Below are 144,179 nucleotides of genomic sequence, written 5' to 3' on the forward strand. Positions count from 1 at the left end.
ATCACCTTTTCTGTCGGCGCGTGTATCACTGGAAAGCGTTTTCACCCTTCCCCCTTCCCCCCCCCCCCCCGGGCCTGCGTTTACTCCGCTTCGTGGCGACAGTCTGCGGCTGCTCATTACAAAACTATTCAACTTTGGCTAGCAGACGGCGTTCAGAAAATCGGCGTTCGTTGCCATGGTGACGGCGATGAAAGCAGACGGCCTTTATGCTGCGGAAGAACACTGCGGCCCAACGATACGAGGTCCGTACTGAGGCCCTTCCCGCATGCTTTTCGATGGGCGGAGCGCGAACAAAAAGAGTTAAAAATAGGGACTTCACGCAGAAGGCTGGTTTTCTCCAGCGCCTCATAATCTGACAAGCTTTACACGAAAAGCATGTTTTTAGACCGGAGTTTGGAGATTGTTTGTTTTACTACAACATATGGGTCTACTCTAAGGTATCAATGTGCCGAAGTATATATCTTCAGTAATTGAAGAAAAACCCTCTATGTCGATCGTTTTCCTGTGCCTCTCACAAAGACACTGTTGCTGACGCGGGGAATTCGAACCTATTTCAGGGTACGTTCCTGGTGACGCGGGCCGCAGCGCAGTCCATGACCGCCCAAGGTGTCAGCGACGGTGTTATTGTGAACGTGTCCAGCATCCTCGGACTCGGAGGGTCGCGCGGATGGGCAGCCTACGCAGCCTCCAAGGCGGGAGTGATCGGTCTCACCAAGAGCGTCGCCCTGGAGCTCGCGCCCAAAGGCATTCGATGCAACGCGGTACTTCCGGGCCCCATCGACACACCGATGACGGCGCCTTTCCCCGACGCCGTGAAGGCCGAAGTCACTGCCGCAATTCCTACGGGCAGAATGGGAAGGCCCGAGGAGATTGCTGAGGTCATCAAGTCCATGTGCGGCCCAGGGTTCTCCTTCATGACGGGCGCCGCGGTCGAAGTCACCGGAGGCTACGCGCTCTGATACGACAAGTAGCGGTGAAAAATAAATCTGTCTGTAGTTGAAGGCTGCGGGACGGAACAATTCGCAGTTTGCCTTTCTGGGTCTATGAGTTAGAACGCCGGAGCGGGAACGCCGGAGTGAGTGGCGCTGCCTCGCTGGTGCGGCTGCAGGTTCACCTCCCCGGAATGCTGCGCAAGCTCAAACATCCTCCAGTATTAAAGGGACACTGACAGGGCAGTTATGCTCACCAAAGGTTTTACTTGTACATAAAATATGAGAGTTCAACTACCCAGGACAGAATTTGCGGCTCGAAATTTGTTTTCATTACGCCCGAAAACAGCCGATCGAGAACTGGCCGGTTTGAGTCGCGCTCACTCTATTCTCCGTGGTCACGTGCCATTTTCTATGGTTTAGACACAACCACCAAAGATAATCAAAGTCGCGGGACATCGAAGGCGTGCACACTCAACACTAGAAATGAACAAAAAATATTATACCAATTTTTTGCGGCTTCTAAAAAAGACGGAAATACAATGATTAAAAAAAAGTCGAGAAGTCACGTGACTCCGGTATCTTTCTCCTCTATATTTCATCTTCCTCCCCAGTCCAGTTTCAATTTCGAGCAGTTGCGTTTCTTGACTTTATTAAAATATGCGTTCACTGTAGCAAAATATTGATTGGGTAGTCTTCTGATACCATAATTAAATCGCCTGACAAAAAATAACAAACGTTTTTGGGAGATGTCATGTGTCCCTTTTCAGGGGTAGGGAAGTGAAATCGTAGCGTCCGTAAACGCTAGAAAAGCAATTTTAAAACGAATGATTTCCCAACACTACCTGGTAGTTGTGGGAGCCGAGCTTCGTTGGAATGTCTCACGACACGGGTCCATCATGAGCAGCCCCACGGCGCGGAGTGTCCGATGGAGGCGCCCGGATACGAGCGGCGCTTGGCACACCTCTCAGTTCTAGTCTGTTTTGTCGGCGTACCGAAAAAAAGTAACGAAATATAATACTCGTTACTTGCCAATAAAAGAAACGCGTTACCGACCTACATTACCTCAAAATAAAAGGAACGCATTACCGTTACCGTTAAAAAGTAACGCACGTTACGTTTGCATTACTTTTTTTAATTGTAAATTAACACGTGTTACGGCTTTAACGGTACAGGTATGCATAAGCGCCATTGTTCAAGCAACATTATGTTCATCCAGAAACTGAACATAATTACTTTATCCTTTCTACAGTTTCACCTAAATCATGGCCTCCTTGATCCCGAAGCGCGCGTATGGCGCGCGAAGGCTTCTCCGGCCGCCTCATTCGTCTCGCTCCCCAGCAGAAGAATGTAAAGGCCGGTTCACACATGCAGCGAAGCGCTAACGTAGCGCTGCTCACGTGTCGTCTGCTACTTATTGTCTGCCATGAACAACAGAATTGACGGTGCGACACAAAGCTGGTGAACGCTCCCGTCAGCACGCGCTTAGCGCGAGGTTAGCGCTACGCTTGTAGCGCTCCGCTACATGTGTGAACAGGCCTTAATTGCGCTAACTCCGTCGCTCGCAGCGAGGCGGCGCTGTCTGCCCAGTCATAACAGATGGGCGAGCCGTCAGCGTCGCAGGTGTGCTGGTATGGGCCAGACCACGGGCCACGGGCCGGGCTCGGACTTCACGTCAACATTTATGAAGGGCACGGGCCGGGTACGGGCCTTGCATTCAAGTCTACAAGGGGAGCCAAAGCGAGCCAAACCGGCCATTACTTTTTTTTTAATTTTTTTTAGCGGCTTGTTTTTTGGATTTGTCTTCTGGGGTTGGGAGAGAAACCACAGTGGGGGATAAACAGATGCTGAAGCATGTGTGTGTGGGTAAATGTTTTGTATGGTTCGGTGTATGCAGCGAACGCTCTTCCAGAGGACTAGCGGCGCGGCGTTCCTTTTCGTCCCCGTCGGCGCCGCCGCCATCATACAATCGCTTCTCACCACAAACACGCACATACACACGCCTATACAATGCGTACCCTCCCCGGCGCAAACTATCTGTACGCACGAGTGCTTGCATTCCCAATAGGGGTGAAGAGGTTCCCCGGAGGGGTACTTTAATTTCCTAAACAATTTCTCGCAGACCACCGCAAAAAACGACAAGGCTGTTTTTTTTTTCTTCTTTTTTTTACGGTTGTGCGCAGCGAAAGTGGCTAATTAAGAACTTTGCCCGTCTTTTGTACAAACCCGTCGCGATGTTTCCCTTCCTTTCCAACTGTGACACGTAGTTTTGTTTACTTCTGCTTGTCATTTTTGTTGTTCCGTCCTTTCTGCGCGTGTTTGATCGCAGAAAAGGAAGATCGGGTGATTTTTCCTAACAAGCTGCCTATGCCTGCAGATTGGTCGAACTAATAATAGCAGCAAAAAAATGCTTTATTTACTATTGGGTATCGTAATCAACTTATCTGTAGCAGTTGCAAGCGAGCTGCCATGCCGCGCAATTTGTGAGCTATTCATACTGGGCTAAAATAAAGCGCAGCTGGCCCGTGAAAATTGACTTCGGGTCGGGCCGGGCCGGTTGTCGGAAATGGATAGCGGATAAACCAGATTTTTTTTTCTTGAGATATTGTTTGTTTGCATATCAATTAAGTTACATCACAAAGTGCATTACGGGATACGGTGATCTGTGCTACATGTGCCGAAAACTAGACGTTAACAAGGTAATGCCCAACCTGTTCAATCAGTACCTACAATTATCACGAAGTTTATAAAAAAAAAATGGCGAAATTATTGCGAGGTGGTTGTACCTCACCGCCATAAGTTTTTTTCCCCAAAGCCAGGGTCATGCTGCTTGTACATCATACAAAAGACAGTCTGCAAGCAGATTCAAACTCGAGTCACCACGAGATCTGAGCTTCGAACGCCGCAAGGCAACGAGTTCATGGAGACACTTGGTACGCGGCATTCGAACCACGGAGATCGTGGTGACTGATATCTGCAGACTGTCTTGTGTATAATGTACAAGCAGTGTGACACCGGCTTAAAGGCATTTCTAGTAGAAGCAAACACCGCAAAACGACCCGCAAACATTGCGTAATGAATATTAAAAATATTAAAACAAGGACAACACGGACTTCATTATATAGTACCAAACCCCGTGAGGCTCAAAAAGCTACGCCAAACAAAGTGCGAAGGTAAAAAAAAAACAAGAGAAAAATATTGCAGCATGATTTTGTTTTATTTAGGGAAATACTATTTTTTTTATATACGGAGCTTTTTTGTTTTTGTTTTATACGTGTTACAGATTGCAATCAAATATATCAAAAGGCGCGCTTGCTGCGCTAGCCGCAACATGTCCAGATGATTATCTCAAATTAAATAATTAAATAAGCATCACAAATTTTCTATCTAAGTCCCCGGAGCAGCTGTTCATCGTTTTACCACAATACAAAAAAAAGTTTGTAAGTAGAAGTTGCAGTAACCCGACGTTACAAGACTTTTTTCTTGATCTCTTCTGCTTTGCGCCATGCTGTCGATGACTGGGTTGGGAGCGCCTCCCCGCGGAGAGACGGCGCCTCCTTCTCTTTTTCCGATTACGCCCTCTCCGCACGAATGGGACGGCCGGAGAATGTGCCCTCGGCCGTGTATGGGCGCATGACGTTACGAGCTTGACTTCACGGGCAAACATCCCGAGACGCATCGCGTCGCCTCGATGACCGATTTTGAAGCGCTCACACACAGGGGGGCTTTCTTTTATAAATTACACACGAATACCTTGCCAGTTAAGGGATCTATGTGCCATGGTCGGTAAATTGCCTTCTATGTAAAAAAAAACCTGAGACTATTGAACATGTGTTTATTTTTTGTTGGGATGCGGTATTTTTCTGGGATGTCCTCCAACGCACTCTAAAGAAAGAATTACCTGTAACCCCCACAGGGATACGTTTCTTTAGTGTGGATAATGATAATAAAGTTCCTTATGACATGATTATGTTGTTAGCTTTGTGCAGCATTTGGAGATCACGTATGGCTGTTCGACATGCTGACCTCGACGCAGAAGAAGTGCGGATATATTTCTTCAACCTTGTAAAACAAGTACAGAGTGTGTATTTGAACTGTGAACCTGAACCGGAGTGGACTAGTATTTTAAAATCACTCCTCGGAATGCGTGATTTTTAATACGCTGTGCAAAAGAGCTGTGCAGCTAGTGCTGTAACTACCATGCAATAACGAAAAAAAAAAAAAAGATCGGTGGCCGAGTGGTCTAGCGCACACCAGCTCGGAGCACGTGGAGCGAAAGCTCGCGCTGCAGAACCCAGGGATCCTGGGTTCGAGCCCCACCCCTGCCCGTTTCGATCTGGATGAGCATCGTACCGGCGTGCGGTCGTGTATCACTACTGCGTGATGCACGTTAAAGACCCCAGGCTAGCGGTTGTACTGCACTGGCTAAATTTCTCATCTACAGCTGGGAGACTCGTCGCCCCTGTGAGGCAGACCAAGTTCTAGGCTGTATAAACATACACACAACCCAATTTTTTTTTTTTTTTTTGAAGCGCTCACAAGAATCCGTCGGTTGGTAGCCATCCGCTGAAATTAGAAGCGTGTGATTATTATTTGCGGATATTATGGATCATATTTCATGCCTTTAGAAGTGTTTCGGGCATATTTTAAACTTTCAAGCCGGGACACATAGACTACCGCAGCTGCCTCTGACATCACCGCTCCGTGTTCCGGTCTCTGCATTCAAAGTTCAATATTCGCAACTTTTTGGCGCCGGTATTGTGAGGTGACGCACATTGACGCCAAGGCCCCGAATATTTTTTTTCTCTTTACTTTAGACCCTAACAACAGTCAGAAAATCCAAATGAGTATTTTTAGAAAAGATAATGGGGGGGGGGGGGGGGGGGGGGGGGCGCAATCTAAATCCGCTTTTTTTAGTCACTTTGTTTTTTTCGTTGGGATAGAAGACGGGTAAGGAAGGACACCAGGTGATTGTGTATCTCTCCGAGAAGCTCGAGGCAGTAAGTGCGCAGACAAGAATTAACAATTTCCCTCTCGGTTCAGCGACTACGAGCATTTTCATATTATCACAAGAGAAGAGAGGACGCTTCGTCTACCCTAAAATTCACTAAAAGCGATGTGATAATAAGTAAGGTGTTATACCCACGAAAATCCTCCTTCGTTGCTGCACAAAAAAAAAAAAAAAAAATCACTTTTTTTTGTGTTTAGAAAAGCAATTGACAAATATTGAATGAATACCGAATTGTTTCAGCCAATTGGGAGGTTGGAGCAATACCACCTAGAAGACAAGACCTGAGATGGGATAGTAGATCCCCGACACGCACAAAGCGGCAAATAGCCTGAAGATTGGCGAGAGCGGGCCACGTCACAACTGCGTCGCATTCACTGGCGAAACCCGGAAGGGTTCCGGGCTGAAACCCGAAAGGAGCTGCGAGACAGCACTGTCGTGGTCCACACTGCGAGTGCGTCCCTTGACAACCGCACGCCCTGTGAAGTGCTGCAACTGGATTTCGAGAAGGCATTCGACCGCATTGATCACCACCTCCTGCTTCAAAAACTCATTGAGGCAGGTATCAAGGGTTCTCTGCTCCAATGGCTGCATAGCCTGGTCAACGGGAGGACACAGCGCGTGCTGTTCCGCGGCTCTGCTGGAACGTGTCTTGCTGTTCTTGCAGGGGTCCCTCAGGGCAGTGTAGTTGGCCCCACCCTGTTCTCGATCTACATCAACGGGGTCACGAAAGTCCTGCGCTCCACAGCAATTTTGTACGCTGACGACCTGACACTGATTAAGCCCCTAAACTCATCTCAGTCCTACCTCAAACTTCAAGCCGACCTAGATGCTTGCCACAAGGTGTGTATAAGCCACCTTCTCCCACTCGACGCAAAGAAAAGTGTGACAATGACGCTCACCATAGGTGCGAAGAGCCCGACAACCCTCCCCCCCCCCCCCCCCCCCCCCCCCCGCCCCTTGTTTTGGCTCTGTTCCCCTCCAGCGAGTGCAGAGCACTACTCTTCTGGGGGTGAGTTTCGACAACCATTTGAGCTTGGGAGGCCACATAAGGCCATTGTGGCAAAGACGCGTCGGTTACTATAGGCTTTGTAACACATGTCACACGTGGCATGCCACCGAGCGCGTTCCGGCACCTATACACGGGATGGTGCTTCCCCACCTGGAGTTTTGCTCACCTGTGTCGAGCCCCTCCCAGAATTCCCTCAAACAAGCCCTGGAGAGTGTGCAGCACAGGGCTGCTTACACGCTCTACAGGCGCAGTTTGTCTCGTTCCGTGCTCTCACCCTACAGCTACATATCTACGACGGCCCTCCTACAGGGAGCTAACTGGCGCAGCCTTGCACACACAAGAGACGTGGCTTCCATCCGTCTCTTCTGCAACCTGATGGGAACCTCAACGAAGCCCTCAGACGCTCCTCGCTTCAACTCCCACACCGGAAAGATGCAGCCTCTCCTGGCACGTACGCTACGCCACCTCGAGTCATGTTTGATGCGCGCAGCCAGGAATTGGTGCTCGCTGCCCCCTGAGCTGTCTAAAAACATTCCCGATGACCCCAAGGACATTAGAGCTCTCTGCCGGCAGGCCTCAAGTGTGTTTCCATAGACCACTGCCCTATCCCCCCCCCCCCCCCCTTTTTTTCCGTCTGTTTGTATTCAACCGATTTTGACACCAATACGTCCATCTGTGCATATTCATGACTGTTCAACCCTGCATTGTTCGGCGTCGCAGACCTCTACGGTATGGGCCATCGGCCTTTTCTGCGGCGTCGCGGCTGTCCTGAGCCGGAATAAATTATTATTATATTCTGTACATATATATGTCTGTTTTGCTTTTTTCTCATGCGGCGGCGGGCTGGCAGGCGCTCTGCGAAAGGGTTTTTTCACCTATCTGCCCTGCCCCGCACACCACCACATGTACCCAATTCCAGTATGTGCAAATAAAATAATTATTTGTGTTTTTCTGAAAGATGCGCGCTGCGGATGATGCAGCTGGACCGAGAGGACACGCGACGTGAAAGCTTGACCTCGCCATTTTCTTTGTCCTTCCTCCGGTTTATATATATTTCCCCCTAAAGGTACGTGACGTGGGCGACGTAGCTGAGGGAAGCCAAAGACGTTAGGATATTAGTGGAAATACTGAGGCTAGATGGTGCTGAGTACCGCCAAATAATAATAATAAAAAAAAAGATGGTATAGTGAGTTCTTTTCACACACTGGCACCAGAATGCATCGCGCTCGCGGGGTGCCGCACGGAGAACCGACCCCGAATCAAGGCGGGCCCGTGCAATATTTGTGAAGCCTAGTCACCGTAGATCTCTCTGGCAATTAATGCGCGAGACATGTCGTTAGCGAGATGGATGGTTGATTGTAGAAGCATTCGTTGCAGGCTTGCGTGCGCTCCGTCCGGTAGGTTTTATCAGCTCGAAGGCTAGACGTGAAGCAAGCAAGCAAGCAAGTGGTTGAGGTGGATCACGAGCAGACTACACACCGCTGGTACACGGGACGATCCGGGCAATCGCCGCAATCGCAACGGAGAAAACGAAAGCCTGGCGTCGCCGGAACGCTAATTTCCTCCGGCTACGGGATGGGCGCAGCATGGTCGGCTGCCGCAATCGGACTGGCTTTTCTTCAGCGTGGGCTTACCTTTCACCGGTAAGCCCTTGGCGTATACACACACATAGTTTTACGATAACAGAAATCGATCAAGAATTTTCTCAGATTTCCGACGGTCGCTGAACTGGGGAAACGATGGGTTTCGGCCGTTGGTCGCGGCGGTGGCTGGACCCCATCGAAGTTGAGCGTGGTGTGCTCCGCGCACTTCCAAGTGGGCAGGTCGGCAGCAGCCCGACGTGCAACATGCTTACAAGGCTGTCTTTCGTCTTTGTGCAGCTTCTGCTGCTGCCACATGGAACCACTATCAACGCTTCCGGGGACGGCTTCGAGCACGCACCCACACACGGGGGCAGCGGTCTGGCGATGACCCAGCCGATCTTGACGCCTTTCTGCAACCTCACCATGGTCGCTTCCTCGAACGAGCACCAGATGTCATGGCTAATCGGAAGACCACGTGGGACATCGACGTCATCAACTGAGACTACAAAAAACCAGAAACATCGACAGCTTCTTCAGGTTGGCTGCAGATATACACGGACGGCTCTGTAAACAAGGCTAGAACATCCAGCACGGCAGCTTTCTACATCCCGGAGTTAGCCCTGGAATGGTGCGGCAGGCTACAGGCGCCTACATCCTCCACGACGGCCGAGCTAGTGGCTATTGACAAGGCCCTCCAAGCGGCTGCCCAGCTGTCACCTCACCGGATGGTGCTCCTCACCGACTCAAGGTGTGCCCTCCAGAAACTGGCCAATGCAGAGTGCGCGGATCCCGCGACCACTGCAGCGAGACAAACTCTATCATTCCTGTTAACCCACGGATCTACGGTATGTTTCCAGTGGATCCCAGGACACACTGGCATTAAGGGCAACGAACGGGCTGACAGTCTGGCCGGTGAAGCTCACCTAGCGCCTCGCACTGTCCCCCACACCACCACACCCACAGCAGGCGGCACTCAACGTCCACTGGCACCTTCAAGACAGCAAGCCAAAACCGGCGCTACCAAGAGGTGCGCTGTCCGGCCTATCTCGGGCGGCGCAGACTCTTGTGCGACGCCTGCGCACAAACACGGCCTACACGAATGCTTTCCTTACGAAGATAGGTAAGGGGCAGCACCCACTTTGCTCCCAGTGTAACTCCACAGAGACGGTGGAACACATTCTGTGTGTCTGCCCATCATACGAAACTCAACGAGCAGCACTGCGCAAAAGACTTGGCAAGAGCGACCTCACAACTAATGACATCCTTGCACCCGACGGTTCCGGACGAAAGTGTCAGAACATCCTGAAAGCCATGTTGGCATTTCTACGAGACACAAAAACCATAACCCAACTTTAAAGTTTTTTTTTTTTTTTTTTTTTTTGTTTTTTTACGTTACTTGTTCATGCCAGCTACCCCGTGCTAGGCTAACCTAGGTGACGTTTAAAACCAAACGACGAACACACGAACACACACAGCTTCTTCAGTGGGCAGGTCGGCAGCAGCACGACGTGCAACATGCTTACAAGGCTGTCTTTCGTCTTTGTGCAGGTACGTCCCTTATTTGACAACAGTCACTGTTACCGGTCCGACGACCGCTTTCTGCTGCTGCTGCCCTGCCCACGACGTCTGTCTTCGCTATCAGATTGTATTGAAACGTGTGTTGTCACCTTTGGATCACTGCTTTGCTGCGGGGATGTTGAATCGAACCCGGGTCCCATGACCGCGGAGCAAGCTCACCAGTTCGCACAGATGTTTCAATTACTAACTGAACTCAATTCTCGGTCACAAGGGTTTGAGGCTGGTCAAACAGCACTAATCAGTTCCGTTGATGAAATTAAAGTCAAAGGGCTATCGAAGAGAAGGTTACAAACATCGGTGGAAGACTCTCATCCGTCGAGAAAAAGACAGGCGTCTTTGAACAGGAGATAGAAGGCTTGCGACAGGAAATTGGAGAGCAGAAGAAAACAAATAGTGCCCTGCTTGATCGGTTAGATGACTTAGAAGATAGATCAAGGCGAAACAACACTCTTTTTTATGGAATTGCTGATAGCGGCACGGAAACGTGGGCAGAAGCCGAACAAAAGATAAGCAAGGCTCTATCTGACTGCTTTGATGGTGAAACTAACTTGTCATTGGACATTGTGCGTGCTCACAGGCTCGGTCAGTATACTGTCAATAAATGCAGGCCAATAATTGCCAAATTCGCTTCTTTTAAATTGAAAGAGCAAGCCCTGGTTTTAAAGGCAAAACTGAAATTGATGAAAATCGGTATCGGCGAGGATTTTTCCTTTTCGACTCGTTTGGCACGAAGGAAGCTAATTGATTTCGGGAAATCGCATGGAACTACGTTTAAGCTAAACTACAACAAATTATACTTGAATGAAAAGTGTTGCGTCTATGACCGCGAATCGGGAACCGTCACCGAGCTGTTTCGTCCACATGCCTCCAACAGTGGTCCACGCCGTGGCACAACTGTTAGTGCAACAGAAGGCGCCTCCGTTTCAATTGCAGAGGGGTAGTGACCACTTGCATTCCTTGTCAAACTTGTCTATTCTTTCTACAAACATACGAAGCTTATTAAATAAACGTGATGATTTATGCTCTGCGATTGACTCTTGCGATGCTAACATTATTGTGCTAACCGAGACGTGGCTCTCGGCAAGAATTAGAGATACCGAATTATTCTTAGGACAAAAAAAAATTCGCTACCTTTCGGCAGGACAGAGAGTTGCGAACAGGCGGAGGCGTGCTAATTGGAGTCATTAAGAGTATACCATCATTTGTTGTTAATATTAACAGCTCCTTAGAAATAATTTGGGTGTGTATTAACGTTCGACATAAGAAATATATATTGGGATGCTGTTATCGTCCACTCTCATATGTCTCTGATTTTGCTGATAAACTACACGATGCATTGAATGTAATTGCAACGCGTTTTCCTAACACGCCCTTGCTTTTAATAGGTGATTTTAATTACCCTAACATTGTTTGGAGCCCGGGGGATCCCAACCCTGACCCATTTTCAGCAGACTGTGCGAAGTTTTTAAGTGTGCTTTCTGATTTTCATCTTACTCAGCTAGTTCATAGCCCAACTAGAATAACTGCCACTACTTCAAGCATTTTGGATCTTGTTTTGACTACGATGCCCAACCTGATTGGTCCAATCGCATACCTACCTGGCCTCAGTGACCATCTGTTATTGCATTTTACCTTGAGTGTTCCTAATGTTTGTGTAAAAAAACAAAAGTCATTCGGGACTACAGCAAAGCTAATTATGATGCCATTAACGTTGAATTATGCAGTTTTTTAGATACTTTTTTGGGTAACTTCTCGGAATGCTCTGTTGAATCCAACTGGACGCGCTTTAAGGAAAAGGTGATTTCGCTCACTGAAAAATACATACCTTTGAAAACCATAATCGTAAACTCTAATTATCCGTGGTTCAACAGGGTGCTCCTGAGATTGTCAAACAAAAAGAAGCGTTTATTTAGAGCTGCGAGACTCACATCCTGTCCAGTTCGCTGGCAAAATTATTTCAGTGCTGCTCAGTGCTACAAGAATGCTGTTCAGTCTGCTAAGTTCAACTTCTTCACCTTACTACCTTCCATGTTAAAAAATAACCCGCGTCAGTTCTGGAATGTATTGTCCCATCGAGATAAACCTTCGTCTATTTTATTGAAAACACCTAACAAAACTTTGATCGATGAATCCTTATGTGCCACAATGTTCCAGGAAGTGTTTATTAAATCCTTTTCTAGCTCCCTAAGCAATGTGAACCCGAGCTATAATGTTGATCCTTTCCCACTGATGGACCCTATCATAATCAGCCCCGATGGTGTTCTGAGCATTCTAAACGGCCTAAAGCTGTCATCAGCAACTGGTGTTGACGAAATTAACTCGAAATTTCTTAAAGCTACAAATCAGTACTCCTCTGTTATTCTCGCCCATATTTTTCAGCAATCACTTGACACATCATTGGTACCCTGCGACTGGAAAATTGGTAAAGTTATTCCTCTGCATAAATCTGGTGATAAGCACTTTCCTATCAACTATAGGCCCATCTCGCTAACCAGTGTTCCTTGTAAAGTTCTAGAACATATCATTTATACACAACTTGTTAACTTCCTAGAGTCCAATTCATTTTTTTTCCCAAATCAACATGGCTTTAGGAAATCCTTGTCCTGTGAGACACAGCTACTGTTTATCACTAACGATTTTCATCCAGCATTTGATCAGGGATCTCAGGTGGACTGCATATTCTTAGATTTTGCCAAAGCGTTCGACAAGGTATCGCATAGACTTTTATTGCATAAATTAAGTAAACTCAACATTGATTCTAACGTGTTTAACTGGTTGGTATTATTTTTAATAAATCGCTCGCAATTTGTAACATGTAACGGCATGAACTCCTCCTCCGCACCCGTCACTTCTGGCGTACCCCAAGGATCAGTTTTGGGGCCTTTACTTTTCTTGATCTATATTATTGACTTGCATGAGATGGTTTCTCTTCAATTAAACTCTTTGCTGATGATTGTGCTATATCATGTAATAACTAATGACTCGGACTCGCAAAAACTACAACATGACCTCGACTCCATATTTAAATGGTGCAAACTCTGGTTAATGGAACTTAACATTAACAAATGCAAAATCATGCGCATAGCCCGCAAAGTCAAATTTACTACCGGTTGTAACATTCACAACACACCCCTGGAACTTGTGACCTCCTATTAACTTCATATTAACTGTGTGATTAACAACGCTAACCGAATGCTTGGCTTTCTCAAACTTAACTTTCCTTTAGGTCCATCGTCATTAAAACTGACTCTTTATAAAACACTAGTTAGGCCTAAGCTCGAATATGCAGCTTCCATCTGGGATCCCTCAACCATCTACCTCATCAACTTACTTGAAGGTGTTCAGAACAGAGCTACACGGTTTATACTGGCCAACTATAACCGCACCGCAAGCGTAACGTCAATGAAAAGCACATTATTTCTTCCAACCCTCGCACATCGTCGCATGGTTTTTCGAATCTCCCTTTTTCATAAAATCTATCGCCGTGTTCCTTACCTCAAAGCCCAAATGATAATCCCCCCATACTTTGTTTCAGCACGCCTTGATCATCGTCAAAAAGTTGGTGTACCATTTTGTCACTCTGACGTTTATTACGCTTCTTTTATTCCAAGAACTTGTAATGATTGGAACCGCTTACCTGCACCTCTCACATCAATGACTGACAACGCTCTTTTTTGTATAGTTCTATTGCCAACCTCATGTTCCCTATTGTTTGAGTTTTTTGTTCATTGTTCCTTGTGTATTCTTATTACTATTATTCCCCACTCCCCTCTGTAATGCCTTTGTGCCCTGAGGGTAAAATAAATAAATAAATAAATAAATAGTCAATAAAACATCTCCCAACCTCGAGTCAAGTTGATGCAAAAATGTTCCAAAAGCCGGGATTCATGATTAAAAACAAACACCTCCGACTTGCATAACAATACCAACAATTTATAAGACGTTTCGTCTCCTCTGCGGGAGACATCATCAGTGTTCCATTAGGGTCATAGCAGAAAGGGTAAAAAGAGAAAAAATGACCTCCCCCTCTCGCCCGGATGTCGTCTGCTCCGCCGAGTGGGCAGTACCTAGCATCCGGCTGGCGTACAAAAATCACGTCATTTTGGGGATCTCAAGCGCAGATTTTGGTATGCCAGTTATCGTGTATTACCATGCTAGATAAAAAATACTAACAGAGTCCAATTGCGCTGTTATCTGCGTGCAAAAAAAAAAAAAAAAAAAGGGAAAACTGTGTCAGACTGGCCGGTCTCTCCGGCGGAAAGTGAATCCGGTGGCTGTACCTTTTTTACCATACAAAGTTCGTACTGGTGTAGGCCTTTAGCGACCATGAGTGGATGTATGAAATAATAAATAAAAACGTGCTCTCCTGCCGCAATACACGCAGTAATTGAGGGTACTACTGCCGGCTGACTCAACTGCTATTTAAGTAACGGAAAAAAGGTATGTCAGTTGATCATTTACCGAAGTAGAACAACAGAGAGCTCTAGGCTGATTTTGGAGTAACCATAACTATTCTATGAACGCGAACCACTTCACAACGGCAGCCATGAGCGAGAGTTCGATGTTCCGTACAGCCCGCCGACACAGCCCAAAGATGGAGAATGGCAACCTCCCGTTTTGTCGTCTGCTAGCGGAGTCGGGCGCGTGCCCCCCGGCCGTACCCGCTGAATTTCCCGGATGTATGGAGAGGGCGCTGCTGTCGAACAAAATAGTGCCGCCCAGAGAGCGCTATATAAATGGAATGGTAAACGCTGATAGCTAGTCAGGTGTTCCTAGGCCGCACTGATGATGTCTCCCGCATAGGAGACGGAACGTTTTATAAATTGTTGGTATTGCTATGCAAGTCGGAGGTATTTGTTTTTAATTGAGTCAAGCTGAGCTGGTTCAATTTGTCACGACAGCAATAATACGTCCCAGCGGACGTCCTGCATAGCGGCCGCAACGAAAAGAAAAAAAACCAAACGTTGTAGAGCGATAAGAGCGCAGCTATCAAATTTGCAGGCGGGCGCGAAAATCATCGCTCTAAAAGTACCTACCCAAGTAGCACACATGGCCCTCCGGATATCCTCAGGATGTCCCGACGTTCCAGGGATGTCCTGTGGATGTGCATAGGACACCTGTAATGCTAGGGTAAGTATTGGTCCAACCTGTCGGGTCGACATAGTTACGCAATCATATGTTCCTATAATTTGTTCTTGCTTTGGCTGCTAGTAATTTAGTGGCCAGGAGATAAAAAGAAAACTCCCCGCTGATGCAAGGTACATTACCCAAAACATGCCAACAGGCAATCGTTACAGCGCTGACGTTCCACGTTGAATACTATCGTTGTCAGGATAGTAACGGTCTGTAGAAAACAGACTGCATTTGCTTTATAGTTAGGGTACATAACGAAGCGCAGCAGGCGTAGAATCGATAGGCTGGGCGCGGGCCACAGTTTCTAGCTACGACACAGCTCGACTGTCGTGGAGATATTTATAAACATGCGTATGTTTCCGCCGTATCTTCGGCATCTGGGGGAGGTATAGTGCCCATCGCCGATGCCTTGCTGTTCACGAAATAGGTGAACGCGTTTAAGGACTTGTAAGTTCTAAGACTTAACGATGTAATATCTTCGCTACAGTGCACATCCCTCCTTTATGCAGACGATCTGACCATAATTCATCCAGTCCAGTGCCCCGTACACTATCAGCAACTCCAACATGACCTTAACGCAGTTCATGACTGGTCAATAAAAACAGGCTCTCATTAAACATCAACAAGTGCACATCTACGTTCCTCAGTACATCTAGAGGCCTCATTACTGAACAACGCAGCTTCCCGCTGAACGGAGCGATGCTCCCTGTTATCGATCGCACAAGACTCCTCGGTGTCACATTAGACCCTAAATTAATTTTTGCTGTTCACATCGGTGAGGTGATCTCAAAGGCCCGTAGGCTGCTGGGGTTTGTGCTCCGGGTCACTCGGGGAACTGGTCCCAGCACACTGCGGCACCTGTACACCGCACTCATGCTACCACACTTGGAGTACTGTGCTTCGGTCTGGAACCCCTAGCAGACTGCATTAATAGCGTCCCTCGAAAGCGTACAGCGGCGTGCAGCCTACTCAGTTCTATGTCGGCAGGCTTCCCCAGGTCTGCCGCGTTACCGCGACCTACCCACGCAGGAACTCCTAAAATTGGTTGGATGGAGCCCATTGTTTCTCCGCCGACAGGTTGCGTCACTCCGGCTTCTTGCAAGCTCCCTCCTCCCAAGCAATTAAACACTCCCGCTGGTGGAAAGCCTACGCTATCGCGATCCGGTGGATTGCAGCCACCCTTCGGCCGCACTACGCGACACCGGAATTCATTCCTCATCAGGAGTGTAGCACTGTGGCGCTCACTACCAAAACAGCTCACCAAGTGCCCCCCCCCCCCCCCCCCCCCCCCCCCCCCCCCAAGAGAAAGAGGACATGAAAGCCTGGTGCAAGGAGGCATTAGACTTCCTCTGGCAGTGACTGACACCTCCTTTTCGGACTGACATATACCATCCCATATGACCTTTGCGTTAAATACTAATCACTCTTAATGTTCTTGTTGCTGTTGTGTTAAGTTCCTGTAATACTGCGGCACCACATGCCTCAGGTATGGGCCAATGGCCTTTCTGTGATGCTGCGACCCTCCAGGGTCGAATAAAGACTATCCATCTACCTAAAGGTGTATGAACCAGGTGACTCGAAAGTAGTCGTGAAAATGCGCTCACGATACCTTCTGCAGATTTGTCGTTTCTTTTGGGGAACAAGTTCTTTTTTCTTTCTTTTTTTTTTTTTCACCCAAAGTACCGGGAAGGTATGTCGATCTCGTATAAGTAAATTTCTGGGAGTACCGCAGTTGCTCGTCGGCTGCGAACCTTTTAAAGCTTTTAAAAGTACGCGCCACTCGCGAGTCACTCCAGAAGGTTGCTCGTGTTGGTCTTTGTTTTGCCTCCGCACACCCTGCATAAACACCCATAAATGACAAGGTTATTTATATATAGATATATATAAAGACACAAATTTTATGACTGAGCTTCGGTACCTCTAGTTTTGTTTTGTTCCCTGATTTGTCGTGTTGTCAGGTAGTAGTTCCTCGCTCGAGTCTAACCAACTCAATTACATCAACATCAATAGTTTTCAAAATGGCGACTGCCGTGTATCTGGAGCATTATCTCGACAGTAAGTATTTTCGATCGAAATGAATTTATCCTCACTGAAGGAACATTGCGTGAAGTGTAGCTCGAATGCATTGCTCACGTTCTTTCGCATATCCCAGATTAATACCTTCGTAGACTTTATAATGTCCGTGCTGCGATTTTGGCGGGTACTGCCTTTGACTACTAACAGTTGCCGCAAATCGGTACTTTGAAGGCCAAGTTTGAGAAACAATAAACGATCGACGGCCGAGCACTTTCGAACTAAGTATACCTAAGCCTTTGGCAAATATGTATAACCCAAGCCACACTTCCGTGCGCACATTTCTCTCCACTTGTTCGTACCTCGATCCTCTTTCAGGTTTGGAGACATTGCCGGCAGAGCTGCAACGGAATTTCAATTTGATGCGGGACCTCGACTCCCGGGTGCAGGGGATATCAAAGAACATTGAGAAGCTTTCGCACACGTACCTGACCAATGCCAAGACCTACACAGCATCCGAGCGTTCGGAGCATCTGGAGAACATCCGCAAGATGTTCGAGAAGGCGAAGGAGTACGGCGACGACAAAGTTCAACTTGCCATGCAGACGTACGAAATGGTGCGCCGTCGGTCGTATTTTATTCGACTTTATTTGATTCGTTTTGCATGTGTGTGTGTGTGTGCGCGGTTTTATCTAGTGTAGGGGTACCCACGTTTCGCTCTGGAGGGTGCCGGAGATTGAATGTACATTGCAACATATTTTTGTATAACAGCGGGGTAAAGTGCTGGATGTAAAATGGGTAAAAAGGGAGGATGGGTGAGAGACGTAGAAAGAGGAGGCAGCAAGCGATACCTAGCGAATGCATATTGCAACGAAGGAATGTGAGTCTTGGTGGATGGGTGAATATGTCTGAGCCCCTAGGATTGGGTAGCAGCTTACACCACCGAGTGGGAGATTTTTTTTTTAAAATCTGAACAGTTATTATTTATTTACATATAAAAAATTAAGTTTAAAGGCCCGTTGACACTCTTGCGACCCCTTAAGGCCCGTTCTCACTCTTGCGACCTCTTAGAACTGGGTGCCTTGAAACCTTTTACGAGAGGACACACTGGCGCCATCTATTGGGTAGCAGTGTAAACTTGGGAGTCCGGCATACTTTCTATTTCTCTCGTGCATTATTCTTTCTCGGCTCGAAAAACTTTTGTCAAAGTTATAACCAAGCCTTTTTTTATAGGTATTAAGCACATTTTACCTCGGAAATCCTGCAAAACCTTTGCTCTTATGAAATGCAGTTCCAGGGTCACCACATAGAAGGCCCCAGAATGCCAGTGTGTTCCCTCGTCCTAAGAAATTTTAAGAGATTTCAACAGGCCTCGTCTCTCTCGGTCGTACTTGGTTGCAAGAGTGTGAACGGGCCTTTAAAACTGGGTTTCTTAAAACCTCTTACGAGAGGACACACTGGCGCCATCTATTGGGTAGCAGTGTTAACTTAGCAGTCCGGCATATTTTCTTTTTCTCTCGTGCATTATTCTTTCTTTCTTGGCTCGAAAAACGTTTGTCAACATTATAAATGAGCCTTTCTTATAGGTATTATGCTCATTTGACCTCAGAAATCCTGCAAAACCTTCGCTCTTGTGAAATGCAGTTCCAGGGTCACCGCATATATGGTGCCAGCGTGCCAGTGTGTTCTCTCGTCTTAAGAAATATTAAAAGGCTTTAACGAGTCTCGTCTTTCTCGGTTGTACTCGGTTACAAGAGTGTGAATGGGCCTTAAGCCTTTTAGTAGTATAATTTCTAAGAATTTCAATTCGTGTGCAGCAAGGTGCATGCACTTTCCATGCTCTGCATCTTCAGGAAGAGAATAAGAAAATGATTAATCCTTTCCTCGACTTATGTTACCTGTTAGATGACTTCTGCTTAGTTGTCTCCACCTTCCTAGCACGTCTTTTCCCCTTATTTTTCTTAATCTCTATCGCCTTTAATAAATCAGTCCTGCCTCAGGCAACTGCAGGGTGAAGCCCTTTGCTGTAGGGTATCAAGTACTCGTCCTCCTCTCTACGTGCTCCACACACTGCATCTATTTCCTGATCTCCAGATCAGAATGGACTAATACCCCATTCACATTGCAGCATAAAGGTACCTTTAGTAAAGGTCGTTTGGTGTCACAAGGTGAGTGAACGGAGGATGAATGCTTGGATAAATGGTACTGGCCATATTCTTTGTAGCGGCCTAATTATAACGATTTGCGGCACTTGAACTAGCACGAACAAGGAAGAAAGGCCTTTCTACATGCTAGATAGAGCAGGATGAGATTGAACAATGTGTGCAACACTCACCTTAAAGGGGCCCTGCAAAAACGTTTTGACTGGTTTTTAGTTTGCACCAAACCTGAGTGCACTAAACGTAGTAAATAAGTGAAACTTTTCTTTCTCGAAATTATCTCTATATTAAAAGTTACAGGCAAACTAATATTACGAAAACAAGCAAAAAATAACCTCCTTCGTGACGTCCCTGGTCCTGGCTTGGGTGGCCAATGGTAGAAGCAAAGCGACCGGCCAGTTACCTGCGGCTTGCGCTGATGGTCACTTTCCTGCAGCCGCTTGCGCGTCAACGGCTCGTTGCTTGCTTCAGCCCTCCACCGTGCTTGCCGGCATGAATTTGCTGGGTCTGTCGGAGTTGGAACTCCGAATCCTCGATTGCAGTGCGGAGCTGGGAGTAATATCGTATGAGGACATTTCTCGTAAGCGTCTGGAGCATGCTAGCGAAGCCTCTTGGCCCTAACTCGACGACGCTAAAGTTCCGGGCAAGTTCTGGGTGGGTCTCCTGTGGCCCGAGACCACAGGAGACGAAGTTATACTTTCGCTTCTTAAAAAATGTGCTGCGGGCATCGTGCGCCGTCTGCTAGGATCCGCGGGGGCGCCTGCGCCGGCCTGCACCGCTTTTTTTACCGATTGGTGGCGGGTATGTCGTTGGGTCATCATAGCTCTAGGTCATTGCTCATTGTTTTTTGTTTCGGTACTTTCTAAATTGTATTTCTTTCTTTTCTTATCTGGAATAAGGAACAAAAACTACTTTCATAAATAATTGAAACGGTTTGCGCCACTTATATTTTGTATTTCAACTAAAAAAGCTTTTAGCGGCTCTGACCAGTTGTAAGGCAGGAGCTGACCGAGACCGCCGACGTCACAAATTCGTCACATGCCGCGCGCGTTCGGCACTACGGGGCGTCTCCGGAGGAGTAGGAGGATTCCACGTCGTCCGGTTAAAATAAGACGCACTGATATTTAGTGACTCTCTCCTTGCCCGCTGGGCTGCCGGAACCACATGAGATGTGGAAACAGCAAAAGAGGTAGATGCTTAAATAGGATTTCAGGACCCCTTTAAGGTGGTCCAATGATGAAGCTGAGGTATCGTTTCGAATTGAGAGGTTTGTCTATGAACGATTCGCCGACGCATCCGCGTATGCTATCCTGTAAAAGGTTCGCCATATTTCCACATGTTTGGCTGCCTTGAACTGACGGGGCATTGTGGCCGCCATTACAGGGCCGAGATTTCAGGCAGTGCGTTTCAATAAATGCAAAGGACTGGTAAAAGTATTCCTTCGAAAGCCATTACCTAGTTGTAGTTCCTGTTGTTTTGCTTCGTTATACAAGAAACCTGGTGGCAGACATCATACGAGGTAATTCTGAAATGAGGTGCTTCTCTTTGGGACCCTCCAAGATAAACGTCCAACACCGCCAAACATAGACTTCGAGAAGCATGCGCCATTGCTTGGGAGCGAGTATGATAATATAGACTTCCGAGCTCGACGCCATTCTTTGCGTACACCGTCGCATTGTACAAGGGGCGCCCATCAAGTTTGCGTTATTGGCACCAAAAACTGAAGAAAGGGGAACAAAACAAGCATTAACACGAGCGCACGTTTCTCTTTTTTTGGCGCAGTATGAACGTTGCGTGCTATGCGGTGAAGCTTACCCTTCCGCATGCTTGCTTCCACGGCTGCCGACCCCCACGCAAAACGACCTCCGGAAGGAAGCAACCGTTAAAGCGTTGCAGCTGCTAGAGAGCGACCTGGACTACTTTTTTCACCGCCACGTCACTATGGACAAGTATTGGGTTCACCGCCACAATCCAGAGACAAAATTATGAAGCAAACAGTGGCAGCACGTGAACTCACCGGCGCCAAAAAAGGCCAGGACTGTGTCGTTGCGGGGAAAGGTCGTGCTGCATGCGCTTTGTAACTGTCGTGGCGTTCTCTTAACAGATTATGCTTGTGAAGGTCAAACAGTCGCAGAAAACTATGATTGTCATCTTCTGAGAAAGTTGCGAGAAACTACCGAGGCAAAGCGCAGAAGGAAGCTCACGAAAGGCGTCTGTCTGCTTCGCGACTATGCCCCGGCTCACTTGGCACTGGCATCGTAGCCACACACGGCCTCTTTAGGTTGCGAGATTTTGCGTGTCCCCCGTATTCACCCGACCTCACACCCAGTGACTTCATTCTCTTCCCTTGCAAGAAGACTCCAGTGCGTGGAAGCATTTCAAAGACAACAACTGAGTGATTTCTGAAGTGCAGCGATTCCTGAACGCTCATAACGATGAGTTTTATAACAATGGCCTCCAGCAGGTTGCCTATCCGCGGCAAAAGTGCGTGACTTTGAGCGGTGCACATGTAGAGATAGACTAGACCCCTACCCGAGTTTCATTGCCGAATCTCTATTCCTTCGTGACTATAATACAAACTTTATGAACGCCCCTGATGTTTTAAATGACCGTAATTTTGAAATAGGCACGTTCCATGGAACACGTGATAATTGGACCTGCTAGCGTGAGTATACGTTTCTTGCTAGCGTATGCCATCACAATTGTTTTCAGAGTTAATCTAATTAATAATTGCTATTTAAAGATATAGAATTTGCTATAGCTCATGAAAGGGCATAAATTTATATACCATTTTTATTTCGAGCTCATGGGACCGAGGCTACTCCTGGTACCTGTAAAAGGAGGTTGGCGTGCTCTCTTTAACGTAGGCCCTCCCTTAGGTAAAGGTATCTTTATGCACCTTGTGATAACGATCTCCAGCTCCCTTTACTAAAGGTTCCGTAGCTAAAGGTACCTTTATGCTGTCATGTGAATGTGATATAAGATGTACCTCACCCCTGGGTCACACAAACCAACAGGTATCTGATACTTTTTTTTTCCTGCAGTTTTTATAATTCTTTAATGGGAGCTTGCACTACCTCTGTGATAGGCCTCGAGAAGTTAGTGTGTCGTTCTGGCAGGTATGAGCATGTGGCAGGTATGAGCAGTAGCAGGGTTGCACTTGCAAGCATCTTGCCCCTGATAGTTTTGGACGGGACTTGTAACTTAAACATGTCTGTGTTCAGGCACATTTTACAAAGTTTCATGGATTTTACACATAACTTTGGTTTTGTGTACAGCTTAGAGCAGTGCTCTTGTCCAATCCATAGGTCACATTTGGCTGCAGTATTTTACGGTGACAAGTAAATGCAAACTTGGGAAATGTTGACCACCGTCATGTTGCACTACATAACATGCAGCTTGTAAAGTTTGAACTTATGACTATTCTACAGATGTTAGAGTAGCATGTTAGATTTGCAGCCTGTGTGCACATTCCTACTCTCCAAGAGGTTAAAGTGTGGCAAGTATGATCCATTCTTGGCTTTTCTGGATTTTGGTTGACTCTGAGAGATGGGGGATTCCCAATATACTAGGTGTAGTTTGTATCATTAAAAAGGAAATTGAAGGTTTATGGTTTGTTTGTACATCCAGTCTCAATTAGGCTTGAAACCATATCTGGGATGGTAGCAATGCTAACAGTGAGACATTAGGATCATTCTCACACTTGCTTGTGCATGTGGCCAGTCCCCATACAGACTTTCACCTGTTGTTCTATCGACACTGTTGCAGTGCATTGCAGACACTTGATTAGCACAGCCGGGCTTGACAGTAGACCTTTCCAGAAATATCTGACTCCCCCACCGTCTGCTTGACGGATTGTAACGTTCCGATGTACGGTATGCGAGGTTTCCCAGGAACCAAAGACGAAATGGACGTCAGCTTGACATTTTGTGATATCAGAATGCAGAGAAGGCAGAAGGAAATCAAAGCAGAGTGTGTGACGACCTCCTTTTGTGGTCATTTTAGTTTTGTGCATTCTAAGCTCGTTATGGTGAGGGAAAATGTATCGTGCTACTCCTGGGATATTCAAAGCATTCGAGTCGCCATGAACCTGCATCGGAACAGCCCCACAATTCCCCTCGCTGCTAAGTGTGTTGGAATTTTCTGAAAAGGTCTACTCAGTCTTGGCTGGGCTACGCTGCTTCCGCTCAAGCTTTGCTGCCACATTAGAGTGAGCATTTTCATTATCACTCCGGCATCATTTCATTGCCATATTTCAGGAGCAGTCATATGTTGTGTTTAACTTGGGGGCCCTCAAAGCAGAAAGTGGATGTGGCGATGAAAGTTTGTGCAAATCGCTTGCAGTTTCCAATTACCCTCCATTGCTAGACATTGTTTACTATATCAATGGGGCCATCTCTATATTTCGCAGGTGGACAAACATATTCGCCGTCTCGATGCGGACCTAGCCCGTTTCGAGGCTGAACTCAAGGACAAGGTTCTTAACTCACAAGGGAGCGACTCCGAGAGCACCACCAAGAGTGAGTGTGCTCACGAGCAGAATTCTTTTCCCCGCACACTTTTCACCTCCCGGGATGAACGTCCTGCTGCATTCAATGGGTTTTTGTGATGTTTAGCTGTTAGGTTGAGATCATGTTTACAATGTATAGCAGTGTGTGCGGGCTTCCGATTGCATGCTATACTTTAATTTGCAGAACGAGGCAGAAAAATTCAAGAGAAAGCTGACAAGAAAAAGAAGAGCAGAGGGCGCTCCATGTCTTCAGATGACGAGGTGCCGAAGCCTGCTCGCAAGAAGCTGAAGGGTCAAGTGTCGCAGTAAGTCTGCCAATATTAATTATTGGGAAAGTATCCAATTTGTTAGGAAGGTATCCAGCTGGGAACTAGCTGGTTGTCAATTGGCTTTGAGATCGACCTCGAGGTGGCGCTACTGTTGTGCTATCATCATCATCAAAGCGGGGATAGAAGCATGGCCGCCCCATAGGCTCTCCACGTTCGCGTGCGAGACTTTGTAGATTCTTGCGTTTATTTTGTCACACAGTATCGGTGGGAAAACAATTTTAGCAGAGAATGGTGCAGTACTGTTGGGTGCTTCAGTGAAGATTGAATCGTGTTATCAATGTATGTCCTGAATTTAAATAATCGCTTGTGTAGATGTATCGTCTGCTCTAGGCAGACGTTGGGAAGCATGGATTATCATGACGGATGCCTGTTTCCGGCTGAAGTGCACTGTTTATGTTAAATATTTGTTCCTTTTAAAAGAGAAGTTTCGGTTTATGAGTGTGGAAATTAAACAAAACAAGGAATCCCAACTCAAATAGTTACATAATACTTGTACTGTGGGCTGTAAAGTTGCAAGTTCAATGCATTTTTTTTTTTGTATAACTTGTAGCCTTTGCAGTAATATAAATATTTCGCATTGAGAGAAGTTAGTGCTGTATTGGAAACTACCGTGCTATCGCTAGCTTTGAGTAAGAAAATTCCGCTGCCATCAATGTTTCCCTTTACTGTGCCATGGTGTGGGTAAGTTTTTCGGAGTCGGAACAATTCTACTACGTTGCGATGAAAAGAGAGTGCCTCTTCTAGTTGCGATCCACAAACTCTTCTTTGGCAAGACAACTAAAACAAGTGAAACAAACTGTTCTAATATACTGGGTGTTCCAGCAAAGACTGGGTGTTTCAGGAAAGACTGACAAAAATCCTAAAATTAGTGTATTCGAGATAAAAGGATAATTTTCTCAGGACCGCATTATTCTTGGTGGCAGACGTCAGAAAATGTGTGATACTTACTAATTCATTCACTAATAAATAAAAATGACTAGTTAACTTTTTAATTAGTGAAAATCGACACATGGTTCTAATTAAAAACTTTCTGAGCATCATTGAAAGCCACTGAATCAGTAATTTTCAGAAGGAATTTGAGCACGTCAGAAGCGTAGTGGTGCGGGTGTTGCTTCTCTGCAGTGTGTTGGTGCTCGGTAAAAAGCGCACTCAACGGAGTAGCCCGCTGCGATCAACACTTGGAACAGTATGATTATCGCAATTGCGTGCTTGGGAGAAAAGCACACTTTCAAAGCAATATTGTGCACGCGTGTGCCTGGTGTATGTAAAAAGCCACAGAAACTTTGCGAATGTTGATATCTGCATTGCCAACAAATTTTCAAAATTAAACTGTGGATGTTATGCGAGAGTATACGTTAAGCAGTGATGGCCCGACAACCTGCATTCATCACTTCTGATTCATTCTTTTTTTTATTCGAGATTTAAGAAAGAATATTTGCATATAGCAAGGTGTGTAAATCCACTCAATTAGCTGTAGCTAGACATCTCTATAGGTTTTATGTTCCCAAGGCATTGGAATTTCTGAGATCACAGTCAATAAATATAGTTAAGTTAAAATTAGCTTGCTAATGGACAGGTGCAAGCTTGCGAACAACCTTCACGAGTTAAGCTGGGTTTTCGTTTAAGCTTGGTGCAACAGTAATAAGAAGCTTGGAAAAACTGTTTGATATTTCATTTGAAAATATTCTGCCAAAACCACTATTCGCTTCGACTTCGCTTCAAACTCAGAATAAGCTATTCGCACATGACTACTGTCGTACAAACTTAGTTTGCTCTAATTGTAACCCGTAATAGAACTGGCTATACTTTCTTAAAATGATGTCACAGTTACTGCTAAGGTGCTCTAAAATACAATTTTTTTTAACCCTTAGTGCTCCAAAATGCAGACCTTTCTGCTCCTAAGTTGCTCCAAAAGGCAGGTTTTTCTGCTTTTAAGCTGCTCCAGATTGCAGATTTTTCTGCCCCAAAATATGCTCCAAAACCAGTATGGTCTGTCTCACCCCTGCATGTTCACGGACTACATCTTGTCACAGGAGAGGCATTTGAAGAATACTGTAATTTGTTTGCGATCCTCTTTGGACAGCACACCGTACATCAGGAGAGCTAGGTACAGGTGTGCATTAACATCTCTAAAGTTGAAGACTCGTGGACAAGGCCGCTTTTTGTTTGTGCGGAGTCTAGACATTTCATCTTTGTAAGTTTAGGTAACCTCTACGGAGAAGGACTTTCCCTGCTCCTGTTTAGGGACCAGTTTACTTCTATTTGGAATCATACCGGTAAGAATTTAATGGTCAATGTCTTCAGTTTGCATACTGTACATGCATACTTTCTGTGTGCAGCAATATGCTGTAAATAGTGTCTGTAACAGGAAAGTTTTGTTTTGTGAAAGCAACCTGGTCTTTGGGCTGCCAAGGTGCCCACAATCCGTATTCAGGGTGCTTTCCCAATGAGTGATGTTGTACATGCAAACACAATACGCATTTCATGCCCCGATGGCGCAAACGTCATCGTGCGTAGCGTCTCTGAAAGCAAACAGCACCAAGCTAGCGCTACGACGAGAGTGGAATGCAACGTTCCCGTCTCTCGAGGTCGCACGGCCCGGCTTTGACCCTGCCATGCCGTATCTCCCGGTTTCCTCTGAACCAAGTGCTTATTCCCTTCCCCCTCGCCTCCTGCACATTCTCCCAGCATATGTGCGAGCGTGTTCCTCTCGACACCTCTTAGATTATGGCTTCTCAAACAGGGTTCCTCAGAACTCGGGGCTTTTCCACAGGACCTTTGGAGTTCCCTTAGTCTCCCAAATTTCCTGGGCCATCCCTGCCCCTTGACATTGATGCACAACCCTGTGCCAGACATTTCCTAGTATGTACATTACTGCTACAAAGTCTGTAGGCTTCTGCACCTGCAAAAATAGTTAATTTTGAGAAATGTCATGTTTATCCACCAACATCATAGAGTATTCCCAGAAAGTTTCATTTGTTCACACTGCACAGTTACTTTCTTTATAAATTATTTTCCGTCCACCGATGCTAAAGAAAAGGTAGAGGTTTGAGTACTTTGAACCCGTTTTTCTCCGTTCCACATTTTGGCATAAAGTTCACTGTAAGAAACCTATCGTTCGGTAATGGGACAAAAGAAAAGGCTCACTCATTGTTTCTCCCAACTGGAATTTAATGGGCAGTGGCACTGTGGCATTTTTGTTTTACTTTGTGGGTGCCTTTTATAAAAGATGTTAAGATATTGTCGATAACATAAATGGCAAAAAATTTATTTGATTTTTCAGTGCGATGTTACCATAAAATAAATTAATTTTTGGAAATTTTGTTTTCACAGTTCCATTCCCCAGGCATTCTGCTGCATATCTAGTGAAGAAAAATGCTGGGTATTACATTGGTTTTCTAATCATAGTTTTCCTCAATGATGTCAGTGTGTTCCTGATAAAAATGGTTATAATTTACTTCACAGTTTATATATGCAGATGAAACTTTGCACTGCATTCTGCCTCGCAGCTACCTGCATATACTATAAATTTCATTCATATTAAGCCAAAGGTTCAAATGTCGACCCATTCAGGTGGTGTCCTCCTTTAAGGCCGAGACGGAGAGAAATTCTTGGGCTATCCACGAGGAGAGACGGGCGCTTCTCGAGATTGTCGATTTTGAGACCCTCTGGGTTTCCGTTGTCGTTCACCGGCGGCCAACGTGGGGCGCGGATCGGACTCAAGTTTGGTCAGCGAAGACAAGTTTCAGCCAAACGCCAACGCGTTATGCTCTTTGGTTACGGGAGTGCGTTACAGGAAATGGCTAGGAGCTAGCCGTATAACACACTCCGTGTTAAAATTGATCGCAGTTAGCCCCTGGGCATCCACTCAAATTTGTTTCTGTGTCCGTGCGTGCAGGCCCGTGGAGGTCCCTCTGCTCCAGTCAATCAGCATCTCCCATCCGTCGGACGTGCTGGACATGCCCGTGGACCCCAACGAGCCCACCTACTGCCTCTGCCACCAGGTCTCCTACGGAGAAATGATTGGCTGCGACAATCCTGACGTGAGCCTCTTGGTTCCTCTTCAAACGAAGGCATAGAAAGGCATTTTTTCACACTTTTTTTTTACCCATTGGCCCACGTTTTAAAGTTTGCAGCGACCCTTGCAAGCAAAATCACACCTTTCTAGGTCTCGTTTCAATTGTGCATTCTTATGGTCCCTCACATTGCTGAAAGGCGCTACGAAGAAAGCAGCTGAGTGGAATGCATTCTTGGCGTTTCGATAGGACGATAAGGCCACGGGTGGTACATTTTTCGATGACAGACGCTGGTATTCAAACGTGACTTGTGCATGGTCGAACGCTACGACGCCACCTTTACGGTTATGCCTCGCCGACACCAAAGTCACCGTTACACGGTGGAGTCTTGCGGATGCGCCGTCGCCCCCTAGCTGAGTGCTACTGGCCTGTTGGTCGTGTTCGGGAGCCCAGCTCTTGGCCCACGTTTGGTGGTGTTAGAGAAGCACTCATTAAGGCTCCGACTTCCGCATTAATATTGTGTATAGAATGTCGTTTGGCAATTTAATGGGTTTATCGCGGAGCATAGGATGTTGCATTGACCTGGGGAAATTGCTTCATTGCTACCGGGTACAGTAGAATCTCGTTGATTCAAACTCTCTTAAATCAAACTTGCGGATAATTCATACTAACATGCAGGTCCCATCCTATGCGTCTCTATAGGAGGAAACTCCTATAGAGACGTTCGGTCCCCCTCGAGTTCGAATTAACGAGAGTCGACTGTATCTGGTGGGCGAAAAATATGGTTAATTGCATTCCACGCGGGACATCCCGCAGACTGTAAGCCCACTGGGAACTTTGTCTGTCACAAGCTTGCTGTTGTGTTTCAGTGTCCCATAGAGTGGTTCCACTTCACCTGCGTGGGCCTGACGAGTAAACCGAAAGGGAAGTGGTTCTGCCCCAAGTGCTCCACCGACAGGAAGAAGAAGTAGGAGGGCCAGGTAAGTGTCTCCTTTCACGTCTGGAATTATGCGGTCATTCCCACACACCACTGCGCCACCCGATGAGCGCTCGGCTTTGTCTGAAACGCTTGTTGAAAGCCCACAAGGTCACAGGTCTCTTCTGAGGTTTCCATGCGTGGGAAGATTAGCAGTTCAAAGGCACAAGGCACGCAAAACAGTGCGAGGCTCCTTGCAAGTGGTTCAGTTGACTGGAAGAATGCCTGTGTAATCTTATACTAATACTGTTTTAGTATTAGTACTGCGTAAAAATATATTAATACAGTCAGATCTCGTTATTTCGAACTCGAGGGGGACCGAAAATTTGTTTGAATTAAATGGAGTTTGAATTAAAGGAAGCTCATTAAATGGAGTACTTACGTGTGGCACTACGTTAGGCGGCGCATGTGCACTGAGCTAACACAGCTAACACACGAGTGATGAGTTCTGGGACATTTATTTACACCGATCCCGAATGGAAGTAATCTGTGATGCGTGCCTGTGCACGGTTCCTCGGTTGTTAATCAACAAACATCGCATAGGGCTTGGAGACTAACTCTAACGTGGCATCCGGATTCTCCTGGCAAGAGGAGTAGTGTGTGGTTCTGTCCAGCGCCGACGCTACATCAGTTGTACTAGGGGGTGGGGGCATTTCTTCGTTGGCATCAGAATGTTCGTCACTGAGGGCTGAAGGATCCTCAGATGTGGCCTGTTTAGGGCACGTAGCCTGAATGATCTCGGCGTCAGTTATTATGCCATAGCTCTCTACACCGGTGTCCACCTCCACATAGCTTTCGGAAGTTATGCCGTCCAGGAATACACCGCTGACGCTGTCAGGCAAGCAGTTATCGCCAGATGAAATCTGCTCCGCTTCTTCCACCTCGCCTCCAGCCGCATGTTCGCCGAAACCGCATTCCCGAAAATAACTGGCATTGGTCTCCGGCTTGATGGAGTTCCACATAGTGACGAGAATCTAAATTGCGCCGAGGCGATTTATGGCATATTTCTTCTTGCTGTTTTGACACGAAAGCATTCTCTCCACGATGTGCCTTCGATACAAGTTTTTTAGGTTTTGGATGACACCCATATCCATTGGCTGCAGCACTGATATGTCGTGTTCTTTGGCAGGAACACCAAGAGAATCGCACATAGTTCTTGGACATTGCAGTGCGTTGTGCAGTTGTCAATAAAAAGCGAAATATTCCGCCCTTTTAAAGCTACTTTTTTATCAAATGCATGGAGCCAGTCTGAAAAAGAAAAAATTCATGGTCGTCCTTGCCTTTTTGTTTGCAAAGTTATCAACGGGAAGGGTCCTCACACCTTTGAAACAGCGAGGTTTAGTAGCTTTGCCGATCATGAGCAACCGGCATCACTCCGTGCCCTTCACGTTTGCACACACCATCACCGTAAGCCTTTCTTTGCTCCTTTTACCCGCCGGCACAGTCGTCGCCTTGAAAAGGGATTGTTTTGTTGTGGAGCAATTTGTAATAGATTGCCGTCTCGTCCGCCTTCAACATGTTGTCGAGTGAGTACGACGCAAGGCGATCTTTCAGCTCCCTGGATAGCCACTCTTTGCATGCGGCTCTGTCCATGTCAGCCTTCTCACCGCAAACGGTCTTGAAAGTAAAGTTGCGGCATTCCTTGAATTGTGACAGTCACCCGTCCGATGCCGAAAGTTCTTCAATAGCCGTCTGGTTTGCGAATACCATCGCCTTGGCTGCAATTATTCGCCCACTCACTGGAAGCTTTCTGCTACGAATGTTTTTTATCCACAGGACGAGAGTGTGCTCGAGCTGGGGATGTGCCAACGTCCGCAGCCTCTTCCTAGAATGTTTATATTCCTTTTCAAATGCAGCTTTTCTGATAGAGACAACTGCTTCCATTTCGTCGTACTCGTTACGAAAGTGGGCGCGCAAACTGCCGTCCTGCCGTAGTTACCCAAAACTAAGATGGCCGAACGAAACCGATGACAAAGAAAAAACAGACACACTACGTGGTTGGTTTTCGTCTGCCGCAACGCCTTGCCTCGGCAGCGCTGAAAACGCCAGCGATGACACGCCGCTGCTGCAGAGGCGGCAGTGGCAGGGCGGCTGGCATCGGCTACGCCATCACTGCAGAGCACGAAACCTCATTGAACTGATTGCAAAAATAATCCTGGGTCCACCGATCAAGTTCATTGAACTGAAATATTCACTGTTCCGAAATTCGTTAATTCGTTTAACTGAAAGATTTTTGCATAGAATGCATAGGAAAACTGCCAAGGATTTTTTTAAAGTTCGTTATTCTGAAATATTTGTTAAACCGACGTTCTCTCAAGTGAGAGTTTACTGTATACTGTATGTTTCTTTTCAGAAACGCTTAAACATATCTAAGCACTTTCTTGAAAACATACTTTAAGCTCAATCTCACAAAAGCCTTTCTTTAGAGACAACACCCTTTATACTTAGCAACTGGTGCCATGAAACCAACTTGATCATTTCATGATTATTTGCTGTTGCCATTGCACTATTTTCTTGGTTGTTTCTACATTCACTTCCTTTGAAACTTCAATGCCTGCTAAGTTGTTTTGCCTTTTTTTCATGAAAGTGTTGGAAGTAGTTATGCTTTTGCAGCTAAAAACTAGGAAAAGAAAACAACAGCAACAAAATGGCTGAAAAATGAGAAGGCTACATTCTGTTTATCTGACCCAATGAAGTTCTTGATGTGGAACAAATAAACAAAAATCTAAATTATATTGATGCTGCATATACCTTTGGGTGAAGCTTGAAGTTCGGGACCTTTTTTTCTATGTTTACCAGGTGAGGCAACGGTAAAATATTTTCGGTCCAAGATGGCTTAGCAGGGTTTGTTGGCCACGGCCTATCGGTTGGTGAAACCGAAAAAAGAACCTTTAAAGTGGTTAGAGGAGGCAAATTAAACAGGCAGATTATTCTTGGAATTGAATGCTGAAAAATTACTTAGTATATACAGCAAGCTTTGCGATTTTTAGAGCTCTAGTAATTGCAGTGATAAATTTATGAATGTCGATCATCTTCATCCGGCAGCCAAGCAACACTGCTCGAGTTAGTCGCACAATGGTGGCCAAAAAATGACGTGATCATCATATTTAGTTGAACGCTCTCTCCTTCTAGGCACCCTTATCCTGGCTCAGCTCGCCTCGCCACAGTACGATCGCATGCTCTCACGCTGCTTGGCTACTCCAACGACACTCTCGCTCTTGTCCCCTTGTCCTCTGGTCTTCCACCCCGCATACACATGTGCGACGGCGATTTCGCCCATGACGATCTCATCGTCGTCGCTGGAGCTGATCGTGTCCCGGTCGATGTCAAAATGACTAGCTTCTAACATCTTTTGATAACATCACTCCCATCGCTGCTGCGATCAGTGTCAAAGACTTTGACGAAGCGAGTGATGCCGTAGATGTCACCATCTGGAAACTGCGTGCTCGAAGCGCGGAAGGTAAACATGAAAGCTGAAGCGCGAGATGCTGTGAGAGTGAAGTCTGCGAGTGCGTGCTGGGGGCACCATGCGTTGGGCGGGTGACGTCACTGACCCAACAAACGCGACAGCATTTTCGAATGGGATGGATCCGAGGGTCCCGCATATAAATAGATTTATCCACAAAACTATCGTGCCATTTTCAAAACAAATTTAGCAAAAATATAAGAACATACAATGGGTCCCAACAGCATACCGTAAAATACCGAGGAAGCGCCCACTTTGTTCAGTCATTCATTATTAACATTTCCCAAACTTGGGAATCCCGCAAATTCTATGTGAAGCACCCGATTTGACTGGACGAGCACCCATGTCAAGATTAACCTGGTTTGTGGTAAAAGTGGAGTGGGCGCTCCCCCGGTGTTTTACGGTAGTTTTCTCTTATGTAATGGTCCCTAGATTGATATTACAAACTCATTGGTTAATCTAAAAAGTCGATTTATTTTACATTATTGCGTATATTGTTCTCATCTTTTTCTCCTTCGATTCCCCCTGCTCGTCGTCGTCGTCGCCGATCTGATCCGAATCCACTTCACTCTACCACGCTTTGGACTCATCCATCCTTGGATGATATTGAACGACATTTCCAATTGACGTTGTTTCTATGGTGTTCCTAGACCCGATGTACCAGGTGGTTTTTAGGACTCCTTCTTGCGTTGCTGTTTTTAGAACGCGGAATGGTCCGTCGAAGCATTTTCTTTTACTGAGTGGCTCCCGTCTAACTAGGACGAGGCCATCAACCTTGAGCTTCGGAATGTTGGCGTTGCGACGCTTGTCGAAGTTGTATTTTGTGGAGTCTCTGCAAGTTCTGCTTTCGGCGTCAGTCTTCAGTTTTTCTTCGAGTCTCAACTTTTCTGTCAGTCCCAGTTTGTAGTCTGCTAAAAGGAAAGGTGCTTCTCCAGTCGCTGCAAATTGTGGGCTGCAGCCTAGGCCCGTCGTGAAAGATCGGTTGTTGTGAGCAATTGCTGCTTCAAGGCAGCATTTCCATCCACCTGGAAAACCTTGGTACAAGCTGATAAACTGCTTTATGTCCCTAATTGAGTGTTCAGCTAAGCCATTTGCAGCAGGGTGGTACGAAGCCAAGAGCTTAAGAAGAATGCCATGCTCTTGTGCCCACTGTTTTAGCTTGTTGCTTCGGAAGGCAGGTCTTGCAACCACTCTTCTGGTGTATTCATCTATGCAAAGCAAGAAGGCTTGCATCTTCTTGACTCCTTCATCTTTCTTTTTCAACTCTGCAAAATCTAGATGGACAACTTTAAATGTTTTTTTCGAGTATTTGGGAAGTTTCATCTCATCCTAGGTTTGTTTGAACCTGACTTCGTGCATTTGGCAGCAATGACACGATTTTGTGTACTGTTTCGGTTCGTGCTTCATGTTCGGCCATAAGAACCTTTTTATTAGTTTCCTGTACGTCCTTCACAATCCATCATGGCCGCCCGACGCTGGGCTGTCGTGGTAAAGCACCAGAACTTTGTGTGACAAGAGTGCTGGGAGCGTGGTACCTTCCATCTTTGAATGTCAAAGTTTCGGTCCCTTCCCAGAGTTTCGCTTTATTTATGGTTTCTGGATTGTCTACGTTTGGTGAAATTAACAATCTCGATAAGGCATCCGCATCTGTCAGGTAGACCCCGAGCCGGTGACATACCTTAGTGTCAAACTGTTGGTGCTCGTTGATCGACCTTGCTAATCTTCCTTTAGGCTGAGTCATGTTGAGCAGATGTGTGAGGGCTTGATGATCTGTGGACAACTTAAATCTTGCTCCCTCCAGGTATAAGCGGAAGTACCTCACAGCTTTGAGAACCGCTAGTGCTTCCTTCTTAGTAGTAGTGTAGTTCAGTTCAAGCTTTGAAAATGTGCAGCTTTAATAGCCAATGGCTTGCATTTGGCGGTGACCTTGCTGTGTGATGTCCCATTGGTATAGGACAGCTCCTCCTCCATAATGAGAGACGTCGGTGTTAAGTTCAAAAGGGAGTCGGAAATTGGGTATACAAAGAACCGGGTCGGAAGAAATGATCTGGACTAAGCTACGACATGCGGTCTCGCATTCACCAATCCACAAAAACTTGACATCTTTCTGCATCAACCTGGTGAGGCATTTTGTTTTCAAGGCGTAGTCGTTAATAAATGCTCAAAAGTTTCCAGCGAGCCCCAGAAAAACTTTCAAAGAATGCACATTGTATGGTGTGACTATTTTCGAAACTCTGATGATGGATTTGTCCTTAGTACTCTTCATGGAACCATTAAATACCCGGCCCAGAAGTATCACCTTGCTCTGTAAAAACTCACTCTTTTTAAAGTTAATTTTTAGGCGGGCCTCACTTAGTGCTGACAACACCTTGGACAGGTGTTCAACATGGTCCTCCTTTAATTTGGAATAAATTAGGACATCATCGATGTACACATTGCAGAAGGTTGCGATGCATTTGCTCAGAACTGTTGTCATCATTTTCTGGAATCATGAGGGTAAATTTTTCCAGCCAAACGGTAGTCGGTTGTATTCATACAAACTGAAAGGTGTAGGGAAGACCGTGTACATTTTTGTATCTTCGGCTTATGGTACCTGCCAGAAACCTTTACAGGGGTCGATTCGCGAGAAGACCTGGCATCCACCCGTGTCATCAATAATGCTGTCAACTCAAGGCGTCCGGAAAGGAATTGGGGCTGTCTGTTGGTTGAGGGCACGATAGTCCGTACACAACCTGAAGGACCTGTCTTCTTTAGGGGCGGTGGTCACTGGTGAGGCAAATGCTGAAACCAAAGGTCGGATGATGTCTGCATCCAATATATTCTGTAGTTCCTCTTTCAGCCATGACTTCTTTTTTCTTGTCATGTTGTACAGCTTTTTACAAATAACGTTCTTGTCGGTGAGTATGAAAGATACTTGAAATTCGGTGGTGGCAGGTGGATAGGTGGTGACATGAAACAGTTTTGGATACTTCTGGCTAACCTCTTGTTTTTTCCGAACAAGTCTCAGTTTTCGTCCTTTAATTCCTGGGAGAAGTGAACAGTTAGTATCATGTTGTCTTTCCATCGAGACTTCATCATTCCAGTAGATGTTGATCCTGAGTTGCCTCATATCAGGCCTGGACAACAGGAAGTCATATTCTACCCCATCTGTAACTAGTGCTGAAGTCTCAGCACATTGCCCTTGAAGCAGAAGTACAAAGTTCATCCAATGATGGTGAAGCTGTCATTTTTCGTCGTAACTTTGCCTTGCAGACAGTCTTTCCACTGTAAACATTGTCAAGATTGGCTTTGGTTTTGTAGATGATAGAAATTGATGCTCCACTGTCCACCAATGCCTGCATTTTTGACCCGTCCGCTGTGATTTTAATGTGTAATAAACTAGAAGAAGCCAAATAAACAGTCTCCAAGTTTGTCCTCGGGTGGGACTGTTCACCCTCGTTTATTCATTTTTTGTTTCTTCTTTCCCTGTGCGAGGGCAGTTTTTCATGGGACCAGCCTGTGTTGCAATTAGGATCGAAGACCGGTTCTAGTCGAAATTATGCCGCTGCGGATGATAGTGTGGACGATCGTGTTCTCTACCCATTGAGCCTTGAGTCATCCGACTGTTCTGATAATGATTCTTGTCAGCCAGGGGTTTGGGCAGGTCCTGAAGACACTGGAGTAGTGCTGGATACAGAGGAGGCAGAATCGTTAAGGGGGAAAACTGACATAAATGTCAAATAAAAAATCGTTCAGCCTTTCCACTCTTCTGAAGAGGGAAGACCAGCGGAGCGGTACTCGATACACTGTGTGCTTCTTCTCTGTCGTCGTCTGTTTTTCGCGCTATTTTCTACGATGAATTCCCACTAACGCGCCCAACTATCTATTCTATTATAGCTGGAAAGGCTGCCGCCATCTACGAGCGACGGCGAAAACCATACTGGTTGTGTGCTTGCCGCCGTCGCTTATAGATGGCACTAGCTGTCCAGGTAGGTGTCCACATACACGGACACGATCCTGGGGAACCTAACCCTTAACAGCTGTGCTGTAAAAAATAAAAAAAAGTGTGGTTTTCACTTCTTTTTGTTTTAGGTTTCATAAACTAATAATACATCCTTTCAGAAAATTTTGAAGGCATATACTGAACATTTACGTCAATACAAAATATTATTGAGGGGACAGCAACGCACGTTGCATTCAGGAGCCATTCCAACGAGCTATCGGACAACAATTATTGACTGTTTTCAAAAACCAACCTCTCTGTGCTCGATGTATGGATGAACTTTTAATCAGAAACCCTCAAGAAAAAAAAAAAAAAAAATGGGCTTGGTGGACGGTGCAGGTTGACCAATGTAGTCATGAAAAAGTTGACAAACTCTTTCCTATGCATATGCGCTGAAGGTGCGTGCGTCCCAAAAGTTCAGGCGATGCAGAAAAGCGTGTTTGGCAGCCTCCTACACTCTTACTTTACTAATGAAGAGACCCAGCATTGGGCCTGCCTTCAAAGAAAGGATTCATGGTGCCATCACAACCACCATGCATCGCTGGAGGCCTTGGGAAAGCCACAGCTGCACAGCCCTGCCTGCTCCAGGGAAATTGCAAAGGAGTTGATTCCTTTGTACAACCATTTAAGCCGGCATGACCTTTTTGAACGATGTGCCAAAGTGAAGATTCAGAATGCGAATGAGTCATTCAATGCCCTGGACTGGAGGTGGTGTCTGAAGATAGACTTTTAGGGGCGAAGCTCCTTAGGGTCCGTCCGGCGTCCGTGCTCACATCGATTGCCATCCCATCTGTCTTCTTAAAAAAAGAAAAAATGTTTGCGCAGTCGACAGGATTCGAACCTGTGCGGGGAGACCCCAATGGATTTCTAGTCCATCACCTTAACCACTCGCCCATGACTGCGGGACGAGTAGGGGGCTCTGAGATGTGGTAGTAACTCAAGAGCTGGGGATGTCATGGATGAAACATTGCATGTAGCCGCTCAACGTCTATACAGGAGAGGGCGCTGCGGTCATATGCGTATATAATCGCGTTAAACTTTGCATGCATTGGCTCAACATTTATGGACGAGAGGGCGCTGCGGTCAATTGCTCAACTGCGTATATAACCACGATCCATACCACACATTCTCTTTCTGACATGGACCGTTGCCTTAAGCGGTGGAGATGCATTCCCACGGCTTCTAGCGGATCCAAGCTGATCCGCTAGAAGTACCAATGGCTCTGCAGTTCCCATGGCTTCTAGCGGATCCAAGCTGATCCGCTAGAAGTACCAATGGCTCTGCAGTTCACCGACCATAAAGCAGTAATAATGAAGTCGAAACGCAACCCGGAACTCAGCACTACCTATGAGCAATAAAAAAAATCAGCACCATTAGCACTACCTATGAACAATAAAATCGGTATCATCAGCACCACCAGAGCTTTGCCCCAATCAACATCATTCACCACATGGAGATGTTTGTCTCGAAAAACAGTCGAAATGGCTGTTCTACTTGCAGTGCCCAAGTTCTACTTGGGCCCTAAGGGCTTTGAAGAGGATCTTTTGGAGACGGGCATAAATCCTGGGAGTAACCAGATGCAGCACTTTGACAAGGACGTGCAGTCTAAGGTCTTAAATTCAAAGCTGAAGGCACACAGCAACTATAGCAACATAGCAAAAGGCACATGGCATAGTCTTCCAAGTGGGCCACAAAGAGACCATGTTGCAAGCAATTCTCAAGAGCCAAATGAGTGAGGCATGTGAAGGACAGACCTACTCTGCTGTGGCCTTTTAGAGGATGCAGATTGTGAGAAATTAATAAAGTAAACAGTCTTAATGTTTGAGTCCATTTTCCTCAGTTTCACTTTTTTGCTACAAACTTTGTACAAAGGAATCTTTTGCTCACCGGTAAAAGTATTTCTGTGCCTTGTTCCAAACATTTATGAACTGAAATTTACTGGGGAATTGGGCTATCCACTTTATTTGGCATTAGTAAGTTCAAGTAATAATGAAGAGAATGGGATGCATTGACAATTTGGTATATAAAAAAATGCTACTCATCTATGGGAGTAGTTCTTTTTCATTAAATATTTACATTTTAACAATATAAACTAGATTGCCTGAAGTCCTACAGTACCTACTTTATATTCAAGCAATACAATTTTGGTTCATTGGCTTAATTTGTATATCATAGGGAAGAGTGCCACAGCTTCATACACAAATGTCTAGCTTCTAAGGAAATCGCCCTATAGAGGTCAAAGTCTGCAGCGGACATTGATCGTCAATGTCCCATGCAAATTTCACTCCAATCATACAACTGGTTCAAAAAATATTTTTAAGCTAGTGTCTCCCCTTAACCCAAGACTGTTTGAAATACTTTCGATTGTGCTGGTTTAGTCGTGGTCCAAAGGTTTGATAACTCGTTTCTCTTGGCAATTTGTTTATGCTGTAACTGAATAAGCCTGCCGTTCCCAGAACTAACTGAAAGAAAATGCAGCTTTGAAATTATAGCCGTGCTTCTGGAAGTATATAACATTTTCAACCTGTCTTTGATAGCGATACTAGCCCATGTTCCTCAGGCAACTGATACCTGATGCAAGACGATCAGCTGTATCTAAAGACACCATTAAAGATGCATGTGTCTTCGACACTGGCCAGCAATGTCTAAGGATGCGGAGTGAAAGCTGTGACTCATGATTCAGACGTCACAAGTTCAAATGCTGCTCTTGCCGGTTCAAGTAGGGTTAGACGTTGCGCTGTCACACATTTGTATAATCATTACTGTGCGATGCATGCTACTGCCTTCTCTGGTTGCCCCTCTGTATTAGAGACATGGATGATTTTGTCCCCACCAACGTTGTCCAGTTGGGCTTCTGCAAAGCCTTCGACACCCTGGATCATGCCTTTCTCATCAGGAAGCTGTTCGACTATGGGGTGGGTGGCGGCTTATTGCACCGGGTTACTGCCTTTTTTACCGGTCAATGTCTTACACTTTCACTGCTTCTTTGGGGGTTCCTCAAGGATCGGTGTTAGTTCCAACCCTTTTCAATCTGTATGTCTGGGATATTCGCCATCTTCAGATAGGGTCCTCACAGTCCGACATGCAGATGACACTACGCTGGCTATGGGAGTTCGCTCTGCTGTTGATGTTTCCATCCTGCAGGCTCACCTGAACAAGGTGGCTCTGTGGTCCACAAGTAATAATCTCAATCTCAGCCACGGCAAGTGCGCCATGATGCAGTTTAGCTCGGCTAGGAACGCTGATCCTCCACACTATTTCCTTGGAGCTTTCCTTGTTCCACCCGTACAGGTACTCAAAATCCTAGGCGTTTCTTTCAAGCCAACTCTCGATATTGGTCATCATCTGGCTAGAATCGTTGGTAAGGCTCACAGTTTACTGGGCTTCGTGTCCAGATTCTCTCGGCATTTTGGATGGGATACCCTGAAGACTGTACAGTGCCCTAGTACTTCCTCAGCTCGAATGCTGCTTCTCTATCTGGAGCCCCCACCAGGCGCAACACATGGAGATGCTTGAGGGGGTTCAGCGCCGTGCGACTCGTATGCTGGTCAGTCGGGATCGGTCACCGGACCATGAGGCGTGGCTGCGGTCGATTGGCTGGCACCGTCTGAGTCACCGCCGCACAGCTGCTCGAGATCGCCTCCTCGCTGTTGCCCCTGGTCCGTCTCTGGTCGGCTTACCTCGGTGTCGCGCGTCTCCAGCCGAACAGGCCTCCCTCTCCCTGTCCGTGTTCGCACCCAGCGACATAAGGCCTCCCCTTTCCCTTGAGTAGTGGGTGCATACTTGTCCTTGTCAAGAGACGTGTACCCACCCTGACCTGGGTCTGGTGACAAGCTACGTAGCTTCAGTCAGAGTGTGTCGCGCGCCTTCCGTACACTCTAGAGTCGCTCGATTGGGAACCTTGATGGCTGGTTCGTACATTCGCGCGAGGTGTGCTGCATTGCGTTGCACTGTGCGGCACAGCACACTCGGTGAAAATGTGTGGGCCAGCCTTGACTCGCCAGTCCCAGGGCCATATTTTGTCCTTCATGTCTTGTTTGTTCGTCTGCATCTGAAATGTCAAATTGTTGTGTTTGTTTGTTTTGTCTTTACTTACTTATAATTCGCTCATGGGGAGTTGGCTTGCAGGCACTTTGGCGTATGAGTTTCATGACCTTTCTGCCTGCTGTGCATGCTTCTTGTGTTCCATTTTCTTGTGCAAATAAAGATTCATTGATTGATGAAGACAAAACTAACTTCCCTCTAGATTTATGCAACCCATTTGACATTTTTTCTTCATTGAAGGTCATTCAGAGCTACTAAAAGACGTCTGTGCAGTAGTATTTTTACTTTGCGGAAGTTTGGGATTTTGGTATCTGCACCTTACTCTTTTTTCTTAAACAGAAGTCAGGACATTGAGTCTGTTCCAGAACTATTGAATGTCCAAATAAAAATGTGACTATTGCTGCATTTTTTTACCTTATCTTTCAGAGATAATCTTACTGCTTTATGCTTGGAATGCATAATTGAAAGATTATAATCCATGTTCCTTTTTAAGTGGTAGAGAAATACCAGCTAAGTTTTTATTTTGCTCAAGTCACTACAATACTGGCACATGAATTGCATGCTGTGATCTTATTCTTATCTGATTTTCATTTAACAGCAAAGGCAGAAATAAAAGTATGCACATGCTCATACATTTGAATTATCTATAAGTCTGCCATCCTCCTGCATGTCCCTGAGAACAAAACTTTAAATATCAGGACTTTTATTCGTCTCTCGTTTTCCACAAATGCATTGTATAAATTCCGGAGCAACCTTCGGAGTGGAAACATATCGTCTTTCAAACGGTATAATGCGCCCTTAGGCTGCATCTAGCTTGCAGACCTTGTCCGAGAAAGTCTGTCCTGGCACTTACGACGACGCAAGGCCAGTCGGAGGGGGGCATGAAAATGCTCGCAAACAAAACATAGTGGCTTCCTTTATTGTGAAACATGGGCGCAATGGATAACAACAGGTGAAGGATGATGACGATGGTGGTGGCAGTGGTGATGGCAGTGTGATGGTGCGGAGGAACGGTCACTTGAGCGAGTACTTTTTGGTGACTCTGTTACATCGTACAAGGGAGATGATGACCCACATGAAGGCAACAACGAAGCTGTAGGCTCCCAGGAGATAGTAGAGGCCGTCGTAGGAGCCTATTCTGTCCCTGAAGTAGCCTGCGGAAGAGAGCAAAACATGGCATGGTGTAAGGCTCTGTTTCTATGCCCACATGTGGAAGGGGAAATGCATGTAGCATAATGCATGCTGAAGTCATTGAGCAGCATAATGAGCCTGATGCAGCTTTGTACATATGGTGCTTGCTGTACGTGGGCGTAAGCCTTTTTCTTTTCTTGTATCTCTCCTTGCAAGGAAGCACGAGGCACGGGTTACGGAGCCAGACAAAGGTCACCTTTTGGTACCATTTCGTCTGGTGTTCCCAGCACAAATATACCCGAAAAACCCACCTTAAAGTTCGAGGCAGTTGGGTATGCACTTGGGCTAGTTGGTAATCCATGTTTTTGAGGGTAAAAGCGCTAAAGACAGCGGACAAGTAAAAGAAACGAACAACACGGAGCGCTCTGTGTTGTTCGTTTCTTTTACTTATCCGTTGTTTTTAGTGCTTTTACCCTCAAAACAATTCGAAGCAGTTACTTGCCGGGCACATATTTGTGGCTATACCTTTTGTGTGACTTTTACAGGGGCACTGAAGAGGATTTTGCAATTGTCTTATTATGGTGCAAGCTCAATTTATTTGCCCCAAGCAGTATCCTAGAAAGCCCAAAACTACAATCTTGGTGGCATTTTTTTCCTACGACAAATGTAACTAAACGTAGCAAAGCACCCATTTTTTTTAGATATACAGTGATGTCTCGTTAATATGGACACCTCCATTCCCCCCCTAAAATCGTCCATAATGTGGGTTGTCCATAATAACGAGACAAAAATGCACATTGTTTCCCAGTTTGTCCTCGGAAATGGTGTTCATGTAGCAGGCTATCTATAATAACAGGGTTCATTTTAACGAGACATGACTGTATCTCGGGAAAGAAGCATAACATGACGTTTCGCCACATTTTTAGTAGGGAGAAGGGTCATGCATGATTGTAATTTTGGGTCTTTGTAGGATTGTCGTTTCTATGGTTTTTTTCCTTTAAGACTCTGGAATGGTTTAAAAAAGACAGGCTGCAAAAAACTATAGTGCTGATGAGTTTACAGTGAAGTGGCATTAATAAGAACCCCATTTATTGCAGGTTCTTTTGGAACTGTTCACTTGCTAAGCACACTTTTTTCTTTTTTTCTTTAAAGGTTGCTATAGTTTTAGTTAGCCTTACAAAAACTTTGGTGTTTCCATTGAGGAGGTTGAGTTCCCTTCTATTCGACTTTTTTTAGTTAGAAATACGGACAAAAGTTGATCGGCAGTAAATAGGCTATGCTTCAAAGTAACAACCCTCGAGCCATCTCATTGCTTAAAATCACTACTTTTAGAAGGTGAGCATGTTGGTGGAATTGTACATCACTGAAGGAATAAATGTAGGGATGGACACAACAACACATTTTTCAACACGTTGAGTTTGTTTCAATTTGAAAGATGTGTCATTGTGTCTGTCCCCATGTCTGTTCTTTCAACAGCATATAAAATTGCCATTGCCAGTTATCTGTAGCTTTGTCCGAAATCACAGAAAACACTTTTCCATCTCCCAGCAGCTTTAGAACAGTTAGCGACAGAGCAAAACAAGGTTTTCAATACCGTATCTCAGGTTCGGGAAGTCACGTTTTTGGATTGTAACCGTCACCAATTGCGCTTGCTCTGCACTGGGCAGCCGCACGATAGCGCCCCCAATACTGTCGGGGTTGTCGACACTCTAGGCATAGCTTGTTCAATGCAGACATGGAGCGGAGGAGGCCCCTCACCGATACAGAAGGGCCGCACGAGGGAGATGAGCCCCAGCACGAGGCGGAACATGGCGAAGGTGGTGGGCATGATGTGGATGCCCAGGTAGTCGGCCAGCAGCACCGTGTTGAAGATGCCGCCGGCCCCGACGGCCACCCCAAGCACCACGGTGACAGCGAAGGTCACCTTGTAGCTGGTGCACAGGGGCAGCGCCAGGAAGGCGGCGCTCCACACAACGTAGATGAGCACCATCATGTGGTCCTTGCGCAGGATGCCCCGGTCGGTGAGCACACCGCTGAACAGGCGCCCCGCCAGGTCGCCCGCCGAGAAGCTGGTGAGCAGCAGCGCCGCCGAGTGGCGCGACACGCCCCGGGTAATGGCAAAGTCCACGATGGTCACCGGGAACACGACAAAGGAGAAGGAGAAGGTGATGCCCGTCAGGACGATGGCGTAGAAGATGGGGCGGCGCAAGAAGGCGAAGACGGCCAGCTGCTCCCGGAACCAGTGCTCGAGCTTCTCCTCGACGTTGCTCTCGACGCCGGGGCCCGGCGGCGGGTTGAGCTTGGCCTTCTCGACGCAGTCTTCGGTGACGATGGTGCGCAGCTTTCTCTTGCGGTCAATCTTGCGGACGCGGTTGAAGGGGGACTCGAGCAGCATGGAGCCCGGGATGGCGTGCAGGGAGAGGGCGCCCAGCAGCAGCAGGGTCGTCCGCAGGCCGAACATGTGGATGACAGTGAACAGCATGGGCGGGAAGAAGAAGGAGCTCAGGGTGCCGCCCGCAAAGTAGATGCCGTTGCCTGATGCCCGGTGCCGCTTGAAGTACTGGTTGATCACAATCGTGTTGGAGAAGTACATCATCCCTTGCCCGATGCCTGCAGGGAGGGGCGCCACGTTTACAGCTGCTCGTCGTGCCGTGTGTGCGTGTGTGTTGTGTGGGGGTGACCGTGCAGTTTTGGGACGGAACTGTGGATGTTGCCACCGCCTGTGACTCGAACATGTACAGTGAATCTGCTGTGGGACGTCTTGAGAATAAAGTGTCTCAACGTGCACTTTCTTGTGCTGAGCAGGATAGGTTAATTGGCAGTTGCTGAGATCTTTAACTTAGTGGTGCTGCTAGGATCACACGTGGTTTCAAGAAACATAGTTTTTCAAGCGTTGTCCAAATTAGACTCAAACACATATTCATCACCTATGAAGGATTGCCATAATGTATCAGACATAACGGGCTGCTGCTTTAGTCTCCACATATTTTAGCTTATTTGTACCTATTTGCCCTGAAGATCATAGCAGTTATGTGTAACAAAAATTAAAATAAAATTGCTGCAGTGTTTTTTTAATGAAGAGAACACTGGTTCACAACACAAACTCAATCACTGAGTTTTCGTGCAAATCACAGAAAATTTGATCTTCCAGGCATTATCATATGCTGAAGTTTCTTGCAAAGGTGTAAAGACAAAATATTTGTTTCTTGAAGGTATAAAATTAAGAACTTAGGTGCTGTTCTATCAACAGACTTCTTCAGCTTAAAAATTCTGTGTACAGTTTTTGACAACATAAAAAAAGTTCATATAATTTTAATTATATCACTAAAATTTCATATGGAAATGGTGGACAGTTAACCTCGAAATCAACCCCCAAAACTGGGAGTATTGGTAATTACATTTGCATTTTTGCCTTTCCTCCACTGCTTCAGGGTGGGGAGGATGTTGCAAGCATGCATACAAAAGTGCACGAAAATGGTCACTTGAACCTCTGACAACAGACACGCATTTTAGAGGCGAATTTTAATGTTTATTTGAGGTATTGAGTTGGGATTTTGTAAATGGTCCCTGTGTTTTCTAAAACATAACTACCGATTCTGAAGGTGAATGAAAGCTGAGAAACAACCATTCACTGAAAATGAACCACACCGCTTTTTTTGGGATCATGTGCAACATGCTGGATCGCACATTAACCACCTGCCAATAACTTTTTTTTTTTAAATTAGTTTTGTTTTTAAGAAACTGCATGATACAGTCGGTTTAAAAGCTTTATGAACCGCTCCGTGCCTTGCGCAACTACTGGGCCCCATTTCTATGAAAATAGACTTCGGCCAGCAAGTCACGAGAGCTGCTTCGTGTAGTGCACCTTCCCTAAAATTCCAAGAGTTTTATTGTGTCAGTATCAGAATCTGAAAGGAGTAACGCAAAATACCGGGCATGCACCCATGTCACGCATGTGCCCACCCAGCACTTATGAAACGTAAGAAAGATTAGCGAAGGACATATCAGGAAACCGCCCAAGACTTCTGAGCCCACCTAGCTGACAGATGGTCCTCCGTACAAGCCGCCCGTGCAAGCCGCTTCTCCGAGCACGTCGTTGCCAAGCGGTGAAGCCCACCCTATTCTGCCTTTTCGCACTCTGACCGCACCCATCCAAAATTTTTTCAAGAATATCTCAGAATATTGAGTGGGTGCTTGCTCGGTAATTCACAGTAACTAAAAGGACGGAATACACGCAGGCACCTGCCGCCAGTATTTCAAGCAAAATAAACGAAACTCGCATAAATATCTTTTATTGCATTTTTGTTTCATCGCGCTACGGGTATGATGATGACGGTGGAAGCCAGCTCATTAGTTGGAACATCTCGCTTTGTATTATTCCGCCTTTCTATTGCCTAGCAGAGCGGCTGCGTGGCCAGACATACGCGGTACGGAGGGAAACTGCATACTCTATAAAAGGATAAAAAAAAGAAAGAGTGGTCAGTTACGGTTGTAAAGCTGGAGCTAAAGTAATTGCTTCCCAGTATTCACTGGTGGCCATATCCGTGTGCGCTGCTGCTCAGCGCGTGCTGACGGCGAGCTTCCGCAGTCCTTTTGGAGCATGCATTTAGCACCATCAAGGTTGCCGGTCTCAGCAGGCTATTAATGTGGGCTCGTTTTGAGCATGCGCTCTAAAAATCACCCTCAAATATGGCGTCCATAATGTCTTGAGCAGGATTATTTTTGCTCACATCGACGGAAATAAGAGCAAAGCCAAACTTGAAAATAATCCCTGGAGAAGGGGAATAAAGGGACAAAGGACAGACACAAATCTCCAAACACAGCTAGGTGACTGGTGAGCGACCTTTGTCCTTTGTCCCTTTGTTCCCCTTCTCCAGGGATTATTTTCGTCATTCTTGTCCAGTTCGCTTGCCCCTTTGCATTTAATTGCATTATAATTAAAGCCAAACTCTCGACTCTGACGGTGTTGATTTAAGAACGTGATAACGATAACTTCCACCGAGCTTTATCTGCACCATCGAGCTTCTCACATTAGAGGGCGCCACCGAAACATCTCCACGCCACTACAACTTTCCGGTGTTCAGAAATCCACAGCCCAGCACGTGCATGTGCGTCGCTTCGGAAAGCAAGGAAAGCACGTGTCACTCGCATAAACGCTGGAGATGGCACCAGTCAAAAGCCGATTTCTGGAATGGTCGAAGAACATGCCCGCGCTGGGCCGTGTTATGTTTTAAGACACTCAGGGACACGCTATGGTCCAGTAGCAGCATTGTAGTTTGTCATGTTCATAGGTGGTGACATTATCCCACAGGCTTAGCAATGCAGTCAAAAGGTATGGGCACGTATGTCCTCTTCCCTTTTTTAAACGTGAATAAAGTATAGTTAAACACTGGAAGGGTGTGGTGATACCCTCTTATGGTTTCCGTTCGTTGCGTTACGACCAGAATTTCTTTCGCCGTGACGTCTTTAACAGCTTATCATCAGTTGCGAACTACAAGTTCAATGGTATGTGTAAAAACAATACTAAAAGCTTGGAGTCTTCGCATTCTTGAACCATTGTGCTTTGAGCTAAGTCGCAACGGTTGACACTGACATTGTGCTGATTTCCGTCACAGTGAGCGTTTGGCCAATCATGAATTGCGACCACAGCGATGCTTTTGGTCGCACACGTCGCCAATACCCATGTACAATTAGATGAGAGGAGGAGCTCGCGTGCACAGCTTTCATCAGCATTCGTGCGCTAATCTATACCTTTACCGTGTTGCCTTTGCCCGCATAGCGACAATATGTTTTGCCGTCAACCATGAAGCACATATACTATCGCAGCAAGAAGTTTGGGTATCGCCGCCTGGTGGAGTTTTTTCACAACCCAGAGTGAAAATACTTCAACTTCCCCTGCTGGTGCAAGCAGCAGGGGAAGAAGCTTCTATGCACTATGGAACATAACCGCCTGTGTAGCATGTGCACTACCCGCAGTGAGGAAAACAAGCACCCCTAGCGAACCTCTCACCAGGAATACTAAAGCAACACTCGGGGTCATGCTATGGTTGCATAAAAATCTGCTGATTGAAATTAAAGTGCAGCTCGGGATCATGCTATGGTTGCATAAAAATCTGCTGATGGAAGTTAAGGTGCAGGTGGACAGCGAGTCAGCAGTGCATGCACTGATTAAATTTGTAGCAAGGGTAATAATACAATTAAGATCAATTGGTTTATTGTTTGAAGACTAAAGCCAAATTAACACAAAAGAAAAGAAGGTGCTAAGAATACACTGCCAGCAAAGCTTTTATGCCTCAATCATCGCTAGTGATTCCGGCCAATGACAATTAGATGTGTTATCCCCTCTGCCGAATGATTTCCCCAACTATGTATACGAATACAAACGGGCGCCCCCGATATAGAAGGTGCACATTCAGGGGACATGGCTTGCTGTATCTCGGGGCAACACATGTATGAAACCCGTAGTGCTGACTTCTTGGCGCCACCCAAAGAAGGCAAACGCGAACTCAAGTGCTGCGTCACCGCTCGGCTCACTCTTGTCCCCACCGACTGTACTCGAGTTTCAGCCGAACACTGACTCAGCACTCGTCTCCAATCTTTGCCTCGCGTTGGCCTTCTTTGGATGGTGCCGAAAAGTTGGCAGTGGGGCTTTGTTTTTCATCTTAAAGCGCAGCCGACACTACGAGCCGGTGGGGCCCAGTCAAAGAGGACCGAAAGTGCAACGTCACGACATTTGTCATCTTGTGCGTCTGGTAAAAGATGCTAAACCAATCAAGCTCCTTTTATATCTATGTCCGTGCTATACAGGGTGAAACAAGGAGACGTCAGGCTCTTTAAATCGACCGGAAAATTCGGTTTCTTAACCTATGCGCTACGACTTTGTGCAGCGTTGCCCACGGATGGTGCATTTTTTTTGTAAAATTTGCGAAGAGCGAACTTACCTGATGAAAAAGTAAAGAAAGAAAAAGGCTTAGCTCCTATGGAAACGCAGCGACGCCACCGGTCTGCAAACAGCACGGCGTCGTTTCGCACGGGAGACAAGAGATGGCGCAACAAACGCCGCCAACGAACGAGCATACGGCGCCGAGAGCAGGCCTCTTTAGCAGACGATCTTTTCGACTCAAAAGCGGCGCGCGTTCCGCAGGCGGCGGCAGTCGCAGAAACAAAAAAGACAGGCGCGGTGACAGCAAGGAACTGCAGCTCCTTGTTTGCAAAAGGGCCGGCTCTCGGCGTTGTCTGCTCGTTCGTTGGCGGCAGTTGGCTTGTCTACCGTGCGAAACGGCGCCGTGTTGTTTGCAGACCGGTGGCGTCGCTGCGTTTCCGTAGGAGCTAAGCCTTTTTCTTTCTTTACTTTTTCCTCAGGTAAGTTCGCTCTTTGCAAATTTTACAAAAAAAAAAGTGCACCATCTGTGGGCAACGCTGCACAAAGTCGTAGCGTGATAGGTTAAGAAATCGAATTTTCCGGTCGATTTAAAGAGCCTGGCGTCTCCTTGTTTCACCCTGTACATTGTTTTAGGCAATGTTACTAGAACAGTCAGTTGGTAAATTCCCCCTTGAAACCCGGACCACCCGCGTCTGCCCAGACCGAACTAGATACGATTATAGCGCCGCCCTTTTACAACGAGTCAAAACATCAAAGTCACTTTGTATAGCTACTGTCAGATGGCGCCATCGGCCCTTGCGTGACTCGACCGGTCCGTTACGTGCGGCCATGCAGTTCCCGGAGTGGCCGCTGCGGGAGAAACGGCGGCGTTGTGATCGCGTCTAGTTCGGTTCTCGAGTTCGGATCAAAGTCAGTTTTTCGAAACAGGCTCATATGGCAGTCTCCCACCTGAGTTGTCCTAATGCGTCTTCTATGCGGAGCGCAAGTTCCTCTGCTTGTTGCGCAGGGGTTGCGGCGACGTGGGAACGCCGAGCACTGATTGGCTCTGATTAGAAAGATAGTGGGTAGACCTCATGGCAGCTAGCCAAGCAGCTAGCATTGAGGTCTACCCCCCCCCCCCCCCCCCCAATCATTCCAATCAACCAATCAGAGCTCGGTATTCTGGTGTCACTGCAACCCCTGCGCTAGGAAGCAGGCTAACAGCGCAAGTTCGTCTGCTAGGGGTTGCGATGATGTCAGAACGTCAAACTCTTATTGGCTGTTTGATAAAAACAGTGGGTAGACCTCGAGGCATCTAGCATTGTGGTCTACCCACTATCCTTTCAATAATGCCAATCAGAGCTCGACGTCGTTCTAACGTCACCGCAACTCCTGCGCAAGAAACAGATGAGTTGCTTTCCGCTCTGACGTAGGATGAAACAAAGCATATGTGTTGCTCAAAGGCCCTTCTAGCGTGAAGAGTGAGAAAGCAAGCGAGAGAGAGAGAGAGAGAGCAACCAAATGTGACAAACCTATAATCGTTCCCAGAACGACTGTTATTACCTGGACCCGAAAGACCAGGAAGCAGAGCATGCAGGCCGCCGACACCGTGATGGAGCCGACGAGGGACAGCTCCCGCGTGTCCACCACTTTGTACACCACGCTGCACAGGATTACTGCAGGGAGAACCGATACACCTCTGTTAGCGAGGGAACTCGCACGTCTAAACTGTTTCCGCAAGGACGACCCTTTTTTTTTTTTGTTGTGGGGCTCCTCAAAAACAGTTGACTCGGGTAAGTTTTCTGGGAAACACAATTGTGCAAAGCTTGCCATACCGGCTATAGAAGCTTCCCCCAGTACGCTGGAGGTACTGGGAGTAAACAAGATAAAAAGCAATTGGGTATGTTTGCGGCACATACCCAGGAGTCAGAACTATTAGCCCCGAGAAGTTCGCGTGGCGCCCCCTTACGGCGAACCAGGGTGACGTCACGGCGAGGAGAGAATTTTTCCCCGACTCGCCCCGCTCGCCCTGTGGAGGCTGTGACGACACTAGCTGTCGGCGCGCTCGTTTCTATTTAATTTTTTTTTAGGCGTGTTTTCCGTAGGAAGTGTAAATTTTTATATGAGCCTTTATTTAGGTATGGCCTGTAGCTACAGGCGAAACTTCAACCAATATTTTAAGCATGCTTGACAGGGCAGGCAACGTATGAATCGCAGCTGGTATATGAAAATAAAGAAATATGGACACAATTGCAGGAGCATCATTATAGATTTACATCTCGCACAATAAATGCTGTTGATAGTCTGAATAAATTAGCAGGTTATGTATACTATTTTTCTTTTGTATCTCTGTTTTTAAACAAGATCTCCGAAGCAGAAAAGCTGCATGCTCCTCGAGCAACATGCTAAATACAGTCTGGGTCATGGGGAGAGAATCACAAGTAAGACAGCCCAAGTGCAGGAGCAAAGTAAAAAAAAAACAAGGATAGTATTTCAAAGGACTACACGGGTGATATTTGTGGACTTGTTTATATCAACCCTCAAGCAATGTATAACAAACGTAAGCGAAAGTGTCTAGCTCGTTATTAGTCCCTTAAGCCCTAAAATTGAGATTTTACTTAAATCGAAGTGTCCTGAAGCTAAAATACCAGAAGCTTTTCTCACGCAGACTGTCGCCCTTCACAGGTTTCACATTTTCTGCTACTAGTGCTGCATCTACCACTGGACAGACGTTCGGATGCTTGCCCTTTACTCCTGTTTTCCTCTGCTGTCAGTGAGTCCAGCTGTAGGGAGTTCGAAGGATGAGGAAGCTTTTAGGGACCTGCAGCAATGTCTCTTTTTTTTTTTGGAAATGACAATGCAGACTAAACGGTGTATTTTCCGAATACCCAAGGCTGGAATAAAGAATGTGAGGAAAAAGTATAAACATTCCAAATTACGGCACTATTGCTGTGCATATTTTGGGCAGTTCAATACATATCATACAGGCACCTGCGGGCGATTCGGCCGTTTTTGCTGCTACCATACAAACTAATTGTCAGTAATTGTGCATCTTCTAAGAAATATGCCTGCATACGTGTATAAACTATATAATTAATTCACAAAGAAGCTACATTTATGTAAAACAACCCTGTTTCACGAGCACTTCAAAGATATTCAGACGCAGGGCCTTTAAAACATCTGCGAACCAGCGCATGCAGAGTGGAAGCGCAGAGTCGGGGTCGCCAACTAATTTGCCGACCACCCAAAGGCCCATGATATAAATGCCACTTCAAATGCCTTGAAAGCGGGATGTAATATCGTCCTAAATCATGAACAGGCAAGGATCAGACTTCCAGCGTCTGAAACACTTGCGCCACCGCTTCACCGACCCCTCGCAAGATTGCCTTCTGTCGTGTGGACGGGCGGGAAGGTTCATCGGCGGAATTGCCTCCTCCGATAGCTTTCGGGATTTGTAACCTAATTTTAAAGGTAAAAGGGACGAGCAGGCTTATAAAATGTACGGAAGCACGTCAATATCGGCCTAACTCAACGTCTTGTATACCGGGTAAACGAAGTCTAGCTCCTCGAAGAGCTTGCGGCACACAACGCCAAACCAGGAAACCGGTGCTGGGAAGCGAGCCGATGCGAGATCGCGGAGCGGAGTACTCCCCCTGACGTCACGGTACGCCTCACCCAATCAGGGCGCGGCGACCGCAGCGACGCTTGTGTTCGCTCTCGGGGCTAATGGCTCACATTAATCATCTGCCAAAAACAAATATGTCGATTCAGAGGAATGCACGATTATGCACCTTCATCGTGCATTCAACCAGACCAAACTCGTCCTAAAAAAGAAAAAAAAAAAACTTAATGGAAAGAAAAAGAAGTAGTGTCTATTGTTTTGTCTTTTTTCCTGTTTTTTCTTTTTTTAGTGAAATAGGTTTCACTTCCCTCTTCCCCAGGGTAGAGCTTGAATTAACGTAACTTGTAAAAAAAAAAAAAAAAAAAAAAAAAAATTAATGTTAGGCTCTGTTATTTTAGATCACATTTCCTTGTCATTCAAGAACAGGCCCAAAAACTAGAGACCGTGTCATGAAGGGCGCTGATTTGAAAACTGCAACTGCAATTTTTTTTTTTAAATGTTCCTTAGCGATGTTCGTACTTTTTTTTATGTATTGACGTAGTTGTTGGGCCTTGTTCACTGATATTAATGTATTTTTGCCTTGTTAGCGTTGTGTTCTTGTATTTTTAAATAATTAACCCACTGTTCTGTAATGTCTTCGGGTCCTGAGAGTAAATAAATGAAATGAAATGAAATTATCTTTTAAATTAAGGCAAGTAATCTTCTAAATAAATCCCCGATGTTCATAAAAAAAAAATTAAACAAGCATTTGTTTGTTTTCTTTCTTTTACAGGTTTCCAGATCTCCAGCACGCTGCGACAGACAAGCGCACGAGGACAAATAGAAATGGCGTGAATTTGATATACATTTTGGCGATGGTAGTGGGGTTTCAACAATTCCTGGCAAAACCACCGGTGGATTTGATGCGAATGGAGCAACAAGAGAATCCAAATTACCTCCAAATCCACCAGCGAAATTCCTTGTCAGTTTAGTGAGTGCACGGGAGCTTTCGCAGCAAACGTTTTCGTACTATCAGCTTCGCACTTTTTAAAAGGCAATACGCAGCATTAAAAAAAGGAATTGCGAGAGATATGAGGCTTTCACGACTCACGCTGCGACGAAAGCGGAGTTTAGGATAAAACACCAAACCACGTGTGAAAAAAAGAAAAAAACAATGTTTAAAAATTCGAATTTATATAAAATTTCGCATCATTTTTAGAAACAAAAACAACGAAGCACACGTGGGTGTTGCACCGAAATCGCAAATATGCTACCGACGAAACTATTACTTCGATTTACGCGCGCTGAATATAACCCTTTAAAAAAAAAAAAAAAAAAAAAAGTAATTTACGTGAAACAATTTTTGCGTGTTCTGAATTTTCTGTGATTTTCGGTTGGTAAAAGGTAAACCGAAAACCTCACGAAATTCGATTCTCAAGAAAATAGTTTCGAGCAATATTTTAAAAACGGACCATTCGCGACAATTTATATCGCAGAAATCGCAAATATGCTTCTAAATCAAACCACAAATTTATGTTTGTTTTTCTGTGGGCTTTTCAATTTTTGTTGGTTCCTTCTGTATTTATTATGTCTTCCTGCCTCGGCGTTCGACTGCATGCAAATAAATAAATAAATAAATAAAATATTTGCCGTTCACGCGCACTATAAAAGCCCATTGTTTAGAAAATAACGTGGAAAGAATTCTGCACGTTTCGAATTTTTGTGCAAGTAATGCTTCGTGGACGCCTTCACGTATTGCGTGACCGCGAAAACATCGCCCCATAAAAAAATGAAGCAAGCAAAATAATTTTTTTTAAAACTTTTTTTGCGAGAATCTATTAAAAAAAAAAACTCAAAATCTAAAAAAAAAAAATGCGAAAAATTTATTTTACAAATTTATTATCTCATGTGGTATCGAATGCATAGCATACCGCTCCTAATCGCCAATACATGTGCCCACGAAATTTTGCCGAAACTCCCACTTCGCAGAAATCGCGAAACATATCGAACCCGCCTAAAATAAAATCGTTTACATTACGCGTCAGAGTGCAAGTGCATGGCTTTGACGGGCCCTAAAGATGCGCGAGGGCAAGGACGCCATGGCTTCGACTGCATTGCCGCGCAAAGATGGCCCCGATCACCGACAGAACGAACGCCCGGCCTCCAGCACGCGTCCCCCCTGCCTTCCGTCGTGCTCTGGATGCGCGCTCGCTCGAGGTGCACGAGTCTCCCAAGCGTTACGGAAGGCAGGGAGCTTGCGCTGGGCTGGACAACTCGGGATTCTTCCCCCGCCGTTTTCACCTTTTCAGTGACGTTAGTTGCATACAAAGGCTACCAAAGGCATAAGCGAGAGGACATATATACTTTTGCTGAATGCTTTGTTTGCAGGAGCGCCCACTTCAAGGGGCCATGAGACGATTTTTTTACCTTCGCTAAATGCTACTTAGAATCACTCCCTGAAGTTAATAACTGAATAAACTTGCCTTAGATTTCCTTTCAAAGCAAAAACAGTCGAAAAAAAAAAAAAAAAAAGATCGAGAAATATGAGCATTGTTCATCCCCTCAACTCGGAGCTACTCGGAGCCAGGTCAAGCGGTCACGTGGCCTGGCCACGCGCTGAGGTTGGCAAAGTAGAAAACGCGCGCTGAGCTCTAGGCATTAGCGAGTTTTGGAGTAGGGGGTCCCACAGGGCTTTGGGTGCCTCAAACAGCTTGGGGCATCGCAACGGGCATGCGCAGAAGTTCTGCGCATGCTCACTGTGCCACCCCAAGCTGTTTGGGGCACCCAAAGCTGTGGGGCCCTCTATTCTAAAACTCGCTATTGTTAGAGTTCGGGTATTCTCATCACCGCAGTGGTCGGACACGAGTGTCCGCCGAGGCATTGATTGTTACGAGACGAAGTCGAGTGCGCTGATTTCCCTAGCACCCCCTTAATTCGCAACGACTCCTCTATTCTCAATAGGGATGTCGCGAACCACCCCAAGTTCGATTTCGAAAGGTTTCGATATTTGCAAAACGAACTGAGGTTCGATTTCGAAAAATTTCGATATTTTCGTACCGACCGAGGTTCGAATTCGAAAAATTCGCAACTTTCAATCACAGTGGAGTTTCGAATTCGAAAAGTTCGAAGCTTTCACGGTTTCTAGAATTTCGGAATCGAATATTTTTTTACTTCAGGTTCGATAAATTCGAAGATTTCGAAATTCTTTGGAAATAAAATTCGAAAACTTCGAACGCTTCGAATTTTTATAGACATGAAGTTCGAACAAATCGAAGATTTCGATTTTCTTTCTGCATAAAGTTCGAAAAGTTCGAAGGTTTCGATTCTCTTTTAACGCTGAATTCGAAAAAAAAAATAAAAAAAACTTCGAAGATTTTGAATTCTTTTCGAGTCCAATTTTTCAAAGTTCGAAGTCCGGTTTTCAAGTTCCTCCACAGTTTGTTTCAAATAACGTTTTCACGACTCACTGGTTTTCACAAAATCAAGTTTAGAAAAGTTAGGGTGTGATATCTAGATTCTTCGAAGTTGGTCAGGCAATTAAATGAGACGACGAGTGTTCCGGATGTGCTGGAATATTTGCCAGTGCAGAGTGACGTGTGACCTTGGATCAGTAATTGTGACCGCCAGCTCGGGGTGGGGGTCTTTAACCTGCATCACGCAGTAGATGATCACACGAACACACTGTTTTACGAGACTCATCCAGTTCGAAATGGCCAGGGGCGAGCAGGAGGTTGAGGCTCAGAAAAACCTTGAAGCGACCTGGCAAACTACCTCGCCACCCCTTGCGCGCTGGTAGTAATCTGATCGAACGCCGCCCGAGTGACGCTGGCATATAGTAAGTTAAGTTTGTAATTGTCCTGGAGGTTTATTTTCTGGGACGGAGGAATCGCCTCGCAAAAAGCCGACATAACTCGAGATTGGGGAGCGTCCTACCATACAAGTGGCGTCGGAAGAGGAAAAACGGGGTGTAAGCGTCACATGCTTAGTGGTTCGGAAGTTCAAAGCTATGTCTTTTCGGGGAGGCACTCACTTGATCGAATGACGTTTTAGCGAACGCCCACGTTTCATCGAACGACACTTTAGCGAATAGTCGGACGCCGCGAAGCGGCGTTTTCGGGTGGGCCAAATGAGTTCATATTTTTGTAATGAGTTGCCGCAGACAGTCGCCGCGAAGCGGCGTAAAGAGCAGCGCGACGGATGGGTTAACGCGCGCCCCCGTTATTCGCTAAAACGACCATTCGCTCAAATGTCGCCGTTCGCTAAAATGTCATTCGCTCTTGTGATATGGACCCGTCTTTTCGACCTAAATAACTGTGCCAATAATTAAAAAAAAAAAAAAAAAAATGCGGGGATAAAAAGTTGGAAAAAAAAAAAAAAAACTATCAAGAATTCGCCGGAAGTGTTGTATTCTTGCGTATTCAGAGGTTCAGAACTTCGAAACAAGTTTCTTTTACCAAATTGTGTACAGGCTAAGAGAAACACGTCCCAGGATCGTGAAGCGAAAAAAAAGAGAAAAGTTTTCTTTCAATGACGTGCTGAACTTGAACACTATTAGAAATCTTCTGCCATGAGTTAATTTATTCCTTAACGTGAAAAAACAATAAATACATTATTTTGTATTCTGCAGATGGCAATGATATGTACCGTCTGTGGTGTTAATTTAAATGCAATACCTCAAACAAATTAGACGAAAATAAATATCAAGTTTAGGGCATAATTGCATGTAGATACATGTTTGGACATTTCTTCGAAACTCACGTTGAATAGCAATAATCACATCTTAAGATGGCACTTACCTAGGCTATACATAGATCATTCTTAAAAAAGTATAACATCTCTACCACAAATAGCTTCGGCTACAGCGCGCTTCAAATCTGGCACAAACGATAATCATCAAAAACCCGTCGTCCTTCCTCGCCCCTTCGGAAATTAATTTCTTTAAAACTAAGCATGCCAGAACATTGAAACAAACGCCATTGTCTTTCGTAAGGAACGCAGCACCGCGTGTAAAACTTCGAGAAAAAAAAAAAAAAAAACTGCGAATCTACTTGAATTCAAATGAAGCCGTCCGCTGGTCTTTCGAAGTTCGACGAACGTCGAACTTTTACCCTAAAAGTTCAAAGTTCGTCGAAATTCTGACTTTTCAGGATTCGAAAGTTCGAAACTTTTCGAATTCTCTTGATAATCTTATCTTGTTAATCTTATCTTGTTTAGCGTCAGTTCTTTCTTTGCAAAGTTGTTCAAACATGTAGTACACATGTCATGTTTCAATTTTGTATAAATCTTAAGTGCCTGCATCGCGACTGCTGGTGTAGGTGGTTTGGGGCTCGTCAAGCTGTTTTTACAGCTTTTTTCCCAAGTCACCTTTTCAACATTGTTTTTGTTGGAAAAAATAAAGGTACTATTATTATTATTATTATTATTATTATTATTATTATTATTATTATTATTATTATTATTATAAATAAGTTCGAAAGTTTGAAATTCATCGAATTTTTTGGTCAGTCAAGTTCGGAAGTTCGACAAGCATCGAACTTTGGAGCGCAATAAGTTCGAAGGTTCGATAAAGATCGAATTTTTTAGCCTAATAAGTTCGACGGTTCGAAAAGCGTCGAACTTCTTAGCTCAACAAGTTCGAAAATTCGACTTCCGTCGAATTTTACGATGTAGACAATTCGAAAAATCGAAATCTTTCGAACCTTTCGAACCGCTTGATTCGATCATCGAAACTTCGATTCGAAAAAAGTTCGCGGCATCCCTAATTCTCAATGCCCCCTCCCCCAATCCCCCCCTCCCCCCTAAAAATCTAGGCACTCCCCCTAATTTCAATTCCTGGGGAAACCCCTGGTCGAGGGGTCACGCAGTTCTCGTGTCCAATGCACGAGCCGCTCTCGACTGTCGTCAACCGGGTTGTTTCGATCCCACAGTTACGTCGTCAAGCTTTGCGAAGGCAAGACTGAAAGAAATAGACCCTTTTTATCCTCGCAATTTCACCGTGACCTAGAAGCTTCTGAATCAGTGGCGGTCTGTCCGAGTATTCTTGGGCCAGACTAGGACCAGTAGGCCTCTGCAAAGTCACGGACATTCCAACCCGATATCGTTTCATGACCCCGTTAAGAGAGCCAACGGTTGAAGCCTACGGAGGGTCGCGGTCATGGGCTCTCCGAGGTGTTTTGCGGGAACTCTCTAGATATTTTAGCGTCGAATGATGGTTACACAGTCAAGTGCTAAGGGCCTCATATTACCAGCTAGAGTTTAAGAGGTCTTACAAAGCTATTTTCATTATATTTTCAGTAAATAAGAACTAATTCTTGATGTTCATAACCTACAAAACGAGTATCGCTTACGCCCTCAACTCTCAGTCGGAACAAGAGTCTACCATAGCCCCCTCTATACTCACAAAGCCTGGCAGTTTGACGACGGAGCCATAGAGTGCCCGGTCGCAGATTTGAAGCGCGAGCTCTGGTAGCACAGAGCATCGAAGAGTCATTTCTCGGGGAATCTGGACGTCAGCGAACAGCTTTTGAAGCGGCGAAGGCCCGAAACACACTTGCTCACTCGGGAGAAGTGTGTTTCAGTGTCTCGCCGCACCGGGGCGCCAGTCACGTGGCTTCTCTCATCCGTTGTCTGCCGCTCCACCTTTTCCATTTCGGCGGCTGCTTCTCGTGGCGATCTGCCACGCTTTGTCAGTATATAGCAGGCTATGACTCCACATAATCGCATGATCTGACCGGAGTCGAGTTTATGTCACCAATGCTCTTCGTGTTTCCCGCTTACGAACGGCCTGGCTGTTCACCCTTGTTCATGTTAGACCGGTGGCAGCTGATAAAACCCGTTTGTGCCACGGACCTCCTGGTTAGCTCAGTTGGTAGAGCGCTCCTTTGGAAATGAAGAGGTCTTTGGTTCGATACCAGGACCGGGCGGATTTTTTCAGACACTCACCACTCACCTATATAGCTTTGCTTTGAGATTGTTGTTGTCCTTTGTCCCCCTTGTTCCCCTTCTCCAGGGATTATTATCGTTATTCTTTTTCCAGATCGCTTGCACCTTTACATTAATTTCATTATCACCAGAACCCTAACATGCAGGCCGTTCACCTTTGTGTTAAACTGGTGGCAGCTGTTAAAACCCCTGTGCTCTACTGACGTCTAACTCCTAGTTCGCTCGGTTGGTAGAGAGCTCCACAGGAAATGGAAAGGTCCCCTGTTCGATACCAGAAACAGGCGGATTTCTTTCGGTCGCGCACCAGCTGTGTTTGGAGATTTGTGTTTGTCCTTTGTCTCCCTTGTTTCCTATCTCCAGGGTTTATTATTCTTATACATATAAATTTTGTAGGGTAACTTTTTTATTATTTTTTTTATTAGGGAGCTTTAAGATTATTTCTGGTTCTGATAACGATACCGCATACTACACCGACGCCTTTGCACATGCATCATATTGTTATTAAAGGTATTGAAACAATTCACTAAAATGCCTAATATTTACTTTGCGTGAGTTTTGTGAGATCGAAGGACCGAAAACCCGCACTCGCAAGTGGTTAGCGTGTTGCGAGCGTAGACAATCTTCCCCTCCTTTGAACCGTAAAAGCAACATGACACAGCATAAAATCAATCGCAAACTTTCCCGCAGCGAGTTCGGCGTCGCTGCAAGTTTTTATCACGCGATAACCAATGAACCACTCCGCAGCTCGAACGAATATTACAAATGTTTGCCCCGTCACGTACGCACACAATGGCGTGCGCGTGTACGATTAATTTCGGAGACCATGGGCACTTATAGTACCGCGGGCCACGCGGTGTGGATATTGATCGTGTTTGCAGATTCAAGAAAGCAAAATGTTTTTAATTTTTGATTTGTCATAAAAAATTTTAGTATTCAAAATTTCGGTTACGGAACAAAAGAAGAAAGGAAAATGCTCGAAACGCGCGCCAGGTCAGCTGTGTTTCCTGGACAATTCACTTCAGTCTCTTTCCTAATCTCGGCGAATTGACAAAAGGGCGCTTATCGCCGCCGTCCATTCGGGACAACTTGTCAATGTTGCTGTGTTTATGGGTCACGACAGAAGTCGGTCTGAGCACGTGATTTGCGCAAGCCTCTGTTCCGGTTTCGAGTTGGCACCGCGTATTTCGAGTAAATATTCTTCGTAGCTATCGTGATCTTTCTGTGTCTTTGGATGCGTTTTTGTTTATGTCTGCAGCCCTTGCGAATCGGGAGTATAACAAAACTAAGCTCCGCTATACGCGGTATCTCGGATCAAGATAAACCGCAAAAAACACCCTCCGAATTTCACCATGAACAAATATTGAAAATTTCGAAATCGAGTTGCTAAGAAGGCGTGCACTCGACCCAGAGAGAAGCAAGGCCAGAGAAGTGTGTTCTTGGTGACACAGAACGCTCCCACTTGCGTCTCCAGCGAAGAACAGTTCCATAAATAGCTAAGCTACGCCCTATATTAAAACAAAAAGCACAACTTGAAAAAATATTCTTTCTAAAATTGACTAAAGTCACTTCTTTTTGTGAATATCTTTGGAATAAACAGCGGCAAAGAAACTTGCACAAGAGTAAGGGAACAAACACGACAGGACGGCGCTGAACTAACAACTGTTGTTTATTACACAAAATTGGAAGGAAGTAAACAAGAAGCATCTTAATCAGATAAAAATATATAGACACACACAAACGTGCCAACCAAGCAGCATAATATGTCGCGATAGGCCCAATCAGTGGCTACGTAATGCCTGTCATAGTTGATCGCAGTTACCCGAACTCTTTGTCAGATAACGCCACTGACGGTTCGCTGACGCATCTCCCGCCAAGTTCTGAGATAACAAAGGCCTCGATAATTTCTCTTGTCACCCTGTTTCTATGCCTGTCCAAAACAGTGGCTTCACTAAAATTAGGCTGGCACATGCAGTCCCTGGGGTGTATCTCAAAACGTCCCATTCGCGTTTGAACCTTGCGCATTTCGTCCCATTCTCATTTGGTCCTTCTCGTTTGAACCTTCTCATAAGATCCGAATCGTGTTTTTCGCAAGTGGGCCCATTCTCATTTTGCCCGTTATTTGAAAACGTCCCATTCGCATTTTGGCCGTGCGCACTTCGTCCCATTCTCATTTGGTCCATCTCGTTTGAACCTTCTCATAAAATCCGAATCAGGTTTTTCTCAACTGGGCCCATTCTCATTTTGCCCGTTATCTGAAAACGGACCATTCGCATTTGGACGTCGCGCATTTCGTCATATTCTCACTTGGTCCGCCTCGGTGGAAGATTCTCATAAAATCCGAATCGTTTTTCTTTTTTTTCGCAACTGCGCTTATTCTCATATTGCCCGTTCACGCAACGACCGAATGGGACTAGCTTGGCAGGCTTCTGCCGTCATTATGCCTTCCCGGCTTTGTACGTGAGTCTTACCTTGCTTGAGCACCCAACATACCGTCAGATATAGAGTCGAAGTATACACTCCGTGCGGGAACTATAGACCAACACGCGGCCCTGACGTCACGCCGCTGCGGTGGCGCTGTCGACGGCCCTGCGCATGCGCAGACGCTTCACTTCACGCGAGTTCGGTTTCTGCGCACGCGCAGTGCCCACACTTGGTGTGGGCAAACGCGGGTTTGTTTGTAAACAACCTGTTGGTCTATAGGGGGCGCTTTGAAAAACGCGCGCAGCGCCGCTAGCGGAGGAGCTGGCGTTCGACTGTGAGGCGCGTTCAGCAGCCTGCGGCGCCTTTTCGCATGCCAAACTGTGGCGGCGGAAGCGCGCGCGGACGAAACTTTTGCTTTTTGAGCCGATAAGTTGAGGGTGACGTTGCATGAGTGCTGGGGCAGAAGGGCATTTAGCTGTTTTCCACTTATATATTGAGTGAGTCGTTATTAGGGGTAATTTCTCTAGTTGCGGCCGAAAAAGGAATTGGAGCAATTTTCCGAAAAACAAGACGGCCGCCACCATAATTGCTCTGAGTGGGAAATTTATTTCGCTCGTCGCTGTAAACCTATGACTGCTGGAACGATGATATTTGGAGGCGAGTGGGATGTTCACTAAGTTTGCGCACGAAGAGTGCCAAGTTGCTTTAAGGCAGCAGGTGTGAAAGTTATGTTTCTAACAAATAAAGAAATAAAGCTGTACGGGATATCCAATATTGGACCCAAAAATGTTGTGTTATAGCGGGCTGTGCAAAGTGCAGATTTGGGTAGACAGGTGCTTTGACTTGACAGTAACATGACACATCACTTATTATACAAAAAGAAAAAGGTGGCATAGGGAAACCAGGTGAAAATTTGGTTTGGGCGGCGTAACTCAATGGGAACCGGTTTTGACCATGAAAAGGCTGTCAAGAGAATACCACTGATTGTGGGAGGTGGAGACGTTACAGGTAGGAAGGGACTGGTGGACTGTACTTCCAATTGAAACAACTTTACGGAAGGTGTTTCCAAAGCCGAGAAAACAAAGCTGTCGGCCAACACACGGTTTGGCCGCCAAGGGCTTTTGCGGTCAGCTGTTGTGTAATAACCTGTTGTGCGAGGTGCTGATTTTCGGCGCACAGGTACTTTGACATGACCGTCACTTGGCACAACACTTATTATAACAAATAGAGTTGGCATAGCGAAACCAGGTGGAAATTTAGTTTGGGCGGCGTAACTAAATGGGAACCAGTTTTGACCGTCAAAGGCTGTCAAGATAATATCACTGATCGTGGGAGGTGCACACTTTACAGGTAAAAAGGGACCAGTGGACGATACTTCCAGTTCGAACAACTTTGCGATAGGTGGCTCTAAAGCCGAGAAATAAAATTGTCTACAGAACTCAGGGTGTCAGCATTTTCACATCCAAAAGGAGGCTGATCCAGAAAGAAAGCACGCCACATAAACTTCCATACTCAAAACGTCGATTCTCCAGTGATTCCGAGTTTCATTGTTGTTTTCTTTAGGTTTATATTTGTCACTTTTTTTACCGTTCGAATCTTTCTTCATGAAGTACAGATTGCGCGCCATACTTGTCCGGAAATATCATCGACACGTACGATGGGGACGAAACTTCTTTGGAGGGCATTCCTCCAACGAAATTGGCACTTCATACCCGCGAGTGTGGGATGGCATTTCAGTTCGTCCCATCGGCGCTTACACATGTAGGCGTTACTGGTACGAAAACAAACGCAGAGCGCAAAGCGGCAGTGTAGAATATGTCAGCCGTGATGACACAGTGGCAGACATGATCGGGAGACCAAATTTTTCGCGTCGTATACGGCACGGCTCCATCGTTGTCGCTGTCCCAGAAAACATCAGCGAGGTGAAAAACTGTGAAACTTTGTACCCACGAGATACGACGCATAACTATTGATGGCACAGGCAGCACAACTATTGATGGCACAGGCAGCACTTCATGCTGTGAACCCAGCGCAACCGTACCACTCCGACTTCAATGCGTACCAACGTACGCGGCGTGGTTTCGGTTTCGTTTTCTCCGGGGTTCTCATTGCCTACCTTCGCTACCGGCCGCGCGGCGGCGCGCCAGTCGCGTTGCACGGAGTGTATAGCTACCCCCACCCCTTAGCTTGGTCGAATTCATTTTTCTGCATTCGAAGAGAGGGATACTATCTTTTATCAACGAACATCTCTCGAAACCCCCTCCCACGCACACACACACACACACACACTTCTCACCCCCAAAAATACAAATACTAGAAGATAACGTAATACGTTTGTACAATGATGCCTAGCTGCTTCCCTTTCTCGAAACGAACGCAAAAAAAGAAAGAACGATGAACACTTAACTTGGAAACTCTGTTTGAACAGAAATAGCATATGCATGTTCAATATAGAAGTGGTTGCATTGTCACAAGTTGAGCCACCTCAAACAAGATGACATTTCGGAATGTGATCTGTCTGCAATAAGTAGTGGGTCAGTTGTTTTGTCAGACACTATATATCTTTTCTCGGGGTGTAGGACCGTTCGTGGAATGACAATTCGTCGCACGACAGCTGGTAGCAGGGCTATTCGTCACATAGGGCAATTCGTCCTTGGCCGGTTCGTCACTATGACAATTCGTGAAACATTTCTTTTTGATAATTTTGTTATGGGTTTTGTTGCTTATTGAGCATTTTTTAGCTGAGTGCAATTACTAGTTACCGTTTTCCTTTCTTTACTTATTTTTTCCCGCACCCATGAAATTAGTTTTTCTGCTTCCAAGGTTAACTAAGCTGTTTATCAACTTAGAACCAAACAGGCGACTAATCTTTCTAAACAGGATACTACACACATGCTGAATAACAAAGCTACCGAACACCTAAAAATAGGTCAATGCTTATAATACCTTCGGCGACGCTTTTCGTTCGACAAAGCGCTATTTCAAAACTCGCGTTTTTCGACTATAGTCCGTTGCAACCTAAGAACGAAGGGCAAGGGTAAGACGGGCCGGGGAGGAGGAAGCAGACGGAACGCTGGAGAAGAGAGGGGGAAACCTCTTTCTATCGTTAGCGTTCCGTCTGCTTCCTCCTCCCCCGCCCGTTTTACCCTTGCCCTTCGTTCTTAGGTGCAACGGACTATAGTTGTCCTAGTGACGAATCGCCCTATGACGAATTGCCCTGTGCGACGAACGGCCCTGCGACGAGTTGCCCTATTACGAATTGTCTTTCGAGGAACGGCCCGTGCCCCCTTTTCTCGACGATCACGACGCACGGCTAAAATCATTGGCAGAGAGAGTAGGCCGGTAGCGTGGCACACACACAAAAGGAAATATTAGTGAGTTTATGAATATATATGACTCGAAAAAACCCAAATTTGGAGTAGAAAGGGTCAAATGTGCTGGGTTGAAGCGAGATATTTATGAGAATACCTGTTTTGAGAAAAGCCAAGTGAGAAGGGCGAAAAGAGAACGGGCTCAAATGAGGTGGGTTGAAATACGAAGGACCAAATAGGAGAGGGCCAAATGCGACAGGTCAAAGTGAGAAGGTTTTTTTGAGAATGGTTGTTTTGAGAAGGACCAAGTGAGAAGGGCGAAACGAGAACGGGCTCAAAGGATAACCACCCCAGTCCCTGCAGTGTAAAGGTAGCAACCCCCCGACTGTAGCCCTGAGTGAATACGAGTGCTCCCTAAGTCTATCATTTAGGCAGCGGCCCGTCTGTCCAACGTACACCTTGCCACAAGACAAGGGGATCTTATAGACCACGCCAGACACACAGGTCACAAACGGCACTGCGTGTTTTTTGGGGGTGGTTATCATTTGAGCCCGTTCTCGTTTCGCCCTTCTCACTTGGTCCTTCTCAAAACAACCATTCTCAAAAAGACCTTCTCACTTTGACCTGTCGCATTTGGCCCTTTCGCGTTTCGTCCTTCGTATTTCAACCGCCCTCATTTGGGCCCGTTCTCTTTTCGACCTTCTCACTTGGCCCTTCTCAAAACAACCATTCTCAAAAAGATCTTCTCGCTTTGACCTGTCGCATTTGGCCCTTTCCTATTTCGTCCTACGTATTTCAACAACCCTCATTTGAGCCCGTTCTCTTTTCGCCCTTCTCACTTGGCCCTTCTCAAGACAGATATTCTCATAAATATCTCGCTTTAACCCAGCACATTTGACTCTTTCTACTCCAAATCTGTTTTTTTTTTTCGAGTAATATATATTCATAAATTCACTAATATTTTCTTTTGCGTGTGTGCCACGCTACCGGCCTACTCTCTCTGCCAATGATTTTAGCCGTGCGTCGTAGTCGTCGAGAAAAGATAGTGCCTGACAAAACAACAGACCAACTACTTATCGCAAACAGATCACATTCCGAAATGTCATCTTGTTTGAGGTGGCTCGACTTGTGACAATGCAACCACTTCTATATTGAACATACATGTGCTATTTCTGTTCAAACAGAGTTTGCGTTCGTTTCGAGAAAGGAAAGCAGCTAGGCGTCATTGTGCAAACGCATTACGCTATCTTGTAGTATTTGTATTTTTGGGAGGTGAGGAGTGTGTGTGCGTGCGCGTGGGGGTGGGGGGGGGGGGGGGGTTTACGAGAGATGTTCGTCGGTAAAAGATAGTATCCCTTTCTTCGAAGGCAGAAAAATGGATTCGACCAAGCTAAGGGGTGGGGTTAGCTATACTTCGACTCTATATCTGATGGTATGTTGGGTGCCCAAGCAAGGTAAGACTCACGTACCAAGCCGGGAAGGCATAATGACGGCAGAAGCCTGCCAAGCTAGTCCGCTTCGGTCGTAGCGCGAACGGGCAATATGAAAATGGGCCCAGTTGCCAAAAAAAAAAAAAAAAAGATTAAGATTTTATGAGAATGTTCCACCGGGGCGCACAAAGTGAGAATAGGACTAAATGCTCAAGGGTTCAAATGCGAATGGTGCGTTTTCAGAGAACGGGCAAAATGAGAATAGGCCGAGTTGAGAAAAACCAGATTCGAATCATATGAGAAGGTTCAAACGAGGCGGACCAAATGAGAATAGAACGAAATACGCAACGTCCAAATGCGAATGGGACGTTTTCAGATAACGGGAAAAATGAGAATGGGCCCAGTTGAAAAAAAACTGATTCGTATTTTATGAGAAGGTTCAAACGAGAAGGACCAAATGAGAATGGGACGAAATGCGCAAGGTTCAAACGCGAATGGGGCGTTTTGAGATACACCCGTTTTTTGGTGCTTTTGTTTTTTGACGTGCCACTCCGGCATGTTTTCTGACAAAGCAAATTCTTACATCAGCAAGAGTGCAAAGAGGTGAAAGATTCGGAGATGGCAAAGATCCGGGCCATGGATATGTGCGAGAACCTGGCCTTAAAAAAGTTGGGGGAGAATATTAAAAAATCGGAAGGTCTGCACCTAGAAGTCTTTTTTAGTGTTAAAACACATAAAGACTCGTGCCCGTTTAGGGCAATTATAACTGAGAGACGTACTTGACAGCGCCAATTGTCGTCATACCTGCAGAAACAATTGTCGCCATTGGACATTGGAGACCCTTTCAGAGTTACTAATTCTGAGGCTGTGGCGGATTTCTTTGAAAGCAATAAGTTTCCGCATTTGTCGGCATTTAGTATAGACGTTGAGGACCTCTTTTATTCTCTGCCTCATGATCAGTTGTCCTCTTCAGTCAAGTCCTGTATCGAGCGCAACGGATAACTAGCGTTCAGAAATTCTAGTGGTATTACCCTGGAAAGCTTTCTAGAACTTCTAAGTTTTTACATTAACTCGATGGTGGTTGGATGGAACGAGAAAAGTTTTCTACAAAAAACGGGATTTTGCATTGGGTCCTGTGTGGCCCCAATACTGAGCGACATCTATCTTGGCGAAGTGGACAGGAGTGTAAAAAGTGCTCTTGCAGTGTTTGAAGAACCCAACGAAGGGGTTCTACAATTCCTTGACCTTTCGTTGCACTTTGAGGAAAAACGTGCTCGTTGGTCATTTAGTCCACGCACAAAAAAGGCCATTCTGGATTATAGGTCATGCCACTCTAAATTGGTAAAGAGGGGTATAGCGGTCTCTTGTCTCGGGTCCGCCCTAAAAAAATCCTGCGTCGACTTGATGAATGAAAGCTTCAACAGACAGGTTAACAGATTAAAACTGTCAGGATTTCCATCAGCCCTTTTGACCGAGGTGGCTAGCTCCCTGTTGAAAAGTGCTAAAGGGAGAGAAAAAAAGACTGATTTTGACAAAAAAAAAAAAAAAAAGAATGGTGGTCGTCCCCTATTTTCATCAGGTTTCCCATAACCTGAAACAAGTCGGAGGGCGCTATGGTGTACCGGTTGTGTTCTCTGCCCCACAAAAAATGTGTCAGATATGTGCAAAGGTGGGTGCTATTGCCGAAAGCGGTCAAAAAACAAATGCACCAAAAAACACGCAGTGCCGTTTGTGGCCTGTGTTTCTGGCGTGGTCTATAAGATCCCCTTGTCTTGTGGCAAGGTGTACGTTGGACAGACGGGCCGCTGCCTAAATGATAGACTTAGGGAGCACTCGTATTCACTCAGGGCTACAGTCGGGGGGTTGCTACCTTTACACTGCAGGGACTGCATGTGCCAGCCTAATTTTAGTGAAGCCATTGTTTTGAACAGACATAGAGACAGGGTGACAAGAGAAATTATCGAGGCCTTTTTTATCTCAGAACTTGGCGGGAGATGCGTCAGTGAAGGGGTGTCCAAACAGGACACTACAAAACGCACGACTCCGACAAATCGTGAAAATTGAAGCGGACGCGCCCGCTTCGCGCCCGCTTCAATTTTCACGATTTGTCGGAGTCGTGCGTTTTGTAGTGTCCTGTTTGGACACCCCTTGAACCGTCAGTGGCGTTATCTGACAAAGAGTTTCTGCGATCAACTATGACAGGCATTATGTAGTCACTGATTGGGCCTATCGCGACATAGTATGCTGCTTGGTTGGCACGTTTGTGTGTGTCTATATATTTTTATCTGATTAAGATGCTTCTTGTTTTCTTCCTTCCATTTTTGTGTAATAAACAACAGTTGTTAGTTCAGCGCCGTCCTGTCGTGTTTGTTCCTTTACTCTTGTCCAAGTTTCTTTGCCGCTGTTTATTCCCAAGATGTTCACCTCAAACCAACTAGCCCAACAGGTCACATTGTTGCAGTTGACTTCTTTCTGTCCTGACCCTTCAGCAGTATTGCCTGTTTCTCTTTTAAGTAAGTTACGCTTTGATGTCCCTACTACTACACGCAGAGTTAGAAATGGATGTGTACTCATTTTCACCTCAAGAACCATAGTGAAAAAAGTCAGACTACTCGCGTAGCATTACTAATTTCCCCCTTTATCTAGAGAACTGGCGTATATAGGTGCTCTTTAGATTAGACACGTGTTATCTTGCCAAGACGTACACGCTTCAAACGCGAACAGCATATCGCTCCTTCCTCCGGCGACCAAATCTTGTAAGAACTCTTTCGCGCTGCGTATGAACAATACGCAAAACTTTATATTTTCCCTTTAGGTGAAAACGAGTATAGTATAGTCACCGACAGCTTAAAGAAAAAAAAAAAAGAAGGGCGTGGTTTAATATTATAATCACGCATCTTGCTCCGTGATTGGTTCTTGACAGTTCTTATCGGCCCGTGCCGCAATCTGATCGGCCGCGGGGCGATAACGAGATGTCCGGCGGTAGCCACGCCCTGCGTTTCTTAAGCCGTCACTGACTATGCGGAGCGCAAGTCCGTCTGCTTCTTGCGCAGGGGTTGCAGTGACGTCAGAGCGCCGAGCTCTGATTGGTTCTGAGTGGGTAGATCTCAATGCTAGCTGCCTTGAGGTCTACCCACTATTCTTCCATTTGGAGCCAACCAGAGCTGGGCGTTCTAAAGTCACCGCAACCCCTTCTCAAGAAGCAGACGGACTTGCGCGCTCCTTATAGGAACGAGAGCAGATGCAGTAAAACTACGTCTGCGGCATTGTGGTTCCCCTCTTGTTCTTACAGCCTCGCGCGCAGAATGTGTAAACCGTTTAACTGTTTAAACTGTATTGTTTAACAGTATAATGTGTGTGACTATATGCGGAGTGCAAGTCGTCTGCTTCTTGCAGAGGAGTTGCAGTGACGTCAGAACGACGCCGAGCTTTGATTGGCTTTGATTGAGAGGATAGTAGGTAGATCTCAATGCTAGATGCTTTGAGGTCTATCCACTATTCCTTTCAATCAGCCAATAAGAGCTCGGCGTTCTGACATTTTCACACTCCCTGTGTAAGAAGCAGACGAACTTGCGCTCTGCATAGGTCTGGCTTCCCCGCTTTGAGAGTATGGGATGTTTGGGGGGATAGTTCAGGGTGTGCTGATACTTGAACTCAAACTTCAAAAATTGTTTCTTCTTTGTTATAATTGTACGCGAAAACTGGAAATGAACGTTTAGGAGCAGATTCTTTGTTTGTTTGAAGCTGGTACCGGTAACTGCACATAAGAACGCGTCGATGTTAACGCCTGACGTACGTATGTCTTGAATGTCCGCTGAATGATCCTAAACATCAGGTTAGGCTACACATAATAGGCTCGTTCGATTTACCCGCACCTCTTGCACCGGTGCAGAAAAGTGTAGAGCAGCGTACTTACGGTGTGTGTATTGAGATACGATCGGAAGTACGCCGCCCTACACTTTTCTGCACTGGTGCGGGAGGTGCACGTAAATCGAACGACCTAGTGACGTAAAAAAGATATGAACAGAACATTTTAGTCTCCTGAAGCTTGGAACTTCACTCTAAAATCAAGAGCAAACTGAACGACAAACTAAATTCCCTCGACAAACCTATATTTGGAGTTCTAGAGCCTGCGACATCACGGACTTCCCTTTATGTACAGGGTGTCACAAAAGAAAATTTACACGGTCTTTTTTACCGCAAAAATAAACTAGGCATCGCCGAACGCTCATTCTCCGCCCAACGGTAGCGCTACAGGTCACAACCAGATGTCAAAGTTTCAGCCCGATCCGATAACTTAATCAAAAGTTATAAGTGATTTTCTGTAAATTTCAATGGGAAAATGGAGGCCGACGAAGTTTTCAAACACATGGGGCTCTATGGCACCAGAAACCGAAAACGGGCGAAAATGGGCTCCATTTTCCCATTGAATTTTTCGGAAAATCACTTATAGCTTTTGATTAAGTTATCGGATCGGGCTGAAACTTTGGAATCTGGTTGCGACCTCTAGCTCTACCTTTGGGCGGAGAATGAGCGTTCGGCGATGCCTAGTTTATTTTTGCGGTAAAAAAGACCGTGTAAATTTTCTTTTGTGACACCCTGTATATTAATGCGAAAGCATAAGCTGTCCCACGGAGCGAGCCGACGTCCTATATTTATATATACATATATTTGAACTGAGGCCACCCAGTTCAAATATACCTATATTCTGTGATGAATTGGAACAATTCCTTTAAAAATTTAATAACAACAAATACCTAGTTCTGGCAGGAGACTTCAATATTGATGTTCTGAATGAGAATAAACAGGGAGTACCGGCGTTATCTTGATACTCTCGCTTCATTTGGTCTGGAAAATGTAATTCAAAATTATACGAGGGAGGAATATTATGGTAATAAAATTACAGAATCATGTATTGACCACATAGTTATAAGAATTAGTAATTTGAAAACACTGTCTGGAGTCATTAAGCAAAAGGTAGCTGACCATTACATTACTGTACTCTCAATATTAGGCGAAATTACTGCTGAAAATGTAGATTTAGAAAATGGGTACAAAGTTATACCATTGGTTATACTAGACACTAAAAAAACGATAATTTAATACAATCGTTCGATTGGAATTCTTTATGCGAGTTCGATCATATTGTAGCCTATGACAAACTAGTGGACACGTTTCAGGATATTTATTCCAAAGGTACCAGAAAAATAAAGTTGAAGAAGCGAAAACCTGAGAATGTTTGGATAAACGAGGAAATATTATAATGGTGTGATCAAAGGGAAAGGCTTTGGAGCAGATGTAGGCAAAATCCCGAAAACACAGAACTAAGAAATGAATTTCGTGCAGTGCGCAATAAAGTGACAGCAAAAATACGTTTAGAAAAAGGGAAACATTATTTAAATCAATTCACCTCCTCGAGAAGAAATATAAAAAAGACATGGAACCTAGTAAACCAATTAACTGGTAGAAAGTCTAAAAATAGCGTGGATGATACAATTAAAAAAAAAAACTTTCCTGGATTAGATTCTTCTCTAACGTTATCGGAATCATTTAATAAGTGTTTTGTTGAGTCCGTAAGAAGCACAAAAAATAATTAACGTTTCACTGAACGGTCCCAATCCCGTCACTTCACAGGTCAGATGCTCTAGTTCGGCGTACTTACCTCAGATGACGGAGAGCGAACTTTTGAGGATTATAAATGCTATGCCAATAACTAAAACACCAGGATTTGATAATATTAGAGTACGAGATATTCGGTATAGTTTTGATAAATTAAAACACGTTTTAATAAAAATAATTAATGACACCTTTCATACCGGAAAAATTCCTAAGGGCTTGAAGATATCTATTATACGTCCACTGTATAAAAATGAAAAAAACAAAACAAAAAACAAAACAGGTATCGGAGAGTTACAGGCCCATTTCCATTCTACCTGCATTAGCTCATATAATCGAAAAGTGGGTACAACTAACAATAACCAGTTTTTGTGATAAATTTAATTTATTTTCTTGTACGCAATATGGTTTTCGACAGCAAAAAAGTACTATTACACTTTTAGAAGATTTTTCTGACTGTGTTAACCAAGCACTAGACAATAACAAGATTGCCCTGGCACTTTTTATAGATCTATCGAAGGCTTTTGATACCATTGATCATTCTCTGTTACTTGAAAAGCTTTACAGATTGGGTTTCAGGGGACAGTTTTATAACTTTTTTTCAGAACTACTTTAACGACAGACTACAAATGGCTAAAATTATGAATAATATAAGTAGCACAGTTAAAGTCGAATGTGGTGTACCACAAGGTAGCACTCTGGGACCAATTTTATTTAACGTTTACATAAATGATTTGGGTATTCTACCTCTACAAGCTAAGCTATTTCAGTATGCTGACGATTCGGTGCTAGTTTTACCCTATGAAAACTATGATGATGCTGTTTTAGTCTTCAAAAGAGATATAAATGAACTAATAGGTTGGTCTAACTCAAATGCCATTTCAGTAAATTTTGCCAAAACTAAGTTAATGTGTTTCCGAAATTCTCATAAACGTGTTGATATGTCACCTAGAATTTTACTTCATTCGACACCGTGTAATAATTGTACTTGTAAACCTTTGTCATACGATAATTGTGTAAAATATCTAGGATTATACGTGGACGAGCATTTATCATGGAATCAACATGTGAAATTTGTGACTAAAAGACTACGTGCCGTTTCAGCATATCTGTACAGAATAAGAAGTTTGTGCAGCGTAAAGATAAGACTACTGGTGTACAGGTCGTTAGCTGAATCAATTCTACGATATGGAATCACTTTATATGGTCACTATTCTCCATACAAGACAAATGCAATAGATTAATTTTAAAACATATGGTGAAAAACATTACACACGGAACTCCGTACGGAACATTAGCTATGGAAGATAAAGCCAAGAAGCTCCAAATTTTATTCTTTAAAAATTTTAATAGATATGTTACGTTTATAAATTATTCCTACGATGCAACGATCGAGGTTCCAGTGGACAAGCCTAGGGACCTAAGGCTCAAAGAAAGGTTCAAAATCCCCAGAATTTACAGGCAATACGGAAAAAGATGCAGAACTCACTTTATTCCCACCTTATTTAATGAGCTCACTGAGCCTTTAATGAAAATAAATTAGATAAAAGTACAAAAAAATAAAAAATTGGTGCCTCTCATTACCTCCATAAACACTGCTTTACTCCCATCACTGTATACTTGCCTCTTAATGATTTCGATAGTTGTGTTCATTTTGTTTTGTCTCGAATTTTTGGCTCTGTTTTGTATTAATGTTGGTTCCAATGGCCACATTATACTCGTTCGATTTTTTATCATGATGTATTGATATGTATTTCGCTGGATTCTCTGGTCCTACGCACAAGCAGGATACTGCTTTTGTAGGCCAGCATTATTTATATGTATTTGTTAAGGGAATAAAAAACATTATTATTATTATTATTATTATTATCAGTTTGAAGCGCGAAAACGGCACCTTAAATCCTTTCTCCAAGTGAAGCCAGCTCCCAGCTATGAAACCACGCGAAGAGCCTTGACAACGGCACCTAGTTTCCCCGAACCCCCAAAGGAGCGGAGTAACGCTGATGGATTTCGCCTTCGGTCCCATTGGCCGGCGCGCGTCGGCGAGGCTCCTATTGGCCGCTGCGCGTGTCAGTTTCAACGACCGCCGCCCCATGGCGCTGCGTGTCCGTGCCGCGAGCGCGCCTGTAACACGAAGCGTCCAAGGTCAGAGCTGCGAGGAGAGTTGGGAGAGCGCGCTCGCGGCCTACGGAATTACTCCGCGAACAAAACACGGGAGCAGAAGAGCGGTACGCATGCTTTCGCATTCGCAACTCATAAGTGCTTAGGTGTACCTCGAGCCTTTTTTCCTTCCCACCTGTAACAGTTTAAGGCCGGTTCATACATTCACGTTTGAGTGTGATTCACTGCCTACGACGACAGAACAGACAGAAGCGCCGTCTTCCGATTTGATTGGTAAACTATAGACTGAAGGCTTTGCAGTATTTGCGAGATCAAGTCTACGCACTGTCTATGAGAAATGGTCGCTTATATCATTAGAGAGCTTTAGTAGATTGTTCCTGCACCTCCGATAACTCCGATAACAATACTCCATAACGAAATGATGCATGCGCAATGGCGGAATATCGGATATCGTCATCGGAGTCATCTAAACGATCTACCATAACTCTCTCTTGTCAGAATCATTTCATGCCTACGGCGAATACTCCGGTCGGAGGTGTTCCAGCACTACCTGACAGACGGCGCCAGTGCGTGATCTTGCGCATCTTGTCTAAGCAGTCAGAAAGGGTACCGACGCCTTTGGTGGTGAAATATGTGAACCATCCGACGGCTTTGGGTCACCCCCAAAGGCAGATATGCGAACCATCCTTTAGACCGCCGTACACGCAATCTGCAGCTATCATCTCCTAGATGGCGTCTTTGGACGTTTGTGCGAAGATGTCCGTCGGACACACGAAACGTTGCACGCCGGACTCGTTGTACGCGACACATCATTATTGTGGTGGTGTGCACGTACTCGTGAAGCTGGCCAGCGTGTCCATGAGGCTGAAGGACCAGGCGGCGTCTTGTCTATTGACGCTGAAGGAGTCCAGGATGGCGACGAAGAGGATGCCGCTGGAGCGGTTGATGAGCGTCAGCCAGAAGAAGTTCCAGGCGCAGGCGACGGACACGACCCAGCTGCGGTGCGTGTCCTGGTACGGGTTGTCCCGCTGGACCACCAGCCGCGTCTGCTCCTTGGGCTGAGGCCTCTTCTTCTCCAGCGCCCCCGTCGCCATGGCACCCCGATGGGATGGGACGCGTCTGCACAACGAACGGACCTTCCGTGCGAATCTGCTCTCCGCGCACGCGCAGTGCGTGGTAGACAAACGCGGGCCTGTTTGTGAACAGTTCACCTTTCGCAGTGCCGGCGGTAACGGGTTACTTTTTTCGCTAAAGTACTCGTTACGTTTTTCAAAACAGTAACGAATAGCGTACGAACGTTACTAGAGAATTTTAGGTAACCGTTTTTGCACATCCAGTACGGTACGATGGGCCCTCCTGTACGAACTGCGCATGCGCTACACAGAAGACTTGCATATGCGCTGTTCGTACCGGAGGGCCCACCGTAATATATCGGACGTGCAAAAACGGTTCCCTAAAATTCTCTACGCATTTCCAGTAAAGGTTAACGTAGTTACGTTACTCGTTACGTCTTCTTCCCAAGAACTAAAAAAATTAGCTTAAACTTTTTTGTTTTGTTAGGCGCCAAGTTGTACGAATTCTTGCACTTACCCCATATACACCTCCAAAATCAGAACCGTAAAAAAATAAGGTTAAGTTTCTCCGTAAACATAATGTTTCATTTTTTGTTTTCTTTTTTAATATGTCACTTACGGATACTTCTAACGTTGAAACATTGAAACGTTTTAATTCACAAATAAAAAAAGTAACGCGCCCTACTTTTTATCGGTAAAAGTAATGCGTTAATTTTTGTTTCGAGGTAACATAGGTCGGTAACGCGCGTTCCTCTGATTTGCAAGTAACGAGTAGCATGTTTCGTTACCTTTTTTTTGGTAACGCCTACAACACTGACCGTTTGGCAGTATATATTACCGAGCCACGGATGGCTTCACGACCCACGGATGGCTTCACGACCCACGGCGGAAACCTCCTCTGGTCAACCTTTCCCAGGTTCTCATCGCAACAAAGCATGGGGAGTGGAATGCGCTTTGCATTTGAGGCACCACAGAACGAAGTAACCAATGTCATTTGATAAGAAACGAGAGGAGCTCTGATTTCATATTAGAGAAAAAAATATACTGAGAAGGATCGGCTATGATGCAACTGAATGTCAAACAGAAAATATATTTCATCAACTCCGCATAATGAAAATTTATGATTTGTATATATACCGCTTAATTGAAAAAAAGAAAAGAAAACAAGATTAACAGTCGCTATTCCGAAAATTTAGCTAATTTAACGGAACAAGTGTATACACATCTCAGACGAAGTTTGGAACCGTGGGGAGTACCGTTTATTAGAACAAATTATGGCCGTCACAGATTAACATACGCCCTTCCGATCATTCTGAACCAGTTTAGCGTCAAAAATATTGAACTTAACAAGATATCGGTGAGCATCTGACGCGATACGTTTTTGTAAACAGCTCTTTTCCCTCGCTTACCCCAGCATTGTTTGGACGATAAAGGACATTAATATTATCATCATTATTATTATGTCTTTCTTTCTTTGTTGGTTGTGGTTTTTGTCGCGTTTAAAAGACCAAACGACCCTGCTTTTTCTTTTGCAACATTTTTTTTTTAATATTTATTTATGGTGTACCATTGTATCATTTTACTTTTTACTTTTTTTAAACTTTGTGAAGTTATTGTGATTCGAAAGGACCGAAGACTGATAGATATGTATATACTAGAGCCAATTGATCATACTTACTGGTGCTCCAGAGTACGTACTGTTTGTATGTAAAACATTTGACATTCTGGTGTCGCATGACCAACCTCTGAAACTTCACGAACTTTTCTCAAGATTGTGACAAAGCTAACATTTTTTAAATGTGCACACTTACTATTACTGCGACGCTCAAACTTTTTGTGTTCTTTTCTTCACTTGATACCGATGCGATGCTCCAGCTTTTTTTTTTAATACTTTTCTTGATGCTACTGCGATGCTTAACTTTTCCTAATACTTCACTCGATGTCACTCAACTTAGGTTCTGTCCCACAAGCCCTCGATGGCTTTGACGAACCTGCATTAATTTTGACTAGTCTCAAAGAGAAGCAATAAAGTTTATTATTATTATTATTATTTATGCACCATAAACTGCCGGCAATTATGTCATGGTGCAGCCAGTCCAGCCGCCCTCCAGTTATAACTTATGCAGTGACTAATCATGGACGTCGAAAGCTAATTACTTATGTATGGATCAGTTAGGTTATCACTGTTGTTGGCCAACTTCCTTAGCGTCAAAGCGTTCAGTTCTCGCCGTTCGTTTTACGCAGCATACATAGTCATAAATTCGGCTTTAATATTTCGTACTGACCGTGATTGGGGTATATCAAATATTGTGATTTTATTCTAGTCACAGCCGGAAGCAGCGCAAGAAAAGGCAGCTCTATATTCACACGATGCAAGGCACGTAGGCAGTGTCTGATCGAGAAAATAAAACCCCGTTTTTCGGCCCGAATAAACGAACTACGCGTCGCAGAAATCTGAAGCTTCCTGTGGATGTGACTTTATGGGCGGTGATATAATGCGAACATTTGAGGTTATGACATTACCTGGATCGACAAATAAAACGAAAAAAATAACGCGAAATTTCTGTGGGCTGACGTCTACCTAGGCCTAATATTCTTCATACCCATAGTTCATGGGGCGCATTTTGCATTTATATTAATGAAAACAACTTGTCAGAAAACCAAAAGAAAAAACAAGACTGTCTTTTTTTTTTCCCCCTTCGTCACATTTTGATTGATTTAGACGTGCTCTCGGTATGAGCTGCGTGCAAAAATTACTCTTCTGTTAGTGCCATTCAAAAATAAGTTCGCTAATGAATCGGTGTGCACCTTTTCAGTGCGAATTGCCCGAAATGCCTTCCAGTTGACCTACTGAGGTTAAAAGTCCGCCTATACCACTTTTGATTTATTGATGAGCTTACTCGGCAAATCAACGAAATAAAGCACTACCGGTGCCGATCAACGCACTGGCGCTCGTGTCGCAATCGCAGAGCGGGTCTGCTCGTTTTCGTCGTCAAAGGCGCTTGAAATCAAACTTAGGCTACCGCCTTTTCGCAACGGCTTTCCAGCTAATCGGGGCACGTACCTTAATTCTGGGCTCGGTATCAATCTCGCAAGGTCGACTCTAGCGCCTCGGACTTTACCTTCAGCGTTCGTTTTCAAGGGTGCCTCTTGGACCACTACGATTTTTTCCAAAATGCGGCAATTTTTACATTACATTACTACATTATTTTCAAACGAAATATATATATATATATTTTTTTAATCGAGAGATCAGTTATGGCGAATTCGGGTGGTCAGTTGCCGGCGAGAACGAGCCGGCGGAACCGGCAACCAGAAACGCGCCGGCGGCACACCACGTGACCCTCACCACCCGAACACGAAACGCCAGACGGTGGCAGTTTACTTCTCCTCTTGCCCGCGCGACACCGCTAGCGAGAGCCTGTCGCCGCCGTCACTCATGTCCCAACGACTTGGATTGACTTTCGTAGCGGCTGCTAAAGTTACTTCAGATCAGTTTCGTTCTTTCGTTAATTTTTTTCTCACTGACCTTCTCTCTCATTTCGGAAGTGACGACACCGGATACAGTCTGGCGCCCACTCGCCCGGCCGTTCGGAGCTCGGGCGGAAAAAGCGCCGGAAAGTTGCCGGTGCCTGCCGGAGAACCACCACCCGAACGGAGCGCGCCGGCCGGAAACTGACCACGCGAACACTATTGCCGGTTTTCCGGCAAAATAAGTTGCCGGCGGTTGACCACGCGAATTCGCCATTAGTATCTTAGTACTCATCCTTGTTGATGATCGGAGGGAATCTGGGCTCATCATGTCTCATTAGTTGAGTCCCACTCAGGTTCCTTGAGATATGGTACCAAAGTCTACGGGTTTGGAATCACAGTATATACAATTGATCAATTAACTAGAAAAAAGATAAGCAAAAGGAACGAATGAAATAAAAAAAGAAGAAAATGATAGAGCAACGACAAGTTTCCATTTCCACGGCAGACAGTTGAGAGCCACGGCCTTGTAACTTGTGGCAGTTTTTTTTTGTCGGAGTGAAAATCTTCCACCCTTAGGTCATACTCATAATGCAAAAGAGAATCTGCGGACAGTGTCTGAGACGTTCCTTGCATGACGATCCTCTTACATCGGCCATACGAAAACTGTCTGCCTGTTGAACACATGTGCATGTGGACACCGATCTTCCCGAAATTCCCCTTATGGCAGCACTCATTTGCACCCTCGGGGATTGTATCGGAACTTCACATAGGGTGCGGTGACTCTGAAAGGCATTGCAACTGTAGTCATTGCCAGGTTCAGAACGGCACGGCGTTGTTAACTGACACCTGGACTCTGTATAGAAATCTTCTTATCAGACATTATCGCAGGTTATCTCGTTATAAAAAAGAAAAGATGACAGGGACTAACTATGCTCTTTATCGTTCTTAATTAGACTTTGAGTGACTAGAACGCGTTAACGAAATCATCCGATAAATTATTATATAGTTAGTAGATTTGGGTCATGCAAGCGCTAAATTGATCCAGGTTTTTTTTTGTTTTTTGTTTAATGTTTATGCCGCATATGGTGTAGTTCTCGGTGATCTCCGTTCAAGCCTCCTCTTGAAATAACTATTGCATTTGTAGGCTTACTGTGCAAATACAAGACATTCCTGTACTTCCGTGCTTTCGTTCCGCACTATGATCCTCCAAACTTATGATCCCCCACCCCCTCACCCTAAATCAAGAAAGGAGAGAAAAATAAAACAAACAGTGGGGAAAAAGGCGACGAAGGAGGTCAAAAACAAGAAGTATGATGTACAAAAAAAAAAAAAAAAAAAAAGAAGCGCTAGAGCCGGAGATATGACGGGCAGTGTCCTTCGTGAGTGTAATACGGTCGTATAATCGCATGGAGAAGAAGAAACAAAGAATGATACAACGGACGCCCGCCTTTTATCGGAGGTCGTCGCCTCGTCTCTGTTTGCTTTCGAGGGAAAGGGGAAACAAACAACAGCGGAAATTCGCGTCCTTATTCTTGGCTCGACCAGGCCTACCGCATCTCCGATGTCTCCAGAGCTAAGCTTACTACATGTTGCTCGGTTTCATTTTCAAACATGATTATTTTTCTTCTGTTTTTTTTAAAGCCGTCATACTATCTTGTCGTGTTTCAACGCTATCTTTTACTTTTGATATCTCTGTTTCCGGAACTCGCGACGCGGTCTTATAACTTCTGCGAACTGATATATGGTTTCTCAGTGGGCGCATGCAGTTTCTCATGGTTCTTGAACTACAAAGCTCGGATCATGAACCGTAGAAAATCCATATAAAAAAGAACTACCGTTCTTAAAGGGTTTATTATAAAACCATTTAATGGTTTTATAATAAAGTTATTAAATATGGTAGTTGCGTTGTTGTTTCAGCTTGTCCCTTCCCTCGCCGAAGTTGTAAAACAGTAGCAGACAGTCAGGTTTTCAACTTTAGTGGCTCCCCCTCCCCTTGACAGCTTGTACTTCTCACAATAAAAGGTTTAATTGCTCGCTCACTTGGCTGATCAATTTAAGTGGAACTGATTTCTTTGAACTATTCTAATTTTACCCTCCAACTCGCGTGCTCTCCACGGCTGCATAAAAACAGATGGCACTAATGCGTTTTTCTCAAGTACTGCATGAACATTATATGTTTGTGGGACAATAAAAGTTATGTAATGTAATGTAATGTTATGCTGTGCTATGTGATGTAATATTATGTTATGTTGTAACTCAGCGGATACTATCGAGTGCGTGTCGGAACTCGGGAGATAGGCGCTTGGCCACGGGTTTGGTGGCAGTACGTTATGAGAAATCATCACCCGCAAACTACAGAACAGAACAGGGCCCATATTGCCAGCAGAAAGAGAAAGGGGGTCGTTTCGCCGAATACGACCATTCGACGAAACGACCACGATAGACGATTATTTTACGTTCGATGCGATAACCCTGATCGATCTATGCCTTATCGAATGACCGTGTTTCTGTCCGCATCTTTTTGAGACGTAATCTACAGGCCTAAGCTCTACTATCGCTGGTATTAATAGATCAGGGTGGACGCTCGTCTCGCTCGTAAATATTATGCCCTTGAGGGCAGCAGCTCCAAGTTAGTCCGCCTTGCCCAAGAGTGGACCGTACCTGTACAAAACGGCGGCTTGGGCGAGTTGGTTATCCATGTCTTAATATAAAATCTTTTGTGTTTGTTGTGTTTGTGTGTAACCCCGTACTTGCGCTGTTATTTTGGGACCGTTTCTGTTGCCTGGCCGGGCACTGTGGTTACTTGCACCACTTGGTTTAATTCTGAGTTCGAAAAGTGGCGATAATATCAGGGACCGAGTCAGGCTACACGACACAGAGTGCCCTCGGTAAGTTTCGGCGCTTTTTAAACTTTACTTGAAAGTCATGACCTTAAGACTAGAAATAGAAATTAAACATTAATGTATTCGCTGTGCTCGCTCGGACCACTTGTGGGTCATTCCATGTCAAACGTCCCAGACGTTGCGCTTCAACCCCTTCCGAGATCTAAAAAAAAACTTCATGGCCTTTTGCCACAATGTCCGTAGCCATGCCCTGAGATATTTTTGCCGAATTTTTTTTTTTTGATGACGTGAGCGCGGTTTTAACTTTTAAAAACAGCGTGAAACTAGGCATCACTCGATAATTGATGAAAAATCAGCTTTTTAGTGAAACACCCAACAATACTTTTTCTTAAATTTGCACGGCTTTCGACTTACAATGCGGTTGGGCTTGTAAAGTTTTGTTTAATTTAAATATATATATAAAAAAACTAAAAAAACTTTGAAAAAGTTATCATTTTTGTTATTTTATCAAAAAAGTATCTAATTGCTCCCAGGACTTAATATAACTTTTTACCGGCTGCCCCTGCAGCCATATAATCTATAAAAAATGTTTAAAACCGCTCAATTAAATATCTCGCAGTAAACAAAAATCCTGAAGTTGCAGAAGAGTGCGTTTTGACGCAAAAGCAGCCGTTTATTTCACCCGGAGGTGGTCTAAGAAAAAATACACAATATGGTGGGTTTGGAAGAACAGTTGATTTTCTTTTGGTTCTGGAAGTTTAATGAAAGTAACTTTTTATTTAAAGCGAGAAAACAATTTTTGAAGTTGAACTCTTGCACCACAAACGCCACACAGCACGCCACCGGCGACGATAGCTGACACGATTAGGTCCAAAGAAAGAAGAGAGTTTTCTGCCGCTTCCCCTTGTCCGTCTTTTCAGCTGCAAGGGAGTCATGCCTAGTTTCAAGCTGTTTTTAAAAGTTAAAACCGCGCTCACGTCATCAAAAAAATTTTTTCGCCAAACATATTTCAGAGCATGGCTACGGACATTGCGGCAAAAGGAAATGGATTAATATTTTTAGAAATCGGAGGGGGTCGAGCGATACGTCTGGGCCGTTTGACATGGAATGACCCATGTTTCACTTTACGAAATCACCCCCTCCCCCTTCCCGTCTCCCTTTTCCCTCTTTTCTTTTTGGTCGCCGTGCACTGTTCAATAACGTTGCCATTGAACGTTGTTCAATAACAAGTCGTGGGGGGAGCGTCATTCAAATAAATGTCATTCGTTAGAATGCCACAATCCTACCCTCATAATATAAACCTTGAGCCAAAGAGGAATATCTCGGGGTTTAGATTATGATGTTTTCTAACCAGATCGCCCGCATAATTTCGCTTTTTGCAATTGTCCTTCCCTATCGCAAATACAGTGAGTGTGCGGGCGAGCTGGTGGATGTTGATCACGTTGCAAATTGAAATTACGCGAGGCTAATTTGCAACATGATCGGTTCCCTATCGCGTAATTTTTCACTTGTTACCAGGACGCTTACATTTCCAAACAAAAACATGGTACGCTTTTATGATACTCTAATAATATTTCTCAATATAATGTCCCGATTGAACGAGATAGATCCGACTAATTAATTTCGCTTGATTTGACGTGAGCGTTGCAGCAAGGAAAAAAAAATTAACTTCACCAACGTCATTTTTTTTTTTTTTAAATTCTAAATGGTGCTACTGGAATTGTTGCCTCGACGCGGTGGCCTTCGCGAAGTCAGAGCTTCACGTCATCGAACAAGCCCTGCCGCGTAGTGCGACCCACCTCGCTAACCTGCTTCTCCGCACCGCGGCTGGGTGCTAAGGGGAAGCCCGTCTTTGAACATGGTGAGCTCAGGAGCGCGCGTCGTGGCCCTGGGGGATAGTACTTCTAACCTAGCACCGCACGGTAAAAATTATTTTAAGAACGCGACTTTTATTTAACGGTCCTGCTTAGATTATATTTGCGAGATGAAAACAAATCAAAGTATCAACAAACAAACGGTTAATTTTTGTCTGGCTGTCTAACTGTACGGTTATCGACGCGTTTCCTGCTAACTTCTTTATTTTTCCATCCATGTGGAGCGGCAATATTTGTCTGATTTTCCCATTCTTGCAATGAAAAAGTGTTCAGTCATACTTCGTCTCGCAGTAAACCAGAAAGCAGTCAACGCTACAAACGGACAGGTTCAATAGGGAGTTTTAGAATAGCGCACGCTAAAGCTTTGCGTACGCAAAGAATAGCGTCGTCGCCACTGGGCATGCGCCGAACGCTAACCACGTTTCGCGCTCTGCGTGCGCTATTTTAGCGTGCGCTATTTCTCGGAAATTGCGTGCGTACGCAAGGAGTCTTTGCGCTCCTCCAAGGAGGATTCGTGAGGATAAGTTGGCTAAAGCCAAGACGAGCACAGTTAAAAAAATGGCGGCCCCCAGGACCATGGCATGGCTGCGGTCGCTTTGAGGGCGTCGTGAGCGTGACGTCGGCGGCATCTTCGCGACTGTGATTTTCAACGCGGGACGACATTGCCCTCGGTTTGGAAAACCCCGTAAGGTGGGCAACGATCACCGGCAACTTGATGCTTGCGACGCGGGAACATTTATCGGCGAAGGTCAGTACACTCTTGCCGAGGCGACGCATGCGGCGGACACGACCGGTCGACCGCTCGCGTCGCATTTCCCCGTTTAAACAAATGTAAAATGTTACTCTGGACCAAAAAACTTGTTTTTTCTCAAGTTACAACATTTCATGTGTGAAATAAAAGTGGTGACTGCATCTTGGTGGCGTTTCAAGCGCAAGATGCTTGGGGTTTTGCGTCGCGGCGGAGAAACGCTATTCTAAGACTCTCATGCGTCGCGTGCGCTAACGCAAGCGCAAAATTTAGCGCTAGTTTAGCGCTAGCGTGCGCTAAAATTGCGTACGTTATTCTAAAACTCTCCAATGAAAAAGCGTGCAACGCACAACGTCACGACCACGTCATCTTTGTTCACGTGTGCCGACCTCTGGCTAATAAACCCTTCTCAGAAGTCCGCGCCATCGTCTGTCCGCCATTGCTCGATCACGTATCCTCAGCCTGCATTGGACACGAGCTCTGACGTCAGCGTTCGGCGAGGACTCGGGTCCAATCACGCGCTTCATGTTCATGAATAGGTGGATAGATTATATTGACTATGCCCTCTATAACGGGTAGTAGCTTGCGCCACCTAGCGCGAGAAAATGCTTTCCTCCCCCATTTAACTACCCAATTTCTTTCCCTTTATAGCGACCGCCAATGTTGCTTGATGAACTTTTGAAAAGGGTCTATTCCATCAAGCGCGGATAGTGCGCCGAGACGCTGTGTTTTAGTCAGTCTGTGAGTATATGTTTGGGGTTCTCATATTTTTTGACTGCGCTATGGCTTAATGGTGACACGAGGTACGGCTACTCATCCTCTCGCAAACACGGCTTGGTACCATAGCATAGGGTGATGTCGAAGGTATCTTTCTGGTAGAAAAAAGAACCCTGGACACCTCGGAATATTGGAGTGTATTATTTTAAGGAAAGAACTCACTTGATAAAAAAGGGCAATGCAGGAATTCCAAACTCCGCATCAAGCGAACAATCTGCCTCTAACCTGCACTGAATATCGCACGCTCTTGGAGATTGTTTCAGTGAGGGTTCAGAACTGCAGCTTACTATACGCTGTTTGAGATACTGAAGCTTCAAGCTTGGCGATCACACTTCCAGGAAAGGAACGACACTCAGGCCGGATTGCTCGACTTCTAAGCGTACCGAATTGAAACTTTCAGTTAAACTGTACGGCCAAATTGCGTTTTCTCACTTTTGTATTGTTTCCCCAAGAATCACCACAGTGACGTCGGCAGAGAAAAGTAGTCGACACGACCGTTCCGTTCAAACGCATGCTCCAAACCCGTTCGAGGAGTGGTTCCGCGAGGCGGCAGTGGCGTTGCTGTAAACTTCAGTGTGCCCAGATTTCCAGCTGCTCAGTTGGGGTCACGTGATTTATGGGCTACGTTTGCAACACAACTGCTGTGCCGGGGAAGCGTCTCAGACTGGTTTGTTCAGCGTCCTATCCCTCTCGTCCATCCAAAGTGGTCTCAAAGTGGTAACAAATGCCGTCACAGGAGCCATCGTGTCGTAGCGCTGTCGGACGTCGCGATCCTGGCGGTTGGTTGTTGAAATGCTAGCAAGAGAGGCGAGCGGGCGAAAGGGTCACTGTCGTCGCGACGTCCCAACTTCATGGTTGTTGCAGTGGTGAAACTGACAAGTGGTGATCTGGAGCAGCTCCTGTAGCGAGGAAAAACGGGTTTTGGAGCAGAGAATCCCACTTTTGGAGCAGACAATTTTGAGTTTTCATGTCGGCTTTCATTCTCTTTGAACTCAGACTGTGGAAAACAAAAACTGCTGTTGATGGAGTGTTGGGAGACTATTTGAAGTGTCGTACTTACAGGGTACCTGGCCACTACAGATTATTTATTTATTGAGCAATCAGTCGGCGGTTACCTTGCAGATATCTCAATTAACCTATTGGGAGTACCGATGGCGTTTTTGATTTGTGTTTGACGTAAAAATATGTTTGTGGCTACGTTGTGGGGTTTGTATCACGCTGCTCTCACTCGTATTCCATCCGCTACTGCTCGTAGAGCCGCTAAGCGGAGCACATAGCTACTCTAACCGATCATAATGAATAGCGCTAGCTATTCATTGTGATCGGTTAGCACTAGCTGTAGCGCTGGCTACTCATAGCGCTAGCTTTCAATATGAATGTGCAGCCCCCCGCTGAGCATGCGAGCTCGGCCGCTCGGCTGGCTCGGCCGCTGGTAGCCGCTGTCCAGAGCGATAAGCGAAGATTGTGGAGTCACGGCTGCCGGAGCGGCGTCTCTCTCCGTTTCTATGAGACAGGAGCGCGTCGCCTTGAAGCGAGCAACCGAGCAAGCCAGCAGAAAGGACGCGTGTGCGCACTGCGCGGTTCTCGGAAGCAGGCGGCGCGCCGCTCCGATCTTATCTGCGTGACGTCACTTCCGCGACCAAGTTTTTGTGACGTCGACTCTCCAACTTTGCGCCCCCTTCCAAGCGCGGAGAAAGACGTGGTTCTACGTCAAAACAAACACAAATAATGAACGCAGGTTGTTAGAATATCGCTGCCTAACATATACCCTGGCATAATAGCCAGAGTAAAATCTTGAATATTTTACTGCAATGTCAATATCAACCATCGCAACGTTTTCTCCTTTATTATTTTATTATGCATTAGGCGCGTGCGTGTCCCAGACCACACTGAAGGTGTGTTTTTCGCCTTCAAAGTGTCGCGGTGTCAGATCCGGGCGTATTGCTTCTCCGCAGTGTAATGCTGCTTGAGGAGAAGCGCACTCAAGGGGGCTAACCCGCCGCGATCAACATTTTGAAAAGTGCGAATTTCGCAGTTCATTTAGATGACGATATAAAATAGCGTGTCATTCTAAACTACTGTTTGAAAATACGAACATTTGCTCAACCCTGATCTTAAAACATGACACTTAAACACCCCACCCCCCCAAAAAAAAAAAATTATCTTAAATGTTTAGTAGGCGCTCTCCATGGTTTGAGTTGGTCCCTGTTTCAAATTTAGGCTCTCTAAAAAAACTCCGACTGAAAAAAAGAAGAAAACATAAACTACCCCACAGGCTTAATGAATATCAACGCGGTCGAGGCGTCGAGTGATCGAAAGAAAACGAATCGGTTCCGGGGTATTACTCTCGATTGTATCGCGCGTATCAGGCAGCCACTATTTCGAGTTCTGAGTGGCTTAACAGCGGCCGGCCGTAATCCTTGAGCCAATCCCTTTCTTGGCTCGCTGCCGGCGGGCCGGAGAAGAAGTAACAAACTCGGCAGCGCCGACCGAGGGATCAGGTGGGCATTGGCCTTCGGCAAGTGCAATTAACGCCGCTAATCGAGAGGTGCACAGAAAGAAACTCGGAGGCTTGGCTGTTTATGAGCTCGCCAGAGTCGAGAAACGGACGACGGGGACTACGAGCTGTCTTAAAGGCGGCGTTACGTTCGTTTGCAAACGGTGTGTTCGGCGGAGGGAGGCGTGCGCGCTCGCGAGGCATATCCACATGACGGACGCGGTTAAAATAGACGAAGGAAGTCTTCCTGAGCGATGGCGACGCCGGCTGTTATGAGGAGAGCAAGTCGTCTGCTTATTGCGCGGGAGTTGCAGTGACGTCAGAACGACGCCGAACTCTGATTGGCTCTGATTGAAAGGACAGTCAATGCTAGATGCCTCCAGGTCTACCCACTATTTTTTTTTTCATTCAGCCAATAAAAACTTTGCGTTCTGACATCATCGCTACCCTTGTACACGAAGCAGACGAACTTGCGGTCCGGACACCTTCCAGCTTGGATAGTGAGGGATGTGGCAATGCCCGAATTGCCCAAAGCCGCCGTCACGCTTCTCACACATCCTACGAGGGGCACGCTCCAGACACTCCTCACGTTCTATGCATGCTTGGAATATTGTGCGCAGACCGTTTTTGCATGACCTATGTGGCAGAAGCGTCATGCGAGGAACGCCACAGACAGTGTCTGTAGACTCTCTTGACGTATTAGTAGTGAAACCGCGGCTTAATGATATCGGCGCTGTTGAGTGTCTCCCCCCCCCCCCCCCCCTTCCACCTCTCTAAAAATTGTACCAATTGCCTAAAACTCCTACAGTTAAACTCCAGACATTTCACCGATGAACCGCAACGATCAGTCGTCATTCAAACTTTTTACTGTCCGATGAAATAACCGCAGCAATTTAAACCAAAGAGATTGAGTAAATTGGATAGGGTACTACATAAAAGTGAGTGGGAAGTGAATGATTTCCGCCCGGCTGCTATTTGGATAGATGCTTATCGAACGATGACCTTTAGACCCGCTTCAGACGCGGCAATTTCGCCTAGCAACTTGACGTCGCAACACCAGAAACACGGGCCGCCCGCGTTCACACGCAGCAACTGAATTGCTACGACTTGTCATCATCATCATTCAATTTGATTTTGTTTGCACTACTTAGACGCACAGCTAGGCGCTAAAAACGTGTTTTTATATCTTTGAATGGTGTTGAGAATACTAACTCATCTTTCTGAAAAGGTTTATTTCCAAAAACGATCCATTTCAAACCAGAACCAAATCTTTAGTTGTCATCATCACCACCACGGGGGTGTCACGTGAAAATATCGCGTATCTGATTGGCTGCAGCCGCTTCAAACGTCTTGGAATTGCTCCGAGTTCGTTGCTTGCTCGAGCCGGACCCGACCTCAGCAATTCGTGTCAGTCTAGGGAAAGCTAGGAAACAACCCGCCAGCAACCTCAAAATTGCTCAAAAAGTTGCCCCGTCTGAAGCGGGCCTTACGGCTTAGGGAATTATTCCTTTATTTATCGGTGTTTATTTGTTTATTTAAAATATCCTCGAGGTAAGTACATTGAGGAGGGGAGAGAGCTATAAAATATTAAATATAAAGTGCGCATATTAGTAATATTATGTTTAAACAAATCGATATCAGTTATGTCAGCAATCGAGGCGGGAAGGTGGCTCCAGGCTGTCGATGTTTGAGGCATAAAATAACATTGAAATAACGAAGTTCTAAAATTTGGAATATTAAGCTTATGGCTATGATCAATGCGAGGATATAAAAAAAAGGCGGAGTAATAACGGAGGGTAACATTTTGATGAAATATTTTATGAAAAAACGCACAGCCGAGATATTTCTGCGGTGAATTTGTAACGGCAAACCTGGAGTGCTTTTCATGGTAGAAACGCTGGCAGTGTGATGATAGTTTGTCAACATAAAACGAGCTGAGCGGTTTTAAATGGATTCAATAGGAACAATTAGTGACGAGTGAGCGGGGTCCCACAGTGTAGCAGCATATTCTTATTTTGGACTGATTAGGGTTTTGTACATGGTTAGTTTGAATGAAGACGGAGCGAGAAAGAAATTTATTTTTTACTATCCTAACATACGGTTAGCACTGTTAATTACGTATTCAGTATGAATCTTCCAAGAAAGGTTAGACGTTATATGAGCACCAAAATATTTGTAAACAGACACTGAACCGAGAGGATTACTGTTAAGATGATAATTGTATGGCACACGGATTGAGCTCGTTACACTCTCATCAATTTACATTTTTCATCGTTTAATTTCATTAGTTACTGGTTCGAAAAGAAAAAAGGAAAACTCAAACCAAAAGTTTAGAAACAACAGTTCCCAATGTTTCGGGGTCGACTTGACTCCTTCTTCAGTACACCACAATGATATACGATTGAGGTCAGATTGTAGCAGAATAGTGTCAGATATGTCGGTTATTTTCCGGTATATTAGGCGATCGTCAGCAAACAGGCAAATAGAAGAAGGCAAGTTCTTTACCAAGTTATTAATGTAAGTAAGAAAGAGTAGCGGGCCAAGCAATGAGCCCTGTGGAACACCCGGGCTGACTGGAACAGTACAAAAATTCGTATTATTAGCTGTAATAAATTGTAGGCCGTTAGTTTAAAAAAAATGAATCACATTTAATGTACAGGAGTCAATGTTAAGTGATTTTAATTTATGAAGGAGTTCGTGGGAAACTTTGTCAAAGGCTTTTGGGAAATCTAAAAAAGAAATACCATCAGTTTTATACTAATTATCAATATAACGATAAAGATCATGCGTGAAGGATAGTGGCTGCGTCTCACATGAGAAATATCTTCTAAAGCCATGTTGTGAACTTGAAAGAAGTCTTTAGTTTCAAGATAATTTACCGACTGCAAGTGAGTAACGTGTTCAAATATTTCACTTTTTTACTTATATTTAGGGCAGGAACAATGTCGACGCTCCGGAAAAATACCTGCAGACTTCAAAAGCTGCGAATTTAATATGCCCATACATTGCAAAACAAATGGGCAATGTGGTGATTTTGTTTTTTCAAGTGCTGATATTTGAGATTTTTTACATGCCAACTGTTTGAACTGTGCTCGATGAAACTACATGAAAAGATATCGCACAATTGCGGTGAGGATCCAGATGTGCACTGCGACAAAACCTGACCACGCCACCAGCAAGCTCGAAGGAGCAGAAACGTCTTGAGGCACACCCTTCTCATGAATGTTCAGTTAATGCGTTGGAAAGCCTCCGATGACATACCGTGACTTATCAAAGCGCCAGACAGTGCGAAAATTGCCCATTTCAAAGTGGCCCCATTTCTTTTAAAACACATCTTATTGCACAAAACTATAGGATTTTTTGTTTTTGTGAAGCGCTTTGTATTTTGTAATAAAGAAATTAGCTTGAAGTTATTTAATTTCACGATTTTATAAGCAACAATAACACTGAAGATTTTAAATTAATTTGTTCGCAGCTTTCGAGCTAGGTCATATTCGGCTCTTATAATCGTAATCCGAATGTTTTCAATGTTTATTGGAATCGTCGAGAATGGCTGTCCCTATTTTACGGGCACTCCAAAGGCATTCAGAACGCGCTTCTTTAAAGAAGAGGAGAATCAGCACCCGCTGATGGGATGGAGCAGAGACGAGATCTCGTAAGGCAGGGAGGGGTATTATATTGAAAGGTTTCCAAGGTGTTCGAGGACTCGTGAAAACCTTGCTGAACGACTGTTCATTCCTCGCGCTTCGAGTCACCTGTAATTTAGTGATTGCGCTGTCGTAGAATTGACATCAACATGTACGCCGTCTTTATGTCACGACAAAACTTGTGTCACCGCAAATGTTTTTTTTTTTTTTTTGCAGGTTAAACGATGTTTGCTTTTCTTGTCGCAGCCGCGGAAGGTCGAGGACGCTGAGGTCGAATAAAACGAAAATAACAAAAGAAAGACCGAACGCTCAAAGAGAAACATCATCGTGCGAGCGGCCGACCGATCGAAAGTGTTGCCTCGGCCTTGAACGTCCTTGCATTCTGGTAGAGGGAAGAGTCCTCGAGCGTCTTCCTGACGCGACCTTTTTGGCCTCTCGGGGAGAAAATTGTCAGTTGAAGGCTGCGGCGGTGGCTCGAAGCGGACGGCAGACTTCCGTCTCTCGGAGTGAGCGGTTTTGGAACCGCCGCCGCTGCAGAACGGGAGGCGCGGGGCGGATCGGTGCTCGAGTGTATGGGCTAATACGTCTCAGCTCGAAGTGTGGAGCGAAAGCTTGCCTTGCAGAACTTCTTGGGTGCGAACCCCCACCTCTTGCCCCTTTTCGATCTTGATGAGTTTCGTACTGGCACGCGTTCGTGTAATCACTACTGTGTGGTGCACGTCAAAGACCCGAGGTTAGCGGTTGTACTGCACTGGCTAAATTTTTCATCTGCAGCTAAGAGACAAGTCGCCCGTTGAGGCCTGCTAACTTCAAGGCTCTCTAAACAAGCAAGCAACACAATTTTATTGGGATGCGCGGGAATGTTGAGAACTATTGAAGGTGGACCCGTCTCGGGAAAGCTTCTTAGGAGGGTCGGGATTCTATAGGGTTCGGTCGAGGCGTTTTGGTCTTGGTCGACGCCGATGCGCAGCACTGTTATCGCAAACACGCCATCGCCAGTTTTGATTGATGCTTTTAAAATCGAGCACATTTCATACGAACTACTAGTGTTACAGAAATTCCCCACTCAGAGCTGTAACCCAATTGGTAACGATGGCAGGCCGTCATATAGACATACTAAAGCAGAGAGGTAGCAGGACGTCCCTAGGGTTGCCAGTGCTTGAGAAGTTCATAGGAAGCCAGGAATGGGAATCGTTTCGGGTGTTAAGAAGTTCCTAGAATATCTAAGCATGCTTTTGCCTATTCCCAGTTGTCGGTGAGCCAAGACTGACGACAAAAGAAATCAATTGTCCTCAGAAATCCACTATCATTTGCCATAAAGGTAATAGCAAAGGGGTAGCAGGTCCCCAGTACGTCAAAATAGATTTTTATAAGTGTACTTTGAGGAAAACGCAGAAAAAGGCAGATGCCGGTTTCGCGCTAACATTGTCGCGCAGTTTGCATCTATTGCTCACGAATCAATAAAAAAATATCTGTTAATCCAGAAAAAACCCTTGATACTCTCGACCGTAACGCGTACCGCAGCACGAGGTCATGGTCATGACGAAGCCAAGACCTTCTAGGGTGCTGCTTCTGCATGGTAGCTCTAGCAATCGAAGCAGCTTCCAGCCCTAAAGGTATCGCGCTTCTGGCCTCCCCGTTCACTATATCAGCAGTTTGTAGATGTTACTTTTTCACGTGCAGTGTGAACATGAGAACTACCAAACAAGCCGCAGAAACCTGTGGATGAATTACCGAAAACACCCGTCCACGCCATCGACTGCGGAACTCGAAGCCAATAGCCGACAAATGAGGGGTAATAGCGATCTGTTCGACCAAAATGGCAGCCGTCGAACGTTGTGTTCAGTGGCCCTGCCACGCGCGTCGCCCAGCGAGCGCGTGGCAGCTGCCGTTGCGTTACCCATTTGCCAATCCGCTGAAAACCGGCGGTCAGGAATTCACCCGAGGCATACACGGTGGTGACAAAAATTTGTAAAGTAACAAAACGTTTGTAATCTAACCAAAATAAAGCGTTCAACATGAAAACCGCCTTACCCGGGTTGTAAGGAGCGATACATTCGATATGAAATATTCACCACACGATCCATTATTTTCCATTTACCAATACTGAATTAGAAGGGCGGATTCAAGATATGAGGACGCGACTGCCTTGCACAGGGAACACGCCTTCTTGGAAGGTTTCAGCACTAGACCATTATATTGTCTCTTGGAATCATTGAAGCATGCGTCGTCACCGAGACAACCATGACAACCGATGTGCAACTCGACGTGCTGTCGAAATGCACGATTACTTAAAGCAAGAAGCATTAGCATAGCAAGACACGCGTTTCTTAAGGTGACACAGTGACCATGTCAGAACGAAGCAGTGCAATTCGTGCCAAGGTTCGGCTATTTGTGTAACCTTTGATGTAACATATCCTGAAAAGGAGAATCGTAAGAGTCACCCCTGCCCTGTCCACCTCTAAATGTCTACTGGACTGAATTTTTCTACGGGATATACGTTTTTTTATGATATCTAGTTTTTGATATTTACCCAAAAAATAATCAACGCACACCGAGAATTCCACTGACCATCCGCGGCGTTCGTGATAACTTTATTTTTAATATCTTGGTAGGTACTACCTCAGAGTTTATGGGAGTGTGTACAGACGCCATTCACGATAACGCTGCCTTATTTTTTTATGGACACTCGATAAAAAAAAAAGAAAAAGCTTCAAGCAACCAGAGAAACATTTTCCCCGTGTTCATATCGCGAATTTTCGCTCGTTTGCTTGCACCGCTGCTTGCCCTTTTACTCTATTTCTTTTTCGCCCATGTTAGGCGCTTGAGTTGCGCCCACGTTAAGTGAATGCCGATTTGCGCTCAGCCCGGTAAGGAATAAACACTGAGAGCAGGAAATAGGTTCGCGAAGTTAGTGACCTCAAGTTCCACCACCTACCCCACGGTACAGACTAGCATCTTTTTGCAAGGCAGAACCCTATATAGTACATATTTATTTACGGTGAAATTCATACACGTTCTCTAACTCCTTCTCGCGTACTTGGTTGTTTTGTGGTGGGAATAATTTATTGCGTTTACATGTCTGTGTGACAGTCTTGCGAAAATCATGGATTGGAACCAAAATGTGCGCCTTTTTTGGGGGGTCGTGATTTCCGTGCATATTTTGACGATCATATCTTCAATGTACTCTGTCCTATATGTCTGTTAAGGGTTGTATAGCCGTTGTTATTCGTTTTTGTTTGTGTTGTACTTACCATCTCTTCTAGATATCTTATTCTTTTTTGTATTTTTTTGCGACTACTGCTGAGTGTGTTGGAGTCATGGATGAACTCTGGGAAGCTGGACTATTATGTCTTTCGATCTCCATTCGGGTGGTAAATTCAATTTAATTCAGTTGAAGTTAATTGTGGAAGACATCCTAGCCGTTGATCCTATGTTTTTTCAGCGAACATAGACAAAAACAATACATTGCATTGGTTAGGTGCACCCGAGGAATTAAATGAAACAATTTACAAACCTATGTGCCTTTCGCAGAGAATAACCCTGAGTTTTGCTATTTTGTCTAATTAATTCATCGTCCAGTGTTCAAGGGATATAACGCCCTGTCTGTATATAATGGAAATAAGTAAACTCACGATAGCAGAATTTTTCTTTTTGAAATAAAATCACACGTGAGGAACTGCGAAACAAAAAGGAACAGGCGGATGAGCACTTGACATGTTTCACTGGCTTTTATGCATATCAAACTTTTCCAAACGAACTAAGTATTCACATATGTACACGCAGTGAAAGAGTGGCGTGTACGCCATTCCGAGTGGGTAGTACACCGGTGTGTAGGCCGACCATTTGACAGCAAACTATTTCTCAAAAACTGTCCCAATCAGTACAAAAAAAAAAAAAAAAGGAAACTGTATAGTAGAACGGTGAGAAAATATGACGCATGCGACTATCCCTATGAATAATCAAAAGAAAAAGTCTTACTAAAGTCGCAGTCACACTGTTTATACGTCACACAAAAGACACGGTGTTCTCTAGAGACGTGTGATAGAATGGTCTGCGAACATGCGTCAAGGGAAGCAGCGAAAATTGGTCTTAGAAGGGCGGGAGGAATCGTATGTTCGTCGTTTTAGGCTTAGGCTAGGTGGCGCAAGCTACCGACCGTTACAAAGGGTACAGCCGTTAACATCCCTCCATCGTTTGCTTTATATATGCTTCGCTCTGCAGACAAGTTTCGGATGGCCGACGTGACGGGTTCGTCCCTACGAGAAAAAAACACGCCTCAGACGGGGACTGCAGCTTGTCTTATGTATGGTGTGCAGTGGGACAACTGCACCATAGGTTCTTTTTTCAGGATTAGGTGGCGATTGGGCCAGAGAGTCAACCTCCGAATGCGTCCAAATCGTTGAGTCCCCCGGTCAACGCGCGCAACGAACGAGAAAGACCGTTGAGCTACCTTTGAGGCTTTCTCGAAGACCCCGGCATCGTGTCAGCTGCGTGTGCCAGTGTACCCGTACTGCGCTTACGGTGGGTGCTTCTATGTATCCGTTAAAGTTTAGTGTTATTTTTTATATATATTTTTGTTGTGATTTAGTTTAGGCCTAACGTCCCGAGACAAAAAGCCTAGCCATTTCCCGGGCTGTAGTCCGTAATCGGTGCATAGCGCGCGTGGGAAGATTTCGGGTAAAAGGAAGAGGTATGCCTTAGATAGTCCGCACCCAGTGCGTAGCCCGTTCGTAAAACAAACTTCTCGTACACAGCTCACCTTGAAAAACAAGTTGAAAAAAACTTGCTTTGTTAGTTTACAAATAAGCTCGTGTAATACAGAAATCGCAATTTATATAGCCTGTTTATTCATAATATACGTCGTCATAACGAACGATCTTGAAAAAAGCAAATATTAGTATCGTGTGCACCCGTAGATAATCTGCAGCACATAACATTCCAGCTTTTGGATATGTATACTCGGCAGACTATAGTTCGGAAAAGACGGTAGTACTTTTCTCACTCTCTCTCTCGCACTCTTTCTCTATTTTTCGCGTCCCCTAAAAAGTGTTTACGATATCTTCCTTGTAACGCAAATATTTGCAGCGCTATTTTTTTTTTATTTCGGCTGTACGCATAGGAGTCAAGTAATCAGCTACCCGCCTATGCGGGGAACGGGAACAAATAAATTGACTCGCGTGTAGCGACGTCGGTATGAAGGCATGCGTGATCAAAAAGTTAAGCGCGAGTTTTTTGGGTGCGAGCGCAGCGATAGTTTGGAATAAAACGTCTTAAGTTATATACCTAGCTCGTAAATTCCGTGACGCAGGACAGGCTCACTGAGCAACACCTCATACTCTAAAGGCGGAAGTCCACAGAGGGAATATGCGGCGAAAACTTGTCGAACTTGGGGCGCGGCGACACGTTCGCTTCGTGCGCGACGCAAAATAAACTGTTCTGATTCTACGCGCCGAGCGAATGCCGCCGGGCGACATCGTCAGTTTTTTTCGCCCCATGGAGTCCAGTCTTAAAAGGGGCCCTGAAACGATTTTTCCACTTCTCCCTCCTTAGCTTTTCTCCTCAACTCAAAAGCGAAATGAGAAATCACGGGGTCGTGACGTGTTATGGCACCGGTACGAAGACCTCGAGGCTGTGTTCCAAATCTTACTCAAATGGATCCGAGTTACTCCGGCGGGTCGTGTCACGTGACAACACAGGTTGAAAAACGCTGGACGCGGGTAGGTTTTGGAACGCCAAGGTACAAAACCCTTACCCTGGAGTAAGATCGAGTAAATTTTGGAACACGGCCTGTCCTCCGCTGTCTCTTTTTAAGCGCACCACGAAACTTGTCATTCATAAGCGATGATAAACAGTCATTGGCTACAAAGGCAAATCCAAACATTCGTCGACAGATCGATCGCTGGTGACCGCGTACGCCCGAGTGACGCGGTGCTCCTGCTTCCATTGCGTGAGCTGGGTTCGGCTGACGTGCTTTGGGTTCCGAGGACGCATCACAGCGAAAGAGGCGGAAATCTTTCGAAGAAGAGGAGGTACGAAAGAGTCCGATATATTTTCAAATTTTCGTACCAAACATCAATTTTGTTTTTGCCCACTAAACGATATGCGATTAGTAAGATTCTAATCTATGAGTCTTCATCCCAGCCCAAAATTGATTTCTTGGCCCCTTTAAAGTCACACTAATGATGTACACAAACGACAGTGTGCTATCTGAGGCGCGTTCCTTCCTCGTATGACTGTCTCGTCGGTCGTACGAAGACTGTCTGCAGGAATGTTCCGAGCATGCAAATGCGTGAAGCAAACATGTTCCCGAGGCGTGTCCGTAGAGAATTCTGTCGTCATTAGAGAGTTTTAGGGAACCGTTTTTTCACATCCGATACTGTACGACGGGCCCTCCTGTACGAAGTGCGCATGCGCTACCGGAGAAGACTCGCACATGCGCAGTTGGTACCGGAGGGCCCATCGTACCGTATCGGATGTACAGACACGTTTCCCTAAAACTTCCTACTAGAGAGTTTTAGGGAACTGTTTTTGCACACCCACTACGGCACGATGGGCCCTCCGGTACGAACTGCCCCTATATGAGTCTTCTGTGGTAACGCATGCGCAGTTGGTACCGGAGGGCCCATCGTACAGTATCGGACGTGCAAAAACGGTTCCCTAAAACTCCCTATCGTCTGCAGCAAACACCGTGTCTTTTTAACGTACACTTGGCGCTTTCCACTTTTGCCCGCCTCCTCCTTTCCTGTACCCTCTCCCCTTTTTACCTTGTCCCATCTGGGCTGCCCTCGCAGCTTAGGAGGAGAGGGGAGCGACGAGACGATTATCTTCCCTGCAGAAAACCGAGGTTCGTAGGTCGGCCTTCGAGGGTTATAATTTAGGATGCCTCCGACATTCGGCTGTGTGTCCACGGTACCTAAAATGTATTTATTTAGTCTCCCGCGTGTCAACCGAAAGGCTGTGTGTGTGGCTTGAATGTTCTCTTTTCTGCGTCTTTATTTATTTCATAATGATATGGGTCCCTCGTGGGACTAGGATAGGTTTTTTCGGCACTGTGTAAACTTGCCAGGATATGTCCGATGTCGACAAGGTAGAAAAAAAGCACCGTGCTCCAAGGAACACGCGGTGCAATATAATGCGTGCGTCACCAATGTGGTGCACGAGATTCCGTTTAGTTGTGGCAGAGTCTACATTGGCCAGACTGGGCGCTGCTTCAATGATAGTACAATGGTCAGCAAGATGGCTGCCCGCGTTGTTGCGCACACGCAGATTATGTTCTCGTGCTAGAGCACGAGAACATAATCTGTGTGTGCGCAACAACGCGGGCAGCCATCTTGCTGACCATTGTAGGCGTTGGGGGTGTAAACCTGACCTGACTGGCACAATGTTTTTCAGAAAGGCAAAGGAAAAAACGGAAAAAGAAATTATAGAGGCATTTTACATAAAAAAAAAAGAAAACAATTGCGTCAGCGCTCCGTCTTTGTATTTGCTTCAGAGTGAGATGGTGTTTCTGGAAGGTCGGCTCTGATTGTGGCGATTGAATCCGATGTGGTTTATGCAATGTGTATATATTTAGGTGACAATGGTGTTAATAAAAACTAGTTGAGAATGAAGCGCCTGTCCTGTCGTCCGTGTTTCTTTATTAACCGCGTTTGTTCGCGCTTTTTAACCTTTTTATTCACTAGAATAGGAATAGGCATGAACACTTTCTGGCAAAATACACACAGAAAAAGGAAAGCAACAGACACCGGAACGAGAAAAACGCGATGAAATGTGGTAACAGGTTTTGTGTGATGATTTTTTGTTCGTTCACTATGACTACGAATGACCCAGAAAAATATTTAGAGACGTTCCTCAAAACAACATTCACTTTAGAAGAATAAAAAGTTTTTAGGTTATCGGTGTCGGAATCAGAATTACCGAGGGATGAACAAGATCCCTTTCTTATACATCTGCTTGCCATGGGAGTGAGTGAGAAAACGTATTTATTAAAGGAATGGGATACATCACGGTTTTTTGATAAAGAAGCGGCCGTCGACATTTTAGGAGATATTGACGTCATACACCTCTGCGGGTGCGCTTCGCGAGAAACACGCTGTGGAAATAGACGAAGACAGCGCAGCTGTTCAATCTTCTTGTCCCGCCGCCGCTCTTTATTGCCCCTCAAATTCCCACTGGAACGGTTTGACCACTTTTACTGCTCGTTCTTCCCGCGCCTTCTGTGGAATCCCGGGGGCCAATAAATATAAAATAAAGATCATTAGCTGAAACTTTGTGGTTTTAAAACAACTATTTTTTCCATTAATGACGTGTGTGCGTGTGTGTCATGCATGCGTGTGCGCGCGCATGTGTGTCCACGTGCGTGTGGTTTTTTGGATATGTTTTACGTGTGTTCGCGTGTGTGTGTGTGTTTGTGTGTGCCTGTACGTGCGTGCGCGCGCGCGTGTGTTTGTGCGTGCTTGTATTTGCGTGCGTGTATCGGTTTACGATGTAACGCAAGTCACTCGCGACCACGCCACCGCGTTGCGTTTGTTGATTTGGGACCGACAAGTCGCAAGATACAGGAAGCCGCACACACGTGTCGTGCCTGACCGTCGTCCTCTTTTGCGTCACTCATTTTTTTTATCGGTACTCCAACAAAGATAGCCAATTTAGAAGAAAAACAGAACGGCTCTTTTTTTCGCTGTCGTTCTTCTTCAGAAGTGGACTGTGGCACGTGTGTGAACGCGGTATTTTTAGCAGGGCAAGGACCCTCGACTGGAAGATAACTTTCCTGGAGAGGAACCAGACCTGTTTGGGCTTCAAAAATAAATAAATACAACAGCAGCAACAAAAAACAGCTGGGAATTTGTCGGAGGGTGGTTTGATGTCGTTTGAACAGGTTAGCGTCTCGGTGAGGAGTCGTCGTCGGTCTCCGCCAGCCCGGAAGTTCGCCACACTTTCGACAACTCGAACGACCGTGCGTGCTCACCAGGTTTCTTCTGCACGAGCGAGACGACACGCATAATACGCGAAAGAAAATAACTGACGCAAAGGTAGAAAACAAAAAGCGACCCCACGGGTTAAAAAAAAAATGCTAAGAGAATTTAACGTACCGCTAGTACTCACTGTTAGGGTAGGAACGGCAGAGGGGAGTTTTAGTTGTCCCGCCTCTACCAACAGCTTACCGTCTTCGTTAACACCTCGGCTACGGTGCACAGAACGCGTCTCCGACTGACGCGTTTTAATTAAGGCGTTCACAAAAGTGGTCTCTCGGTTGCCGCCTCGTGACGTCACAGGAGCGTCGTGCCGCCGCCGGTCGCGATCCTGGCGGCGTCCCAGCAGCGTTGGTGGAAGTGGCGGACGCCTGAGTTTTGCTGCGGGTTGCTGTCCAGGTGGACAGACCATGGAAGCTTCGGCAACCGGGCGTTGGGACGCCGCGACGACAGCGAAACTCGCCTTCACTCGGGCTTTTCGCGAACGTTTCTACCACCAACTACCAGGAGCGCGACATCCAATAGCGTGACACTCGGATTTCCGTGACGTCGTTTGTTACCACCTCGGGGACCGCTTTTGATGTATGGTCGAGAATAGGACGCTAAACGCACCGGTCGTAGACGGGCTCCGGGCAGCATGCTTCAGCGTCCCGTGAACTTCGAGCGTGCAGGCGCAACAAAAGCACGGTGGAAGACAACGCACACGTGGTGGAGTTGGGCCTTCGGAAAGGGACGCCCCGCCCTTTATCATCCTGGGAGAAACTAGATAGTGACGAGACGCTATCGTAATGCAACATATCCTCACAGTAAAAGCTATCTGATAATTTTTATTTTGTGAAAGTTACATATACAAAGACAGTCACTATTAAGTGAAGAATCCCCCCCTTCGAGGGAACCTGCATCATACGAGAAACGGCCGATTGAGTGAAACAGTGACAGCAACGAAGAGCTCAGTTTCGAAGACAATATAATTTTCTTTTTTCTTAATATCTACCTTAATAGTTCGAGGTACCTAAATGCCCCGAATAATAGTGACTATCCGAGAAATGAAATAGCCGCAGATTAATAAAGCTAGAACAATAAGTGAAGCGAATGCCCACTCTATCCGACAACTATTCAACTGGTATGGTTACGGTCAATAATTTATTTTATGGCCGAGGAGACCTTCACTGCCTCTCAGAGGGATCGTGATAGCGCGGTCACGATTCCCATCTGATGGGTCGTTATTTTAAACGTGCGTCAATCGCGTTCACTGAGCTGATGATCATAGCTCGGTGGAACACGAAAGGGCACGGAATGTGCGCGCTTTCGCTAACGAGTCGGAACAAAAAACGGATACGTCTTACGCTTTATGTCGAAGTTCGCGCAACAGGCGCAGCAACGAAGTTGTTCTTTGTAACTACAACATATAAAACGACGTTTTGCTCTAAGGTGCGTTGAAGCGAAAATCACGAAAGGAACGAAATCGCTGCGAGTCACTGCATAGGTTACAGTGCTAATTAAAAAAAAAAAAAAAAAGAAGTAAAAGACTGAATTACAAAAAAGAAAAAAAAAATATTATGATTTTACGTCGCAATGCAAGTGGGGGATTATCTAGGTCTCGAACCCAACATCTTTCGCGTAAGTAGAAGCTGAGACAATGAAATCTCCATTCTCTTTTCTTTTTTGCTTCAAAATGTTGACTTACCATAAACATACTGCCGAGGCGGATTCTTAGCGCTGGATTGGTTCAGGACCGCAACGACGTGATGCCTTCCCGACGCGACAGTTGGTCGGATAATCGGACCGAAGAAGGCAGCCGAACGCGTTCCATTCGCGGCAAGGGAAATTAGCCCACACTCCGCTCCGGCGCGGAGGCGAGATGGCGCGCCTCGCAACTCCACACGGGAGGATGGGACTCGAGCGTTACGGTACGTACATTCAGATGTCTTTCGGTCGCAATCTCTGCGCGTTAGCGCGCGCGCGCGCGCATGGAACCAGGGAGCCGATAAAAGCGGCTGCAGGTAAGCGACGAGCTCCAGATTACAAACGCGTCCAAGTAGAGAAGAGAGAGCAGCGACGCATAATCGACCGAGAGCGGCGTCGGGTACGAACGACCCCGCGGCAATCGGCGCTCTTTTGTTAACGGGACGCTTTCTCCTTCCCGTAAGTAGGTTACGTCAAGAGCGCCCCGCGCGAGCCGCCCGTACCCAGTGAGGCAGGCCGCCTCGGAACGGAGTCGCGTCGAGGTTTTAGGTAACTTGTTGTTTTGGATGTCTGGCTCGTGTGTCTGGTTTTGAAAGCGATGACACTTGTGAGCGAACCCATGTGCTTTCGCGTTCATCGGTCGGCTCTGAACCGCCGAAGCGGGTGACACGCGTCTGTTCTACACCTCCTTCCAGTACATATACACGTACACGGGGGGTAACACCGTATTTACTCGAGTATAACAGACAGTTTTTGTGAACGAAGCCCGTGGGTTCGCTTTCTGGCGGACCACGCGGATAGCCGATCCCAGGGATCGGCAGGAAGATTGCCGGTGATTTACGGGGACAACTCTTCTCACGAGAAGGCTGTCTGCGCAATCGTGTTCTTGAGCTGACCATTTGCTAGGTTTCTTACGCAGGATGCGACGATTGGCTGTACGTGTTGTTGTGCTGGAATGAAAACGCAAGGGCCTTGTTCATAAGGGCTGCGTAAATGCGGTACGCGCGCCCATTGAATGTGATTTGGTGTATTTAAGTGACTGAGAGTCTAAGAAAGGGGGGGGGGGGGGGGGGCGCGGCTTGTCCCAAGAGTCTTATTAACGCTCTGCAGCTAGTGGGAGCGCGGTGTTAGCCGATCCAATCCAGTAGAAGGAATTACGAAACAATAAGGGCGAACATAATCAACCCCGGAAGGAGAAGTACAGTTACCGAGGCTCCTATTATGTTGAAAATACATATCAGAAGAGGGACACATCTGAATCAAAGTAATGTCACAACATAAGTCGTCGGTTGGTCGCGGGCTGTTGACAGTCAGACAATACAATTATGTGAATTGGTTATAATAAACGCGATGGAAGATTTCTGAAGGTAAACGAAAAATATATTTCTGGAATTTTCGGGGAGGTTGCTCGGTAGTTTAATAAAGAAACGCTTACGTGGTACAAGGCGCGGTGCAAACCTCGCTCGCATTTACAGGACCGCCTGTGCAACAATTTCGACAGCAACTCTTTTTTTGTTTGTTACGGGAGGCGCCCTCGAAGACGCGCGTCGTTAAACCGAAATATACCGGAGACAGACGAAAAAGAAGATCTGGTCTCTTTCTAAAACGGTTTACGAGCGACAGTCTCTTCATGGCAGGTCACTCTCAATCTCAGCAAATGTGCCGCAAAAGCCAAGGCTCTCCGGGAGACCTCTCTCGGAAATTCTGGAACTTGACGTGCGAGGTACAAGGACGGCAGTTTTGTCACCAGTACCCGTTGAGTCGACGGCACTTAATTTACGAGCTAATAAAATTTCCGAACCCCTCGAGCAACTGGTCATTTTGAGTGTAATTAATTCTACACCGCGCGATACAGTCAACGCGAACGGGACACCGGCGCATTTTTTTCTTTTTTAATTTTGCCGAGGCAGAGAATTGACAGGCCCCAAATTTTACCACTAAGGGGGGTGTAGACGTTCCAGCCCTTGTCCCGTACACGACACCCCATAACTTCAGTTTGACGTACAGCGCGCTGGCGTCGAACTGAGCACCCCAGCTTTCGCGAGAGGGTTGATGACGATGCGATATGACATATGAAAGAGCTAAAGTACGTATAAAAGTCTACTGAAAAAAAACAAAAAAAAACAGACAGGTTTTGCAGTTGAGCCTAGAAAACCCCGATAACTTTTCTTGCAGTCAGTCACACTTACATTGACTATTTTAATGAGTTGTACAACTCGGTCTATCAAGCCCCTTGTGAAATTTGGTAGCGTCGGCACAACGTCAGTGCGCTGTACGTCGAACTGGAGTTTTGGGGTGTCGTATATGTGACAAGGAGTGTAACGACTACACACATTTTTTTTTTAGAGTGCTAAATAAACACTTTCCGCAAAATCAGTATAGTTTTTATGACAGCTTTTTTTAATTCTGCGAGAAATAGAGACTGCGGTTACTTGTTCTAGCTAACTATGCTGCACTGTGTACGTTTCGTCCCGATTCTTCTGCTCCGAGTGAAATACTGCGAGGCGTCAGTGGGAGCTAAAACAAGTTAGAACAAATCCGCAGGAACAAGCCGTAGAGATCAACCCGGAAGTTAAGGACTCGGGAAGGAGTGTTGGGTTTCTCTTTCACTCCGTTCCAAGGCGCATAAATCGAGGGACCTTAAATTTCCATAAACAAACTAGTTCACTCAGCAACGAGATATTTCCCTAAGGCCACTGCCTGCAGGTATCCAGAAATAGAAATATGACTCAAGAACAAAAATGAACTTGGTATGTGAAAAATGCCGTCAATAGGCGTCTCTGTATTGTTTGGTCTCTATGGACCGAGGTATTAAGTTGGGTTAATTGATACATCATTATAAAAAAAAAAAAAGTAGAACAGCGCTGATATACACGAAGGACAAAATGGAACGAGGTACTCACCAGACATGTACACGCCACCGAAATAAAGTAAGTAAATACCGTTAATAGTTACTGAAACGTAATAAAGTAACTAAATATCATTAATGGTTACTCAAAAAGTAATTGAGTACGTTACTTGTTACTGTGACTCAAAGGGAACGCGTTAGGTCAGTTTGAAAGTAAAGCGTTATTTTCTCGTTACTGCGAATGTGCCCTTTTATGGGGCAGTAGCCGCTTCCAGTATTTGCCTTCGTTCATAATTCCTCGTTTATTAACGCGTTCGTTCAGGGACACCTGTGGCTATACCGACGTAGAAAGTGCGCGTCTTTTTATGGTATATCTAGCGCAGGGGTGTCCAGGGTGACACAGGGTTAGAGCCGAAGACAAAACTACAAAAGTTCAGAGAGCCGCAGAAAAGAACAAAAGAAAAGGCGGGGGGGGGGGGGGGGGCTACTTTTAGCAAGACACGATGTGGAGGGAGCAGACCTTTCCATAATTGTTGACCACAACAAATAACACCAGGCAGCAGAACGTTTCTTCAACCGCTAAGCAAAAATGAATGCGTGGTTCGCTAGCCAGCCACTGCTCTTGACACCCGTTATGCGTGTACGAATCGAGATTATTTTTAGAATAATAAAGGAAATAGGGTCACTGGACACATCTATGTGTCAAAAAGCAGTCCACCTGTGTGTTACGCAGGGTAGTACAAAGCTGGTCATGACAGATTTTTTTTTTTAAATTCTAGAACTTTTTCCTCTTGGGGATACAGGAGGGGAAGGGGGGCACGTTTACCAGGGAGCCACGAGCCGCACTTGAAACCGCGAAGAGCTGCACGAGGCTCGCGAGCCGCAGTTTAGCCACCCCTGACCTAGCGTTTTCACGTCGTGCAAATTACGGGCGCGGGTTAGGTTGGTTACTTGTGCTGTACACGTTCCCCTCTTCAGGTAACTAGATACCGGTATTCCTCACTTCTTCAAAAAGTAACTTGTTTCTTCTTTTAAAGAGTAACCAAGTCGTTACATCGCCACCGAAAAGAAAAAGTAACTATTAGAGGTAACGCGCTGGAAGACACAAAGCGTCTTGTGTCTGCACACGATTCCTAATGACCTTCGCCTAGTTTAGCGCCGTTTTACCATTTTATAACTCTAGGCCTCTCGAACAAATTGTTTCTGGCAGGCGCCATCTTCAGAGCTCGTGCGCGTGTGCTTTCTTCGTTTTCCGACGCCACGAACGGGCACGTGCTAGACTGTGGAGATCGCAGGCGGGGCGCGCCTATGGATTTGTAAACGTTACAAAGGCGTATATCTCGCGTTACAGTTTGTCCCTTGTGAAGCAACCGTGGTAGATCTGACACTGGTGTCGACTTACGTCGGCAGATAATTGTTTTGAAAAGCACGCAGAAACACAAATCACGCGGACGATTATCTTGTACGTACACGTCGTACGAATCTGCTCGAGCTACTATCTTTTAGGACGTGCACCGAATGATGCCGGACCGGTGAACAGGTCGCGAGGTCGATGCATTCGTCGGCGGCGGCGGCAAGTTCGAATGCGTTGTGTCGAGATTTTCGGCGTACACGTCTCTTGTACGACGATGCTGGGACTTTTATGAGGCGCAACTTCGCGATTTCGGGGAAAAAAGTCCGTTTCTCAATTTGGGTTAGGATGACTACTTTAGATCGTCTCTGTTCTTTGGTAACAGCAGGACGACCCTCAATGCGGGTACCTTAATCTTGGTAAAGTAGGTATAGGGACCCCAGGAATTGAAATTAGGGGGGGGGGGGGGGGGTCTAAATTTTAGGGGAGGGGTTAGGGGGGGAGCATTGAGAATAGAGGAGTCGTTGCGTATTAAGGGGGTGCCTTCAGAAAAACAAAGAATGTGTGCCCCCCCCCCCCCCCCCCCCGCAGGGGTGTGTAGGGAAATCACTGATGGGGAAACTAGTCAAAGCAGAGGCGTTACGCCAGCATGTACTTTTTTAGTAATTTTGCAAAAATCGCGGAAAATTTGAAAAATGCGAAATTTAAGTTCCTCGCCTTATGAAGTGCATATAATTTGGACCACGAGTAGGAGCAACGAGCTAGTGCGCCTTTTGAAAATAGATCGCCTGAATTTCTAAAAAAAGTGGTTTCGGCGAAAGTGAGCGGCATTAGGCCGCTCAATTCCAGCTTGAATTCTCGTGTCCACAGCCAATACTCTATAAGTCTACGCTTACTAGAACACTTAAGCGCATCGTTTCGATTAGCCTACCCATGCCAACCGCGTGCACGGTCCCACTTGGAGCACGAGAAAAGACAGCGTCCCACCAATAGATAGCAAAATTTACACGACGGGACAGTAGGAAGTAACATTCAGCGCAACATACATTTCAGAAGACCGAGTCTCTCACACACCCTGTTTGCTCTTTACGACACACGCGCCGGCTTTTCAGAGGACGGACCGACCATAGTACAATTCAAGTAAGATGCAATAAAAGCCCAACGTAAAATTATAATAATAATAAAAAAGCACCGAATTTGACGTTGGTGCTTAGACAGCGTAACGTCGGTCTGCCTTTGAGGCACGGGGCCACTGGTTTACGCTATTGACGAGAAACTTAGCCAGCGCAGTACGACTGTGCTGGCCTATGGTGTTTAACGTGCACCACGCAGGAGCGATGGACGACCGCACGCCGGCATGATGCTCATCCAGATCGTAAGAGGCAGGGACAAAAAAGATACACAATGAACTTGTGCTGAAGATATATCGACAGAAAAGGGGGGATATAAATGTTAATTTAGGAGAGTTGACATCCACGAGTTACGGTATGACCTCACTTATTTTGAACTTTAAATTGTAGCTCGACGTTCGCGCATTTTGACAGCTCCGGGCAGCAGGGGCTCGATCGCGATGGACAACGCGGAGAGCTGCGTGGCGGCGGGCACGCAGTCCACCGGTGCGGACGTCGATGAACCCGAACAGGAATGCCCGCGCGGCGGCGGCTACTCCCTGGTCCGCGTCGGCCGTATAGCCCAAAGGGGTGACTCACCTGGTCGGATGCTGTGTGTCGGCGGCGTCGATCGCGTGCGCGCGTTCCGGTGGCAGCGCGTTGACTGAGTTGGTTTGGCGCGCTTTGGACGAGGTCGGTAAGCAGCGCTGTGCGGCGGCTGGTTGGGACGACCTCCCTCTCGCAGTTTATCTTGCGGGCTATCGCGGGGGCTGGTGACGTCACCGCCGTCGCCTCTGTCGATCCCACTGTGGCCTTGTTTGCATGAGGGGGAGGGAGAGTTGCTCCGCTGCCCCCACTTCGCATCTTGACAACCCGTCGTCGCTTTGTTCCGTTTCTTTCTTCTCTCGACGGGAGAGAAAGATGACCTCGTCTGGGGGTCAATTCGATCCATCCATCAATTACGAGTGTTTCCGCTCTTCTAATTGATTGAGAACAACACCTTTGGCGCTCGATTTTAACGATGGATCTTGAAGTGCGGCCTGGCAGCGACAAGTTGGAATTGTATCTGGGCGTAGTCTCCAGCTTTTAACCACACAGTCGATATATCTATAAGTGACGTAAATAAACGTTAGCTATGTTTTGAAGAGACGCTCGAACCGGGGGTCACACTGCTTCTACATCATACAAAAGACAGTCTGCAAACAGATTCAAACGCGAGTCACTGCGAGATCCCTGCTTCGAATGCCGGGTGGCAATGCGTTCAAGGAGAAACCTCGGGCACGCTGCATTCGAAGCAGGGATATTGCGGCGACTTGTGTTTGCAGACTGTCTTTTTGTTTTTGGGGTATCACCGCAGATTAAAACTTGTAACATAGTCGTTGCCACACTTCCAGGAGTACTCGAGTCCGCGAACAAACATTCACACCGCTCCTACATCGTACAAAAGACGCGGTATTAAGACACGATGACAGACGGGTCTCAAGCTTGTTCGGGGCGTGTCTGCTTCGATAATGTCTGCAGACAGTGTGACCCACATGACAACAACAAGAGACGCGCCTCGGACAGTGGCTGGAGGCTGTCCTTTGTATGATGTAGTGGCAGTGGGACCGCGGCTTAGTAATACCCTGCTTCTCTTCTGATGACTTGTCTGGACGCCCTGGCCACTCAAGTTGACAGCTTTACCTCGCCGCCGTTCTCTATGCTGAGCGCAAGTTCGTCTGCTTCTTGCACAGAAGTTACGATGATGCCAGAACTCTGAGCTCTTATTGGCTGATTAAAAAATAGGGGGTAGACTTCGAGGCATCTAGCATTGACGTATACCCACTATCCTTCCAATCAAAGCCAATCAGAGCTCGGCGTCATTCTGACGTCACCGCCACTTCTGCGCAAGAGCAGACGACTTACTCTCCGCATAGGATCCTTCCAAGCCAGAGGAGACCCGCCATTTTTTTGTTATTTGGGATATGTACGAAACAATTGATTTGGATAAAAACGCCCTTGAACTCCAAAAAATAGTTTTTTTTTTTGTTAAAAATTAAATTTTATATTGGCTGATATCACGCTCTACCTTTCTGGAATTTATTTTATGAAAATTCCAGAAAGTATTAAGAAAAGCATCGAAAAAAGGATTGCGCACTGCACAAATTTAGGTGGGCGCCTAATTACTTAATAATATGACCTATTTTACACTAAAATACTAACATTGGAAGACGCCATTTTGGGTCCAAAAAGGAGCTCCAAAAAGAAGAGGCTTTATGAGATTTCTTTACATTTTTTTAGTCGAGTTGGAGTTGGGTCTTAGTCACAATACTTTTTTCGTTCGTTCTCATAGAAATAATAATTGAATTGAACTTGTTAAAGTTTGAAAGTCTCGTTTTGCTGCGTTTTAATTAAATGACAAACTATCTAGTTTATGCAGAAACGGCCATATTTCGAGCTTGAAAAAGCAATATGGGCAGCGGTGCCCGGAACTTTCGAAATATTCAAAAGTTCACTCCATCTTATTCGTTTAACGTATAAAAAAAATCAGAAAAGTACTTTTTGTTGTCGCCGAGAAATTTTTTTTTTTTTTAAATATGAGCCTCACCGGCCATGCGTCCAGGCGCCCACCACAAAGGCGACGAAGGCCGGCATTTACCAGCGAGGCATCAACGGTGTGCGACGCCGCCGCAAAGTTCACAACGCTCTCCTGAAAACACGTTTTATTCAGGTGAAGTGGATGTTATCCTGACTTCAATGCATCCGTATCTTCTTTACGTTACGTAATGATACTGGCATCTTAATGTTACTCTACTTCTGCCTAGGTAACTGCCCACGAACGCAGGCCTTCATCGGCTGCTTCCCGAGTTTGGGATTGCGTACTGCGCGACAGTATCGCCTGTCGTATGTCCAGATATGAAAACAATTCAGGCCAAATGGCTCTCCACCGACGTGCGCAATATTGAAATGTTGAGTAGAAACGCGAAAACTGATCGATGAATATCTATGAAAAGCCTGTCCTGCCTTGTTTGTGTCTATTTTCCTTGATTTGTTCGCGCTTTTAAGCTTTTAATTGAAAGAGAAACTATTACCATTTTGCAAAATGTGTGAATTGGTAAAGCCTCTGAATAGTATAGTTGGCATCAATAATCCAATCGCCACATGAGTGATAAAACAATTAATTAAAATGTTAATCAAAAATATCTTTAATAAACCGACTTACCGTGAGACTCATTACCTCTTCTAAAGTCCGCGTAGACTGACACTCAGACTGCTAAGACGGCACCCGTGTAGCTCCCACGTTCTTATCAAACATACTACTTCTATAAATACTAGTGAGTTCAGAATTCGATACATTTTCTCCTAGGGGTGTGAGGAGTCTGAGGCATCCGCCGCAGAGAGTGAAATGCCTTTCCCATCATTATACTGTTTTTGGTATCACTATACATTTTCTATTAAAATAATTTCAGTTCAATAGAGAAGCGACATCACCGTTATCATTTCTCATCGATGAAGAGCTATCCGGTCTGTATAGTTCTTATATCTGGATATACGTCAGACGAGGCCAAAGCGCAGTGTACATTTCTAAGCTCGGGAAGCAGACGATGCGGGCCTGCATTCGTCTGCAATTAACTGTACAAAAGTAGAGTAAAATTAAGACGTCAGTACCATTACGTGACGTAGAGAGGATATGGATGCATGGAAGTCAGGGGAGTGCACGCTTCAACTGAATAAAACGTGTTTTCAGGAGAGGGTTGAAGACCTTGCGGCGGCGCCGTCTCACTCCGGTGACGCCTCGCTGGCGAACGCCGGTGTTCGTCGCCTACAAGGCGGGCAACTAAAGGCATAAAAAAAAACAAAAAACATATACAAAAATTATCATCCACAAAATGTATTTTTCAAATTTTTTGATATGTCAAAGGGATGAGATGGATTGAACCTTTGGCTATTTCGAAAGTTCCGAGCAACGCAGCCCACATTGCTTTTTCTAGCTCTCAAGACGGCCGTTTCTGCATGAACTGGAGATTTTGTCATTTAATTAAAGCGCAACAAAACGAGGCCTTGAAAATTTAACATAAGCAATTCAATTATTAGTTCTATGAGAACAAAGAAAAAAGTATTGGAGACAACACCCAAGTCCAAGCTGACTAAAAAATGTCAAGAAATCTCATAAAGTCTCTTTTTGAAGCTCTCATTTAGACCCAAAATAGCGCCCTTCAATGTTTGTATTTTCGGGTAGGATAGTGCATATTTTTAGGTAATTAGGCGCCCACCTAAATTTATTTGGTAGGCCACCGTTTTATCACAATTTTTTTCTTAACAGCGTGGATTTTATGCAAATTCCCGAAATGTAGAGCATGATATCAGCAAAAATGAAATAAAGTTTTTTTCACAAAAATATACTCGACATGGAGTTCACAGGCGTCTTTATCCAAATTATTTTTCTTCCTACATATCCCAAACATGAAAACATTGACGCGTCTTCTTTGCTATGGAATGATTCAAAACCTTCATGCTGCCAAGAATGCATTCATGGGTCGACCCGTTCTCGGATCATGTTCCAATGTGTGAGACAGCAATGTGCAGACATGTTGGCCTTCTATTGGGAACAGTGGTGACGGCTACTGACTCCTGGCACTTCGTTCTCGGCAACACCAGGGCGAATAATAAAATAGCTGGTTACGCTAAGCTAAACCAACGGCGATGTTACATACTCATTGTAAACCCAAGAGACATCAAGAGACACTGACGCGAAATCGTTAAATTTTATCTAATAAAAAAGTAGAGTTTTGTCTCCGGAATTTTTTTAAAAATTGCGTTATGAGGTTTCTTGAATTAACACTAAACTTTGCTAAAGTAATTTTGAATAATCTCAGCGTATTTGATTATGACAGAAGGAAAAAAAGTTTTCAAAAGCTTCATTCATCGGGTTTCAATGCTTCGGTTTCTTCGCTCCGTATTCGCGATTCAACAACACAGTGCGAGAAGATGTCAGAGCAAAAATCATTTCACCAAAATGATCAACTTTAAACTTTCCTTATATACTGGTTGATGTCGCATATCCTACATCTCACAAAAATCCAACGTTTTTATCTTGTGAGACTATACGGTTTTCACTAGAAAACGCGTAGAGCGCTTAGGTAGAAAGAACCCCCTACTTGATCGATTTATTCATTTTTGTACACTGGGAGTTTATGTACACCGCTAAGATCACTCTCTTTATTTCATCCAAAGCCTGTTCTTGTAACCCAGAAAACCACATAAAAGAATTTTTCACACCATTTACAAGACTAAAAAAAAGCAAAAAAAAACTCATGTGTAGCTTTGACGCGCTTTAGAACGCCACAGCCACACCGCCTGCCCCTTCTCGACCGGGGGTGTAATCTTTACTATTTGGTTCATCCCTGTTAACATTATCGCCGCCGCCTTGTCACTCATTGAGCCAGCCATACTGAGGTGAGCGTGCCATGAACAGTTGAGCACGCGAAAGTGAAGGGCACGCTGATTATATTACTAGGCTTTAAGGCATGGCCCCTTTCGAGCTACGAGTGACTCGAATTCAGCTGTAAGTTATTCGACGTTTCACAGCAATCGAAGAGCTGGGCAATCGATATTTTTCTTCAACGCGGAGGAGAGGGGTGATGGGACGTATTGACAATAGAGACATGGACTAACCCCAAACGCTATAAGGGCTATTCAATGGACGCCATATTTGAATGTGCTGTTCACCGCGCTTCCTCAGAATGAGCTCACATTTATAGGCTACCAAGACCGGCTATCTTAGGGCTGGTTCACACATTTGCGATGTATTCATTGGTTGCCAGCTGAGTCCATGGCTGCTGAGAGCGTGCTGACACCAAGCTTCCTCAGTTTCCGTTTTCTTTTTTTCAACGTGCATTTCACAACGTTAAAGGCATGGTTCACACATTTGTGTCGGTTGCGTTCGCGGCTCAAAGACAAAGTCACACCGGACAAGTGTTCGCCGTACAAAACGTGAATGAGAGCAAACTGTACACGGAAGCACAGCAATATTGGCGTAATTGAGCTTTATACAGGGAGCACACCACCGGCGTTCGATCACCATCTATATATCCAACTCAAGCGCGGGCACGTTGTCTCGAACAACCACAATAAAACAACCTATGGTGGAAAGCATTCAAACGACAGAAGCGACCAGAACACCGGAGCAACCGTGACTCTTGCTTGCTTCACGAAGCTGCCTCTTGCGTCGCTTGCCACGTTTTGTACGGCGAACACTTGTCCCGGTGGGACTTTGTCTTTGCAGCCGTTTTGGTTGCTGCGAATGCAACCGACACAAATGTGTGAACCAGCCTTTAATGTTGTAAAATGCACGTTAAAAAAAAAAAAAAAAAAACGAAGCTCGGTGTCAGCACGCAATCAGCAACCACGAACTCAGCTATGGCCGCCAGTGAATACTTCCTATTCACGACTCCAGCGAAACGGACGGCACCTAGCGGGAAAACCCTCAACTGGCCGGAAAACAGGACCTTCGCTATTTCTGCTCGTCTCTTGTGGCATGACGCATAATGGCCGAATGAACAGGCGCACCTTGCATAGGGCCATCCATACAGGACTTGGCAGATGGCGTGCCAGGCCACAGCATCGGCATATGGAGTGGAAGTTGCTGTGCGCGCGTCCGTTTTCAGTTTGGACATCAACCACGCTAACAGAACTACATTTCCGCTTGCCTCCTTTTTGCCGTCCCTTCCCCTTTCTTGTTTTCGAGATATTGGGGACAGATAACAACGGTGGAGGACTTGACGACAGCACACAGAGCGCGTGAGGGGCTGTCCGCACCTACGTGGTGAGCCCGCTCTGAGCCTCTGTCCAAACGCGAGCGGAGGGAAGCTCGAAAAATAGGCGAAAGCGGACAGGAGTTCGGCATATGCCGTGAATTTAGAAAACACTTCTTCCGCTGTGGGGAAGCACGCCATCTGCCGTGCCCGGTTTGGATACCCCTTTATGTCTTGTAGGGCGAGCAGTTGTCCCGGTGATTCTGTCGCTACTCCCCTTATCAGCGTGTTTCCTAGGTCGCTCTGAAGGCAACCGCGTGAACCACACGCTGTGCGCCTGTCAACGTTCATCAGCGCTGTAGACGTGCAGTAGAGGTAGCCCTTCCATCGCTTTTCCGAACAAGGAATTGAGCCTCCGTGGAATCTCGCTCACGCCAACACACCGCCGCAGATTTCGAACGTAAATTGTTCGTAATCGGGGCAAACCACTTTAAAACCAATGCTCACGACACGGCAAAATCTGTTTTCAGCCGCCATATTGGTCGAAAGTGGCGGCGACTCTTATAGGTCGCTGGAGTAGCGAATGCAAGCGGAAGCCCCTTGCGTGACTTTATTGCGCCTCGGACGCTCGAACGCTCGTGTCGTAAGAGGAGCCCCCGTCAAAGCTGACCCTTACGGCTTCGCTTCTTCTTGTCTGCGAACGAAGCCAAGGCTGCAATAACGACCCCCGCGGTTGTTTTATTGTGGTTGTTCGAGACAACATTCTCGCGCTTGAGCTCAATATATAGATGGCGATCGAACCCCGTTGATGTACTCCTTGTATGAAGCTCAATTACGCCAATATTGCTGTGCTTCCGTGTGAAGTTTGCTCTCATTCACGAACTCCTTTATCCGCATATGTCAATATGTCTCTCTCTCTCACTTCCCTCTGCGGTTTCCTTTCTTTCTTTGTGCGTTTCGAAGCTAAATTAATGCACGCTTGACTGTGAATCTTGCTCCCACTTGCCGAATCTTCGAGAGTTGGAGGCAAGGTATAGAAGGCGAGCACGCTGGTTGTCTGTTGCATTTATGCGTTACTGAAGAAACAAACACACGCGTCGTTTCATCCGTCCTTGTGTTTATACTTTCAGTAATCTCTAATTGGAGACAAGCTTGCATTCATCGTGCGGTATAACTTCCTCTGGCGGTTTCTTCAGCCACCATTTCCAGTCGTAACTCGAAAACAGGTCTTGCTCTCTCGGCTGACGGAATGCGATGCGAGTAAAATTGCGGGAACGAAGAGAAAGGGAGAGAGGGGCTGCTCTACTGAGTTATGTGGTTATAAATACGAGCGGTAACCGGCGCGTGTGTGCACGGTTCGCATTAACCAGCGTCTCAGTTTAGCGAGGTCTCGGCGATAGGCAGTCGATAACCTCGATGGTTACCGCATATGTTAGCGCATACTTTGATTTCGTTTTACTCAACTCAAGGGCATTTGGAGGGCGCATTACCCGAAGGGGGATTAAAAATATGCATATTTTATTAATGGTCGGTAAAAATAAACCGACACGAACGAGTGAGCACGGATCGCTGTTGGTTAAGATAAGCTCCGGAACACACACATGAAAAACATGAACAATAAGCTATTTTACGAGCTCCTTCTTTAATGATGCCGCGACATAATTGAGAAGGTAAGCAGTTGCACAATTGTTTTCACTAATGTATAAATGAAGTAGAACTGTGATCGGTTATACTACGATCATTTCATTGGTTTCACTGATTCGTGGGAAACATTAAAGGGGGAAGCAGGAAAGTGTTCATACGGCATTGAAGTGGTTCTATTCTTCTCGAACATGTCAAAAGAACGCTTACGCTGTACTACGTATATCTCCCGCTCTTCCTTCTGTCCGCTTCAAGCCTAAGTCACGTGACTCGCACATCCTGCAAAATGCGCGGTGTTCGCGGCGGGCAGGAAGGTAGGGTCATCTCCGCATACCCCTCGAGCATGTTTGAAGCGCTTCATGTATGCTCCGAACATATCTGCAGACAGTGTTTGTATGACCAATGTGATACAGGGAGGAAACACGCTGCACACAGGGTCTGCAAACTGTCTCGTATCAGAGAATGTGTGCACGGGCTGAATCTCACGCGAAGGTGTAACGCTCAACTGTGACAAAAAAGCGGTGCACGCGGGTCGAGGCAACATAAAGAATTTATAGTTCATAGCAGGCAATGCATAGCCATCCGAAGCGCAGGGAAGACGTCGTTACTTGCGATAATTCAAGCATAATCCTAACTGAGACTAATTAATCGCGACCAGTAAGATGAGATAATAATGAAGCTCGGTGGGAATCGAACCCCGGACCACGCGGTCCGCCGTCCGACGCGAGGAGACGAAGGAGAGCACAATCAGCTGAACTTGAGGCCGACACTCGCCCGCGGTTGCACGTGACTGGAGCGACGGAGACATAGTCTTGCATACTTAGTCCAGCATACGTAATCCAGCCTACTTAGTAGGCTGGCGACCATCGGCTCTCAGTCATAGTCGGTAGGCGGCCGTCGTGGCGAATCATACTTAGCCTCGTATTCTCAGTCCGCATTCGACGGTCGGCTGCCAGTCATATGTTCTTCGCGGGCGATCATCGGCGGTGGGTAATACTCTGAACAGCATCTTAGACCGCGGAGGACCTTCGGCGTAGAGTAATACTTAGTCCAGATTTACATAGTTCGCAAGCGATTGTCGGTGGCGAGTCATACTTGGTCCAGCATATCTAGTCCATAGGTGATCGTCGGCAAAGCGTAGCTCCCCATATAGACTCGGAACATCATGGGGTGGATCATAATGTACCAAGAGTTAGCGCAGCACAACTTCAGCGATAGATAGCGTAAAGGGCGCGATGAACCTTTTTCCCCTCGTGATTATTTCCGTTACCACCAAGGTGTTCCTCGCAATTCAACAGCACTAAGAATTCAGTAACGCGCTCACAAAAGAAGCAGACCCCGTGGAAAACTTGTTATTAAAGCGTGCTCGGGACACACTCCAGTCCTGAACAAATTTAAACTTGTCTCGAGCATTCTGATGAACCCGGAGAACACAATTGTATCTATCCTGCGTGCCGCGCACCCGAAACACCACCCGAGGCTTCCCGTAACCAAGCATACGTAGCGAATCATAACGCACGCATTAATGCACGCACGACACATTCTTTCTTTGTTCCGGGTTTATCCGAACGACAGAGGCAAGTTTCATTTTGTATACGATGTATTAGAAGCGCGTCCACGGCTTCGCCGAGACGGCCAGCGTGCTTGCGTATCGTAGCGTGTTATTGCGAGGCTTTCTCGTCTGCCCTTGCTCTATACAACAGGCGACGCTTTTCGCGAAGCCATATGAGCTCGCGAGTGCGCCTTTCGCTTCAGTGGGACGAAGCTTGAACGGCGTCTCTTTGCAGGACCATTCGGCTTGTCGGATGAGGACGACAGGCGAGCTTGTCTGGAGGGACGCCAACTCGGCATCGGTCCAGTGCGCCCCTTCTGTGCTGTGTTGTTCCGTCACCTTCCTCGCACCACTCCCATCGGGCCATCATGTACATGCCGGCAGAAATATGTATGCTGAGCGGCGCACATATCTACGCGGCGGAACAAATCAGCGCTCCGGGACTGCGTATACGTCCACGAAAAAAATGTTTGCTATCTTTATTTGGCAATAAAAAAATATTATGTATTGACGAACGTTCCCTCTTCCTCCAAATGTACAACGCTGGCGGTTCGGATCAGATGCCAATGTTTCAGAGCATGCCATTACTGGATGAAAAAAAGTTATATGTGATTTTAAGAAATTCTCAACGTGGAAATGAGGCCAGTTCCCGGTATTCGACGCCATTCATCTCCATCTATTCGGGGTGTTTTGTTAGGTCGTAATTTTCTCATTTCAAATTTTTGGAAATCGCCCGTAACTTTTGAATCAGATAATGGCAAGCTCGGAAATTTTGCCATCTGGTCCGAAGCTCTAGCGTTACATATTGGGCTGAGACTGACAGTTAAACGATCCTTAGTTTATTTTTACGGCGAAAAAAACACTGCAGCATTTTTTTTAGATCGCAGCTAGCTTTTAGGTTTCTTTTTCCGGGTTTTGCGGCATCGGCGTCGACGTCGTCGTCGGCGCAACCACGCCGCAAAATCTAGCGGGAAATTGAATTGGTGTTGAGGTCACGTGACTTCAATTTCCCCGGTAAATTTAGTGGGGGAAATGACGTAACACGACTTTGTGTCACGTCAACCATAAACAAATTCAGTTTCTCCGCTAGATTTAGCGGGAAAACTAACGTCATGTCACCTCCACACCAATTTGAATTGTACTGAGGAGGAGGACGAGGAACATACCCTTCCCTCCTCCTCCTCAAGAGCTGCGCTCTAATTTCGTGCTACAGAGTCTTCCACTTTTTTCATTTCACGTCTTTCATTTTTTTTTTCTGATTTTTTAGATACACGTATATGCTTTGTGTCTCCTGCCGCCAACTCTCACTATGCTATACGAAGATCCGCACGAGACGTGAAACTCTTTGAAGCCAATTGAAGTCACGTTACTTTGAGGTGACAAACAGCTGCTTAACTTTCGTTAAATACTTCAGAGAATAAATATTTGATGCCCATATCCACGCCCTATAGTAGCAGGCACTTTCCCCTGTCTCAATGAGACACGTGAAGGCCTCACTGAAAGCGGCATAACTGCACAACGATTAAAAGTAATGTTCAAAGCAGGCACGTAGCCAGGATGACAAAATGCTGTATGAGGGGGAGGTGAGAGAGGAGGTCCCAGCAAAATAGAAGATTTTGGGTCATACAAGGAAGAAACACGCTGCACTCTGCAGACTGTCTTTTGTTCGATGTATTGGCAGTGGGACCACGGCTTTAAGTTCCGGGATAGGACGTGACGAAATGCACTCTACCCCAAAAGAAATGTTTTTTTTTTTGCGTAATATTTATATTTACGCCGCGAGACTCCTTTTGAGTTGGGAGCAATTCGGAAGTATGTTTATGTATTGACGCGCGCATGGACGAACACTACTCCGTAATATTCGAAGATTCGTGTTTACTCTTACGCCGAGTGATGGACACTCGAACATTCTAGACCGAATGTTCGAGATGACGACTGTAGTAGGTAAGGAGCCCAGAGTGGCCTTTCCGACACACGCTCACGCTAGCCAGCTGTGACGCCGACACCTCCGCGCTCGCTGCTGCTTTCTTCACGCTTTTTTTGCTGGCAGAAGTTTGCCGATTAAACCTTTTTTCAAGTTTTACGCTCGTCAATTCGTTTCCGTCCGCGACAATATTGAGACGGCTATCGCGAAATAAAATCATGTATATTAAAATCGCTCAAACGAGTTTTGCAATATAGATACAACGCTAAAATGTATTTTCGTGGAAAGTTAGGTTTTGTATTAGTAAGTCCCCTATCCAGGGACTTATTAAAGGGACCATGAAAGGATTTTTTAACTTCTTCGTCCTTAGCTTTAATCCTCAACTCAAAAGCGAAATGAGAAATGACGTGGTCATGACGTGCTTAGGCACCGGACACGATGACGCCAAGCTTCCACCGCGCTTTTTAAGCACGGTGGAAGCTCGGCGAATTCATATATTCGTCGACGGACTGATTGTTGACGAGCGCATACGTCCGAGTGACGCAGTGCTCGTGTCCGATGCGTGAACTAGGTTCGGCTGCTTTGGGGTGCCGCGGATGCATCGCCGTGGTCGTACCGGCCTGCGGTCGTGTATCACTGCTCCATGGTGCACGTTAAGACCCCGTTCTAACGGTTGACTGTCTAAATTTCTCATCTAAAGCTGAAAGACAAGTCGCCCATTGACTTCCTGCTGTCTAAACTCACATACAACGCAATTACTTTTACATCACAGTGAAAGAGCGAAGAGCTCTCGAAGGAAATTAGGTGAAAAATAGTCGGCTATAGTTTCAGATTTTCATACTGAAAATCAGGTTTTTGGCTCTCTACCCGCGTGTACTAGTTTTTTTTTTCTGAATAAAGAAAAACGAGCGTGTTGGTGAATGGATTCGAATAATTGAAACTATAAGACATAAATGACGGGGACTGAGAGAGAAGTTATGCTTCCGACCCCGCCCTTTATGTTTTATTCTTTCATGTATTCGAATAGCTTTCTTTTGGCACACGAAATGATGTGCGGTTAGTAAAATCCCGATTTATCCCAACCCAAAAATTAATTTGTCCCTTTAACACAGTATGCGTGTTATTAGCCGAAGTTCTAGGATGAAACCGTCACGAGGGACGACAGTAACGAAGGACCGTAACGAAAAAACCGTCGGGTAACATTATGAAGCTACGTGAGTCTGATGTCACAACGTCACGTGACAAAAAGTGACACTGTGCGGCTTCACGTGACCGAGCTCTATGACGTCACGGTGTCACGTGACATCCTGGTGTCACGTGGCTCCGAGACGTCGCGCGACGTCATGAAGTTGTGACGTCACGTGACGTCATGATAGCATTGAAACCGTGATGTTACGTGACACCATGCCGTCGTGTGACGTCACAGTCATGTGACCTTGTAATGTCACTTAAAGGCCGACGACCAGACTCGTGATTCTGCAAGGCAGAAGATCCTCCTCACCATGGGAGAGGAGGAAACAAGCAAGGTGGACAGGGTAGAAGGAAGTAAGGAGGAAACGAGGAAAAAGTGGAAAGCGCGAACTTGTCGCCGTTCTTTAAGGTCTTGCACACGTACGACATGTGCCGTGTTCCATGTTCCGACATGTTCCGTGTTTCCCGTTTTTTTCTCCATAATAATCAAGCTAGCTTATTTTTCTTTTTTCCAGGGAGGGGTAGGGTTGAGGGAGGAGTTTAGTGTTGATCAAACAGACCTCGAGCTCCAGCGTCCAAAATGTAAATGCAACAAGTTTCTACTTTTTTTTTTTTTTTCTTTTTCTGAGTAGCCATAAAAGTTCACGCACCAGTTGTTGAAACTCTGTCCCCGAGCTCGAACGAATCTCCGGTTACCAGTCGCTTCTGCGCCGTGACTGATGCCCGACCAGTGTGAAGAACGATCCCTTTGAGTACTCCGGGCGTGCCGACGAAAGTGTGTCGAAGACTCGTTCGTTACGTGTAGCATGTGGGCGCTGGAACGGTCGTTCCATCTAGCGTGGCGCATTGGCCTCGCCGACTCCGACGAGCACAAAGGATGGACGTGTTCGTTTCGAACGCGGCGCCGTGTGTCTGCGGACCACAAAGCGTGGCTTTCGTTCCGTCGCTCGTGCGTCCCATTAGCTCTCCTAAACGCGACAACGCCAAGAGCAGAGGACGACACGAAAGTGAAACAAAGCGACACAAGGACATTAACCTACACTGGTTCTTTTTCTCTTTGTACTGCGGGTTCAATGGCTTGTCATTGTATTTTGGCGTATTGCCAAATTTTAGGGTAATGTCCGAAAAAAAGAAAAGTTGGGGTCATGAAAAGAGTTTTGAGGCCGACATGGCAACATCTTAAGTTCCACTTTCACTTTTTTTTTTTTTAATATATTTTCTTCTCTTGGCGTTTTTCTTTTTCCCCCACTCCAAGGAGGAGGGAGAGGAGGCGAGACCACTCACGCCCTGTAAGAGCGTTTGCTCCGCTAAAGTGGAAATAGTGGAGGGTCTTGAGGTAGGAATTTGTTTGGCTTTTCTTAACCCGCAACCGGTTATAGTCACTTTGTTTCCTACTTCACCGCGTTTACAGCCTGAGAAAGAGGGCAACAAAGATTAATTTTTGGGCCTTGCAGAAGATAGAAGTTGAAGTTTGGCTTTTAGGAGAAGGTTATTTTTATCGGGAGCACTTTCAGAGGGCATCATGATGCTCGTAATAAATACGTGCGCTTGCTTCAGAGAATGTTTGCAATGAGCAAGACGATTTTGAAAACAAAAAGTAGCTTAGTCCATAATATAGGCGTGTTTGCGAAGATACCTGGCCGCGTTATTCAGCCCTAAAACCCACGCTATGTTAAAATTGCGTTATTTTCTTACGAAATGAGAAGAATACACATACAGTAAGGCGGGAAAAAAAATTTAGGCGTCGATTCAGTCACTGCAGAATGAATGACGACGGCAATCCGCCCTTTCTGGATTGAGCAAGGTTGTATAACCAGCTCAGCAAGGTTCCCCAAACATATTAAAATTTGGAACGACAATATGTAAAGCGAATTAAATGCATCTATTATCCGAGGATCTACATGTTTGGTCAGTGCACATTTTGAAAGACTTTGGCAGGTTCAAATTCTGAACGGAAGTGGCTAAAGCAATGAGGCCGGCTGGAACGTAACGGCTGGAAGTTTACAAACACACACAAAAATGAGGTTTGGACAGATGCATAAATGACTAACAGATGAAGATCATTAGACTGAAATTCTTGCCTAATTTATTATATGACTGTTTTAACACGAGCAAAACTAAGTGCATTTGTTGCCGCCCGCCTCCGTTTTTTCTTTAGAACACAGAACGATATGGCCCTGTCCGAGTATGCAGGTAGTGAAGATTCGTTTAATATTTCCTTCTTCCTAATGACGATGTATGACTGAAATTATTTTCTTACTGCCATTGTTACAATAAACGCCTATGCATCATTTTCAGGTTAACTTTCTCATCATTATTCACAAACGCACTCTTAGTGTGTTTCGCGGATTGTGCTGTGGAAACGTCGTTTCCTGTATGATATCTCGTAAGGGTATAGCGTGTCTTATGAAAACTCTTTCTAAAATTGTGTACTGATGTTTAGGCCAGGTTGTTTCCTACTTATCCTGGGTGTATTCATGTCAGTTCATACAACGATGGTAAGAATCACATTCTTCATATTTATGTAAAAAAATACATGTGGGAACCCTCCTTTTAGGAGGAACATTCAGCTATATGTGAACGCCGTAGCTATCTTTTTCCCTAGAGTTTTAAAATTGAGAAGCTTGATGGGTGGCCATTGCCGATGTTTCACTATGGCACTTTGTACAGCCGCCAATTTCACACCGAAGCATGCACGTGGTGATAATTTGTTTAATCAATTTTACGAAATGTTTAAATCAGGTACGCAGAATATTGAACTTTAAAATAAAGGATTTTATGAGAAAAAGAAAGCTAGGAAACACGCCAAGTAAATACGATTTTTGAGACGTTAACAAGTTATTACCAACGAGCTACTTGATATAAAACATAAACGAATATATCAAAGTAAGAACGTTTAAATGGATATTTCGAATATATAACAAAAATACACTCGGCCATTATTGTAACTTTGTTATTCATGCAGAAACGCGGTTCATTGCTCTAAATTTGGCAAAATTGCACGTGAATTTAAAAACTAATTTTTTTTCCTTTAAACTCTTTTTAGCCGTTTACACTTACTTAAACTTGTGATGGCGAAACATTGAGTAACGTGTGACCTCCCACAAAGAAAAGTGAAAATAAACCTTAACTCGAATTCGGCTGGTTAGCCGTCGTTATGGGAGCTTTGCGGCACGACGTTGGCTTCAAAGAGAGATTTTCTTGGACCGGCAAAGGCTGTACCAACGTCACTAGAAGCACTTCGGGTTTCAGGTGCGGGGCTCCCCATCTTGCCAATGCTTCGCGTCCGAGTCGAAACATTTCTGGCGCCAACTGAATAAGCGACGCGAGCGCAGTGTTGTGCCCGTTACCGCAAAAGAGTAACGAAATAGCGTTACACGTTAGCTTGGAAAAAAGCTAACGCGTTACAGAGTTCCGTTATCATTTTGCAGATGTAACGAAATACCGGTGTCGTTACTTGCCATGAATAACGGGCGTTACTTTCACGTTAGTTCGTCGTTACTTTGTGTTTCAATGTTAGTATATGACAGCTGTCTATAATCACCCACCTCTATAAACTTCGGCAACAATACACTTGTTCAGAGTGATTATTTATTTATTTATTTATTTGCACTCTGCAGCGCCGGAGCATTACAGCAGAGGAGTGGGGTACAGATCACGTTTATACGTGGGAAACTAACACAAACAGCACAGCCAGCAACCAACAACATAAAAAAACAACAATTGAAAACAACACAAAATAATAAACTTTCAAATTTTCAATAACGTCAAAATACTAACAATAAATTCACATTGCATTGATCAGGTTAAGAAAAAATTCACTGTCGACAGGATGTGCAATTTATATCCTCGAACACGTGACGCTTCGCGAGCGCGATTCGGAGAACTGAACCTTGCCCATAGCACATGCTTGGGAAGAAGAAGCCGCTCTTAAAAGAACGACCGGACTCACGCCACGTAACGCACAGAAAATAGACCTATTCGTGTAATCAAAGTTAATCCGGTAAAATGAACGTTATTTCATTCCTTCACAAACCAACGTCGCACTTCCAATTAACGACAGGTCAGCAACCGGCCACCGCTGACACACTTGTTTTGATTCAGAGCGTGGGAACGTCAGCGCTTCCAAACTTAGATTCTATCCTTTTTGTCGTTGACAGAACGATAATTTATTTGATTTGAAGAGAAGGATGTCACCATTTAGAGTAGCTAGGGGCACTGAGGCAAACTCCTTCGAGCGGCGGCAGACTGTTGCCTCCTCAACGGATGTCTCTCTCCAGCGAGAAGGCTGCTCAGGGTGCGGCGACGGTGATCTTAGCAGCTTCTATACAAAGACTGCACCAAGGACGCTTAGCGGTCCAAGCAACGATAACCTTGCGCCTTTCGGGCCCGGCCGTGGGAACGTTAGAAGTGTCTCGCGAAGGTGTTTGAAATGACACCGCTTATACATGGCTTCGTGGGGGTTTCTTTGCCACTTTTAGGCAGTGCACGGGATAAAAATTATTTTGTTTTCAAACAATTATGCGGTCATTTTTAATCAAAAGTAACGAGTAACGGTTTGATTGGAGATACCTAAAAATAATAACGATATTATTTTACTCGTTAGTCATTTGGGATTCTAACCAGTACGTTGGTTAAAATCTAACGCGTCACCTTTAACGTCGTTACTAGTAACGCGTTAATTCCAACACAACTGGCAGGGTACTCAGAGCGCCGCGGGCGCCTCTGGTTTTTGTCAGCGCCGCGTTTCATCCTGATGCATGTTCTGGGACTTTAGCAGTGGCGACCTTGACCCGCGCGTGGGCGCAGACAGGAAAAGCCGTAGTTTGGGAATTTCCGCATCACCCATGGAACGAGCTCCTATGTTCCTCGCGGTAGCTCCACAATGTCATTCCATATTTTGTGTTGCAAACTTTCAGAACATCCTCTCTGTTAAAGTGAAAATCACACACATGGTAACTTGCCGAGAGGGGCTTACCTATGCGCAATATATCGCGGTCCCAAATTTTTTTTTTAGAAGTCTGCCGGTTGCTTAAACAAAATTCGACAGAGACACCTAAGACTACTTACGTGCAGGAAAGCATTACTACACGCAGCGCATTGCTACAAGCAGCGCGCCACGTCTTCTTTTTCTACACTGCCCTCTAGTGGTGACATTACGCTCCCCCACTGCGCAGGCGCGGCGCACCCGCCGGCTCCACGGCTTCCGTGACGATGCATCTGCGTTGCTGTGCTTTTCTGTGTGTTTTATTCCTGAGGCGTGCCCGCTTTGACTTTGAGCGGCTCCATCGGCTTCCGTGATGAAGCATCTGATGTGACGCGTCGCAGCCAATGGGAATTCCGCTTGTGGGTGCCGTTTTTCTGCCACAGACACCTTCGCTCCATGGGACAGTTAATGCTTTCGCATTGAAAGTGCCGATTTTCTTTGTTGCTCTTGTAACCGCTTGTACACCCGGTTTCGCAACACGTCGGCATAACCACAAATCTATCCAACTTCAAGAAGAACAGTTACCTTACGTTCTTGTTTACCTCTTCCTGCTTAACTGATTCTTCTTCCTCCCGGGTTTCTTCTTTTTTTTTTTTCGAGGAAATTTGGGGTTGAGGGGGGGGGGGGGGGAGAGAAGAGCTGATGCACTGAAAGTGGCATCATTAGATACCAGTGGCTAGTTGAAAGAACTGTACTGTCCATAGGCGGAAAGTTCTCAATCTCCTAAAGAGAGGGGGGGGGGGGGGGTCCCCCTCTCTAGGAATGTCTCTTGAAAGAGACGTCCCAAACGTGTGTAATCCCCTGGATATCATGGGATAAGCATGCTGACGGCATGATACCTAAACAAATGTCTGCTTTTGTGAGCCTATATAATTTAGCTGTCATTGCATGCAGTTGCGACCGGTGAATTCCGTAGTTCAAGCGCACTGACCGTAATGAAGGTTGGGTGTGGGCTAGTTCGTTCTTCATTATATTTTGTTCTGCGCTGCTAGTTTACAATCTGGGATGAAGAAAAACGTCTGCGCTGCTAAGGTTTACAATCTGGGACGAGAAAGACGATGCTTCTTTGGAGGGAAAAATAAACCAGTTGTTAGTTGCGCCTTTCGTGTGAGAGTCTCGTCCTTCTTCGTCCCAGATTATAAACTTTAGCAGCGCAGAACAAAAAATAATGACCGTGATAAATTGTTTCAACGTTTGGGAAAACAAAATTGGGCTTACAAAACGTATTATGTCGTCTACTTCCGTAGGCTGCAGGTCCGCTAGAGGTGCCACTGTCGTCATTCGCAACTACTGTCAATGGCTTGAGAAGGAATTTGAAGCACATAACCTTTATCGTATTTGCTAATACTACGTAGGGTCTGCGAACAGGACTGCGCGAATAGTTAGGAAAATGTGTCCATTCACCAGCTCTGGTCACTTAGTGACCAGAGCTAGTGAGTGGATACATTTTTGTTTATCCACTGGGCGCCAGCTATCGCTATGTGCGGGCACCGGGGTGCACAAACGAGATTAACGAGGTGCACCCAAAGGTTCCGGAGGCAATGGTACTTGCTTTTCTGAAGAGCTCGGGAAAGGGGGGGGGGGGGGTGGCTGGAAAATTTGGGGGGAGGGGTGTAGGGCCCCCGAGGCTCCCCCCCCCCCCCCGCCCCCCTCTCCTTAGTCGGCGCCTATGGTACTGTCTGTCTTCGTCCCTACAAGTTTCATTCTTTCGTGTTTTCCGAATTCAAGAAGAAATGTTTTTCTGAACATTATTTCAGAAGCTGTACATTTTCGATCGACGCGAAGATGAACATGCGAGATATCGCGCGCAAGTCGCCACGACCGCTTCTGCATGCGTATAGTTTTGGACGCGGAGCTGACGGAGCCGGGTGGAGCCAGCGTCGCTCTTAATTCTTAATGCTCTGTCAGCCGCTCGAAGCGCTAGCGCCGACCGTAGGGTTCCACCTAGAAATGTTTTGGCTCGGCCGCTGAACGCGAGCTCCGCAACTGGTACGAAGCTTCTATTGACGTTGGGCCGTTCTGCTGCTCTATCGGAGAGTATAGAATGTCATTCGGTACCAAACGTATCTGAATTTTCGTGTGGTGTATGTTATTCGATACCCTCTCCCCCTCACGAAAGAGTGAAACCACTGCTTCCGGCAATTGCGAACGAGCTCACTGCCGTGAAACCGAAAGTCTGCACACGAGAAGGTCACTCACCGCGGAAACAAGGCGAGGGAAGCAGTAATATCTGGAGAGTCGGCATCCTGGAGTTCAACATTGTGTGACGGCAAACAAACAACACAAGCTTACCATTTCCAGGTGCGGTGCATATAACATACAAGGAATACCGATAGAAATTGATAACCGCGATGACGTTTTGTTGATGGGTGTTTCCATATCAGTTCGTAGAATGATGTAAAGATAATGTTTTTCGTATTGTAAAAAAAGATATATAGATGGTGTGTAATGAAGAAAGCACCGAGCCATCCGTCCGCTGTAGCGCGTCAGCGTCGTGCTCCGCGCGCGCCTTTCCTGAATCGACGAAATCGGGGGACTTAAACCTGATTCGCATGGTGCGATTTTGGTTGCGATTTCGCAGCTGCGGCGGTGAGCACCGCAGCCTCTACCACGCTTTTTCTGCCGACCGAGCGACGTTGCAATTGCGAAATCGGAAGTAAAATCGCACCATGTGAATCAGGCATTACGTTCGAAGACAATTAAGGCTATGAAGGACACTCCCAGCGAAACGCTTCGGTTGAATTTCAAGCCTGCAGATCAGGGATCTGTTGGCCCACAGGTTACTTCGGGACAACGTACGGAGTTATGCGCGGGAGAAGCTCTCGAAAGAAAAAGGTGCGAGGTACGAGGTCGAGGCCACCCGAAAGTGTCCAATCAGCGCTCTAAAAACGAGTCGTTGGTGGCACGATCGGCTAAGTAAAACTCCAGTGCAGTTTCCACTCCACATCACACATTGAAATAGTGTGTTATTGATATAGGTGGGCCTCGAACCTAGGGGGGTGAACTTGGTCCGAACTTCGTTGAACTTTTGTTCAGAAGTTCCAGGTGTGTCGAACCTTTGAACTTAGCAGGCTTGAGAGGTCGAAAATCGCCGTAATTTTTTAGCGTGATAAGTTGGAAAGTTCAAACATTGCCGAATTTCATAGCCCCATAACTTCGAAAATTCTAAAACAATCTAATTTCTTAGTTCCATAACTTATAGGCTCGGAAATCGTCGAATTTTTTTGGGTATTATTTTGGACATTTCGAAACGTTTTGGAACCTTTCGAACCCCTTGGGTCAATCTTCGAAAAAGTTCCCAGCATCTCTACCTTGCAATAGAAGCGTACCATTTTCTCGCTCGAAAGACAAAGATTAAAACAGTGCCTGACAAAAAGATCCCAAGAGAGATTCATCTCGCGATTTTCTTCGCCCGATGCATCTGCTATTGCTAGGCCCGCCATTTTGCACGAACTCGTAATACATTGCACACCGTCTAAAACCCGTGTCTGTGGCGCGGAACCATTGAACTGTAGAGACGAAGAAAAAGACTGTAGTTGTTAGCTGAGTTCGAGGTCTTTTTCCTCGACTTCCAAGTTACATTTTTCCGTACCACAATCACGGGTTTTACACGACATGATCAACTACCACCAGCTCGCCTTCGAACCCATTGCCTTTTCGTTAATTTTAATATATTCGCACACAAATTCGAACCAACTTACCCGGAAACAGTCGAAATTGGACTGTCCGTACTCATCTGTCTTCTCGCGGAGACCCAGTGGTTGCGAGCACACCGAATATCAAGAGGTATAGCAGCAGCCGCGGGAAAGCACTGGCCAAAAAATGTATCGCGTCTTCCCACGTAGCCCCTCAATTTAAGGTAAATCCCCAACAAAAACAGGTTCCGTATAAACAAGGAACCCGTTTCCCTGGCTGTGATTCGCCAGTGGCTCGTCTTCACTCCGAAATCGGAGCGGAGATGAACGCCCCCTTTCGAATGAGGAGGAGCTCTTGCGTGGGATGTTGCAACTATATAGAGCCTGTTTTTAGACTGCGCGGTCCTCGCGAACACCTCTACAGCGGCCGCATTGCCACCGTATTACGAATGCAGTTCGAGTTCGAATCGCTGGCGCGAATTTCACCGGTTCACTGCTCCGGGTCGGGTTGCCCGTACGCATATGCCAGGACGGAAGGATTGCCGACTGCACGTGCGCGTGGACGTCCGTGCTCTCCCGCCGGAGACCGGTGGACCGATTGCAGTTAGAGCCGAGGAGCATCCGCCGGCGATTTCGCCATTTGGCTGATTTCGAGCAATGGGAGGTGTTCCAGTTGCCCCGGTCAGACACGTGCGCATAGTGGCATTTGCTGTACGTAACTTCGGTTTGTTCGGTATAGCGTCACTTCGTCGCTGTGTCATCATTGTTCTTATCGTACTACCAACGACAGGGCAGCTGTAGGGATCTAAATTCGGTACAAAACGAGCGTGTTGGTAACGGTAATTAGACATGAGGAAGATACATAGACAGGGGGGACGTTGTTCGTCCCCCCTTTCTATGTATCTTCCTCATGTCTAATGATCTAAATTCCTTCTCAAAAAATGTTTTCTGCCGGTTAAAATTAAAAAAAAAGAAGAAAAAAAAAAAACAAGAGACAAAATGGGAAGACAGACCGCTATGTCTGTCCATGACGTTTACTTGTCTGTCTTCCCTAAACGCTGTTTTTATTTCTAAGTTTCTCATTCGTTCCTGGAGATGTCTCCTACCGCTCGTCGCCTTCTGTTTGACAGTTTGAGGGAAATGAACGCCTCTATAGCTTTTTCAATGCGCACAGTACGAATAGTGATCATCCAAAGCTGGAATGGTGTCTGATCTAAAGGGAAAGCTGTTTTAGCGGGTCTTCAATCAACTGTTTCGAGAAGTGTCACTGAATAGAATAACACAGGCCCATCGTGTCTTAGCCCTTGACATCTTATACCCTGACATCAAAGCAAGGTCAGCTGAATAGGCGCTTGATTCGCCGTCTGCTTATGCTTTCTGGGAGTCTTTAAGCTTTTCTACCTCTATTTGTTTTTAGAACAATAGAATAGAACTTAATAGTGCGTTTTGATTAAGATGACCGGATGATGAACAATAAGAACTGCCCCTTCACACACTCCAGCCTGTTACAGTGAGTGAACTTATATCTAAAGTAACTAAATAGCGAAGATCGTACATCCGAGCCAGTGAAAACAAAATTGGTGAGGTTTGGTCCGGTAAGTGTTTCTCCGGTTATCTTTTGCCTGAACGCATCTACTTTTTGGGCTGTTATCTAACGTGGTGCATGAGATGCGGGTTCTCTGCTAACTCGCGGTCGCTGGCGTTGCAGCTGCGATCAACACCTGAGAAAACGCGGGATTAACTATCACGACTTCAGTCAACATTCCAAGTGACATGTTGATTGAAGAAAATCACTGTCAAAGAGATTGTAAGCCTCAGTAGGTTGACCAATAAAAGTAGAGGCGTTTAAAAAATCTGGGTGTACTCACACCGATCGGTTTTCTGAAGTCAGTAGCGGATGGCTAAAAGAATTTAGAGCAGACGATTCTTCACGACAGCCCCTTGCCGCTAAAAAAGCTACCAACTTCTGGGGAAAAAAGGCGCTTTTTGTCTTACGTGGTTTTATATTGTAAACTGGAATAGCGGACAGTTATTAAGACTGCATAAATTTGCATTATAAACGTACATTGCACGTGAGTAACAACATCGTTCTATGATATATTTATATCGTATATATTCTGCAATTGTGAAAAACTAAAATAGTGGTTATAACATCAGACTTAAATTAGTTTTAACGTGAAAAGTGTTTCTATGATCTGACGTGTATTGTGACCCAGCGTTTTTATATTGCACGATACACATATGCAGATAGCTTAAGACATTATTATACTTCAAATGTAAATAGCGTCACTTTATACTTCAGAGTCTGTTGCAGTGTGCTTTGCGAAGTGCTTGGTTTTGGTAACTGGAAACTCAAAAGCGAATCAACAAAATGTTTTTTTTTTTTCATGTACAAAGGAGTATCCTTTTTCGCACTTGAAAGCGGCAGCCTATGTCTCCTGTTTTTTCTTCTTCTGTTATTAAAGAAACGTTTTAAGAACAGTGATGTACTCACGATGATGTGGTTTCTGGGGTCAGAATCTGATGGCTAAGGGAATTATCTCACTGTAGTTTAGTCCGAGGAGAGATAGGCCAGGGCGGGCGACACGGTTCTCAGTCAGTAATTCTCGCCGTGCCCTACGGGTTTCAGTTTCGCTTTGTTTGGGAGTTGTAATAGCCATTTCTTGGTAAGATTACCGTGAACCAGGATTATGCGAGTTTTTTTCCTTCGTTTGGCTGGCTGAAGTTATGGGCAAGGGCTTAAGATCAGAAGATGAGAGCCAAATAATGACTGAGGAGAGCCATAGGCTTTGTTAGGGCGTATAACAACCAAGAAAAAATGAAGTCTGAACTTCTGTGGCCTAGTCTGATATACCTTCCTTCGGGGAATTAACGGAGTTAAGTCTTTCTTTACGAAGTAATATACTCCGTTTCACGATAACTTGGCGAACTTTGGAGGCTACGGCCCCCGCGACCCAATAAGAGCATCGGAGGCACTTGACAATACGTCACTGGAGCGTTGGTGGCACTTCGCCAAATGCGAGGCCCGGAGGAACCAGCTGTCGCCTGCTGCGAAACCAACCAACTTCGGATAAACGTCCACCGCCGCAACATTGCCGCTCGCTAGAGAGAGAGAGAGAGAGAGAAAAACGTCTTTATTGTGCCAATTCCAACTTTAAAGGGTGAAGGGCTATGTAGGGGTGTCTGTGCCGAGATCTTTAGACACCCTGGAAATATGCTCCAGGAGGTGGCGCTGGGTGAGCTCGCAGTGTGAGGGGTGAGTGAGCCATTCCTTCCAGGTGGTCGGGGGTGGGGAGAGTGTGGGGGGGGGGGGGGGGGGGTGTAGGGAGAGGAGGGATTGGGAGCGTGGACAGTTCCAGAAGACGTGTTCATTGTTTGGGTAACCTCCGCAGGCAGAACAGGGTGTGTGGGGTTGGGAGAGAGTCGGTTTGGGCCTGTCGTAGCGTGGCAGACTGCGATCGAGAGAGGGAACGGGATGGGGCAGGGAGGGGTGACTTAGAGAGGAGGGCACGTTTTTGGTGCTCAGGCATGTTTGATGCATGTTTTGTTTTCGGGAGCGACGGAGGGCACGTTTTTGGTCCTCAGGCAAATATTGGGTTGGCCAGGAGATCGCAGGCCCCGGAGTGAAATTAACTCGGGCGAGCGCGTTTGCTCGAACGTTACCTGCGATGGCTCCATGGCCAGGTGTCCAGATAATGCGGAGAGACATTTGGGGCATCAGGTCGAGGACGCTAGTTATGGTGGATAGGGAAAATGGATGGATAGCAAGTGTGTGTAGGTTTCGGTTGCTTTGCTGCGAGTCGGTTACGATGATGTGTTGAAGGGGGGAGGGGGAGAGTATGGAGAGGAGCTTGATGGCCTCAGCAATTGCTTGGGTTTCAGCATGAGAGGCGGAAGTGACGTCAGTGTAGTTTTGTGTTTGGGAGATAGGTATTTGGGGGGAGTAGAGGGCGGTGTGTGCGGTGAGGTCGCGGGGGTTGAAGGGGGCGTCGGTGTAGATGACGACATGGCCGTCCTGTGAGAGGGCTTGAAGCTGTTTTTTGAGGCTGTGCTCGCGTCGCTTAGTGTGAGATTTGGAGTCCATGTGTTTGGGGAGGGGATCGAGCATGATCTGTGGGAGGTAGGACCAGGGTGGTGGGGAGGGGGAGGGGAAACCGGAAGTGTCGATGTGGAGCAAGCGGAGGAGGGCTCTGCCTTGACTGGTAAGTTCAAGGCGTTGTTGTGGGGCTAGGTAATGATTCGCGATTTTTTCTTCAAGGGTGTTGTGGAAGTGTGTTTGTTGTAAGGGGTGTAGTGGAGTGTAGGAGGGGACTCCGAGGGCTGCCCTTAAGGGTTTACGGAGTGTGCACTCGAGGTTACGGATTTGTGTCCGGGTAGGGTTCAGGTGAGGCAGGTGGTCCGTTCGCTAGAGTAGCGATCTTTTCTGGAACAGTTCATGGCACAACCCTTTACCTGCAAATCTGTGGCGGGTGCTAATGCTAGGTTGAAGTTTTGAGTGAAAGCGGTCGATTACAGGGCTGCGATCGTTCAGACATCGTTCAAAAACCCCGTTGCTCTCGGAAAACAGTTAATCCGAATTCGGGATCGTTGAAAAGTAACATGTCTTCGTCTTTCTTCCGTGTCGTGTAGCGCAGTGTCGATAGATAGGCAATCGTGCGAGTTCAATTGCCGTCAAAAGAAAAATATGCCGAAAACTACTTCTTGTCGCGGACGGCGCTATTGCTGTTGTGGTAACAAGGGCTCCGTGGCCTCAACCATGGAGTGCTGTGTCGCGTGGCAGCAGCTTCCACAACAATAAATTATTAGGAATAAAGTTATTTAGGATACGATAAAACCCGCACACTCGAAGTGAAACATACTTTTATTATACTGAAATGATCCTTGACAAAAGATTAAAAAAAAGAAAATTCACGGGTGATTTTTTTTTTCTTTCTAGAAGCTTGCGATGGGGAACTATATTAGCGAAGCGGGAACCACGAATTTAGCGATGATCGTGACTGTATTTTGTTCATTCCTCTTTAGACTGACAAGAGCGCGAATGGGGACGGATGTTGTTGGTGTTGCGCACGTTCTAAAAAAAAATAAAAATAAATAGGGGGGTTAATGTCCAAACCAACGAAGGGCTTCTGACACCCCCCAGCGGAGGACTGCTGATTAATTTCAACCACCCGAAGATCGTTCGACATGTCACCGAAATCTCGGTTACACTGCGCCTTCTCCTCAATAAGCTTCCGCCAGACTGCGCGCACCTCGGCCGGGATTCGAACCCGTGAACTAGGGTATCCCTAGGCCGTCTCTTTGCCTCGGAGCCACCGAGGAGGCTTCTCAAAAAGAAAGATGTACCGTTACCCGTAACTCAGACTGAAATTAGCGAAAAATACAGCAATCGTACCAAAGAAATGCTACGCATTAAAAGAAAAAATGGCTGCAGATATCACTTTTGTTGGTTGTCACTGAATTGCGATAGCATTCGGCATGAGACTCACGACGCAGCTTACTGTGAATAGGACGACGCAAATTTTGCGTAAACACTTTATTTTACGAATGGTTTACGACGCAATCATCGACGTCGGCGCGACTGCAGCGCGCCACTTCAAGATTGAGTGATTGCTTCGTCTTTATGTAGTCGTTTGATCGTCACTGTCTAATCATTTAATGTTCAAGCTATTTCCCAACATCATTACAGCTTTGTGTGTGTGTGTATCTTGCTTTGTCTTTGTTTTATCGTCGAATGTTCAAGCTGTTTCACCACCATCACTGATCATGTAGCAACTTGCTCAGCTCAAGCCGTTAATAGATCCTTTCAGAAATTCAGCCTGGCTACTTCTGAAAGTATTGTCTCCTAAGTGCAGTGTTCTAGAACACTGTATCCTAAGTATATTCTCTGTACATGCTAATTAATGACTGCTTTCTGATAGCTGATAGAGGTATCCCTGTTCATTCCAAACGTTAATCCTCTGCAGTGTTTGATGTCAGCGTGACGAGACATAAGCTTCTGTGCGCATTTGATGGTGTCATGAAAATGCTGAAAATGCTCTGCTTCGGCACGCCCCAGGCAGCTCATGACAATAAAAAGTGGTGAATACTATCAGGAGGTTTACACAAATAAGCGCCTCGTACAGAGTGATGATTTCTTGACACCATTAAAACTTAAACGTATAGAAAAGGAAGAACGATAGAGCGAAGGACACCTATAACTTTCGTATGTCTGCCTTTGATAAAGCAGATTCTCAATTTTAACCGCCATTAGCATACAAAGATTAAGACTGATATTTGAGCCACTAGATGGCACTGCATTTTTGAAAGGGTCCACTGCTTCGTAGCTTGGGCGGAAATGTGAATATGTGCGTACTACCGCTCCGTGTTTATGCGGTGCGGATTCATCTGTTTGCTAGGACGATGTCGAAGACGACGTCAAAGACGACGTCTACAACAACAACAACAACAACAGCTCAAGGACGACCTCTGGGACGACTTTAAGACCAACGTCTAGGACGACGTCGAGAAGGACGCCCGTATGGTGCCTGGAACGCGTCTCCGACTGGTGTGTTTACCGCGGCCAAAAAAGTGGTCCCTCGATTTCCGCCTGATGACGTCATAAAAGTGTCATGTTGTCGCCGGTCGCGACCCTGGCGGCGTCCAAACAGCTGTGGTGTATGTGGCAGATGCCTGTTCTGCTGCAGGTCGCTTTCCACTGTGACAGTTCACGGAAGCTAGAGCAGCCGGAGTTGGGACGCCTAAAGGGACTCCGTGACGACAGCGACACTCGCGTTTGCTCGTGCTTTTCGCCAGCATTTCTACGGCCAACCGCCAGGATCGCGACAGGCAACAGCATGACATCGCGTCATTTGTTGCCACCTCGGGACCACTTTTGATGTATGGGCGGGATAGGACGCTAAACACACCAGTCGAAGACGCGATCCAGGCACCATAGCCCTAGAGGACGACGTCAAAGAAGACGTCTACGGCGACGTCCAGGAAAACCTCTCGGACGACCTGAACGACAACGTTTACATTCGGGCGGCGCCTGCGTATACGGACGTATGTGGACGCCCTGCGTATTAAGCGCCGCGGATACACCTGGCGCATTCGAGGCCAGATACCGTATCGCAGAAACCGGGTGAAGTAGCTAAAGAATGCTATCGCATCGCAAAAATTACAGGAAGATCCATTGGTAAATTCTTAGGGAATGCGTTATCATGAAAGGCTGCACGTGCCCTCCGACACGTGCAGCCTTTCCAAATACCTCTTGTGCATACCCGATACGGTGAAAGTACGCGAGCATATTACGCTCCAAAGCTTTTCTCACAGCTGCCGCCCGAGCTTCTAGGCCTTACCTCGCTCCGTAAACTTAAGAAATTACTTAGAAGTATGAGTTTTTGATGATCTCTGTTTTACGTTGTTTAGTGTTTTCCGGTGTGGGTTTCACTTGTTTAGCCTGGACGTCCTGGACAATCGCTCGTTGGACACCGTGTACTGCAATTTCGTTTTTCGCCTGACTATTTTTTCTTTTTCTTTTACACATCAGGCGCGACACTTTGGTCTTCGTGATTATCGTTATTATTTTTTTTATATTAAGTTCCTTTAAACCTTATCTATGTACTTGAATCAGTATTTGGAGGCGTGATTCTGTGTGTTGCATGCACTCAACTGCTGACTTTGACTTTGGGACATTCTAAGGACGTGTGTATGTCAATCTGTCTTATTTCCTTTTGTATACCGGGTAGCAATGTTTAAAGTGTTAATTTTAGGGTAGCATCCCACAAGTCTTGTTTTGGCTTTGATGCGCCCGTCACGCAAACAGTGTTGTGCTCCATACAATAAATGTATTATTATTATTATTATTATTATTATGACCCTTGAGAAACGCCTCGAACGTCCCCCTTTGGGAAACGCGAACGATGTTCACTTTCCTGTTTTTAGTTCTCTCATTTGGCGCTCTCCTTTGCTTCCTCCATTTTTCGCTGCCTCTCTTTGGCCTCGTTACGGGGTCAATGTCATCGTCTCTCAGAGGAGGACGCGTGTGGCGTTTCCCAAGGGTCATGCTAACGCATTCCCTAAAAATTCACTAATGGATCTTCCTGTGTTTTTTTTCCCCACCCTTTTCCTGTACTGACTGTGCCTGTCAGAGTACGTCGACACCTTTGGATACGGTCATTCATATCACTCGTGGAAAGAACCACATGAATACCCCTGGTGGAAGGAATCACATCTATATCACTCGTGGAGGGAACCGCATCCATTGGTTTAACTACCCTCACACATCACAGCCCACGCGCCGCTACTACGGAAACCCAGAGCGAAAAACAACCGGAGACGACAGAGTGACAACTGAACATGCTCGCATTCCATCGTTCCGCGGCGCGTCCGCCTTTCTGGTTTTGCTCCAGCTGTGAGCGTGACTTAAACGAAAGCGAAAGGGCTCGTTTTGTCGAAAACCCGGCGGTGTCAATCAGTTTGTCGGCGCCGGGGAGAGAGGGAGAGGTTGGCGCGTGCTGAAGTCAGCGATTCGGACCAATGGGAGCGTCGCACGCGTCATTCTGTCCCCCTCCTTCTCCCTCCCTCCCCGGCGCTGACAAACGAAACACACCGCCGGGTTTTCGTCAAAACGAGCGTTCTTATGCTAACTCATTAAAAGGGTCGTACGTATATACGGCGGTCCGTCAGTGAAATCAAGAGCGCGTGCCGGTCGAGAGAAAATCTTCGTTGGGAAAGTCGGCAGAGCGTGTTGGGACGCTCAACCCGGCACCCGCGGGCCTTCGTCGTTGGTACCGTACCTCCGGCGTCGGTGCAACGAACGTTATCGTGGCAAGGTCGAGCCACACGCCCAATTGCGACGCGAGCGGCGACCGGGGACTTGTGACCCTGAACGCGCTATTTTGCTGGCGCTCTCCTTTTCCGTTCTCCCGGTGTCCGTGCGATGCCCGAAGGTGGCGAGCCCCAACCCGCCATTGATGCGGACAATCAGCCTGGCTTATCCTTGCCGCGCGCTGTGTGCTCCGAGACGAGACAATGGCTGTGCCTTTGGATCCTCGAAGATAAGCGATGTTGTGATGCATCTATTGCGTTGCCTACGGCACGGTCTCCCTCTTGTCGTTCCTAGTCGCTGTCAGGATAAGAAAACAGCAGATTATGCGCATCCAGCGCAAGCTTCCTGCCTTTGATAGCACCTCGGCGCACGTGCGGTCAAAGCCTCGCGGAAGGAATCGAGCGAGTGCTAAAAGAGAAGCTTCTACCGCATTCTTAACCCTCCTAACCTATCCCCGACTATTAGCGCCGAGATGTTTCGGTGGCGCCCTCTTATGGTTTCCCTCCGTGACGTCACAACTGGGATTTGCCTCGCCGTGACGTCACCAGTGGTTATTCTGGTTACTTACCATCGGGTGCAACGACGAGTTCGATGGTGTGTTTAAAAAGCACAGTAGAAGCTAGGAGCCATCGCAATCCGAAACCAACACCGTCAAAGTTGACAATCTGACAGTGCTCATATGCCCATGGTCTGGACAATCGTGGAAAGCTGACCACAGCGACGCTTTTGGCCGCGCACATCGCTAATAGACCAGTCCATTTAGTGCGCTCTGGGTGGCACCATTTTGTTCAACAGCAGCGCCCTCTCCATACATTTGGGAAATTCGGCGGGGTAAAACGAGAGAGAGGGCGCGCGCCCGACTCCGCTAGCAGACGACAAACCGGGAGGTTGCCATTCTCCGACTTTGGGCTGTACCGGCGGGCTGTACGGAACATCGAACTATCGCTCGTGGCTGCCGTTGTGAAGTGGTTCGCGTTCTTAGAATAGTTATGGCTACTCCAAAATCAGCCTATAGCGCTCTGTTGTTCTATTTCGCTAAATGATCAACTAGCATATCTTTTTTCCGTTATTTAAATAGCAGTTGAGTCAGCCGGGAGTACTACCCTCAACTACTGCGCGTATTGCGACCGGAGAGCACGTTTTTATTTATTATTTCAGACTTTTACTCATGGTCGCTAAAGGCCTACACCAGTACGAACTTTGTATAGTAAAAAAGCAACCGGATTTACCTTTCGCCAAAGAGACCGGCCAATCGGACACAGTTTTCCCTTTTTTTTTGTTTGCACGCAGGTAACACTGCAATTGGACCCTTTTAGTCTTTTTATCTAGCATAGTGTTACACGATAACTGGCATACCAAAATCTTCGCATCTGCGCTTGAAATTTCCAAAATGACGCGATTTTAAACAGAGTTTGCACGCCAGCCGGATGCTAGGTACAGCCCACTCGGCGGAGCAGACGACATCGGGGTGAAAGGGGGAGGCAGGCACGTAGCCAGGGGGGGCGGGGCATTGGGGCCCGCCCCTCCCCCCCCTCCCGAAATCTTCCATTTTGCTGGAACGTCCTCTCCCGCTCCCCCTCATACAGCATTTTGACATGGGCGCCCTCCCCCTCCCCCCCCCCCCCCCCCCCCCCGAAACAAAATCCTGGCTACGTCCCTAAGGAGAGGGCGTTTTTTTCTCTCTATTAACCTCTCTGCTATGACCCTTGTGGTGTTTACAAACAAACCGGAGCGCCCCTAGCGGACGCCAGCGGTGCCCATAAACCAACCACTGAATTGCGTTGTTGTCGGCGTCGGTGTGAGTCCCCGTGCTCTTTTTCGCGTTGGAATTGTTGATTCTACGTCTTCCTAACAATGTCTGACTGCTTGAGCGGCTTCAGCAAAATTAACGAGGCTCGTTACACCGCAAAACTTTGCGTGAATAATGTGACGTGCGGCGATTCATTTCACGTGGACGCCGCAGAATAGGCGCTAAAGCCTGACTTCCACGATGAGATTCGCTATTTTCAGTCACGACGTCGCTCGGGCTGCAAAAGCGTGGACCGAAGCTGCGATGGTGGACGTCGATACTAAAAACCGCAAGTAGAATCGGGCATTACAAGTCGGTGACGGCCACTGGTAACAATGATCAACATCTTCTTGTATCTACTGTTTACACTTAGCCTACTTACCCCAACCAACCTTCAAAAGTGTTTTGAGGCCTGCACTTTCTTCTTATCGCAATCACCGGGTCAACGTTTGGTTTACGGGCCGCTGTCGTTTGAACGAGCTGACGACAAAAAATAGACAAGTTTGAAAGAGCAGACGACGGTTCGAACGGATGCGCAATGGAGTGCGGGCAAGAAACACCGCGTCCCGCGTCAACAAACCATTGGAATATCACGTTGTCGACGTCTGTGTGAGTGTGCATACTCTTTTTCGCTTTGGAATTGTTGATTCTACGTCCTCATAGCAATGACTTACCACTTTAATCGCCTGAGCGAAATTATCAAGGTTCGTTACGCCGCTAAACATTGCGTAAATAATTTGACTTGCGGCGATTCATTCGCATGAACGCCGCAGAATGGACGCCAAAACCATGATGAGATTCTTCTAGCTATTTTCGGTCGCAACGTCGCTCGTGCTGTAAACGTCTGAAGGTAGCGCCGATGATCGATGTCGACACTGAAAATCGCAAGCGGGAACAGACCAAGCGTAACAAGTCCGTAATGGCCACTGGTACCAATGATCAACATCTTGTATCTACTGTTTACACCGAGCCAACTTAAGTCTTTTGAGGCCTGCTATTACTTCTTATTGCAATCACCGGGTCAAAGTTTGGTCTACGGGCCGCTTTTGTTTGAACGAGCGGACGACAAAAAGCAGACAAGTTCGAAAGAGCAGACGAAAGTTCGAACGATCAGGCGGCCGTGTGAATTTGAAGACGCACTGAACCGGCGGGTGGTCCGGACAACTTGGCGGTTTTCGCTCGTTCATGTTGGAACACAACAACTACATCTGGTGAGCACAAAGTGTTGCCCGCACAAGCAATCGTAGTTCGACAGCGTCTGTTTTGCCATTGTCACAGCTACATTCCAAGTTATCGGACGAACGGAGGGGCAGAAACACATGAAAACTGATCTTCAAACGTTTCCAGAGTTTCTTGGTACAGCCCCCGTCGCAGCATTTCAACGATAAGGCAGGTTTTTTGTCTGGTTTCTCCCAAAAGAACGCAGGAATGCATGTCTCTCACCGCGACTTCTGCCCCCCACCCCAGACCGGAAGTGCGCCCGACGCGCCACCACCGCGGCGTGACGTAGGAGAGTTGAGGTCGTGTATATAAAGAGACGGCCAAACTTCAGGAGAGAGTTCTCTTTTCACAATTTTTTCTTCTATCAGCTGTTATCCCCTTCCCCTCCCCCCAATCCAACGATGACCGTTCGGCTCATGGCTGTAACTCCAACGATGGTTTTTTCCTCTTTTGCAAGACTTCTCTCTCTCTCTCTCTCAGGAGAGACTGTTTCCGGTGCAACAATCTGATGAGCACCCTCGGCGGCCCCACGTTGTACCGCGCGGCGGGGGGATTCTACAACCATTCTGATGTACTATAATATACTCCGCACATCCTGAAAACGGCGCGATCATTCTTTTTTGCCATAGTGAGTTTAAAAAGAAAACAAAACGGCCCTATAAAAAAAAAAAGAGAAAAACCTATACGTACCCTGTCTTGTTGCCGTCCTGCCTCCTTCGCGTCCTAAAATTGAAAAGAATATATATAAACCAACTTGAACCGTTTGTTCTATTGTGAATGATCCTTCAAGAGCAGTACATCGGATTGGCGCAATGCGTCGGAAAGACAATCGGGGTCACTGTATATGTCCGGGATGGTTTAGCGCAGGAATGTTTATGCAGGAATGTTTATGTCTAGCATGATATGTATTACAAAATTTCTTCGAATCAATATCGTTTTCTACCACGTAGAAGGGTTGAGGGAAGACCGAGCACTCTAAAGGGCTGGTACAGACGGTAACATATGAGAGTGCACTCCTACGCCGGGTTCACGCTGGATGAAAATGTGCGGATCCGGTTCGCGGTTGCGATTCGAATGCCAGTGTGAATGCAGTCTTAACCTGGTTCCAGATAGGTTCACATTAAATTATCGTTGTATACATATTCCTTCTGGAATAAGTCAAATCTTTATCTGGAACGGGCATAATTTGTGGAACGGGATTTTTCTACCCTTTATTTTTTATTTTTCTCTTGAAGAGGTAGGTGCTATCTAGATTTTTGTTGCACTTACACGCTATTCCATTCACCTTGCTTCACTTAAGCGCCAACCTGCTTCGAATAAAACTTTAAGAATTTTTTTGTTATATATTTATTGCAGTGTGTCGAACCGAAAAAAATACGGGTTCGGTTACGGTTCAGGTTCAGGTAAATTTATTTTGTTCCGGTTCAGTTCCGGTTCGATTAATTCGATCCGCGAACCGGTTCGCGAACCGGTTCGGGGCGCTGAACCGGTTCGCGAACCGGTTCGGAAATTATAAATGACAAATTGCAACATCAAAATAAATTAAAAATAAAACATCTGAAATCAGCACATACGAAACGGGATACATCGTAGTGTAAGGCTCAGGGATTTCTACCAGGAATGGTTTCTTTATGTGCACTCAAAGGTTACCTCACCGACGTTTACGCATTCGGACTTCATCTAATTGGGTCCGACGCAGTAGCTGTAAAATCCGCGACCTCCTTACAAGCCCACTTACAAGTAGAACTCGCTAACTATCCCGCCACCTCGGCATGTAAGCAATTGAAGGAACAGTGGGGAGAAAATACAGCTTTCTTTATTTGAACTAGCCTTCGGTAACTCAAATTAGACCCTTAAAGAAGTTTTCATTAAACAATATACGGAATATGAAAAACACTTCACCGAACGCAACGCCAGAAGGACGTAAGAGGATAAATATTAAACTAGAAGAGTTCGCAGTCTCACAAATATGTTAGCTTCTAAGTGCCTATACGAAACCGGATGCATTATTATCGAACTCCACAGTCTTTTCTTTTCTCGTTCCGATGGAAGCAAGCTTCAAGAACTCGCGAGTTCTAGAAACGTGTTATGAAATGAGCACACAGCAGTATTTAGGATTTAAGAGACTGTAGGAAAATGAAATCCCGTGACGCGATTTTTTTTTTTTGCACAGCCTTCCAATTCTCTTTCTTCCGTGCAAGCCGCGGCCAGCGCAATACTGGTTCCTATGTCAAGATTCATGGATGCAGCGTTTGTCAAGATTCATGGATGCAGCGTTTATATTTCTAAGATTGAGTGGAGAAGAAAAATATGTAAGCGAGGTGTGTGTCAGTTGACGGCACTTAAAAAACAAATGGCATTGATAGCACATTCATTGTCAACAGCGCGTGGCCGAACCGTTTTGACATGAGCCGGTAACCGTTATTTTTTTTCCGGTTCAGTTCCGGTTCGGGTTCATCGCGATAAAAATATAACGGTTCGGGTTCGGGTTCAGTTCCGGAAAAAATACCGGTTCGGTTCCGGTTTTCGGTTCGGTTCGGTTCCGGTTCGACACCCTGATTTATTGTTTACGATTATCAGCTGTCTGAAACACTACTTTGTGACGAAGTATTTACGATTATCTGAAACATTGCTCTGCATAAACTGTGAAGTATTCGGAACACGGTTCCTTCCGGCTAAACGGGTCGTTTTTTGCAAATCATTTCCGGTGATAACCAGAACCCAAGTTAACCGAGATGAAGGGTTCACTCATGATACCTTGTCTGAAAGAGGCTCTCAGCAATGACATCTACAGCCTGGTGCTTCGGCTACTCTCACGTATAGATCAGTTTAATGCTTGCGTGTTCATATCCCAACGTACACGCTCCACAGTCCAATGCGAACACTTCAATTGCACTGGCAAAAAAAAAAAAAAAAAAAAAAAAAGAAAAAGTGTAGAACGCGCGCTATTAGCGGCGAGATGTTTTGGTGGCGCCCTCCCATGGTTCCCCCTTGTGACGTCATTACCTTGCGTACAACAAGCTCGATGGTGTTTGTAAATAGCATGATGAAAGCCTGAAATCATTGCGCTCTCAAAGCAACACTGCCAACACCGCCGAAATTAAAGTTCTTTCATTCCTCTTATTTCCGTCGATGGTATACCCTTTCCGACGTCACAGTCAGCTTTTGGGCCAATCGTGGAAGGCCGACCACAGCGACGCTTTCGGTCGCGCACGTCGCCAATACGCAGAAATAGCACTATACCCAGAAGCTCCTCTTGCAACGATAATTGCTTAAGCCTATAGAGCGGACATGCCTTTATACAAATTTGGTATACATGAGGGTGATTAAAAAGAATTACCCGCAGAAACATTTCAGTACCGATCTCGCACCAACCTTTCGAAACCCAAATTCGTTGTGGATTGTTGCATCGGCAGATCCTTGGCTGATTTAAAATAATTTGCCGCATCATCCACTGTTACGTGGATGCCCGGTGTTGTCATGAGCCGTGAACGCGGACTGACGTTCAGATCCTTCTTTTTGAGTGACACTTGTACGTCTTTTATTGAACCTCTGCACCTACGCAAACACAGTTCTTCGCGACAAAACGCTTCTCCCTACCGTGCACAAATGTCGGCGCAG

The 144,179-nt window shown here is 45.9% G+C and overlaps 3 protein-coding genes and 1 pseudogene across 4 annotated transcripts in view; 3 read left to right on the forward strand and 1 right to left on the reverse strand.

Moving 5' to 3' along the window:
* Positions 1-1,017, forward strand: part of LOC115323585 (estradiol 17-beta-dehydrogenase 8) — a 19,753-nt gene extending 18,736 nt beyond the window's left edge. The window contains exon 3 of the mRNA XM_029983962.4: positions 558-1,017. Within this exon, the coding sequence (XP_029839822.3) occupies positions 558-959 (402 nt within the window). The 3' untranslated portion in view covers positions 960-1,017. The remainder of the gene's footprint in view (positions 1-557) is intronic.
* A 14,163-nt stretch (positions 1,018-15,180) lies between these two features.
* Positions 15,181-44,656, forward strand: LOC8031798 (inhibitor of growth protein 4). Of its 2 annotated transcripts, none has more exons than XM_040218857.3 (7): positions 15,181-15,240; positions 17,635-17,873; positions 23,827-23,935; positions 24,110-24,230; positions 28,153-28,297; positions 29,140-29,250; positions 43,603-44,656. In XM_040218857.3, the coding sequence occupies exons 2-6, from the start codon at positions 17,679-17,681 to the stop codon at positions 29,239-29,241; spliced, it is 672 nt and encodes a 223-aa protein (XP_040074791.1). In that variant the 5' UTR covers positions 15,181-15,240; positions 17,635-17,678; the 3' UTR covers positions 29,242-29,250; positions 43,603-44,656. The 2 variants fall into 2 exon arrangements, with proteins under 2 accessions (XP_040074791.1, XP_029839820.1); XM_029983960.4 differs by lacking the exon at positions 15,181-15,240 and adding an exon at positions 17,002-17,298.
* On the forward strand, positions 39,580-40,732 carry LOC115323584 (annotated as a pseudogene).
* LOC8031796 (monocarboxylate transporter 13) lies at positions 41,637-107,744 on the reverse strand. The gene is made up of 5 exons (XM_042290401.1): positions 107,676-107,744; positions 75,009-75,292; positions 50,264-50,407; positions 43,601-44,479; positions 41,637-41,892 (listed from the first exon to the last, which is right to left on the reverse strand). The coding sequence occupies exons 2-5, from the start codon at positions 75,265-75,267 to the stop codon at positions 41,753-41,755; spliced, it is 1,422 nt and encodes a 473-aa protein (XP_042146335.1). The 5' UTR covers positions 75,268-75,292; positions 107,676-107,744; the 3' UTR covers positions 41,637-41,752.
* Between the last annotated feature and the right edge of the window lie 36,435 nt (positions 107,745-144,179).

The sequence above is a fragment of the Ixodes scapularis genome, unplaced genomic scaffold (assembly GCF_016920785.2).
Source record: "Ixodes scapularis isolate PalLabHiFi unplaced genomic scaffold, ASM1692078v2 PGA_scaffold1__304_contigs__length_218370807, whole genome shotgun sequence".
NCBI classification, from domain to species: domain Eukaryota; kingdom Metazoa; phylum Arthropoda; class Arachnida; order Ixodida; family Ixodidae; genus Ixodes; species Ixodes scapularis.

Bases quoted from the DNA above. Each gene is read 5' to 3' on its own strand.
- LOC8031798 (XM_029983960.4), top strand. From the start codon at position 17,262: ATGGCGACTGCCGTGTATCTGGAGCATTATCTCGACA. The intron at 17,299-17,634 runs GTAAGTATTTTC...ATCCTCTTTCAG, and splicing joins TCTGGAGCATTATCTCGACA to GTTTGGAGACATTGCCGGCA. The intron at 23,936-24,109 runs GTGAGTGTGCTC...TTTAATTTGCAG, and splicing joins CTCCGAGAGCACCACCAAGA to AACGAGGCAGAAAAATTCAA.
- LOC8031796 (XM_042290401.1), bottom strand. From the start codon at position 75,267: ATGGCGACGGGGGCGCTGGAGAAGAAGAGGCCTCAGCCCAAGGAGCAG. The intron at 44,480-50,263 runs GTTTGTCACATT...CCCTCCCTGCAG, and splicing joins CGTTCTGGGAACGATTATAG to GCATCGGGCAAGGGATGATG. The intron at 41,893-43,600 runs GCATTGAACAAG...TCTCTTCCGCAG, and splicing joins GCCTCCTCCGCTCCATGTCT to GCTACTTCAGGGACAGAATA.